Source organism: Mytilus californianus, unplaced genomic scaffold (assembly GCF_021869535.1).
Source record: "Mytilus californianus isolate M0D057914Y unplaced genomic scaffold, xbMytCali1.0.p SCAF_9, whole genome shotgun sequence".
NCBI classification, from domain to species: Eukaryota; Metazoa; Mollusca; class Bivalvia; order Mytilida; family Mytilidae; genus Mytilus; species Mytilus californianus.
The window spans coordinates 46,814,252-46,958,430 of record NW_026262745.1 but is presented as its reverse complement, the minus strand read 5'-3'; the positions used below and the strand labels follow the sequence as shown (position 1 = coordinate 46,958,430).

The window sequence follows — 144,179 nt, the reverse complement described above, 5'->3', positions numbered from 1 at the left end:
GAACCCCACCCAAACTAGGGATGATCGCAGGTGCTCTGGAAGGGTAAGCAGATCCTTCTCCTCATGTACCACCCGTTGTGTTACTCGTGTTAGTACAAACTAGTACAACTTGATACAATCCTTCGCTAATGGATTGATAGTCTTCGAATATTTGTTTGTACCATTTGTCCTAAACTATTAATCTTATGTTTATGCGAAGTTATTCATAGTGAAGTTGTTAAATGTATTTTCAATGATTATTAAATTATTTAATAATATCATGTAATATTAATGTAAAATAACAATGTTCGTATATCTAAAAGGTCATATAATACTTCTAATTAATAAAGAGTTGAATAAGAATAAGAAGAATATTTATTGAATCCAAATTAGGGGCCCGTTTCCGAGCATATGCATATATACATAATATTAATTATACAGTAATTTTTAAGATACATTACATTAAAAAAAAAGGATTTAATAATTATACTCAATACCAGATGGTGTTTGAAAATAAATAAAATAGAATATTAACCCTCTCTTATACATAAAAAAATAACTACATCATTACTACATGTATATTTAATTTAGTTTCTGGAATGCAAATTTTCTCTTATTTCAAAACAAGTACTAAAAGATCTTGACATTTACATATTAACATTTTCAGACTCACAGGACATCAACCAAATAAACTGTTCGTACTTTGAAATATAAGGGAAGTTTTTACATTGAATAGATATAAGAAGATGTAGTTTGAGTGCCAATGAGACAACTCTCCATCCAAGTCAAAATTTATAAAAGTAAACCATTATAGGTCAAAGTACGGTCTTTAACACAGAGCCTTGGCTCACACCGAACAGCAAGCTATAAAGGGCCCCAAAAATTACTGGACGTGTAAAACCATTCAAACGGGAAAACCAACGGTCTAATCTATATAATAAACGAAAAAGAGATATATAACCACCAGTGAACATAAACTGAACAAATAATATTGATATATGATACAATGTAAATACAAAATAAACTAAGGAAAGAATAATTAAAGTAACATGTTATACAGCTGTGAAATGTTAAACAATTTAAGAAAACAATATGCTTGAACAAAAATATCAGCCATTTGCAATAACTTTAAACACAGGTAAATGAAAATAATTTTGTTGTTAGGTATACGTGTACAGTTCAAATGGAGAAATGAAATATTTTCACAAAATAGATAATTTTGATGTTCATAGTACGAAGAAGTGAAAATTTATAGTAATACCAAACACTGATCAAAGCTGGTATATAGAACAGATATGACCCTGAATAACATTAAATAACAAAAAAGCATTACAATTAGTATCAACAGGTTAAATAAACAAGAAAGTACGATTTGAGAGTACTCGCAGTTACTGACAGTTAGTTTAAAGCCTAAAACAATTAATAATAAAAATTCATGCATCAGAGACTAAAATCAACTAAAACACATCCCAGGGATTTAGTATTTTGTACATTGAATGTATGTTTCATTAAGAATAAAATGCCTTTCCTTTTCGTTTGCAGTGCATTCCATTAAAAAATGAAACTCGCCTTCAACCTGCATCTTTTTACACTGCTTACAAACTCCTTTATCTTTATCGAATATGTTTTATATACTTGAAAGCTTAAGTTTTACCATAAAACAAGTGTACGTGAACTTTCTTGTAAAAGAAATTCCTTTACATTATCAAAATCTTCATAAATATACTGCTGTTGAATTATTGTCTTCCCGTACACTAACCTTAACTACGAGACCTTATGTTAGAAATTAAACCATCGCACAGCTCATGTGCGAGGGGAAAACCGTGATTAAAGAATGTAAACAAAAGGTAAACAGTTAAATCTGATTCTTAAAGAACGAATTAAATACAACAAATCATTTAACAACTGTTTGGAAAAAGTTTAATTAACATATAGGAACGCATGGAAAAAAAAATACCATGTCTCTTTCAGCCCAACTTATCTCCATTTTCTTTGACTTCGGCGACTTCGATAACTTCGGCGACTTCGCCTTCGACGACTTCGATGATTTCGACGACAGTGACAACCATAACCATGACCATGACCTGTTAATGGAGAGAAACAAAAAATAACTTAAGTAATACCGAATACGTATGTAACAGTTCATGAAGTGAAATAGATAAACTCATGGCCCCTACCTTAGGGTAGGCATAGCCTTCCATCTTCTAATCCAAACCACCAGCTTTATGCTACAGTTAGCGTTAATTAAGGCAACAGAAATTTATAGATGATCTTATCTCGTAAAACGATTAAGAAGAAACAAATCCTTAGGCCGTGTTCATATTGAGCTAGACTTGGTGTGGTGTAAGTGTACTCTACAAAGGTTACATTGAGTTTTAAACAGATTTTGATTAGATGCAGTCGATAGTCAATGTAGGCCTTGTGTAAGTTAAATGTTCATAAAACAGGATAGTAAGAACGTGGATTGTTGTGAATATTTGTGAAAGTTACATCTATTGAATATATATGATTATTATAACACTGTGAATTAAGTTATTTTCCTATCTATATGACAAAAACTAAACAATTGCTCCGTTAAAAATATGATTAAATTCAATAGCCCTGTTGGACCATTTGTTTTCAGTGGATTTTTTGCTGATAAAATATTAATTTTACATCGGTTGATATATAGTACGGCTCATTTATTTAGGGCGAACATTATTTTTACTTTCTACACAGATTTTTCTTGCAAAGTCCTGCATTTTGTAGGACAAAATATTCATTTACATCATTTCGTTTTATCAGTTAGTACATGTACCAGTCCCGACTATTCAGTTCTAAAATCACCCCATGTGTGACTGAGAATAGAAATAGGGTCACTCAGATCTTCACGTAAAACACTTGCCAAAGAAGGGCTTCTGTTTGGCTGTGCGGGATGTACAAGTACTTCAGCCATGTCCATCTTTATCTCGGACGGCGTATTTTACAGGACCTACCTATTGTATTTATTGTGCATTTGTTCTCGTCCTGAACTTGTATTCAATATTTGCCATTGGACGTTTATTAAAAATCAATCAATCAATCAAACATTTATTTTCAAAATCCTTTTTTCGCCCATTACGCTGTTTTAACAAGCCTAATCGTGAAATCGTGAAACCCTCAAAGTTCTCCTAATCAGTTGATACAATTCCAAGGAATGGATTCAAGGTAATTGATACTACCCTATAAAGTCCACGTTTGGAATTGTTCCTCCACTAGATGCGCATTTCGACAATTAATGTCACTTCAATGATGTCCGAGAAAAAAAACTTAATACAACCATTCGAGAGCTGATAAAACTAAAAAGGTTTCCAAGATGTAGACAAACAATATCTACTAATGTGATAGAAAATCAAATACAAGAATACATGAAAAGCATTGTATATAAATATTTATAATACATTCCATCAACAATCACCACTATTCATGCAGACCTTTTTGTTTTTTTTGGGGGGGAGTGGGGATGCTGCTTGGTATCTTTTTAATTAAAAATTAGTGTAAGCAGAGTTTTAAAGCAGTTTTAAAGTCTTTTTAAATTGTAGAAATCCATCACATATTTCTAAATTCTTTAAATAAATTTATTTTAACCTTAGAAATTTGACAATACAATACTAGTATAACCGGATTCTAATAATAACTACAAATTTTGTAAAAATACATACTCTTCCTACAAAAAGGAGGATGGTTATTCCAGGTTCCATCAGCTTTACAAGTTCGAGTTAGACGACTACCATACGTTGGTTTATAGCCTTTGATACAAGCGTAAGTAATTGTGTCTTGGTAGTTTGTACCAGTCTGGGCAGTTATTCTAGCGAACCTTACTTCTGCAAGGCCTCGACAAGCTACTATCTCTACAAAAGTATAAAACTCAAAAGTGTAGGTTGTTGGGTTAATTAGTGTGATATTTCTTTAAATGTTATTTTGAATAATTATGAATGATTGGCCTTTGTAAAAACTCACACAAGCACTTCAAAAAGAGTATGAATAATAGAACATATAGTACACTCAAAACAGTTTAAAATTCCTGAACATGCTTTGGGTTTTCTTTTTTAAAGTTGACAAATCCCAAAAACCAAACATTGATAGGGGATGATCACTGGAAAATCATTATTTCCTTGTACAGAATTTTTCACGAGTTTGGTTACGGATGTTCGGATATAAACCAATTCATAGTTTTTATATTCGAAATATTGAAATAAACATGAATATGACTATACAAATGTATTTCAAATACACTTCACATAATAGAAAAATCTGTATACATATATTTTCCATATTTTAAGCCTTAAAGCATAAACTATCTAATTTGATCATAAAATTGACAAAACCCGAAATTACAAATTGCTAGAGGATGGTCCCTGTTAAATCATTGTTACCTTACACATAACTATTATATAATGAGTTGTATTTCTGATTTTTTAATATAAAATAATTCATAGTTTCTATTTTCATTAATGAAATATGACTTTGATCATATTTGGAAACCAACTCATACTATAACAAATCTGCATACACATATTTTTTATAACTTTAGCTTTGACATGCTTAAAGAATGAACTATCTTATTTGATCATAATAATAAAACTTTTGAAATATCTTTTTACCGCAGACTGGAACACTTCCACTCCAGGTTCCATCAGCATTACATTGACGAGTCAGGCTACCTGACGTCAATTCATAGCCAGTGATACAAGCGTAAGTTATTGTATCTTGGTAGTTTGTACCAGTCTGGGTAGTTATTTTAGCGAAATTTACTGCTGCAAGTCCTGGACAAGTTACTATTTCTGCAAAAGAATAAAACGGTAAAACGTTTTTTATTTGAGTTGTTTGATTTATTATTGATATATTTCGGTAAAAATAATTATGAATGATAGGCCTACTCATTATGAATAATTCTTTGAAAGGTAACAATGATTTCCTAGGGCCCATTCTCTTGCAATTTGAATAACCCCTAGTTGCTAGAGGATGATCTCTGAATAATCGTATATTCCTTGCACAGAATTATTCAATAATATATTGATAGTTGGTAGTTTTTATTTTCAATTGAAATAAACAAGTATTTGATTATATATGGAAACTACTGCGTACTATTGAATATATGTATACACATATTTTCCTTAATGTACGCAATAAGAGATAAAATATCTAATTTGATCATAGAATTTGACAAAACCCATAAAATACAAATTGCAACAGAATAATCCATAGGAAATCATTGTTACCTTACACCGAATTATTCATAATGAGTTGGATTACAGATTTTTGAATATAAACCAATTAATAGTTTCTATTTTTAATTGAAAAAAAAAACGCGAATTTATTGATTTTTGGAAACCATCTCATACTTTCAAAAGTCCGCATACACATTTTTCATAACTTTAGCATTAACATGCCTTAGGAATGATATATCTTCTTTGATCATAATGACAAAACTTTTGAAAAATATTTTTAACGCAGACTGGAATACTTTCATTCCAGGTTTTATTATCCAAACATTGACGAGTCAGGCTACCAGACGTCAATTCATAGCTAGTGATACAAGCGTAAGTGAATGTGTCTTGGTAGTCTGTACCAGTCTGGATAGTTATAGAAGTGAAATTTACTGCTGCAAGGTCTGGACAAGCTGATACCTCTGCAATTGTACATTGCGTCAAATGTGTCAAAGAGACAAAAAACCCGACCAAAGAGTAAAAAAACAGCCGAAGGCCACCAATGGGTCTTCAACACAGCGAGAACATCCCGCATCCAGAGGCGGACTTTAGCTGGACCCTTAACAAAAATGTGTACTAGGTCAGTGAAAATGGACGTCATACTAAACTCCAAAACATATAAATGAACTAAATTTAAAAAAAAAAAACATACAAGATTAACAAAGGTCAGAACCTCCTGACTTGGGACAGAAGCAACAATGCAGCGGGGTTAAACATGTTTTGTGAGATCTCAACCCTCCCCTTATACCTCTAACCGATGTAGATTAACAAATACACAGCAATACGCACAGTAAAACTCAGTTTAAAAGAAGTCCGGATCCGATGTCAGAAAAGGTAACAAAAGAAACTTAGCAAAAGGACAATGATACATAAATTAAGAAAGGACCAATAGCAGTTACTTACATGCCAGCTCCAGACCTCAATTAAACTGATTGATAGATTATGTCTTCATCATATAAAAATCAAGCACAATCCCTCCCGTTAGGGGTTTAGTATCATACCATCATAATGTATAAGAGAAGAACATAACCCGTATCATGCCAACAACTGGTTTTAGAATAAATGTGTTTATTTTCGATGCAAAGACCCTACGAGTGAATCAATATTAATACCAAAATATGCCATCTTAATGACCAGACAATAGTATCGTAACTATATCCCTTTTGAACAAGTCTGTTTAAAGGTTTGGTTAGCTTTTGAGGTGAATGCCGACATTTTTGTGCTTTGTAAAGAGTATTAGAATAAATGATTGGATGTGAATTACCTGAACGTATAAGATGTCTGCATGTTGATTTATATTTATGACTGATGTCCTTGTACCGATGATAAAAGTTAGTAAATGTTTTGACTAGTTTGTGACATCGAAAACCCTGTTGTAATAGGTTTTCAGTGATACAGAGATTTCTTTCGTTAAAATCAAATACGTTGTTACATACAAGTGCGAATCGAACAAGTTGGAAATATAAACACCATAAGATAGTGACAGGGAACGTCACCATCTAAAAATGGATAATTTACAATAGGAAATGAAAAATCATCTCTTGTATCAGAAATGTTTGCATTAAGCTTCCCGTTAAAGATAAAGATATCATGATCCGGGAAAGGGTAGTGTTCATTGTTAGTATTAGCTTTATTTAAAGTCAGTTAAGCAGGATAAATCTCTTTAGTGTACATACTGAAGTCGTCATTATTGCGAGAGCCAATATATCATCCAAATACACTACAAACACATGCAAATTATAAATAAAGGAAGAATAATGGTAAATAAAAGCACTCAACACAGTACAAAATTCCGGTTTATATTTTGTTTTTTTTACATAAGTTTCCTTGCACAGATTTATTCATGATATTCGTTATGGATGTTTGGATATAAATATATTGATAGTTTTTATTTTCAAGTAAAATAAACATGAATTTATTATATATGAATACAACTTCATACTATAGAAAATATGCATATACATTTTTTCCAAGATTAATAGTTTAGCCTTGTGGAAAAGAATATCTAGTACAATCCTTGAAAGAAAAAAATATACAAAGTGTTCGTACCGCAGACTGGAACACTTCCACTCCAGGTTTTATCGTACATACATTGACGAGTCAGGCTACCAGATGTCAATTCATAACCAGTGATACAAGCGTAAGTTATTGTGTCTTGGTCGTTTGTACCAGTCTGGTTAGTTATAGTCGTAAAATTTACTACTGCAAGGTTCGGACAAGCTAATACCTCTGCAATGGTATAACACCAATGAAAGTTGTTTATATTTATTAATAAGATATTTCGTGTAAGGAATTGTAAATAATTATGAATGATTGATATTTGAAAAAAAAATCACACAAACACTTCAAATAAAAGAAGAAAGATGGAAAATAAAACAACATCCAAGACATTACAAAATTCCTCTCCATATTTTGTTTTTTGACAAAAAGTGATTAAATCCAACAGATCCCAAACTGCAGGAGGTTGGATGCTGTGAGATTATTGTTGACTTGCACAGAATTATTTATGATATTGGCTATTGGTTTTTGTTTTATATAAACAAATTGATGGTTTCTTTATTTTCAATAGAGACAAAAATGAATTTGATTACATTTGGAAGCTACTTCATACTATAACAAATCTGCAAACACATATTTTGAATAATTTATTCCTCAGCTATAAGGAATAAAATATTGAGTATGATCATAATAATGATATTTTCTACAAAGTGTTCTTACCGCAGACTGGAACACTTCCACTCCAGGTTTTATCGTACATACATCGACGAGTCAGGCTACCAGACGTCAATTCATAACCAGTGATACAAGCGTAAGTTATTGTGTCTTGGTCGTTTGTACCAGTCTGGTTAGTTATAGTCGTAAAATTTACTACTGCAAGGTTCGGACAAGCTAATACCTCTGCAATGGTATAACACCAATAAAAGTTGGGTCTATTTATTAATTAGATATTTCATGTTAAGAATTGTAAATAATTATGAATGATTGATATTTGAAGAAAAAAACACACAAACACTTCAATTAAAAGAAGAAAGATGGAAAATAAAACAACATCCAAGACATTACAACATTCTTCTCCATATTTAGATTTTTGACAAAAAGTTATTAAATCCAACAAATCCCCTACTGCAAGAGGTTGGATGCTGGGAGATTATTGTTGACTTGCACAGAATTATTTATGATATTGGCTATTGGTTTTTGTTTTATACAAACAAATTGATGGTTTCTTTGTTTTCAATAGAGAGAAAAATGAATTTGATTATATTTGGAAGCTACTTCATAAAATAACAAATCTGCAAACACACATTTTGAATAATTTATTCCTAAGCTATAAGGAATAAAATATTGAGTATGATCATAATAATGATATTTTCTACAAAGTGTTCTTACCGCAGACTGGAACACTTGCACTCCAGGTTTTATCGTACATACATTGACGAGTCAGGCTACCAGACGTCAATTCATAACCAGTGATACAAGCGTAAGTTATTGTGTCTTGGTCGTTTGTACCAGTCTGGTTAGTTATAGTCGTAAAATTTACTACTGCAAGGTCCGGACAAGCTAATACCTCTGCAATGGTATAACACCAATGAAAGTTGTTTCTATTCATTATTTAGATATTTCGTGTAAGGAATTGTAAATAATTATGAATGATTGATATTTGAAAAAAAAATCACACAAACACTTCAAATAAAAGAAGAAAGATGGAAAACAAAAACAACATCCAAGACATTACAAAATTCCTCTCCATATTTTGTTTTTTGACAAAAAGTGATTAAATCCAACAATTTCCAAACGGCAAGAGGTTGGATGCTGGGAGATTATTGTTGATTTGCACAGAATTATTTATGATATTGGCTATTGGTTTTTGTTTTATATAAACAAATTGATGGTTTCTTTATTTTCAATAGAGAGAAAAATGAATTTGATTATATTTGGAAGCTACTTCATACTATTACAAATCTGCAAACACATATTTTGAATAATTTATTCCTAAGCTATAAGGAATAAAATATTGAGTATGATCATAATAATGATATTTTCTACAAAGTGTTCTTACCGCAGACTGGAACACTTCCACTCCAGGTTTTACCGTACATACATTGACGAGTCAGGGTACCAGACCTCAATTCATAACCAGTGATACAGGCGTAAGTTATGGTGTCTTTGTCGTTTGTACCAGTCTGGTTAGTTATAGTCGTAAAATTTACTACTGCAAGGTCCGGACAAGCTAATACCTCTACAAAAGTATAAAAACCCAAAATGTTTGTGTTGTTTGATTCATGAATGAGATATTTCAAGAATGTAATATTAGATAATGATGAATGATTGATAATTGAAAAACTCACATAAGCATTATAAATCAATGAAGAATTATAGAAAATAAAAGCAATCAGGCAGTACAAAAATTCCGGTATATATTTTGTTTTTGACACATATTTTCTTGAAAAGAATTATTTTTAATATTCGTTATGGATGTTTGGATATAAACAAATTGATAGTTTTTATTTTCAATTGAAATAAACATGAATTTATTATATATGAACACCACTTCATACTATAGAAAATATGCATGCACATTTTTTCCATGATTGATGCTTTAGCCTTGAGGAAAAGAATATCTAGTACGATCCTTGTAAGAAAAAATCTATAAAGTGTTCTAACCGCAGACTGGAACACCCCCACTCCAGGTTTTATCGTACATACATTGACGAGTCAGGCTACCAGACGTCAATTCGTAACCAGTGATACAAGCGTAAGTTATTGTGTCTTTGTCTTTTGTACCAGTCTGGTTAGTTATAGTCGTAAAATTTACTACTGCAAGGTTCGGACAAGCTAATACCTCTGCAATGGTATAACACCAATAAAAGTTGGGTCTATTTATTAATTAGATATTTCATGTAAAGAATTGTAAATAATTATGAATGATTGATATTTGAAGAAAAAAACACACAAACACTTCAATTAAAAGAAGAAAGATGGAAAATAAAACAACATCCAAGACATTACAACATTCTTCTCCATATTTAGATTTTTGACAAAAAGTTATTAAATCCAACAAATCCCCTACTGCAAGAGGTTGGATGCTGTGAGATTACTGTTGACTTGCACAGAATTATTTATGATATTGGCTATTGGTTTTTGTTTTATATAAACAAATTGATGGTTTCTTTATTTTCAATAGAGAGAAAAATGAATTTGATTATATTTGGAAGCTACTTCATAAAATAACAAATCTGCAAACACACATTTTGAATAATTTATTCCTAAGCTATAAGGAATAAAATATTGAGTATGATAATAATAATGATATTTTCTACAAAGTGTTCTTACCGCAGACTGGAACACTTGCACTCCAGGTTTTATCGTACATACATTGACGAGTCAGGCTACCAGACGTCAATTCATAACCAGTGATACAAGCGTAAGTTATTGTGTCTTGGTCGTTTGTACCAGTCTGGTTAGTTATAGTCGTAAAATTTACTACTGCAAGGTCCGGACAAGCTAATACCTCTGCAATGGTATAACACTCATGAAAGTTGTTTCTATTCATTATTTGGATATTTCGTGTAAGGAATTGTAAATAATTATGAATGATTGATATTTGAAAAAAAAATCACACAAACACTTCAAATAAAAGAAGAAAGATGGAAAATAAAACAACATCCAAGACATTACAAAATTCCTCTCCATATTTTGTTTTTTGACAAAAAGTGATTAAATCCAACAGATCCCAAACTGCAGGAGGTTGGATACTGTGAGATTATTGTTGACTTGCACAGAATTATTTATGATATTGGCTATTGGTTTTTGTTTTATATAAACAAATTGATGGTTTCTTTATTTTCAATAGAGACAAAAATGAATTTGATTACATTTGGAAGCTACTTCATACTATAACAAATCTGCAAACACATATTTTGAATAATTTCTTCCTCAGCTATAAGGAATAAAATATTGAGTATGATCATAATAATGATATTTTCTACAAAGTGTTCTTACCGCAGACTGGAACACTTCCACTCCAGGTTTTATCGTACATACATTGACGAGTCAGGCTACCAGACGTCAATTCATAACCAGTGATACAAGCGTAAGTTATTGTGTCTTGGTCGTTTGTACCAGTCTGGTTAGTTATAGTCGTAAAATTTACTACTGCAAGGTTCGGACAAGCTAATACCTCTGCAATGGTATAACACCAATAAAAGTTGGGTCTATTTATTAATTAGATATTTCATGTTAAGAATTGTAAATAATTATGAATGATTGATATTTGAAGAAAAAAACACACAAACACTTCAATTAAAAGAAGAAAGATGGAAAATAAAACAACATCCAAGACATTACAACATTCTTCTCCATATTTAGATTTTTGACAAAAAGTGATTAAATCCAACAAATCCCCTACTGCAAGAGGTTGGATGCTGGGAGATTATTGTTGACTTGCACAGAATTATTTATGATATTGGCTATTGGTTTTTGTTTTATATAAACAAATTGATGGTTTCTTTATTTTCAATAGAGAGAAAAATGAATTTGATTATATTTGGAAGCTACTTCATAAAATAACAAATCTGCAAACACACATTTTGAATAATTTATTCCTAAGCTATAAGGAATAAAATATTGAGTATGATAATAATAATGATATTTTCTACAAAGTGTTCTTACCGCAGACTGGAACACTTCCACTCCAGGTTTTATCGTACATACATTGACGAGTCAGGCTACCAGACGTCAATTCATAACCAGTGATACAAGCGTAAGTTATTGTGTCTTGGTCGTTTGTACCAGTCTGGTTAGTTATAGTCGTAAAATTTACTACTGCAAGGTCCGGACAAGCTAATACCTCTGCAATGGTACAACACCAATGAAAGTTGTTTCTATTCATTATTTAGATATTTCGGGTAAGGATATTGTAAATAATTATGAATGATTGATATTTGAAAAAAAAATCACACAAACACTTCAAATAAAAGAAGAAAGATGGAAAACAAAAACAACATCCAAGACATTACAAAATTCCTCTCCATATTTTGTTTTTTGACAAAAAGTGATTAAATCCAACAATTTCCAAACGGCAAGAGGTTGGATGCTGGGAGATTATTGTTGATTTGCACAGAATTATTTATGATATTGGCTATTGGTTTTTGTTTTATATAAACAAATTGATGGTTTCTTTATTTTCAATAGAGAGAAAAATGAATTTGATTATATTTGGAAGCTACTTCATACTATTACAAATCTGCAAACACATATTTTGAATAATTTATTCCTAAGCTATAAGGAATAAAATATTGAGTATGATCATAATAATGATATTTTCTACAAAGTGTTCTTACCGCAGACTGGAACACTTCCACTCCAGGTTTTATCGTACATACATTGACGAGTCAGGGTACCAGACCTCAATTCATAACCAGTGATACAAGCGTAAGTTATGGTGTCTTTGTCGTTTGTACCAGTCTGGTTAGTTATAGTCGTAAAATTTACTACTGCAAGGTCCGGACAAGCTAATACCTCTACAAAAGTATAAAAACCCAAAATGTTTGTGTTGTTTGATTCATGAATGAGATATTTCAAGAATGTAATATTAGATAATGATGAATGATTGATAATTGAAAAACTCACATAAGCATTATAAATCAATGAAGAATTATAGAAAATAAAAGCAATCAGGCAGTACAAAAATTCCGGTATATATTTTGTTTTTGACACATATTTTCTTGAAAAGAATTATTTTTAATATTCGTTATGGATGTTTGGATATAAACAAATTGATAGTTTTTATTTTCAATTGAAATAAACATGAATTTATTATATATGAACACCACTTCATACTATAGAAAATATGCATGCACATTTTTTCCATGATTGATGCTTTAGCCTTGAGGAAAAGAATATCTAGTACGATCCTTGTAAGAAAAAATCTATAAAGTGTTCGTACCGCAGACTGGAACACCCCCACTCCAGGTTTTATCGTACATACATTGACGAGTCAGGCTACCAGACGTCAATTCGTAACCAGTGATACAAGCGTAAGTTATTGTGTCTTTGTCTTTTGTACCAGTCTGGTTAGTTATAGTCGTAAAATTTACTACTGCAAGGTTCGGACAAGCTAATACCTCTGCAATGGTATAACACCAATAAAAGTTGGGTCTATTTATTTATTAGCTATTTCATGTAAAGAATTGTAAATAATTATGAATGATTGATATTTGAAGAAAAAAACACACAAACACTTCAATTAAAAGAAGAAAGATGGAAAATAAAACAACATCCAAGACATTACAACATTCTTCTCCATATTTAGATTTTTGACAAAAAGTTATTAAATCCAACAAATCCCCTACTGCAAGAGGTTGGATGCTGTGAGATTATTGTTGACTTGCACAGAATTATTTATGATATTGGCTATTGGTTTTTGTTTTATATAAACAAATTGATGGTTTCTTTATTTTCAATAGAGAGAAAAATGAATTTGATTATATTTGGAAGCTACTTCATAAAATAACAAATCTGCAAACACACATTTTGAATAATTTATTCCTAAGCTATAAGGAATAAAATATTGAGTATGATAATAATAATGATATTTTCTACAAAGTGTTCTTACCGCAGACTGGAACACTTCCACTCCAGGTTTTATCGTACATACATTGACGAGTCAGGCTACCAGACGTCAATTCATAACCAGTGATACAAGCGTAAGTTATTGTGTCTTGGTCGTTTGTACCAGTCTGGTTAGTTATAGTCGTAAAATTTACTACTGCAAGGTCCGGACAAGCTAATACCTCTGCAATGGTATAACACTCATGAAAGTTGTGTCTATTCATTATTTGGATATTTCGTGTAAGGAATTGTAAATAATTATGAAAGATTGATATTTGAAAAAAAAATCACACAAACACTTCAAATAAAAGAAGAAAGATTGAAAACAAAAACAACATCCAAGACATTACAAAATTCCTCTCCATATTTTGTTTTTTGACAAAAAGTGATTAAATCCAACAATTTCCCAAACGGCAAGAGGTTGGATGCTGGGAGATTATTGTTGATTTGCACAGAATTATTTATGATATTGGCTATTGGTTTTTGTTTTATATAAACAGATTGATGGTTTCTTTATTTTCAATAGAGAGAAAAATGAATTTGATTATATTTGGAAGCTACTTCATACTATTACACATCTGCAAACACATATTTTGAATAATTTATTCCTAAACTATAAGGAATAAAATATTGAGTATGATCATAATAATGATATTTTCTACAAAGTGTACTTACCGCAGACTGGAACACTTCCACTCCAGGTTTTATCGTACATACATTGACGAGTCAGGGTACCAGACCTCAATTCATAACCAGTGATACAAGCGTAATTTATGGTGTCTTTGTCGTTTGTACCAGTCTGGTTAGTTATAGTCGTAAAATTTACTACTGCAAGGTCCGGACAAGCTAATACCTCTACAAAAGTATAAAAACCCAAAATGTTTGTGTTGTTTGATTCATGAATGAGATATTTCAAGAATGTAATATTAGATAATGATGAATGATTGATAATTGAAAAACTCACATAAGCATTATAAATCAATGAAGAATTATAGAAAATAAAAGCAATCAGGCAGTACAAAAATTCCGGTATATATTTTGTTTTTGACACATATTTTCTTGAAAAGAAATATTTTTAATATTCGTTATGGATGTTTGGATATAAACCAATTGATAGTTTTTATTTTCAATTGAAATAAACATGAATTTATTATATATGAACACCACTTCATACTATAGAAAATATGCATGCACATTTTTTCCATGATTGATGCTTTAGCCTTGAGGAAAAGAATATCTAGTACGATCCTTGTAAGAAAAAATCTATAAAGTGTTCGTACCGCAGACTGGAACACCCCCACTCCAGGTTTTATCGTACATACATTGACGAGTGAGGCTACCAGACGTCAATTCGTAACCAGTGATACAAGCGTAAGTTATTGTGTCTTTGTCTTTTGTACCAGTCTGGTTAGTTATAGTCGTAAAATTTACTACTGCAAGGTCCGGACAAGCTACTACTTCTGCAATGGTATAATACAAATAAAAGTTGTTTATGTTTATTAATTAGATATTTCGAGTAATGAATTGTAAATATTTATGAATTATTGATCTTTGGAAAATATACATAAACACTTCGGTATAACCAGTTTTTTTGACAAAAAAATGACAAAATCAAATTTCAAAAATTTCTAGATAATTGTCTATGGAGAATAATTGGTTCTTACACAGAATTATTTATATTGCTATTGAATACGGATCTGTAGATATAAACCAATTGGTTGTTTTTATTTTCAAGTGAAAGTGTGATGAGTTTGATTTTTTTCAATCCCCCAATACACATGTTTTACACACTATTATGATGTCGGTGATGACGAAGTCTAGGTGGCGAATTTCTAAAATACATACAAGAGATTTCCAATAAAATGACATACGTACGTAATTCTTCGAGTAAACATAATGAGGCCGGTTATTGCAAACTATGAATTTTGTCAAAGACGTTTTAATTCAGAATTCTAAGACGATTAAAACCGTAAACTGGATTTGTCGTTAACTTCAAATAATTCTAAGGTGATGAAAATGAAAGAAATCATGTATTTTTATTTAAAATGAAATTCTACAGATAATCGCCTTATTGTATGTCCGTCAAGTTCAGAGATATCAAAATGAATGGGTTTTGACAGATTTTGTCTCTAGATTTTATAAACGTATATCATTGAGATAACATTAAATGTTTATAAAGCATCATTCCAAACTCTATTTTTGCAAATTATACTGAATAAGAAAATTCCAGTTTAATATCTATAGCTTTCTTCCAATTTCATTTTTGAGAAAATTTGGGAGACTTGTTTACTTCCCCTTGAATACGTTCTAATAGCAGCATTTGCACATTTAAAGAAACTGTAGGTATGGTGTCCGGCTGAGATTGTGTTTTGTTTTTGTTTCGAGTGAATCGGTCCACTTTTTTTTTTAGTGTAGATCAGGTTTTTTTCTGGGGATATTACATGCGAACAGACCGATTTATTGTTATTAAGCAAGTATATGTATAGATGACTGTTCATCTTATTCTTGATACTATACGTATTTTATATAAGCACAAATTACGAACAATGTCCTTGAATTTCATAGAAAATTCAGCGTTTAACATTGTCAGGGTTTTTTGAGAGCAACATTAAAAACGTCTAGGTTTTTTAACAAATTGTCCGTTTTTTTTTAAGAAAATGTAAATAAGAAAGAAGGAATTATTGGCATCTGAAACTATTTTTTTCTAGTTTATCACTGTAATTTAGTGAATAACAATATTATATATTACCAATAAGTCACAAAAACATATTACAAATTTGATTAAATTTATCCATTTTCGATTCAATGCTAATTTTCTTTACTGAAAACATTTAACAATAACCTTGCATTACAACGATATATCAGAAAATACTGGGTCCTTTCTAATACGGTCATAATACCCTTTTTGACAGTCAATAATATTTTATGATCGAAATATATTACAGTGGCGAACCCTGAGTTTTAAAAATACAGGTTAATCCATTCATGTACTATTTACCATAGACAATTACATATCGAATAAAAAATTGAAAACAACACTTTTAAATTTCATGCATCCGAAGCGCTCTTCTGAATTTGTCTTCATCTTGAACGCACAAAAGCCAAAAAATTTGAAAGCCAAGGATGTATAAGAACCTAACATTTGAAGAACTGTTTGACCAAAAGAGACCTAAAAAATAGCAAAATCCATCTAAGGTCAACTTTGCCTGATGGAGTTGAAACCTTAGTTTCTTTATGATTTTGAAATTTATAAACAAACAATTTTAGATGTTTGATTGTTGGTTGCTTAACGTTCAGCAGCAAAACTTGCATGCACGTTCAGGACGAGAATAACTTTCCAATAAATACAATAGGAAGGTTAATAGAGGTGTTTCAGGAAGAAGGTATGGATATTTAGACTGCTACTGAAAATGACGGTATATTGGATAGGGACAGACATTTTGCCTTGCAACAGGTCAAATACGGACCCCCAAAAGAGTTGTTGCAAGGGTTGTCAACGTGCAAAGAGCGTGGCACTCCATCTACACGTCCCATTCTGACCGGAAGTTGCTGCATACTTGTACAGCCAAACAGACGCCCCACTTAGGCAAGAGTTTTATCGCCGTTCGGAAAATGGCTTTAGTGATTATATTTCCATTCTGGAAAAAGGGGACGGGATTGAAGTAACAACAATTGGAACATATCTGTCCTCATCTGTGAAACTGATATTCCTTAACGGTCAACCACCTCGTGGAACTCTTGGTTTAATAGCTTCCTTATGAGCAGCAACCCTCTGTCAAGGAAATCCTTCTTCCTATGAAAGTCCTGTATGAAATCATCCTCATATGAATAAAGGAACAAATAAGCAGTAAGAGGAGCACAGTTGATTTTCATTTGGATGCCAATTGTTTGTTGAAAAACACGTCCTCCAAACGTAACACATATTTTGTCAATCAAGAAATCAAGTATCTTGATAATGCCTGTTTTATAAAACTTTAGGTTTGAATCAGAGTAATTTTTTAAAAAGAACGATTAATCTCTTCCTAAAACAAGATACTTGTATATACGTTGGTCATTCTTTTTATGAAACAAAGTAGGACAAACTCATTCAATTTGTCTTTAAGTTTAAAAGTTGGAATACTTGTGTAAAGTGTAGAAAAGTTAAATGTTTTAATATTATTGCAAGGTGAAAGAGTCTTAAATTGTATGTACTCTAAAATATCTTTGGAATTTTTAGTATCCACATCTAGTGACAAATAGTGAATGTAACATTTATCGTGTATTTTCGGTTAAAACAAACATTTACCATCCTTACACACTATGTGAACGTACGTCTGAATCTAACATGTCTGTGCTCACATAAAGATTGTTTACATCATGATATATTTACTTTATGAAATCCATATCGGTTAACTAACATTAAGATTGTTCATATCACATAAATGTACTGTATGGAATCGACATTGGTATAAGTATGTGGGAATCGATTCAACATGTTAACCAGGGCGCTGACATGTAACAAGGGTGTGGACATGTTAGATCGATCCAAACATACGTAAACCTGTGTAGGCTGAATACAGTGGACGTGCATGCATGGTGTAAACAGTTGTTACCTCGGCGCAGACATGTTTGATCTATCCAAATATATGTATGCTGGTGTCCATTTAATTTATAAGACTTGGCAAGCACCAATATATACAAATAACCGCTGCCGTTTTATGAAATTTGTGTATTAACACAGCATTATCAAACTGGTTACATGTATTGGTTTTGTGCTTTGAGAAGTACTTTATTTGAACCCTTTAATTGTTTGTAAACGCAAATGCACTGACATGTTACATTTTAAACCATAGTAATTTTGATTTTTCACTCGATTAAACCTGAATGCATTCGAAAAAGTACGGACTGCTCTCGACAAAAAACGGATATATAAAAATTAATTTACTCTCAAACATGGTCTTATCAATGCAACAACAAAAATTTATAAAGTGTTTGTATATACAGATTCTATATACATGATATATGCATTTCTTTTTGTCATTTGCATTGGTATGTGTATGAAAATGGCTTTAATCTATATTTTGGAATAAAGCATGGTAAGCTTAAGGATGTTTGCTCCTCTTGTTTTTGAATTTTTGCCAGATTTTCGGAATCCTCTAGTTTAATCCATGTATAGCCATTTAAAAAAAATTGCCCGCTAACCCCTACTTTTCTTTTCATAATTTTATTATATATAGCTTAAAAGCCATATTTAAAAATCTTATAAAATCCTTGTTATTTTTTCATAGTTTTTGAAACAAAAAAGCGGCCAATGTTAAAAGTATGAAAAATCTAGAGAGAATCATTTCCTGCCAAATTTTCAATGGCGTATATCTCGAAAACAAGCACACGGACCCTTCATTTTCTTCTGCTTTTTTATTTCCTTTATTTATATACTATCATGTTAGAACAGTCTTTTAAAAAGCTTGTTATTTTGAAACAGAGTAGCGAACATCCTTAAATCAAACGTTTTTAAAACAAAATAATGCAGGGTTCATTTTTTTTCATCACAAATACGAATTACCTTCTATGATCTTGTATACATGTATTTTTTGCCAGCATCTTTTTACGTCTTACCAGAAATGAAGTCTGTTTGTTTATATTTTTGATCATATTCACTCGAAAAAACGAGGTCACATTCAAAAAAAACCCCATCAAATCACTCGACAAAACACAATACCAGACGGACACTATACCTTCTGTGTAAATGGTTTTTATAGAAGAAAGAATGAGTAAACTATCACACATAACTATCCAAGTTGCCTCATCATCAAATAAGACGATGCCGTTTTATGAAATTTGTGTATTAACACAGCATTATCAAACTGGTTACATGTATTGGTTTTGTGCTTTGAGAAGTACTTTATTTGAACCCTTTAATTGTTTTTAAACGCAAATGCACTGACATGTTACATTTTAAACCATAGTAGTTTTGATTTTTCACTCGATTAAACCTGAATGATTCGAAAAAGTACGGACTGCTCTCGACAAAAAACGGATATATAAAAATTAATTTACTCTCAAACATGGCCTTATCAATGCAACAACAAAAATTTATAAAGTGTTTGTATATACAGATTCTATATATGCATTTCTTTTTGTCATTTGCATTGGCATGTGTATGAAAATGGCTTTAATCTATATTTTGGAATAAAGCATGGTAAGCTTAAGGATGTTTGCTCCTCTTGTTTTTGAATTTTTGCCAGATTTTCGGAATCCTCTGGTTTAATCCATGTATTGCCATTTTAAAAAAATTGCCCGCTAACCCCTACTTTTCTTTTCAAAATTTTATTATATATAGTTTAAAAGCCATATTTAAAAATCTTATAAAATCCTTGTTATTTTTTCATAGTTTTTGAAACAAAAAAGCGGCCAATGTTAAAAGTATGAAAAATCTAGAGAGAATCATTTCCTGCCAAATTTTCAATGGCGTATATCTCGAAAACAAGCACACGGACCCTTCATTTTCTTCTTCTTTTTTATTTCCTTTATTTATATACTATCGTGTTAGACCAGTCTTTTAAAAAGCTTGTTATTTTGAAACAGAGTAGCGAACAGCCTTAAATCAAACGTTTTTAAAACAAAATAATGCAGGGTTCATTTTTTTTTATCACAAATACGAATTACCTTCTATGATCTTGTATACATGTATTTTTTGACAGCATCTTTTTACGTCTTACCAGAAATGAAGTCTGTTTGTTTATATTTTTGATCATATTCACTCGAAAAAACGAGGTCACATTCGAAAAAAAACCCATCAAATCACTCGACAAAACACTATACCAGACGGACACTATACCTTCTGTGTAAATGGTTTTTATAGAAGAAAGAATGAGTAAACTATTACACATAACTATCCAAGTTGCCTCATCATCAAATAAGACGATGCCGTTTTATGAAATTTGTGTATTAACACAGCATTATCAAACTGGTTACATGTATTGGTTTTGTGCTTTGAGAAGTACTTTATTTGAACCCTTTAATTGTTTTTAAACGCAAATGCACTGATATGTTACATTTTAAACCATAGTAATTTTGATTTTTCACTCGATTAAACCTGAATGCATTCGAAAAAGTACGGACTGCTCTCGACAAAAAACGGATATATAAAAATTAATTTACTCTCAAGCATGGCCTTATCAATGCAACAACAAAAATTTATAAAGTGTTTGTATATACAGATTCTATATATGTATTTCTTTTTGTCATTTGCATTGGTATGTGCATGAAAATGGCTTTAATCTATATTTTGGAATAAAGCATGGTAAGCTTAAGGATGTTTGCTCCTCTTGTTTTTGAATTTTTACCAGATTTTCGGAATCCTCTGGTTTAATCCATGTATAGCCATTTTAAAAAGTTTGCCCTCTAACCCTTACTTTTCTTTTTATAATTTTATTATATAAAGTTTAAAAGCCATATTTAAAAAATCTTATAAAATCCTTGTTATTTTTTCATAGTTTTTGAAACAAAAAAGCGGCCAATGTTAAAAGTATGAAAAATCTAGAGAGAATCATTTCCTGCCAAATTTTCAATGCCGTATATCTCGAAAACAAGTACACGGACCCTTCATTTTCTTCTGCTTTTTTATTTCCTTTATTTATATACTATCATGTTAGAACAGTTTTTTAAAAAGCTTGTTATTTTGAAACAGAGTAGCGAACATCCTTAAATCAAACGTTTTAAAAACAAAATAATGCAGGGTTGATTTTTTTTTAATCACAAATACGAATTACCTTCTATGATCTTGTATACATGTATTTTTTGCCAGCATACTTTTACGTCTTATCAGAAATGAAGTCTGTTTGTTTATATTTTTGATCATATTCACTCGAAAAAACGAGGTCACATTCGAAAAAACCCGATCAAATCACTCGACAAAACACTATACCAGACGGACACTATACCTAATCATAGATTGAGCATACACATAAAATATCGTATTTACCATAACTCCATACATTTCTGTTTTTTCAGACATATTTGTCTTCTAAGTTAAATGTCAAATATTTCATAAAAACAATTAGTGAACAATAACGTTTCATAAGAACTAAGTATATGGGTCAAGTGAAATCACCGCGTAATGTTCGATGCATTTGATAAAAAGTAACTAGATTCCCTTAAACAGTTGTTAATACTAAAATCATCCAACATTTAATAACAAACATATAATGATTTAAAATAGCAGATTGGGTTAACTTTTAACTAAACTATATTCGAACAAGGCATGCGTATATGTGGATTTCTCTAATTTGTCTCTATCAGGGTGGGATCATTACATTTAGTATTATGTTTATTATCAAGGTTAATTATTTTCCTAGTTTATCGCATTAGGTGTTAGATTTTTACCATCGCAGGAAATTCAGGAGCTGTAGCTTATTGTCTAATGAATTAACAAAATTTAACCTACGTTCTTCACATGGACTTTCACAAGGCGTACACAAAGCTGCGTCAATTGGCAAAACATCGAAAGTACCTATTATAGATAAAATAGATCACAAAAGAATATATCGTAATGCAAGATTTCAGTTGCCTGTATCTGTGTACTTATACCTAATTGTTAATATTTAAATAATGTCTGTCTCTAACTTATATTCAATGTCTTTATTAGTTTCATAGTTATTAACAGTAAAATGCGGCGTAACCAGCATGAAAAAGATCTAGAACATTTGTCTGTAAATACTAGACCAAAATTGCAATCAATATACCATTTGTTCTCACCACTTCGTTATTTACTTTTAGTGCTTCTGGCAATAAGTTAACTTTACGTTGAATGTCTAAATATTTTTTTTTATATTACTTCGATGAACATCATGCACAATAATACTCCAGTGAACAAGCTCAAACGCACACCCACCACTTTAACTTAAAGGGGAAAATAAAAGTCCCATGTCACAAGAAAAAACAACGTTTCCCACTTTTCAATTCTTAAAATGTTTTGAAATACATCTACATTCAAAGATCTTTTTCCTTTCCGCCGTATTTCTCGATGAAGATCCTATTTAAAAGGTTCTTGTATCTTTCAAAAATGCATACTTTCATGTCTGGCAACATCGAATTACACAATTAGTTAGAAGTTTGCAGATGACTAGAAACTGTGATATTTGTTTTAAAACATAATTAAGACGAAATGTCGAAACGAAGCCAAAACTCTACGAAAAATAACTCATCAACTATACCTAAATGCTTTCTTTCATTCAGATACGAGCTCGATCATTTGGCTACGATTTTTCTTTCTTCAAACGAAAACATTTTAAATACCAATTGTAAACAACTGATTCTTTAAGTGAAAAAAAAAGAACATCTGAAAGTTATATTTTGAACAGAATCTGACCAAAAACGATAGAGTTAGCCAAGACACATGAAGGTGAAAGCCGACGAACGGACGGCTCATAAAGATTGAGTTAGAAAAACCAATATTCGAATTATATATAACTCAGCAACTTTGAGGCATTTCTAACGATAATAAGTATATTTTAAGTAGGGAAAAAGGCGTGTTGTCTTACTTTATCTACACGGCTTTAGATGTATTTGTATATATACAAGCACACTCTATCTCGCTTTCTCTATTTAGTTCTTCGGTCTTCCAACACATATGTCTTCAAAATGTTTCTACTACTGTACAAGTCACAGTTTAAAGGTTTCTGTGTCTAGTGTTGTTTTAATCGGTGTTTAGGACATTTTCACTCGTTTCTTGGCTTTTCCTCGTATTACTATGTCTTAATTTATTTAAGTGAACTGTACATGTGATTGTGGAACAAAATACAATTTCTTGTAACATATTACCTGTCTTTTGTAGTGTGCGTATTTTTGGTTCTGTTGAATATTGACAAAACGTACTACACAATGGGTCTGTATCAGCTGGTATACTGTTGTCAGGTGGATTGAATACCCTATCATTTGGAACTATAGTATTATCCACATCTGAATAGTCCAAATTGAAAGACAAAACTAATTTTGAAATTGAAATTTACTATAATTACATTAGTGATATATACATTTACCTTTTTCGCAATTGACAAAGAATAATAAATTCGTCGTGGAAACATGTAGTGTATTGTAGTTAACAATGCTAATAAAATATAAAAAAAACATGCATTTAAGCAATTGTCGTATATCAGAAGTGTATGTGATGTTGACAATGAGAAATATAGCCAATAATCTAAAAAAAAGTTAAGAGACATACATGTAACAGGAACATTTTAGCAGTTTTGTTATCATTAATACGTGATTGAAACACGTTGTATTATTCAGAAATACAGTGTTACTCAGGAACATTTATTTTTACTCAGAAACACATAGTTTTACACAAAAACACACAGTATTACACAGAAACACATAGTATTACTCAGAAACACATAGTATTTTTCCACAGGAAACACATAGTATTACTCAGAAAAACATAATATTACTTTGAAACACATAGTATTATTCCACAGTTGGACTTGAAACATTGAGGACTTTCTTCGTCCACCGGCATTTTGAAAGGTTTCGTACAGATTCGAACACGTACTTGATGAGCAGATTTACACCCAGAAACATTAGTTTTCCCTGACAAAGAGAACTTACATAAAATTTGTCCAGCATATATATTTAGCAATTTGTCTCACTCACAGGCGTCTGACATTTGATGTTTTTATTACTTTTTGACAGCGACTTATTTTAGTGAAAGAGTAATGACTTTTCAATATAAATATTACGAGTTTATTTTAAAGATTTTCCTTGCTTTTGTCTAATTCGCCTCAAAATAGAAACAAAGCCAGCATCTAGAAGAAAAAAAAGACAAGGAATTCACAGACACAAGACTTAGGCAACTTAGATAAGCCTACACGAAGACGAATGAAATTTTTGGAAACGTGCTTTGGATTTTCTTGAACTAATGCAACTATTATAGTGTTAATTAATGATATGTTTAAAAATCCAAAATAATACCCGATAATAAGTAGAAGTAAAACAAGTTGTCTGTGACCTTTGTGAATTTCATACAAAGATATAACCATCTACTTTTAGAAAAAGGTCCATCTGTATAGCTGGTATCGCTCCTAAAACAGACAAGAAAAATTAACAAAAGGAAATATCTTAATATAAATGACCTGACGTCGGCCTGATCATGTGTTGCTGACTTAATGTGATTATTTTATTGTATTTTGTAAACTATGTCAAGTCTACTTACTAAACAACGTTTAGTTTGAAAAAAATGTATTATGTGATAGTTAGATATAAGAAGATGTGGTATGAGTGCCAATGAGACAACTCTCCATCCAAGTCAAAATTTATAAAAGTAAACCATTATAGGTCACAGTACGGTCTTCAACACGGAATCCATTCAAACGGGAAAACCAACGGTCTAACCTATATAAAAAAACGAGAAACGAGAAACACTTATGAACCACATCAACAAACGACAACTACTGAACATCAGATTCCTGACTTAGGACAGGTACAAACAAATGCAGCGGGTTTAAACGTTTTAATGGTACCAAACCGTCACCCTTTTTCTGAAACAATAGTGTAACATCACAACATAGAAAGACACACTATAAATTATCAACTGAAATAGCTTAACTCAATCAAAGGACATATTAACACCTTTGAACATACACTGAACAAATAAATTTGACCTATGACACAATGTAAATACAAAATAAAAAAACTAAGGGTAGAATAATAAAAGTAACATGTTATATCGGTAAGAAATGTTAAACAATTAAAGAAAAACAATATGCTCGAACAAAAATGTCAGCCATTTGCAATAACTTTAAACACAGGTAAATGAAAATAAATTTGTTGTTAGGTATTCGTGTACAGTACCAATAGAGAAAGGAAATATTTTTACAAAATAAATAATTTTGATGTACATGTAAATAAGATTTATAATTTAGATAACTATGTTCTTAACTAGGTTCGGTACATTATTGCGTCTTCTTAGTTGTCGTCGTCACAATCGCCGCCTCTTTTTCTCGAATGTATACTCATCGAAAGGAACTTGTAAAAAAATTTGTACTTTACACGAGCAACATGACAAGTACGTGTATTGAGCATGATCTGCTTATCCTTCCGGATTATCCGGTTTTTATGGGATCGTGTAGCTCAGACTTTGGTTTTCTCTAAAGTGTTTTGTAGGGTTTTTGTTATTTGTCTGGTTTTTTTACCTTACTTTTCGATTTCTCTTCGACTTAGAAATTTCGCTTGTTCCTTTTGTATCTTCTGCTTATTTTTTAAACACGCACTTTACTTTGCTACCTATGACATATCAGTATGGCGACCTTAAGCCCTTCATTGTAGACACAGAAGTAATATTCAAACTGAATGGGTTCTTGTTTTGCTTAAACTGGATGTAATTACAGTCAGTTACATCTCCTTCGAGTGAAAATACATGTATGTAATAAAAATGTTCATGTTTCACGAGCGATTAGTAATTCAAGTTACACTTTTCTGAACAGTTAATTTGTTTCCCCATATCTTAAAAAAGCATCTAGAATGACATTTGTATGTGAAAAATGATGCATACAAAAAAATGTACTATAAATAGTACAATGTATGTAATATTTTTTTTTCTATGTATTATGCATTTTACAAATTCATAATTTTTCTATTTCGAAAAGAACTGACACTAACCAGAAAATTTTCCAAACTAAAATAGGGGAATAGTTCGACTAGCAAGTGTTGGGTGTATCCAACAGAAACCTTGAAAAAAGTGTTAGCTATAACACGATATATTATAAATACTAACTTAAAAAGAACAACGGATTCTGTGTTTGACAATGTTAAGTTAGATATGCAAGTCCATTCGTCGACGATCGTTCCAAAAACGACAAAACGTATGGATGACGGTGATGGTAGAATTGTATTTTGAAACCGTAGAGTAGTTGTTACAAGCTGATTACTATCTGGCGTGGTATAATTATAGATCCACTCCATATTCCTAAGTTCTGGAGGCAATATACAATTTGCATCTATAAAAAAGGTTAAAATTATTAAGCACTATACATGTATATGTTGCATATAAAAGTATCATACATGTACTGATGTCAATATTTCTCAAAAGTCTTAACATAAAAACTAATAACCTCGAAACAGCATGAGACCAGGTTCCCGACAATATACGCATATTCTGACGCATCTCACGATGTTAAGTTCATATGCAGCAGATGGTTCACATTTGAAATGCAAGTAAAATGGATTCCTTAATCTAGGGCCTTTCATCGAGGGTGTCCTTAAATATGTCATAAGGTTATCCTTAGGACAGATTGAAGGACACCCTCGGTTTGTCTGAAAATGCACATTGAATCACTCTTATGATATTTTACCCGATTGTAGTAACCGCTATCCTAAGTGTTGCAATAAATAGTGAAGTTTAAAATGCATCTGTTATAAATAATGCATATTCTAAGGTTTTTCTTGTCGTATAACACGCCGAGGGTTTTCAGGGTCGATCAAATGAAAGCTTTGTTCGGCAATCCTGACAAACCGAGGTATTTTATACGACAAGAAACCTTTAAAATATGCTTATTTGGCTTATATCCCGTCAAAAAGTATTATTTTCTGCAAAGATTTGCAGGACTTGGGTCTTATTTTATAAACTACACTATTTTTTTCTGATGCGATGAGGTTTTAATACGCCTTACGGCTTATTTATAATGTGAAAAAAACTTCGAATTCCAGTTACATTAAAAATGTTACTTTAAGGGGGCTCGCGAATTTAAATTTTCGCGCCTTCTGCGCTGGATGTTGCGCAATGATTTCGAAAGTCCTACTTATTGTCTTAATTGGCAATAACAATTAATTTTGATTATTATAAATAATCTATTTTATTTGATTATATTACGTAAGAGTGTTGTAATTGAAAACTGTAATGTAAATTTTCATTGTTGCAAATGCACGTCTGTTTTAGGGATATTGCATGTTCTTGCCGGTGAGAGCAGACAAAGACAAGATAATTCATAATAATCGAACAAGTGGGTTGCTTTTCATGAATACTGAAACGCAGATCGAAAATTAGAACACGATCTTCATTTGAGTAGCTTATGAAGCAGTTTCACACTTGTTTTACACAAGAAAAGGACCAGGAAATATGCGTAAAATATAGGTAATATTTTGTAAACAAAGGAAATATATTGTAGTGTAAGTATTTTTTCTTTAAGTTTCGAATATTTTACATCGTCTGCAAACGATCCCAGCAACAGAGTGATTCACGACCATAAAATCATTTGAACGCGTAAAATTGACGGAAATGATTTTCAGCTAAATTCGTGAAAAAAAAGTGACAACCATGAGTGTGTATTATAGATTATATAAAATTGAGAATCGAAAAGGGGAATGTGTCAAGACAACAACCCGACCAAATAGCAGAAAACAACCGAAATGCCACCAATGGGTCTTCAACACAGCGAGAAAATTCCGCACCCGGAGGCAGGATCCAGGTAGCCCCTGAATGATAATGTATACTAGTGTAGCGAAACTGGACGTTACACTTAACTCCGAAACATATAAATGAACCAAAATTAAAAAAACAACATACAAGACTAACAAAGTCTAGAGGTTCCTGACTTGGGACGGGGTTGAACATGTTTTGTGAGATCTTAACCCTCCCATATAACTCTAGGCAATGTTGAATAAGCAAACACACAGCAAAATACATGTAGCTCATGGTACAATGTACTTGTGATAAATTTTCTAACAAATTATTTACAGACCTTAGGATCCAGGTGTGTTGACTACATCACCATTTTTGGCGAACCTTAGAGTCCTGCCTGGCAGGTGTGTTGTCTACATCAGACACCATAAGTAATGACCATTTGATTTTCGGGAAAAACGGCAGGAGTTTCTTTTGCAAACAGAATTTTCATTTACTCTGTTGTTTGTCTAGTTTATTTCAATATGAGTTGTTTTGATCTGATTCCTGTTGTCACATACTCGTTTTCCCCAAAGTTGTTTCTCACTAATTCTAGTTTGTACTGCTACTACTGGGTAATTTCGCTGGGATTTTTAATAATAAAACTAAGAAATTGGTAAAGAATATGAACTCTTTTATGTACATTTTTTGGTTATGCACTGTGTCACGGAAAACAATTTGATTTCCAATAACCAAAAAACTAATAATTTTGCTCAGCTGTATCTGTTCATGAATTATTGGGGAGTAACCCCACCTCCCCCCTTTTTCAAAAACTCTGGATCCACCCTTGTAGATTATTTATGTAAAACGTGGCACATATCAAGCTGTGTTGAATATTTAATGAAAAGGTGGATTTGCATATTAAGCATGTTAAACTATATATTTTAAACAATCTACTATTTTATTGAAATTTTGTTCTCTTTGCAAAATCTTATGTCAAATGCCTTAATTAATAAAGTTATACCAGTATGTTTTTTTCTAGATCAGTACACTTTTCAAAGACAGAATAAAAAAATTAGTTAATTCAAATCAGGCCATGCTTAATCAGTTGGGATTGAATAATAGTTCTTATAATTATTATCACAGTGGCAAAATGTGAAAGGTTATTCATGTTATTTCACAGATTTGATACTGTTATAATTTCTTTATTACATATACATGAACGTACATTTGAACATATATATACATTGTGACTTGGATGGAAAGTTGTCTCATTGGCACTCATACCATATCTTCTTATTCATATATATGGGAAGTGAAAGTTTGTGATCTTTCCCTATTTCTACATTTGATTGCCATCATACAATGGATCTGCATAATATAGGATCCTTGCGTCACTAATTAAGCAAATGCAAACAGTATGGTACCCAACTTAACTTTCTATTTTGATAGATTGATGTTTAGTTTTAAAGTACATGTATAATGAAAATAACTCTCTAATTCTCTGTATCAACATGATTAAAGAAAGATACCCATTTTCTTAATGTTTTAATATGACATGTTGACTGAAATGTCTGTCATTTGGTCCTGTTACACAGTTATCATCCTTTGATTTTCAGTGTCTACAAATATAGTCCCTCATGTGGACAATGTCTAACTTGCAAATATTTTTCATACACCTTCCTCATTTATTTCTCTATTTTTTTGCATAAAATAGTAATTTGAGGAATAAAAGTACATGTAAAAACAATAAGCATCATGATTTTTGAGGTTAAGCATGTTAGGTAGTGATTTGGGTTAGTTGAACAAGGCAAACATTAGTACATGTATGTATGGAGATGTCAACATACCCCCTTAACATATTATTGTCCATATCTTGAGTTAGAGCTGGTAGACTATTCTATAATTTTGATATAATTTTTCCTAAAAGTAGTACATTACACTGTAAAAATCTTATTGAGAAAGTGCTAATGTGATGTCTTTTTTTAAATTTTCATTTATTGTCTAAAAGAAACGCACTTAACAAATGCGGATCCAGGACCCCCAAACTAGGAAACGTTTGGAGTGGGTCATGTAAAAAGGCTATGCATTAACCATATACTGGTATGTACATCCCCTAAATCCACCTCTGCCATTAAATAATTGTGTTTTCAAACTGAATAGACATTTTGTTTATAAAACTTGTCATGACCTTAGATTAGGGAACTATAAAAGAGTTGACAAAGTTTCATGACAATACAATCTTTACTATAGACCATATGTCCATTTTGATAATTTAACTTTGGATGTTTTTTTTTAACATTTAGTTTAACAATTTCAACTATCAAGATTTGTGATTTAAAAAATTAAAATATTTTAAAAATTTGCTTTTTAAATGCCCTAATATATACTGTAGCATGTGTTAAAAGCTATTGAAGAATCATTCAATATATCAAGGATTGAAAGATTTATTACAATTATTCAAACTTGAAATTAATTTGAGCCTGTGCCTGAAAAAAAAGATTTTTAAATGAAGGTGGCTTTGCATAAAAATGTATTTTTTTCTACGAATTTAAAAATTTAAAGGTTTTTTGGTGTAAATAATGCTTCCACATATATTTAATGTACCTTGAATGGAAAAAAAGTTACAAATATCATACCACATAAGTATAAAATGATCTCGGCCATGTATGATTGAAATTGGTTTTTACTTTTTGCTCATTTCTATGCTAAGATGTCATGATACAAGAAGTACAATATATGCTGATGCAATGTTTTTTTCAATTTTTAGTTGAAAACTTGCATGTAATTTTAGTGCCGATAGGCATATGCATGTATATTGTATTTGGTCAACTTACTATCCTACCAAAGAAAATAAAGGTAGTATATGAAATGACACAGGTACACTTTCCAATATAATTTACTGTTGAAAACTTTATAAATCTCAAAAACACGTTTTATAGCATAAAAAACATGTGACACTGCACTTGAAATTCTTGTATGAGGGAAAGGGGGATTTGGGGGGGGGGACGGGATGTATGACAGGTATTTGCATAACATGGTTTGCAGAACAGGATGGAAAAAAAAACGTGGCACACTCCGAAAATTCATAAGGTTATATATGAATGGAATAAGCCTGTAAAGTTGGCTGTTGCTAATCAAACCATGCTTTTCAACACTTTTTAATTGGTTAATTGTATTTGGAATTTATATAATCTGGATAAGTAATATGTATGGGAACTTAAATCTGCTCATAAATGAATAATTTTGTCACCTATACTGCATGTTGTTATTTATATTTAAAGTAGATACCAAGATTGGATTTCATGATGCGTTGCCACACATGTGGATGGATTATATAGATATACCCTTGTCCGTCCATCAGTATATACATCCCTATCCAGTTGAGTTTTGCATTTAGCTCCATTTCTCAGAAATGTATGGTTATATATCGATAATATTTATCATGTTTATTCACCACAGACATCTTGTATTCTAGTAGTACAACACATTACTTGAGTCACTATGACCTACATTTCATGCTTAAGTGTCTTTGGTTAAGTCTTGCGTTTAGGTTCATTTCACAGAAACCTATAGTTATATATCACCACTACAGTATTCTTTTATAGTACCACACAGCTCATCAACAATTTGATCACTGTGACCTACATTTAATTGCAGGACATCCTGTGTCTTATAGACACATTTTCTAGTTAATACAAATTTAGCACACTATTGAACCTGAAATATTTTATGTATGTAATTTCAAAAGCATAAAATGGATTAATTGACAGATATGAAAAAAAATTAAATGGCTGGTGTATCATGTTCAACTATCTCATGTATTAATTTTTATACATAAACAGGAGTACTATGAAATGAAAGAAGAATTTCTCTATGTCAAACTTAGATACAAATGGCTCCTCTAATAATTCATTATACAACAAACATAGAAGCTGTCCTGTGTGTTATATTTGTCACAATTATGTCTAAAATTTCAAATATATATAAAAAGATGGAAAAAGCTTTCCACCAGAGACCAAAAAGACATAGAAGTTTACAACTATAAGTCATCCTATGGCCTTCAACATTGAGCCAACTCCATACTGCATAGCAAGCTATAAAACAAAATGACAAATGTAAAGCAATTAAAAAAAGAACTAATAGCTTGATTTATGTACATAACACACAAAACAAAGTATGACAACAACAAATGACAACCACTGAATAACAGGCTCCGGACTTGGGACAGGCACAGACTACATATTAATCTAATCCCTTGACTTTTCCACAAAAACCAAGAAGGTGTAACATAAGTCATGAAGTTTGCAGAGAATCATAATTCCAAATGCCATTATGCACCTTTTTTATTTTTTTGATGGAATTGATGTTTGAGGTTTCCCATATCAGACTTGGAGGAAAAGAGGGGAAATTAATTTTTGTTGAACTATCTAATCATCTATAGTAGACTAGTACATCTTGATAATTTGTATTTCTTATTGCTATTAGATCTAATAAGGAGCATTTGTCTCAGTAGGTCATAATCTATAAAAGTTTGGTACTTTTGCTTCTACATATTTGGTGTTTAAAGTTATCTACATTGTTCCCTACAATCCAAGTTTGACTATTTTAAGAATGGTCACTTTGACAATTGAATTATATAATCATTCAGTTCCACCTTCCACTTCTTGTTTTACATAATGTATTAAAGAATATCTGTAAAGTTTGATTTACTAATCAAATGATCTCCTAAAAAAAAAAAAAAAAAAAAAATTTATGAATTAACATTAATTTATGAATGCCATGACCTTGACCTTTGACCTTACGATTTGACCATATGACCTACAATTCAATGTGGACCTGCATATCACTACGGGGTATTGTAAACTAAAATTAGGTTTTCATTTCATATAATTTTGGCTAAAAACGGGAGAAAAAAGTTGAATTTTATCAAAAATAGCCATTTTTTTGTTGCCATGGTTTCACCCTTTTAGTGATTTATCTCTCTTAAAAGATCGGTGACCCCCTTTTTTTTGTGCTTTTTCTGAACTTCACTTATAATTCTCTTAGAATAGAAAGTTAAATGGAAATCTGTAATTTAGTTCTCTTTTTTTTTTAGGATGAAGGTAATGCAGGTGATATTTTCCCTATTAGTCTTTTCCCGCCAAAAATGGATAATTGGATTAAGAATGTGAAATATCTTTCTTAAACTAACGGTGACCTATATATTTTTTTAGCTGAAAATGTAAAACTATACTTGTGTTTGTTGTAAAACAAATTTAAACAAAATCTTATATAAATTGTATCCGTTATCAAAATCTAAGTATATCAACACACAATTTTCCTTATTATTTCTTTGTTAAATAGCAAACAAAAACCTTCTTATTTCTTTGGCCTATAAAACGCTTAAATGAACGGTGACCCCCTAATTTTATTTCATTATTTCGATCCACTCACTTCAATGCACTTTAAGGGATCAAATATCAAGTTTTCAGGAATTTCTTATATAAAGTGTTTATAGCCTCGAGCCTCCTTAACTGCACGAAGCAACACACACATGATTGGTATAGTGTATGAAAAACACAAGTTACTTTGTAATTAATCTATTGTATCAACTGATGAAAGAGGAATGCTATGGGTGTATCTTTTTTATGACATTTATTTCGCGGAAAAGCAGATTCCTTTTTCAATAATTTTTAACGAACTATCCAGAACAATTGTTTTCTCTCTTGTGAATGGCAATACAAAGTTATTCTAAACTGATTATCAAAATAAAATAGTATACCTCCACCACCACCCCCCACCCCAACCGAAACCCAATTATAAAATACATGGCTGTTATTCTATAAATATTAAGAATATTTGGTCATTTGATCATTTGATAGAGTAAAAGGTTTATATATACATGTAAAAGGAACTTGCTTGAAGAGAGCACGATATCGTGATACATGTACATGTAACACGAAAAACGAATACCAATAGGTCAAAGTATGATATCCAATACAGTTTGATTCAATACGATATTCGAATTTTCCACACAAATGTGCAAAATATGGCTCGTTTTTAAAATGGTATGAAAAGTTTTGCATTTAATTTAACGATTTCATCTCACATAATGTCCCTTTATATTAGCGATAAATTAACAAAACTTCATATGTTTTGAAAGTACAAATGTGCGTCCACGACGATGTTTGGTATTTTAGTCTACTAAACGGAGAAAAGGATTGCTTCTGCCTTTTACCTCTTATAGATAGAAAAGTAAAAGAAAAACCGCAATCTGCAAAATCACATGTACAGTCACAAAAACAATCAAACACATTAAATAGTTTAGTAAATTATAGTTTGATTTTGATCATGGCAAATAATGAAAAGGTCATTATTTACTGACATGAAGCAAATTTGAACAAGAATACCACAAAGAATAAAACTAAAAGATTAACCAACACGAAGCACACCTTAAACAGTGAGTTAACTCTTGTGCTTCGTACATGTAAGCAGTAGTTGCTCCACTAGTGAAAATCGTCGTGTATACTCATATTGCCATCTGATTCATATTAATTACATTGCATTGCTTAAAACCCCTATATAATACACATTTTTTTTTGTTCCACTGGTATTTTGATGTCCCTAATCTCAGACTTTAATGTATATATTGAAAACGTTGATCAACCTTTAAATCAACGTTTGCCATATATAGCTCAAAGTATGTTAATAGGGAAATCAAGTTTGTAGTATGTTGTAAAAAGGAAAATAACAAAAATACCAAACTCCTAGGAAAATTCTAATCGGTAAGTAACTGATCAATTACCAAAATCTAAAGCTCAAACATTAAACGAACTGAAAACAACTGTAAATATGTGTACGGACATGAAAAAAAAATAAAAATCCCATTTCTTCATGACGATACAGAAATCAATTAATTTTGATGAGCAGAGAAATTAAATGTTTCAATACTATTGCATGAGAAAAAGACATTTGGTTGTAAGTACTCTTACAGATTTTTTGAATATTTTAGTTTTCTCAGCTGACTCTTACAGTAGGTTGTTTCATAGTTTTGGAAATCCATTAGCGTGAAGAAACATCAAACTCGACATCTTTGGTTGAAAACTCAGAACATATTGTAGAAAATTCATTCAGTTAAATTAAAAAAGGATTACTTTTTCGAATTAAGTTCAAATACAAAACTAAATGGAAATTTCTATTTAAAAAATGTGAAATAAATTATTTACTTTAAAAATGTATATTCATTGTTTTACCTGTTACTGTCGAAAACACCAAGAGATGAATGACTACTGTCATTGAAAAATAAGGGAAAGTCTCGAAATTCATTCTGAATATCTCTGTTGAAAAAACTCATCTGGCTGACGAAATGTAACCAGAAAAATATTGTATACCAGATGTGACACTCACTATGTCGGAGTTCAAAGTTGAATCTCACTATGTGTTGACAGAACTCTATATTTTTTTTGTTAAAAATAATTTTATCATTAGTGTGAAATTGAAAATATGAATAAGAATGGTGAATTTCTTTTCGAAGGAAACAAAACAAAGAAAAAATGCGTTAACCATATTTGAAAGATTTCCGATGAATAAATAAGATAAACGAATAAAATGTTATTTGATAACATTAAACTACTGTATTTATAAAGAAATTTCAAATCATCTGTTAAAAAAAATCGGTTTGACGTGCATAAATCTAAATTTGGGTTCACTGACATCCTTGTACTTTAAAAGATACTTTGAGTGCTTTAAAAATATTCAAACGAAATGATCATATTTTCAAATGTAATACATGAAATGAACATGTATAATGCGACTTTAAAAAAAAAGAAGACTCAACTATTGCCAAATCAAAAACAACAAAAATACAAAATAAAGTCTACAAAAACACCAAAACGTAAAATAAAGATTTACCAACACGAAACACACCTCAAACAGTGGGTTAACTCATATGCTCGTACGTATAAGCAGTTGTTGCTACCCCTAATGAAAATCGTCTTGCTGCTCATACAGCCATCTGATTAATATTAATACTACTGTATTTCTAAAGAAATATCAAATCATATTTAAAAAAACAAATCGGTTTGACGTGCATAAATCTAAATCTGGGTTCAGTGATATTAATATACATTGCATTGCTTAAAACCTCTGTATGATACACATGTTGTTTTGCTCCACTAGTAGTTTGATGTCCCTACTATCAGACATTGAGTTATATAATTAAAAAACTTGGATAAACTTTTAAAGCAACGTTTGCAATATATAGTTCAAAGTATGTTAATAGGGATATCAAATTTGTAATTGTTGTAAAAATTAAATAATAAAAATACCGAACTCCAAAGAAAATTCAAATCAGAAAGTCCTTGATCAAATGGCAAATTCTAAGGCTCAAACATAAAACGATATGGAAAACAACTGTAAGTATGTGTATTGACATAAAAAAAATCCAAATTCCATTTCTTCATGACGATAAAGAAAGCAATTAATTTTAATGAGCAAAGAAATTAAATGTTTCTATACTTTTGCATGAGAAAAGACATTTGGTTTTAAGTACTCTTACAGATTTGTTTAAATTTTGGTTTTCAAAGCTGACTCTTTTGATAGGTTGATTCACAGTAAGTATGAAGGTCGCTTTCGATTTGTGATCACAAAGATGCTAACAACTTGGAATGAGAACATATTGGAGAGAATTAATTCAGTTAGATTTAAAAATGCATTACTTTTTCGAAATAATTTCGAATAGAAAACTGTATGGAAAATGTTATTTAAAAAAATAGAAATCAATTATTTACATTAAATAATGTATACACAATAAGTTACCTGTGACTGTCGAAAACACTAAGAGATGACTGACTACTGTCATCGAATTGTAAAGGAAAATCATAAAATTCATTCTGAATATCTCCGTTGAAAAATCTCATCTGGCTTAAGAAATGTAACCAGAAAAGTATTGTATACCATATGTGACACTCACTATGATCGGAGTTCAAAGGTGAATCGCACCATATGTTGACAGAACTCAACATGTTTTTTTTTTTTTTTTTTTTTTATAATAATAATTTTATTATTAGTGTGAAATTAAAAATATGAATAAGAATGATTAAATTCTTTTTTTGGAGAAAACTAAAGAAAGAAAAAATGAATTAATTGGATGAATAGTTGACCCATTGGCACTCATACCACATCTTTTTTTATCTATTAACCACAGATGAAAGATTTTCCGATAAATAAATGAGTTAAACGATAAAAATGTTATTTGATAACATTAACTACTGAATATCTAAAGAAATATCAATTCATTTTTTTTAAAAATCGGTTTGACGTGCAGAAATCTAAATGTGGGATCACTGTCATCCTTAAACTTTAAAAAAATACTCTAACTGCTTAAAAAATATTCAAACGAAATGTTTGCTAATCTAAACTCCGAAATGTTCAAATTGATTTCAAATGTAATACATGAATATGTACATGTATAATGCAACTTTTAAAGACAGAAACTTAACCATTGTCAAATAAAAAACATTGAAAATACAAACAACAAAAGTCCACAAAAACAACTGAAAGAAAAATGAAGATTTACCAACACGAAACACACCTTAGAGAAAGAGTAAACTCATGTGCTTCGTACGTGTAAGCAATTTTTGATCCACTAGTGAAAACCATCTGATTTATATTAATTATATTGCATTGCCTAAAACCTCCTCATGATACAACTATTGTTTTGTTCCACTGGTATTTTGATATCCCTACTATCAGACGTTGAGTTAAATATTGAAAACGTTGATAAACCTTTAAATCAATGTTTGCAATATATAGGTCAAAGTCTGTTAATAGGGACATTAAGTTTGTAGTATGTTGTAAAAAGTAAAATAACAAAAATACCGAACTCCCAGAAAAATTCAAATCGGAAAGTTCTTGATCAAACGGCAAATTCTAAGGCTCAAACATAAAACGAATAACAAACAACTGTAAGTATGTGTACGGACATGAAAAACATTCCAAATTCCATTTCTTCATGACGATAAAGAAATCGATTAATTTTGATTAGCAGAGAAATTAAATGTTTTTGTACTATTGCATGAGAAAAAGACAATTGGTTGTAAGTACTCTAACAGATTATTTGAATATTTCAATTTTAACAGCTGACTCTTAAAGTAGGTTGTTCACAGTTAGTATGAGGCCGCTTTTGATTTGTGATGAAATAGATGCTAAAAACTTGGTAAGATGTTTTGAATACCATTTGAAAGACCCAGCATTATAACATTTTTGTAAAGAAATATATTTATTTTGGATATCCATTAGCGTGAAGGAACATCAAATTCGACATTTTTGGTTGAAAACTCAAAAGAACATTATGGAGAGAATTCATTCAGTTAAATTTCAAAAAAAACATTACTTTTTCGAAATGAGTTCGAATACAAAACTGTACGGAAAATGTTATTTAAAAAAATTGAAATCAATTATTTACATTAAATAATGTATGCACAATAAGTTACCTGAGACTGTCGAAAAATCCAAAAGATGAATGACTACTGTCATCGAAATATAAAGGAAAATCTTGAAATTCATTCGAATATCTTCGTTGAAAAATCTCATCTGGCTTAAGAAATGTAAACAGAAGAGTATTGTATACCAGATGTGACAATCACTATGATCGGAGTTCAAAGGTGAATCGCACCATATGTTGACAGAACTCTACATGTTTTTTGAATAATAATTCTATCATTAGTGTGAAATTAAAAATATGAATAAGAATGATACATTTTTTTCGAAGTAAACTACAGAAACAAAAAATGCATTAACCATAGATGAAAGATTGTCCGATGAATAAATAAGTTCAACGAATAAAACGTTATTTGATAACATTAAACTACTGTATTTCTAAAGAAATATCAAATCATGTTTGAAAAATATCGGTTTGATGTGCATCATCAAAATTTGGGTTCACTGACATCTTTGTACTTTAAAAGATACTCTGAGTGTTTAAAATTATTAAAGCAAAATGTTTGGCAATCTATACACCGAAATGTTCAAATTTTCAAATGGAATACATGAATATGTACATACATATCGCAACTTTTAAAGAAAGAAGACTCTACTATTGCCAAATCTAAAAACAACGAAAATACAAACAACAAAAGTCCATAAAAACCCCACAAAGAAAAATAAAGATTTAGCAACACGAACCACACCTTAGACAGTGGGTTAACTCATGTGCTTCGTACGTGTAAGCAGTTGTTGCTCCACCAGTGAAAATCGTCGTACTTCTCATACAGCCATTTGATTGATATAAATATATATTGCATTGACTAAATCCTCTTCATGATACACATTTTGTTTTGTTCCACTGGTATTTTGATATCCCTACTATCAGACTTATATTTATTTATTGAAAACGTTGATAAACCTTTAAAGCAACGTTTTCTTATATAGCTCAAAGTCTGTTAATAGGAATATCAAGTTTGTAGTATGTTACAAAAAGTAAAAGAATAAAAATACCGAACTCCCAAGAAAATTTAAATCGGAAAGTCCTTGATCAAATCGCAAATTCTAAGGCTCAAACATAAAATGATATGGACATATAAAAAATCCAAATTCCATTTCTTCATGACGATAAAGAAAGCAATTAATTTTAATGAGCAAAGAAATTAAATGTTTCTATACTTTTGCATGAGAAAAAGACATTTGGTTTTAAGTACTCTTACAGATTTGTTTAAATTTTAATTTTCAAAGCTGACTCTTTTGATAGGTTGATTCACAGTTAGTATGAAGGTCGCTTTTGATCTGTGAAAAAGATGCTAACAACTTGGAATGAGAACATATTGGAGAGAATTCATTCAGTTAAATTTCAAAATGCATTACTTTTTCGAAATAATTTCGAATACAAAACTGTACGGAAAATGTTATTTAAAAAAAATGAAATCAATTATTTGCATTAAATAATGTATACACAATAAGTTACCTGTGACTGTCGAAAACACTAAGAGATAAATGACTACTGTCATTGAATTGTAAAGGAAAATCATGAAATTCATTCTGAATATCTCCGTTGAAAAATCTCATCTGGCTTAAGAAATGTAACCAGAAAAGTATTGTATACCAGATGTGACACTCACTATGATCGGAGTTCAAAGGTGAATCTCACCATATGTTGACAGAACTCTACATGTTTTTTCTTTTTGTTTTTTTATAATAATAATTTTATCATTAGTGTGAAATTAAAAATATGAATAAGATTGATGAAATTCTTTTTCGAAGAAAACTAAAGAAAGAAAAAATGAAATAATTGAATGGATAGTTGTCTCATTGGCCCTCTTACCACATCTTCTTATATCTATTAACCACAGATGAAAGATTTCCCGATGAATAAATGAGTTAAACGATTAAAATGTTATTTATTAACATTAACTACTGAATATTTAAAGAAATATCAATTCATTTTTGTTAAAATCGGTTTGACATGCAGAAATCTAAATGTGGGATCACTGTCATCCTTTAAAATACTCTAACTGCTTAAAAAATATTCAAACGAAATGTTTGGTAGTCTAAACTCCGAAATGTTCAAATTGATTTCAAATGTAATACATGAATATGTACATGTATAATGCAACTTTTAAAGACGGAAACTTAACCATTGTCAAATAAAAAACATTGAAAATACAAACAACAAAAGTCCACAAAAACAACACAAAGAAAAATGAAGATTTACCAACACGAAACACACCTTAGAGAAAGAGTAAACTCATGTGTTTCGTACGTGTAAGCAATTTTTGATCCACTAGTGAAAACCGTGGTGCTACTCATAAACCATCTTATTTATATTAATTATATTGCATTTCCTAAAACCTCCTCATGATACAACTGTTGTTTTGTTCCACTGGTATTTTGATGTCCCTACTATCAGACGTTGTGTTAAACAGGGTTTCCCCTTGGTCAATTTTCTTTTTCACCACATCTTTCACCAAATCAATATATTTTTCGCCACTTTCAATTTTTTTTCGCCAGCTAAAATAGACATAGTTTACGTTTTAAATTCTTTCCAACAAAAACACAAAAATTCAGTTTTCCACATTGTTGTCTATTATAATTCTACATATCTATTTTTTAATCTACATCGTAATGAATAAAAACTCAATAATAACAAACATTTACTTTTCAAAAGATACTATTTTACATATATTTATTTTAGTGCCGCATTAGTATCGAAATTTGTGTTTCTATATACTTTTCTATGTTTATTTCTTATTAAACAAACCCATTCTATTTTTGTAGGTCTATTATCTACTAATGATCACTGACTAGTATACTGTATGATTACAATTATTTAATATGCATGTCAAATAAATTGCCGTTCAAACAATTTCATATAATCAAAAAATTATAATGACTAATGATTAGCAATGAAAGAAAATAACAAATATAATGTATATCAATAATAATAATATATTGGGTTGAGTTGGTGGAAGTACGAGTTGGTAAAAATAGGTTACGAGTTGGTGAAGGTACGAGTTGTCGTGTACCCTTATCTTTTCTGGACCATCGTTAATAGAAAAAGAGGAGACGTTAAACTATGCTTTAAACACATACGTCGCTAAAACGATTGTAAAGCATCCACTTCAAAACAATTTCTATATAAGTTGTAAATAAATCCTTTAGGTGAAATGTGACGCCATTTATATTAACTACACCATTTCATTGAACAATACAATCAACACCTTTTTTAATTATTTAATTGTTGCCGATCTCTTTAAAATGCAATCAGCTAATTATTGATTTTCTATAAAAATCGTTACCAGTTCAAGGTGAATTCCCAGTATTGCCTGATCAGGGAAAATGTCCGGAAACCTGAAAAAAGTAAACAAAATGGACGAAGACGAACCGTTAAATTTCTTCCGCCAAATTCTTTCGCCAATAATGAATTTAAACGCCACAATTTTTCATTTTTTCGCAAAATGCGAAAATGGCGACCGCCAGCGGAAACATTGGAGTTAAATATTGAAAACGTTGATAAACCTTTAAATCAACGTTTGCAATATATGGCTCAAAGTCTGTTAATAGGGACATTAAGTTTGTAGTATGTTGTAAAAAGTAAAATAACAAAAATACCGAACTCCAAGGAAATTCAAATCGGAAAGTCCTTGATCAAATGGCAAATTCTAAGGCTCAAACATTAAACGAATAGCAAACAACTGTTAGATTGTGTACGGACATGAAAAAAAATCCAAATTCCATTTCTTCATGACGATAAAGAAAATGATTAATTTTGATTACAAGAGAAATTAAATGATTTTATACTATTGAATAAGAACAAGACAATTTGTTGTAAGAACTCTTACAGATTGTTTGAATATTTCAATTTTCACAGCTGACTCTTACAGTTAGAATGAAGGCCGCTTTTGATTTGTGATGAAATAGATGCTAACAACTTGGAAAGAGGTTTTGAATACCATTTCAAAGACCCAGCATTATAACATTTTTGTAAGGAAATATATTAATTTTGGATATCCATTAGCGTGAAGGAACATCAGATTTGACATCTTTGGTTGAAAATTCATAGGAATGCATTGGAGAGAATTCATTCAGTTAAATTTCAAAAAGCATTATTTTTTTCGAAATAAGTTCGAATACAAAACTGTACGGAAAATGTTATTTAAAAAAATTGAAATCAATTATTTACATTAAATAATGTATACACAATAAGATACCTGTGACTGTCGAAAACACCAAGAGATGAATGACTACTGTCATCGAATTGTAAAGGAAAATCATGAAATTCATTCTGAATATCTCCTTTGATAAATCACATCTGGCTTAAGAAATGTAGCCAGAAAAGTATTGTTTACCAGATGTGATACTCACTATGATCGGAGTTCAAAGGTGAGTCTCACCATATGTTGACAGAACTCTACATGTTTTTTTTAAAAATAGTGTTATCATTAGTGTGAAATTAAAAATATGAATAAGAATTATGAGATTTTTTTCGACGGAAACTAAAGAAACAAAGAATGCATTAACCATAGATGAAATATTTCCCGATGAATAAATGAGTAAGGTGAATAAAATATGATTTGATAACATTAAACTACTGTATTTCTAAAGAAATATCAATTCATCTTTGAAAAAGAAAATCTGTTTGACGTGCATAAAACTAAATGAGGGTTCAATGACATTCTTGTACTTTAAAAAATAATTTAAGTGCTTAAAAATTATTGAATGGAAATGTTTGGTTATCTTTTCTACACAATATTCCAATTGATGTCAAATGTAATACATGAATATTTGCATGTATACTGCAACTTTTAATGACAAAAGACTCAACTATTGCCAAATCAAAAACAACGAAAATGCAAACAACAAAAGCTTAAAAAAATATTACAAAGAAAAATTAAGATTTAGCAACACGAACCACAATTTAAACAGTGGATTAACTCATGTGCTTCGTACGTGTAAGCAGTTGTTGCTCCACGAGTGAAAATCGTCGTGCTACTTATACAGCCATCTGATTCATATAAATATACAATTCTATTTCTTTATGACGATAAAGACATCAGACTTTAGTTTTCTATGTTGTGTTTTGTGTACTATTGTTTGTGTATTGGTCTTTTTTTTCTTTTACTAGCCATGGCGTTGTCTGTTTATTTTCGACATACGTGTTTGAATGTCCCTCTGGCATCTTTAGCCCTTCTTTTTATTTTGATGAGCAGAGAAATTAAAAGATTTTATACTATTGCATGAGAAAAATCTACAGATTTTATGAATATTTTAGTTTTCATAGCTGACTCTTACAGTATGTTGTTTCACAGTTAGTCTGAAGGTCGCTTTTGATTTGTGATGAAATAGATGCTAACAACTTGGAAAGAGGTTTTGAATACCATTTGGTAGACCCAGCAATAAAACATTTCTGTAAGGAAATATATTCAATTTGTAAATCCATTAGCGTGAAGGAACATCAAATTCGACATCTTTGGTTGAAAACTCAAAGGAACATATTGGAGAGAATTCATTCAGTTAAATTTCAAAAAGCATTACTTTTTCGAATTAAGTTCGAATACAAAACTGTATGAAAAATCTTATTTAAAAATGTAAAATCAATTATTAACAGTAAATAATGTAAACACAATAAATTACCCGCTACTGTCGAAAACACCAAGCGATTAATGACTAATGTTATCGAATTATAAAGGAAAAGCTTGAAATTCATTCTGAATATCTCCGTTGAAAAATCTCATCTGGCTTAAGAAATGTAACCACATAAGTATTGTATACCAGATGTGACACTCACTATGATCGGAGTTCAAAGGTGAATCTCACCATATGTTGACAGAACTCTACATGTTTTTTTTTTTAATAATAATTTTATCATTAGTGTGAAATTAAAAATATGAATAAGAATGATGAAATTTTTTTCGAAGGAAACTAACAGACCATAATATGCATTAAACATAGATGACAGATTTCCCGATGAATAAATTAGTTAAACGAATTAAATGTTATTTGATAACATTAAACTACTGTATTTCTAAAAAAAAATATCAAATCCAATTTGAAAAAAAAATCGGTTTAACGTGCATAAATCTAAATTTGGGTTCACTGAAATCTTTGTACTTTAATTAATACTCTGAGTGCTTTGAAAATATTTTAACGAAATGTTCAAATTTTCAAATGCAATACATGAAAATGAACAAGTAAATGCAACTTTTAAAGAAAGAAGACTCAACCATTGCCAAAGCAAAAACATTGAAAAAACTAACAACAAAAGTACACAAAAAAACGGACAGAAAAATAAAGATTTAGCAACACGAAGCAAATTTTAAACAGTGAGTAAAATCATGTGCTTTATACGTGTAAGCAGTTGTTGCTCCACTAGTGACAATCGTCGTGCTTATCATACAGCCATCTGATTCATATTTATATACATTGCATTGCTTAAAACCTCCTCATGATACAACTGTTGTTTTTTTCCACTGGTATTTTGATATCCCTACTATCAGACTTTGAGTCAATATATAGCTCAAAGTATGTTAGTAGGGACATCAAGTTTGTACTATGTTGGAAAAAGGAAAATAACAAAAAATTCTGAACTCTCAGGAAAATTCAAATAAAAAATTCCTGAGCAAATGGCAAAATCTAAAGCTCAAATATTAGACGAATGAATAACAACTGTAAGTGTGTGTACGGATATGAAAAAAAATCAAATTCCATTTCTTCATGACGATAAAGACATCAATTATTTTGATGAGTAGAGAAATCAAATGTTTCTATGCTATTGCATGAGAAATAATATTTAATTGAAAGTACTCTTACATATTGTTTTACTATTTTAGTTTCCACAGCTGACTCCTACAGTAGGAAGTTTCACAGTTAGTCTGAAAGCCGCATTTGATTTGTAATAAATTAGATGCTCACACCTTGGAAAAGGTTTTGAACCATTTGACAGACCCAGCAATATAACAATTTTATAAGGAAATATATTTATTTTGGATATCGATTAGCGTAAAGGAACATCAAATTCGACATCTTTGGTTGAAAACTCAAAGGAACATATTGGAGAGAATTCATTCAGTTAAATTTCAAAAAGCATTACTTTTTCGAATTAAGTTCGAATACAAAACTGTATGAACATTTTATTTAAAAATGTAAAATCAATCATTAACAGTAAATAATGTAAACACAATAAATTACCTGCTACTGTCGAAAACACCAAGAGATGAATGACTAATGTTATCGAATATAAAGGAAAATCTTGAAATTCATTCTGAATATCACCGTTGAAAAATCTTATCTGGCTGAAGAAATGAAACCAGATAAGTATTGTATACCAGATGTGACACTCACTATGATCGGAGTTCAAAGGTGAATCTCACCATATGTTGACAGAACTCTACATGTTTTTTTTTTTAATAATAATTTTATCATTAGTGTGAAATTAAAAATATGAATAAGAATGATGAAATTTTTTTCGAAGGAAACTAAAGAAAGAACAAATGAATTAATTGGATGGATAGTTGTCTCATTGGCACTCATACCACATATTCTTATATTTATTAACCACAGATGAAAGATTTCCCGATCAATAAATGAGTTACACGATAACAATGTTATTTGATAACATTAACTACTAAATATCTAAAGAAATATCAATTCATCTTTGAAAAAAATCGGTTTGACGTGCAAAAATCTAAATGTGGGATCACTTACATCCTTAAACTTTAAAAGATACTCCAACTACTTAAAAAATTTTCAAACGAAATGTTTGGTAATCTATACTACTAAAAGTTCAAATTGATTTCAAATGTAATACATGAATATGTACATGTATAATGCAACTTTTAAAGAAGGAAACTTAACCATTGTCAAATCAAAAACATTGAAAATACCAACAACACAATTCCACAAAGACACTACAAAGAAAAAAAAAGATTTAGCAGCACGAACTACACCTTAAACAGCGGGTTAACTCATGTTCTTCGTACGTGTATGCAGTTCTTGTTCAACTAGTGAAAATCGTCGTGCTACTCATACAGCCATCTGATTCATATCAATATACATTGCATTGCCTAAAACCTCTTCATGGTAAAAATTTTGTTTTGTTCCACTGGTATTTTGATGTCCCTACTATCAGACTTTGGTATTCCAATGTGTACTAATTGTGCACCCCTACTGGCCGATTTTTTGTTGTACTCGTATGAAGTAGAATTCATTCAGAACCTTCTAAAAGACAAAAAGAAAAAGCAACTTGCGAAATTCTTTAATTTTATATTATAAATTAAGGGAACTTACCTGACATATGTACTTAAGGATTTCAATATTGTTGGTATTAGAATCGACCGGAAGTTCAAAACGCGCGGGAACCAGATGTTATGCTACATCCGGTTCACCATGAATTATCAGTTTTTCTTTCTCGACGGCTTGAAAGATAGTCGTGTTATTACATGCTCGTAATTCTGCCGTTTGAGATGGCAGAGGAAAATAGAAACGGAGATATTTCTCCGGTATATGAAGATACTTTTGAGGATTCCTCTCGTGAAGGGCAGAAGCCATGTGCACCTTCATCTTCGCCTGTAGTTACAAAAAGAGGAAGTCGAGGTCCAAGTATACTCAGTTAGAAATAAGTGGAACACAAAGTTCGGAAACTTAAATAGTAAGTTAGAAAATATCTTTGATTTAATAAAAGGTTAATTAACTGCTAGACAGACAAGTACCGCAAATGGTGACAATAATACGTCTGAAAATACACTGTCACAAAGACAGTCCAGTTCAAGTCTGTCACAAAGACCGTCGAGTACAAGTCAGTCACAAAGACAGACACGTAGATCTAGAGATTCTGATAGTGAATCAGCTGGTGATCGTGATGATGTCATGTCTTTGCAACTAGGTTAGAACGAAGTTTTGGGTTCAGGAACATAGTCTGACAATGAAGGCTCTAATGATGAACAGTTGTCAAACAGAGAAAAAAATTGGCATTACAGTGGATTATTCTCAAAAAGAGGTTTGTATGGGTCACTAGCGTGCACACAAGCCTAATTTAGTATCAGCCTTTGCTGAGGAAACTAAAAACTTATTTCCTGTTGATGAGGAAATGGAAAAATTTCTTTATGTACTGACTTTAAATGATTTCATTGAAAATTGTTTAGTTAAAAGACATGGCAGTAAAGCCTCTTTTTCTAAAGAAAACAATTTATTTTCACAGGCTTACAAAGTGCTTGAGAAAATAGCATACAGAGGGCAGCAGACAAGTTTCATGGGTATAGTCATTTGCATGTATATGCAACAGAGTCTAAGTAGTTTGTTAGAATTATTATCAGATGAGACACTTAACATTTTTGTGATGTCCACGAAAGAGTTGGATCAAGCTGGTAGAGCAGGTGCTTTTTACCATATTTTGAGACATCAAATTTGTATGACTGTAATATCTATGTTTCTACTTCATGATCTTAGAGACATTTCAGATCTACCTCTGACTGGAGAAGGTGTTTTGGGGGACAATTTAGTTTCTGCTTTAAAAGCTAGAAAAGATAAAGATAAAACTCTTGATGATTTGTTGCCTGATATTTTTCCAAAAGACAGGAAAAGGAAAACACCTTTGACAGATTATTCTAGTAAAGCTAAGAAGGCTAAAATAGAGAAATCAGACCAAAACAATGACACGCCATCAGAGAATTTTCGTATCCCAAAGCTGTATTCAAACACAGGACCTCAAAAGTACACCAAAAATACAGAGGATGGAAATACAGAGGATACTGGTTACAAGAAGACTCCCTTTCCGGCTAGAGGAGGGAAGTCCTATAGAAAATGACAAGGCGAGAATAGTGTTGTTTCCGGAGATACCAGTAGGTGATCGTCTTTCATTTTCTTCCAAAATTGGAAGAAATTACAAAAGACAAATTGGATTTGGTTATAATTCAAAATGGTTACAAACTAGAATTTTTACAAAAAATCTCCTTTTTTAGGAGTCAAAAAGACATTTGTAAATGTCACAAATTTGGAAGTTTTAAAACAAGAAGTAAAAAGTTTATAAGAAAATGATGCTGTAGGAATTGTGCAAAAAACACATGTTCAGACAGGTTTCTACAGCACACTTTTCTTATTAGAAAAGAAAAACGGGAAGTTGAGACCCGTAATAAATTTTCGACCACTGAACCAGTATCTCAAGAAACAACACTTCAAAATGGATACAATGACCAGGTTTTAAATCTAGTCAATAAGGAGACTGGGCTTGTTCTCTCGATTTGCAAGATGCTTATTTACATGTACCAATCTTTCCAAAACATCGAAAATACCTAAGGTTTGCAATAGACGAAACAGTGTATCAGTTTAAAGTACTATATTTCGGTCCAACAAGCTCACCTCGAGTATTTACAAAGATAGTCTCAGTGGTGGCAGCACATCTGAGAAAGCAAGGGATAAGATTAGCAGTATACCTAGACGACTGGCTAATAGTCGATCAACAAAAATCCGCTCTTGTAAAAAATCGAGATACAAGCATCAGTCTCCTTACTTCTCTAGGTTTTGTAATAAACACAGAAGAGTCAGATTTAATTCCAACGCAAACAATCACATATATAGGAGGACTATTTAGACAAGATCTAGGACTAGTGTATCCAACTCCAGAGAGAATCATAAACTTAAAAACAACAATTATTCAGTTAATGAGAGGTCAGATATCAGCAAGACATTATTTGAAAGTCCTGGGCATAATAGCATCATGCCTAGAATTAATTCTCAACAGTCGTCTGTTCATGAGACCAATTTAAATGCACTTGTTACAAGTTTGGAGACCCTCCAAAATGAGTCTAGAATATCAAATCCCTTGTACACAATAGCTGAAAGCTCATCTGGCATGGTGGTTGTGTCATGCAAATACTATGAAAGGTTGGTCTCTATTTCAAGATTCAACAAGTGTAACAATTACAACAGATGCCTTAATGACAGGTTGGGGGGGGGGGGGGGGGGGGGGCATTTAGAGACTCAAACAGTACAGGGTCTGTGGTCGACAAATCAATATGGATTGCTCAATCACATAAACAATCACGAGTTGGAAGCAATATTTCTATCAGTCAAACATCTCCTTCCTGTCTTGAAAAAAACAAACATGTACTAATTCGTTCAGACAATACAACAGTAGTACAGTACATAAACAAACAGTGGGGGGGGGCAAAATCGATTCAGCTTTGCAGTCAGACGTGGAATGTCTGGAATATGGTTTTGAGAAACAAGATTGTAATCAAAGCAGCCAACATTGCGGGGGTAAAAGATGTTCTAGCAGATCAACTGAGCAGGATCAGAGTAAAACCAACAGAATGGTCTCTGAACAATGCAATGATAAACAAAATTTTCTTGGAATGGGGGTCACCCACAATAGATCTTTTTGCCTCAGCACAGAATCACCAGTGTCCAGTGTTATGTGCTTGGGATCAAGATCCAACAGCACTGACACAGGATGCCCTATCAATCGGATGGGACAGGATGTTTACTTATGCTTACCCTCCTCCATCACTTATTCCGAAAGTGTTGCAACACATGATAGATTATCAATGCGAGATGATTCTAAGAGCACCTTTTTGGCCAAAACAATGGTGGTATCCACAGTTACTACAACTGTTGATAGCACAACCCCTACTATTAACTCAATTGGAAAATCTGCTAGAACAAGGTCAGGGAAGATAAAAAATAGTTCATCCACACCCAGAGATATTCAACCTGACTGCATGGCGAATATCGACATACAATTTGAAGCAAAAGGCTTTTCAGAAAACACTAGAAAATTATTGTCCGCGTCATGGATATCTGGTACACACAAAGACTACAAATGTAAATTTACACAATTCAGTAGATGGTGTGATCACCGGAAAATTAATCCGTACGTTGCAATTTTAGAGTGCAAATTTTTAGCATCTTTATTTGATAAGGGGTTGAAATATAGAACAATTGCAGGATACAGATCGATGTTGTCTTATGTGTTGGCTCCTATTGATTAGACACCAGTAGGACAACATCCTTACATTATCAGACTTTTAAGAGGGGTGTTTAACAGTAGACCGCCTGAGCGCAAAATTACTGCCAGAGTGGAATTTACCACTTGTTCTGGACATGTTTAAGAAACCTCCCTTTGTTCCAATGAAATTTGCTAGCCTTAAGTATCTTACGTGGAAAACTGCCTTTTAAAACTAGGCAATAGCCCTGTAAATATTCAAGAAAAAGGAGATACGTTCTTGAGACATGCTTTAGCTAAACAAGATAAAAAAGAACAGATGGACTGAGACAAAATGGGGAAAAACAAGAATTTAAATTATTTTTATCAATTACCAAGCCTCACAAACCAGTAACAGCTCAAACAATATCACATTGGATAGTGGAAACTATCAAGATGGCTAACAAACAGAATAAAAACAAATAGGCAAAGTAAGAGGTCATTCGAATAGGTCAGTGAGACCATCATGGGCCCTTTTTAAGGGAGTTAGTATGAAAAATGTGTTGGATAGTGCAGATTGGGCAAAATCCACAACTTTTACTAAGTTTTATTTAAATTTTTAGGATGAAGAACGAGTTCTTCCTCGGTGAGTCTCTGAGGGAGTGTGTATATATGTTTTTCGTTATGCGGGAATGGTGGTAGATTTAAAATGCACATAGATGACAGTTTGCCTTAGTGTTTAAAAACACAGGTTTTTAAAGGCCAATCTGCATGATCAGATGATTTTCAACAATGTTGCAATATATAAACTTTTTGGAACTACATTGTAAAGGTACGTATTTCCATGTATAATAATTTGTATATACTATACTTTATAGTTTGTGGTTTATTTAAAGAAGTATTTTAAGAAAACGTTTTGTCAAAACTTCCTGCTACAAATTAATGCTTTGTAATCAAAAGAAATCCTTAAGTACATATGTCAGGTAAGTACCTTAATTAATGATAGTAAATTCTAAACTTTGAACTCAAATTAATATTTTATGAATAAATTATACTTACCTGACATATGTACTACCCATCCTTACTCCCCAGGATTTTTTTAAGTTTTCTTAACGGGGTCTTTCAAGCCGCCGTGAGAAAACTGATAGTTCATGGTGAACCAGATGTAGCATAACATCTGGTTCCCACACGTTTTGAACTTCCGATCGAGTCTAATACCAACGAGATTGAAATCCTTAAGTACATATGTCAGGTAAGTATAACTAATTCATAAAATTTGAATTTGAGTTAAAATTTTTGAATTTTACTTTCAGATATATTGATGATGTCCTATCACTGAATAACCCATATTTCAGCCAGTACTTACATCTCATATATCCCAGTGAATTTGAAATTAAGGATACTACTGATACTAGAAGGACTGCTTCATACCTTGATCTTTTCCTCAATATTGACACAGATGGACGACCTCACACTAAAATCTATGACAAACGGGACGATTTCAACTTCCCACTTATCAATTTCCCGTTTCTCAGCAGTAACATACCCTCTGCCCCATCGTATGGTGTTTACATATCTCAGTTGATATGTTATGCTCGTGCATGTTCACACTACACGGATTTCATATACAGGAGTGTACGTCTTACGTAAAAACTGCTCCAACAGAGTTATGAGGAGGACAGATTAAAAATGACATTCCGTAAACTTTATGGACACCATCACGAATTGGTTGAATTATACGATGTGTATAAGTCTGAACTAACAAACGACATTTTTACCACGTCTTAGATTGTGGTTTACCATCTACGTCGTCTGGTCTTTTAAGTACCGAACGTGACCTATTCTCGAATATGACTTTTTGCTGATTGTGAATTCGCATTGCTATTAGACGTGTCCCGGTGTTTATACATCCAACGTTCATGTATTTAGTTATGATGTTTCATTTCTGGTTGGATATTGTTTCATGTCTTATCGTTTGTGGTTTTAATTCTATTTTTATTTTCTATATGTATGTAAAAGTAAAGATAATTAATTACCTAGTTCATGTATATGATTTTTAGTTTATAGCAACTATATGCACAGGATTTATTTGTTTTTACAGTTTGATTTAGAAGCAAAACCGACATGGTTAGAAAATACAAACAATTACACCATTACATGCAGTACTAACATAGTTCTATATCAATATTCTTGTAATTGTTAGAAAATACCTCAAATAACACCATTACAAACTTTATCCCAATTTTAGCGTCAAACGAATGTATCACGCCACTAAAAGTGACGTCACAGGTAAATTTCTAAAAAAAAGAATAAAATTAAATAACAAAATTACAGAACTCCCAGGAAAATTCAAATCGGAAAGTCCTTGATCAAATGGTAAATTCTAAGGCTCAAACATTAAACGAACTGAAAACAACTGTAAGTATGTGTCCGGACATGAACAAAAATCCACATTCCATTTCTCCATGACGATAAAGAAATCAATTAATTTTGATGAGCAGAGAAGTTAAATGTTTCTATACTATTGCATGAGAAAAATACATTTGATTTTAAATACTCTTGCAGATTTTTTAAACATATTTTAGTTTTCACAGCTGACTCTTTCGGTAGGTTGTTTCACGGTTTGTCTGAAGGTCGCTTTTGATTTTTTAATGAAATAGATGCTAACAACTTGGATAGAGGTATTGAATACCATTTGACAAACCTAGCTATATAACATTTTTGCAAGGGAATATATTCATTTTCACTGGGGTAAGTGTGATATCCGTAACTGCAATAACGTTTATCCAAAGATTGCGAACGACGTTTCTGGTCAATATTTCTTTTGTCGATTTTGTAATAATTATGTACTATTCTTCGGTATTTCGTGTCTTTTTAAACTAATTTACTAAATTTGAAACTGATTTACTATGGGTTTTTTTATAGTTTAACCGCTAAATGGAAAAATCGGCCGTCCAAGAAAACGCATTGATATGGGTAACTGAATAAAATAAATTGCCGTTGATAAACATAACTGGAAATATTGATATCCATAACTGATTTCATTTCTATACAATTGTACTTCTCGTTTTCCTGTTATCGAAATCGTTATAAATCGGAATCTGAAATGTTCTTGAAAGTCTTTACAAATATTGTGTGAAAATATATTGATTAGGCTACCTATTCTGTATTTCTATATAGCCAAGCCAGCAGCATGCCTAGTTAGCTAGAGGAAGGAACTTGAGTAGCTTCTTACAGATGAAATATGGGTGTCAACCAAGACATGCATATCGCTTATAACGAAAAAAGTAAAATAACAAAAATACCAAGAAAAATTGAATATGGAACGTGTAAGCAGTTGTTGCTCCACTAGTGAAAATCGTCGTGCTACTCATACAGCCATTCATATTAACATACATTGCATTTCTTAAAACCTCTTCATGATACAAATTTTGTTTATTTGTACTGGTATTTTGATGTCCCTACTATCATACTTTGAGTTATATATTGAAAACGTTAATAAACCTTTCAGGCAAAGTTTTCAACATATAGCGCAAAGTATGTTAATAGGGATATCAAGTTTATAATTGTAAATTAAATAAAAGAAATACCGAACTTCCAGGAAAAATCAAATCGAAAAGTCCTTGATCAAATGACAATTTCTAAATCTCACGTTAAACAAATGTAAAACAACTGTAAGTATGTGTACGGACATGAAAAAAATCCAAATTCCATTTCTCCATGACGATACAGAAATCAATTGTTTTTGATGAGCAAAGAAATTAAAAGTTTCTATACAATTGCATTAGAAAAAGACATTTAATTGTAAGTACTCATACAATTTTTTTTTAATATTTTAGTTTTCACAGCTGACTCTTTTGGTAGGTTGTTTCACAGTTAGTCTGAAGGTCGCTTTTTATTTGTGATAGAATAGATGCTAACAACTTGGAAAGAGGTTTTGAATATCATTTTACAGACCTAGCAAAATAACATCTTTGTAAGGAAATATATTCAATTTGGATAACCATTACCGTGAAGGAACATCAAATTCAACATCTTTGGTTGGAAACTCAAAGGAGCATATTGGAGAGAATTCATTCAGTTAATTTTTCTAAAAGCCTTACTTTTTCGGATTAAGTTCGAATACAAAACTGTAGGGACAACGTTATTTAAAAAATATGAAATCAATTATTTACAGTAAATAATGTTTACACAATAAGTTACCTGTTATTGCCGAAAACACCCAGAGATGAATGACTACTGTCATCGAATTATGAAGGAAAATCTTGAAATTCTTTCTGAATATCTCCGTTGAAAAATCTCATCTGGCTTAAAAAATGTAACCAGAAAAGTATTGTATACCATATGTGCCACTCACTATGATCGGTGTTCAAAGGTGAATCGCACCATAGGTTGAAAGAACTCCACATGTTGTTGTGAATAATAATTTTATCATTAGTGTGAAATTAAAAATATTAATAAGAATGAAACTAAAGAATGAAAAACTGCTTCAACCATCGATAAAAGATTTCCCGATGAATAAATGAGTTAAACTATAAGTTATTTGATAACATTATAGTGGAGCGGCGAATGTTGAAAAAGACGCTAAGTTAACGAGTTTAAATTACCTAAATACCTCATGGGATATTAATGTCTTAAAATGCCTATCGATTATTCAACCTAAAAAAACTATTTTATCGTAAATATCAAATGTGGTCACAATGACGTTAAAAACTGTCACCGAAGACCCAACTACTGTTTCGGTAGACTTATCTCATAATTAACCCTTTTTTAAACATGATTTGGGAACTAAATTGGTTAATAGGGTTACTTTTTAATTTCATACATTATAAAGGCATTTTTTATGAGTGCTATATCTAAAGCACTGATCATCTGGAAATTGTGGAATAAAACACAAAAAATCACTGTTTTTCACCTAGCATTATTTGCACGTGCAATAAATGTGTATTTTAAAGGTACGACTCTTTAATACTTCAATCGATTCGATTTACTTTTTGAAGAAAATTAGTAATAACCGATATAATTGGTTAAACATCTGTATTTTATGAGAATGTGACTTCCGGATATTTTTCGCACATGAGCCGACGCTGTGCTGGTTTCTAGTTTTCAGCCCAAATTAGGCAATTTTGTGATTGTCATTTGTAGTAATTATCACGCGTATTTCTTCTTTACTTTAGAAATTTTGAAGCTTTACGATTTATTTGTGTTAATAGGTATTATTCTTTAGTCGTGTTTGTTGAATTTAACCCTGAAAGTGACAATTATTGTAGGGTGTATTTGGTTTTCAGGTGTGTTCGATCTGTTGAATATTCAAGGAAATACACAATTACACTAGTTCGTTAATACTGGCTCCGTCTGATGCCAAGAAAAGGTGCTCTGAATTAAGTTGGAGTTGACTAAAACATTACCTGCAATTTTGTATTTCCTGAAATTTTAAGAATAGCAACAAAATCTAGAAAAAAAATAGTCTGCTAAACTCTGCAGCACTGAGACGTGGTGATTTATTTGCCTATTTCAATGAAAACTATGTAATGAAACGTAAACTGATTCAACCATAATTTTATCACATGTCAATTTTTAAAAGCTACACAAGTAAACATAATTTGAAATCAGTAGCACGATTGAAACGGAAGCACCAGATTTAAAGCCATATTTGTTCAATTCTTTGTTGGTTGAAAGTAATATTGACCTGGCCTCTCGATACATTAAAGTGTATAATTTGCAAGAAAACTTCTTAAAGAAAACACTAAATACCATGCTGGAAGATTAGCAAATATAAATGATGTTACTGTTAGAGAAGGCAACGCTGATATGACATACTTAATAAAACATGACAATTTGCTCAATAACGCAGTTTATCTTGATCCATGTTTGACCACATGCTTGGCATAAAGACCAAATTACACAAAGAGTAGTTGAAATTAAAGACAAAATCATTATTCGTGACAAAAAGACTCGTGTTATCAATGTTGATAATGTACCAGTCTTTCTTACAAAATAAAATTAGTAAACCTACTGCAATTACTCTAAACTCAAGGCTAAACTTAAGAAGCACTGCATAGATGCAATAGTGATCTTTTCTAAACAAGGACATGGTTAATCGAACATTTAATCTGCAAGCGTCATTTCTATTGGCGACGCCTTAAGGCCGCGAATAACATCAAAGGAAAATAGAAAAAAATTTAAAAGCCGACTTTACGCTGTAATTATTAAGAGGCAGATAACACAATGATTTTGTATGCTTTTCTTGCTGATGCTATGCTTTTCTACCTGATGCTTAAATTAACAAAAATAAGAAGTGTTCAGACTTGTTAAATTGACAGCTTGAAGAATAACAGACGATTTATCCCAGTTCACGCCAATATTTGGTTTTTTGACGCTGTTGTCACCGACATTCTGTCGATCATTCATGCCTAACATGGATTTTTTATTCATTTTAAGTTTTTGGGGAAAAAGTCAGTATGCAACCTCCTTAGAACGAAAGCAAGCCACTTCAGTAATCTTGTAGCATTAAAACACGGTGATATTGATAGTGCTACAGATGATGCTAAACTGTTTTTACTGCTTTATACGACTTAAAATACAAGTTCAATAAATTTCATAACAATTTAAATTTTCTAAGACAACAGTTGGCTTTATATAAAGATTAGAGTGTAATAAAGCTGCCGCAATGTGAGTTAGTGTTTAAACAACACGTATTACATTTGTATGTGTTCTTTGGCAAAGCAAAGTTTGGTTGTAGGCAAATGTTGCCAACCCAAATAATGCCATGTGAGTTTGCTTAAAAATTTAGCAAAATGACAAGTAAGAGCCAGTTTTCTTTGAAGGACAAATAACATCAGACTCAACAAGACCTTGCTTGTTTGTGTAAGGGGGAACATGTGCAGCAGCATGCGTTAACATGGTTAACAAGGAACATCGACTCATTTCTAAAACAATATTACGAGAAAAAAATACTCGTAAGTCATGAACATTTCATTGTAACTTAAGATCGATTTTAGTCTTAAGATTTTTTGGTAAAAACAGTCATATTCCAGTGGTAGTCCAAATTTCCCCGCCCTTCATCCCGGACGTCCTCTGTTACAGGACCTACCTATTGTATTTATTGTAAATGTTTTCTCGTCTTGAACATGCATGAAATATTTGCCACTGGACGTTAAGCAATCAACAATCAATCAATCAATCTTTCTTGCACGAATTTGTGTTTTGTCAAAATGTAGGTAATTGTAATAATTAATAATGTCCATGCTGTATCAGCCGACATAGCTGATGACACAGATGACATATCATGAACATTATTTACTGTAAATATTTTTAAACTAAATTGGGATGTTCCTCATTCGTGTTGTACGTAAATGTTAACTTTCTTTTATTTTTTCGACGTTTCGTTTTGTATTTGAAAACGGTCATGTCTACCTCTTTGAATTTGCCATAAAACCCGCTTGAATTCACTACAGTACCTTCGAATAAAAGTTAATCGTAGTTGTCACTTCAATAACTCATCTGTATCATCTGAAAAATCATCGTGTATTGAGACTAACAATGGGAAATGTTTCCGAGAAAACTACGTGACCTATCGAATCCTGGAAAACTGAGACAAAATCTAATCTGCAAATGTTGTTGGATTTTATCGACAATGTATTTTGGATACTCTTTTAATATATATTACTTTCAAAAGTATGTATATTTTGTTCAAAAATGCCATTTATCGAGGTCGAAGATCAAGGTCATTCTGTTGCAGTTATTTATCAGGCTTTGAAATTTCTATCAAACGTGTTACCTTCGAAAAAATTAAATAATACTTTATTCTGACGTCATTTGCAAATATGAAACACATCTAAGTCGGAACTATAGCTTTAAGAAAATGCTATTTGTATAATTTACTGAATGGATTATAGATTTTGACAAACAACTGCACTTTGTTTCCCTAGATGAAAATAAGATTTTTTGAAGTGATGACCTTTGACCTAGATTTAAAGCATGATGTGACCAGTTTTCATATTTACGACACATATATTGAAAAAATATACGATTAAAGCTTCAAATGAGCTATTTTAATTCCATGAGGTATGTAGGTAATTTAAATTTCTGAAATTGTCCTCTCCGCCGCTCAACTATTAACTACTGAATATCTAAAGAAATATCAATTCATCTTTGAAATAATAAATCGGTTTGACGTGCATATAACTAAATTTGAGTTCACTGACATACATGTATTTAAAAGATACTCTGAGTGCTATTCAAACGAAATGTTGGGTAATCTATACTTAAAAATGCTCAAATTGATTTCAAATGTAATACATGAATTTGTACATGTATAACGCAACTTTAAAGAAAGAAGACTCAACCATTGCCAAGTCAAAAACATTGAAAATGCGAACAACAAAAGTCCACAAAAACACCACAAAGAAAAATTAAGATTAAGCAATACAAACCACACCTTAAACAGTGGGTTATCCCGTGTGCTTCGTACGTGTAAGCAGTTGTTGCTCCACTAGTGACAATCGTCGTGCTACTCATACAGCCATCTGATTTATATTAATATACATTGGATTGCCTAAAATCTCTATATGATACAAATTCTGTTTTGTTCTACTGGTTTTGATGTCCCGTCTACATCTTTGGTTGAAATCTCAAAGGAACATATTGGAGAGAATTCATTCAGTTAAATTTCAAGAAGCATTAAATTTTCGAATTAAGTTCGAATACAAAACTGTAGAGGACTAACCCTTAGACTTTATTTCCTATTTCTAACAAGGCGATCCCCAAACGATGTAAACACAAAGGTGAAGACTCGGTTTACAAAATTAATACGATGTCGACACAATTTTTCTAATTGCGATGTTGATAATTTAAACGATGTAAAAACAAAACTAAAGACTCAGTTGACATTATAAACACGATGTTGACGATGTGAACGATGTAAACACTACGTCTCTGTATACGATATAAACACAATGTTAACACGATATTATCATCATCACCATGTTGACTAAGTGAACGATTTAAACACAAAGGTATTGACTCGGTATACAAAATAAATGATGTTGACACGATATTGTCAACAACGCGATATCTACAATGTGAACGATGTAAACACAAAGGTAAAGACTCGGTATACAATATATACACGATGTTGACAAGTTATCGTCAGCATTGCGATGTCTACGATGTTAACGATATAAACACAAAGGTAAAGACACGGTATGCAGTATAAACACGAGGTTGACACGATATTGTCAACATCGTGATGTCTAAATGTAAACACAAAGGTGAAGACTCGGTATACAATATATACACGATGTTGACAAGTTATCGTCAGCATTGCAATGTCTACGATGTTAACGATATGAACACAAAGGTAAAGACACGGTATGCAGTATAAACACGAGGTTGATACGATATTGTCAACATCGTGATGTCTAAATGTAAACACAAAGGTAAAGACTCGGTATACAATATAAACACGATGTTGACACGATATTGTCAATTTTGCGATGATGACAATGTAAACGATGTAAACACAACGTCTCGGTTTACGATATAAACAAAATATTAAAACGATATCATCTACATCGCTATGTCTACGATGTGAACGATGTAAACACAAATGTAAAGACTCGGTATACAATATAAATACGATGTTAATAAACTATGACATCGCAATGTCTACGATGTGAACGTTGTAAACGAAAAGATATATACTTGTCATACAATATAAACACGATGTTGACTCGCTATTTTCAACATCGCAATGTCTACCTTGTATAGATATGATACAATGTAAACACAAGAATGACACTAAACAGTAGACATCGCTTTGTTGATAATATCGATAAAACATCGTGCACTGAACATACTTCAACAGTTTTGTCTGATTGATAGGGACAGGTATGGTTTGGTCTCTTTCAACTGGTTATTAGATAAACTGACCTTTTGGAGTTTGTATTCATCACTTGTGCCTTACATTTGAAGATTCTTCCTTTTTTTTTCTTTAGGTGGTACAGATGGATGGATGTTCTCAATGCCACCCTTGCGGCATTGCCTTTTTATTTTTCAAGTAGTTTTGTTAATATTATGGTCAATTTATCTTAATACCAGTTTCTCCTATCGAGGTTTTCTTTCTGTCCCTTTCAATTAAATAGAATGACGTTTTTTTCAAAAGTCTTTGCATCATGGAATATTTCGCGACGAGTGAAAATAGCAAAGATAGCTCTGATATATACAAGTAGTGATAACTTGAATTACTATAAATTTATTTTAAAAATGTACTTGGATCCCAAAATCCAGCATAAATGCCGCTTCGGAATCCTTTAATGACAATAATTCTAAAATTCAAAACGGAAAGTCCCTAATCATATGGCAAAATCAAAAGCGCAAACACATCAAACGAATGGATAACAATTGTCATATTCCTGACTTGGTAGAGACATTTTCTTATGCAGAAAATTGTGGATTAAACCTGGTTTTATAGCTAGCTAAACATCTCTCTTGTATGACAGTCGCAAACAATCTATTATATTGACAACGATGTGTGAACACAACAAACAGACATAATAGGTAAAAATGTCAAAATAGGGGTACAACAGTCATCATTGTGTTATAATCTTAATCACTATAAAAACAAACAAATATGTAACAAAGAAACACAAAAAGGAATATAGACAAAGCACACAAGCTGAAATGAAAGACAAGAACACAATCACGGGATGTATAATTACTGTGACACGTCAAATGGATATCACCAAAAAAGGACTAAACAGTAAAAGTAATATTCAAAAATAAAAGAATACTTTCAAATGATTTTTAGTTCGTTCTAATGTTGTACTGTTACACCATTGTCCCAGGTTAGGGGAGGGTTGGGATCCCGCTAACATGTTTAACCCCGCCACATTATGTATGTACAATGTATGTGCGTGTCCCAAGTCAGGAGCCTGTAATTCAGTGGTTGTCGTTTGTGTATGTGTTACATATTTGTTTTTCGTTCATTTCTTGTACATACATTAGGCCGTTAGTTTTCTCGTTTGAATTGTTTTACATTGTCATTTCGGGGCCTTTTATAGCTGACTGTACGGTATGGGCTTCCCAATTCAGCCTTTACTAAATACTTTTATAAAGTTCAAGTCTACAAAATAACGTTTTGAACAGTCGAAGTTTTTAATTTTCTTTATTGGTTTGATCCAGTTGTTTATATGACTCCAGTAAATTATTTATCCAAAAGAAAGAAAAGACACATAAATGTTGTCAGGGTAGTTCAATAGTACTGAATTTGTGATTTAAAGTTAGATGTCGGTACCATTTTTTAGAATACAAAACGTGCATATCCCTCAAAAAAGGCGCTAATATGTGATACATGTACACAAAGCCAAACTTTAAAATGAACATGTCAGCACACAGTTTTAGTTGTTTATTTCAATATTTTCCACTGATATAAAATTGAGAATGGTAACGGAGTATGTGTCAAAGTACAACAACACGAGCAAAGAGCAGAAAACAGCCCAAGGCCAGCAATGGGCCTTCGACACAGCGATAAAATCCCGCACCCGGAGGCGGGCTTCAGCAGGCCCCTCAACAAAATTGTGTACTAGTATAGAGAAAATAGACGTCACACTAAACTCCGAAACACATAAATGAACCAAAATTAAAAAAAAAAACTGACAAAACTGACAAAGACAAGAGCCAACTGACTCGGGACAGGTACAAAAATGCGGCGGGGTTTAACATGTTTTGTGAGATCTCAACCCTCCCTCTGTACCTCTAGCCAATGTAAAATAAGAAAACACACAGCAATACGCACAGTAAAAATCAGTTTAAAAGAAATCCGAGTCCGATGTCAGTATAGGTAACTGGAGGAACTAAGAGAAATGACAATGATACATAGATTAACAAATGACTACTAGCAGGTACTGACATGTAAGCTATAGACCTTAATTAACTTTTCATCATATGAAAATCAAGCACAATCCCTCCCGTTAGTGGTTATGTATCATACCCTCATTAAATATACGAGAAGAACTTAATCCGTATCATGCTAACAACTGGTTTTAGAATAAAAAAAAAATGAAAACAACACGCCTGATAATTTCATGCGTCTGAAGCGCTTTTCTGGATTTACCTTCATCAGGAACGCTCAAAACCGAATAATAAACGTGTTTATTTCCGATGCAAAGACACTATGAGTGATGGAAACATTTATTAGAAGTGTGTGATATCGTAAACCCTGGTGTAATAATTTTTTTAGTAATACAAAGATTTCTTTTGTTAAAATAAAATACGTTGTTACATAAACGAGCGAATGGAACAAGTTGTAAAAATGGATAAATAACAATAGGAAATGAAAATCATCTCTTTTATCGTAAATATTGGTATAAAACTTCCCGTTAAAGGTATAGATATCGAGGTCCAGGAAAGGGCAGTTTTAATTGTTAGTGATAGCTTTATTTAAGGTCAGTTCAGCAGGATAAATCTGTTTAGTGTACTAACTAAAGTCGACATTATTGAGAGCCAATATATCATCCAAATATCTTAAAGTGTTATTAAATTTTTGTATCAGACGTTGTTTTGATGGGTTTTTGCTGATTTAGTCATACATTGTAACTCGTAACAGAAACATGTCCGCAATAAGTGGTGCACAGTTAGTCCCCATTTGAATCCCGATAACTTAACGAACAAAAATGTTATCTAGTAAATTTTCAGTGCAGTTATCGTATCAAACCAGGTCCAATTGGCTTAGTTCTTTTGTTTGTAGTTACTAAAAAATAACCTAAAAGAGTTTAAACATATATATTCGCATTCTGACTTTTTAAATGCCCATTTAACTAGGTGTGTGAATTTTTCCTAATGAGATTATGATGCAAAGTGGAAGAAAAATCAAAACTTTCAACCGATTCGAAATCACCAATATGAGCATGAAATTTATCAACTACTTCCAATAAATATTTGACACTCCAAAAGTAATTAATCCAACTATTTGCATAGGCCTTATTTGAGCAATTTATTACCAGGTTCTTGATTGTACAAATTGTACTAGTAAGTAAAATAGACAGTTTAGTAGTGGAAAAACGGCTTGAAGACGTAATAACTCTACATTGATAAGGTGTTTTGTGCAGCTTTGGAAGCTATAAACTATTTGAAAAGAGACAATATAAAAACCCTGTTAATTAGCTTATTTGCCTAAGGTAGACATTAAATATATGGAAATATAAAATTTTAAAATATTGATTATCTAAACAACTGTATAATGGGAGGTGCATAACTTCCATAAGTTTGCCAACTTTCTAAGACGTTTTAAAGGGTCTTTTGTGAAAACTGAAAAAGGAATTGATTACACAAAGCCGTCTTTTGCTGAAAAAAAAGGCCAATATAAAAATAAGGAGATGTTGTATGATTGCCAATGAGACAACTATCCTTCAAAGCTCAAATGATGTGGATGTAAGCAATTATTGGCAACCGTACGGCCTTCAACAATAAGAAAGGTTTCAATTGAGAAAACTAACGGCCTAATTATAACAAAACAATTTACGAAATATGACAGACACGAACAAACGACATCCACTGAACCACAACAAGTCAGGTGGAATAACGGGGTAAGCACATATACTCAACAGTTTATTTATAGCAGGTACGCAATTTCAATGTGTTTGTTATCTTTCTGTAAATTTTTAAAGACATAAAGATCGTGGTTAAATTCGACAAGGGCTATTAATTTATCCTCCTGTGAAATTTTTAAAATGTCTGTATTCTATACGACTAACACGACGGGTGTCACATATAGAGCATGATCTGCTTACCCGTTTGGAGCACCTGAGATCACCCCCAGTTTTAAGTGGGGTTCGTGTTGCTCAGTCTTTAGTTTTTTATGTTGTGTTTTGTGTACTGGTGTTTTTCTGTTTGTTACTGTTTTTCTTCATTTGCCGTGACGTTATCAGTTTATTTTCGAATTATGAGTTTGAATGTCTCTTTGATATCTTTCGCTTCTTTTTTGCAGTTGATTATACAAAACATATTACTTCACATATGCCCGCCCGTCCGACGTCAGTATTATAGTTGCCTGTTTTGCACTTAGTATAACCCGGGGAAAATTACAATTCAATGTAAAACTATATCGATAATCCATAAAGGAAGTAAACCCACCAGTGCTTTAAAAATTCATGGGTTAATTGTATTACCAAAATTGAATACATCTTTAAGCAAAACAAACTGCTTCTTTAATGACTTCAAAATAAAGAAACACAACTTTTTTTAATAGCTCGTAAATTGTTAAAAGACTATTTAATTAAAACATCATCACAACAATGAAAATAATATCATCTGTAAGGAGTGATATCATTATCAATATTTTAAATTTATTTAGCGATGTCTTTTATCACTAGTATTAACGATGTCTCTAATAATGTCATAGGGTAAAACACGAAAACGTTTTCCTACTCATTGAATAGGTTATCATCAATATTGGAAATTTGTATTCGGTTTCACTCACATAGCCAAACTCGTAAACTGATGAAAATCAGTGTAAATGGACTATTGAAGAATATTATATAGAATATATTTTTAAAAAATTGGTAAAAAAAAGTTCTTTTACACACACAACTAACAAGTAAGCAGGATTGTTGGTTATTTGATTCAAATTACAATCTCGGAGCCTTTTTGGTTAATACGTATAAAATAAGAAGATGTGGTATGATTTACAACAAGAAAACTCTCCACCAGAGACCACATGACATTGAAGTAAGGAACCATAGGTCACAATACGGCATTTAACAATGAGCAAAACCCATACCATAAGTCAGCTATAAAAGTCTCCGAAATGACCAATGTAAAACAAATCAAACGAGAAAAACAAACGGTCTGATTTATATACAAAACAATGAACGAAAAACAAATATGATATACAGTAACAAAAGACAACCACTACGTTACATGCGTCTGACTTGACACAGGCACATACAGAATGTGGAGCGGTTAAGCATGTTTGCAGGCGCTTTATCCTTCCCTAACCTGGGACAAGTTGTTCACTTTACACAATAGTATCGTAATAGACTTCTCTCATATTGCATAAGCATATTCAACCATAGTTACGACTGTTTGGTAGTGCATGGATTTTACCAGTCAGTGTTTGTGAAATTTTTGCAGACAAAAGACTTGACCTTTACAATATATGTTTTAAAACAATGATAACAACACGTTATTAATTGCATGCTTCCGAACCGTTTTTCTGGATTTACCTTCATTAGGAACGCTCAAATCCGAATATTTGAAAGCATAGGGTGTATAAGAACCGAAACAGTTGAAGAGCTATACAACCAAAAAGATGACCACATTTATATCCATATTGTCGTTCTAAAAATGTTGACCTCTTTTAATCGTCAAAGTCATCAACAAACATGGCTTTGCATTTTGCGCCTATTGATATTATTTGTGCAACCAACCGTTTTTAATTTGCACCAAAAGTACAATAAATATTTTACTGGATGCAGTGAATATAAAAAAAGGCACACGATATCCATGTAGAGCGTACATTAAACAAAATACTTATGACAGCATGAAAAATTTCATCAATAAATATATTTTTTAATATTAAGAAGCATTACTTAAATTAAGAAGTGTATGAAAATAACATTTAATATCATTTATCTATAGAAAATTACAAAATGTGTCTCTTTCTTCATCGCTGCAACTGCGTCATAAACAAAACGCGACTTTTTTTCTGTTTTGCCCATCTATTGCAAAAAAAGTCTTTTTAGGTAAAATAACAATATCGCATACACAGTGTATTCTTATCAAACACGAATTATCACTGGGCTTTATAATTTCATTTGTCTAATGGTATGCCACCGACGAGAATTCATTATTGTTAAAGGAATTAATTTATTAATAAATTTCATGCTTAATAATTATGTAAATGAACTAAAGAGGAAAACAACTAACACCCCCCCCCCCCCCCCCCCTATTTTTTCCCACAAACACGCATCATTTGTAATCATCGCTGATTTTTGTTGAGTATGTGTCGCTGAACTATTAGTTTTGTGGACTTCATGAATTTGCCTTACCAAGTTGAAGTCATAAGCGCCACCTGTTGGAGGTAGCTTGTGCCCTGCTTATGTGTACAATACGGTCAGATATAAACAAGAGGGTAGAAAGATACCTAAGGGACATTTAAACTCATCAGCCGAAAATAAAACGAAAACGCCATGGCTCAAAAAGAAGAAAAGACCAACATAATAACAGAATACACAAAACACAACATAGAAAACTAAAGACTGAGCAACACGAACCCTACCAAAAACTGGGGGTGATCACAGGTGCTCTGGAAGGGTAAGCAGATCCTACTCCATATGTGGCACCCGTTATGTTGCTCATGTTAGTACAAACTAGTACAACTTGATCCGTCGCTGAAAGATTCATAGTCTTCGAATATTTGTTTGTACCATTTGTCCTGAAACTATTGATATAATGCTTATGCGAAGTTATTCATAGTGAAGTTGTTAAATGTTGTTTCAATGATTATTAAATGACTAAATAATATCATGTAATATTAAAGAAGAGGGACGAAAAATACCAGAGGGACAGTCAAACTCATAGATTTATGTGGAATAACAATGTTCGTATCTTTAAAGTCATATGATACTTCAAATGAAAAAAGATTTGAATAGGTTTTATATACTTGAATGGTTAAGTTTTACCATAACAAGTGTACGTGACCTTTCTTGTAAAAGAAATTTCTTTTTATTATCAAAATCTTCATAAATATACTGCTGTTTAATAATTGTCTTTCCGTACATTCACTCGCCGATATTTTCCCGTATGCAGTAACCTTAACTACGAGACCTCTCGTTAGAACTTCAGCCATCGCACAGCTCAAGTGGGTGTGGGAAACCGCGATTAAAGAATGTAAACAAAAGGTAAATAGTAAAAACTGATTCTTAAAGAAGAAATTTAATACAACAAATTATTTAACAACTGTTTAGGAAAAAATTGACATATGGGAACGCATGGAAAATATAAAAAAAAAAAGAATACCATGTCTGTTTCAACCCATTTTTGTCACGTTTTCCACGTGCTCTGTGTTGATTGATTATCAATGCTACGATCCGGAAAACTTCGGCAACAAACTCGAAAGCTAATTGGCTAGAGATCAATTATCACTGAATGAAATATTTGTTTGTCGATGATACGTAATAGACTCATAATAATTATAAACAAGAGTGCACACGCTGAAATGTCTCGCCTTTTTTACTAATCATTGATATTATGTTGATAGTCCTAAATATAAAGCTTTATTACAACTGTCACATAAACTTAACATTAACCAAGTAAACTAAACATTGACCAATAAACCATGAAAATGAGGTCAAGGTCAGATGAACCATGCTAGGCAGGCATGTACAGCTAACAATTCTTCTATACAACAAATATAGTTGACCAATTGCTTATAGTTTAAGAAAAACAGACCAAAACACAAAAACTTAACACTGAGCAATGAATCTTGAAATTGAGGTCAAGGTCAAATAAAACCTGCGAGACTGCCAAATAGATCATAAAATATTTCCATACACCAAATATAGTTGAACTATTGCATATAGTATTAGAAAAAAAGACCAAAACTCAAAAACTTAACTTTGACAACTGAACCATGAAAATGAGGTCAAGGTCAGATGACACCTACCAGCTAGACATGTACACCTTACAATCATTCCATACACCAAATATAGTAGACCTATTGCATACAGTATAAGAAAAACAGACCAAAACACAAAACTTAACTATAACCACTGAACCATGAAAATGAGGTCAAGGTCAGATGACACCTGCCAGTTGGACATGTACACTTACAGTCCTTCCATACACCGAATATACTAGACCTATTGCTTATAGTATCTGAGATATGGACTTGACCACCAAAACTTAACCTTGTTCACTGATCCGTGAAATGAAGTCGAGGTCAAGTGAAAACTATCTGACGGGCATGAAGACATTGCAAGGTACGCACATACCAAATACAGTTATCCTATTACTTATAATAAGAGAGAATTTAACACTACAAAAAATCTTAACTTTTTTTCAAGTAGTCACTGAACCATGAAAATGAGGTCAAGGACATTGGACATGTGACTGACGGAAACTTCGCAACATGAGGCATCGATATACAAAAAATGAAGCATCCAGATCTTCCACCTTCTAAAATATAAAGCTTTTAAGAAGTTAGCTAACGCCGCCGCCGCCACCGCCGCCAGATCACTAACCCTATGTTGAGCTTTCTGCGACAAAAGTCGCAGGCTCGACAAAATCGTGCATACATGACTTAGTTTTAGTATATATGCATGCATTGTTTCAATGATTTTGATAACATTACAATTAAAAGAAACTCTATAAGAAAAATATATGACTTAAATTTTGTATATGTATTGCTAACATTCATAAATTATTTTTTATCTTCAACAGATACACAACTACTATATACATATTATTCCATAGTCTCGCAGAATTCAAGAGAAATTATCTTCATTTTTTTGGACTCCAACGACTTCGATGACTTGTATGACTTCGACAACAGTGACAACCATAACCACGACCATGCGCTGTTAAAGGAGGGAAACAAAAAAATACTTAAGTAATACCGAATATGTATGTAACAGTTCATGAGGTGAAATATATAAACTCTGGTCCCTAAATAGGGTAGGAATAGCCTTTCATGATCTAATCCAAACCACCAGCTTTTTGCTACAGTTAGCGTAAATTAATGCAACAGTAATTGACCGATGTTCTAATCTCGTAAAACGGTTAAAAAGAAACAAATCAAGATAACAGACAAACACTTAGGCCGTGTTCACATTGAGCTAAACTCGTTGTAGTGTAAGTGTACTCTACAATGGTTACATGTAGTTTAAAACACATTTTGACTACATACAGTCGATAGTCAATGAAGGCCTTGTGTAGGTTAATTGTTCCTAAAACAATATATTAAGAACGTGGATTGTTGTGAATATTTATGGAAATTACATATATTGAATAAATATCATTATGATAACACTATGCATGAAGTTATTTTCCTATTTATATGACAAAAACTAAAAAAATTGCTCCGTTAAAAATATGATTAAATTCAATAGCCCTATTACACCATTTGTTTTTCAGTGGAAGGGGATTTTTTGCTGATAGATATTAATTTACCATCGATTGATATATAGTACGGCTCATTTATTTAGCGCGAAAATTATTTTCACTTTTTTACACAGATTTTCTTGCAAATTCCTGCATTTTGTAGGACAAAATATTCATTTTTATCATTTCGTTTTATCAGCTAGTACATGTACCAGTCCTGACTATTCATTTCCAAAATCACCCCATGTGTGACTGGGAATAGAAATAGAGTCACTCCGATCTTCAACCGATCGCACGTTATACACTTGCCAAAGAATGGCTTCTGTTTGGCTGTGCGGGATGTACAAGTACACAGCCATGTTCATCTTCATCTCGGACGGCGTCTATTACAGGACATAACTATTGTATTTTTTGTGCATTTGTTCTCGTCCTGAGCATGAATCCAACATTTGCCATTGGATGTTTATCAACAATCAATCAATCAATCAATCATTTATTTTCGCCCATTACACTGTTTTAACCAGCCTAATCGTGAAATCCATAGAACTCTCAAAGTTCTCCTAATCAGTTGATACACGTCCAAGGAATGGTTTCAAGATAATTGATACTACCCTATAACGTCTACGTTTGGAATTGTTCCTGCACTAGATTCGTATTTCGACAATTAATGTCACTTCAATGATGTCCGAGACAACAACAAAAAAACAAAACATAATACAACCATTGAAGAGCTGATAAAACTAAAATGGTTATCCAAGATGTACACAAACAATATCTACTAATGTGATAGAAAATCAAATACGAAAATAAATATGAAAAGCATTGTATATAACTATATATATATATGAAAGACAGTTTACAGGTTCAAAAAATAAAATACACTCCATCATCAATCACCTCTATTCATGCAGAACCTTTTTTTTTTTGAACAATGCTGCTTGGTATCTATTCATTTAAAACTTAAAGTAAGTAGAGTTTTAAAGTAGTTTTAAAGTGTTTTTAAACCATAGAAATCCATCACATATTTCCAAATTTATCTCAACCTTATAAATTTGGATCAATCCTTTTTTTAGTGTAATAAAATACTAGTATTACCCGATTCTAATAATAACTATTACTTTTGTAAAGATACTTACTCTTCTTACAAGATGGAGGATGGTTATTCCAGGTTCCATCAGCTTTACACGTTCGAGTAAGAAAAGTACCATATTGTGGTTCATAGCCAGTGAAACAAGCATACGTTATTGTGTCTTTGTAGTTTGTACCAGTCTGGGCAGTTATTTTAGCGAAATTTACTGCTGCAAGGCCTGGACAAGCTACTATCTCTGCAAAAGTATAAAACTTTAAAAAGTTAAGTTGTTTGATTTATTAGTGAGATATTTCGAAAAAGTTAATTATAAATGATTAGCCTTTGAAAAAACTCACATACGCACTTGAAATATTGTATGAATAATAAAAAATATAGTACACTCAAGACAGTACAAAATTCCGGTACATACTTTGGATTTTTTTTCACAAAAAGTTTACAAAACCCACAAATCACAATTGCTAGAGGATGATCGCTGGAAAAATCATTATTTCCTTGCACAGAATTATTCACGATATTGGTTATGGATGTTTGGATATAAACAAATTGATAGTTTGTATATTCGATTATAATAAACATGAATTTGATTATACAAATGTTTTTTCGAAACCACTTGACACAATGGAAAATCTGTATACATATATTTTTCTTAATTTAAGCCTTAAGGGATAAAATATCTAATTTGATCATAAAAGTTGACAAAACCCACAAATTACAAATTGCTAGAGGATGGTCCCTGGGAAATCATTGTTACCTTACACAAAATTATTCATAATGACTTGGAATACGGATTTTTGAATATAAACAAATTAATAGTTTATATTTTGAATTAAAAGAAATATGAATTTGATTATATTTGGAAACCACCCCATGCTATAAAAAAGTTGCATACACATATGTATCATAACTTTAGCCTTAACATGCTTAAAGAATGAAATATTGGATTTGATCATAATAATAAAACTTTTGTATTTTTTTTTTAACGCTGACTGTAAGACTTCCATTTCAGGTTCCATCAGCCATAGATCGACGAGTCAGGCTACGAGACGTCAATTCATAGCCAGTGATACAAGTGTAAGTTATTGTGTGTTGGTAGTTTGTACCAGTCTGAGCAGTTAATAGCGAAATTTACTGCTGCAAGGCCTCGACAAGCTACAATCTCTGCAAGAGTATAAAACTTCAAAAGTGTTTAAGTTGTTTGATTTATTAGTGAGTTAATTCGGTAAAAAAATTATGAATGCTTGGCACTTGAACAAACTCACATAAGCACTTCAAAAAAGTATGAATAATAGAATGTAAAGAACACTCAAGACAGTAAACAATTCCGGTACATATTTTGTTCTTTTTTTTTGACAAAAAATTAACAAAACCCACAAATTTCAAATTGCTAGAGAATGATCGGTGGAAAAATCATTGATTCCTTGCACTTTATTATTTATGATAGTGATTAAGGGTGTTTGGATATAAATTAATTGATAGTTTTTCATTTCAGTTGAAATAAACATGAATTTGATTATATATCAAAATCATTTCACATTATAGAAAATCTGTATAAACATATTTCCTAAATTTAAGCCTTTAGGGATAACATATCTAATTTGATCATAAAAGTTGGCAAAACCCACAAATTACAAATTGCTTGAAGATGGTCCCCTGAAAAAATTAGTGTTAACTTGCACATAATTATTCATAATGGTATTGATTACGGTTTTTTGGATATAAGCCAATTATCAGTTTTTATTTTTAATTGATATAAACATGAATTTTCGATTATATTTGGAAACCACTTCATACTATATTAAATATGCATACACACATTTTCCATAACTGAAGCCTTAAAGGATAAAATTTCTAACTTGATCATAATAATGAACTTTTCTAGAACTGTTTTTACCGCAGACTGGAACACTTCCACTCCAAGTTTGATCAGCCATACATTGACGAGTTAGACTACCAGACGTCAATTCATAGCCAGTGATACAAACGTACGTTATTGTGTCTTGGTAGTTTGTACCAGTCTGGGTAGTTATTGTAGCGAAATTTACTAATGCAAGGTTTGGACATTTACTACCTCTGCAATGGTATAAATACAATATCAGTTGTTTTTGTTCATTGCTTATATTTTTCCACATTTGGTTTTTGTTCATTAGTTCGATATTTTAAAAAAAATTATGAACGATTGATTTTTGATAAAACTCACACAAACACTTCAAATAAAAAAGAATGATAGAAACTAAAACAACACCCAAAACAGTACAAAATTCCGGTACATATTTATTGACAAAAAGTTGATAAATCCAACAAATCCCACACTGCAAGAGGTGAGATCCTGGAAGGTTATTGTTGACTTGCACAGAATTATTCATGATATTGGTTAGTAATCTTTTATATAAACCTATTGATAGTTTTTTTTTTATTTTCAATAGAGAGAAAAATGAATTTGATTATATTTGGAAACTACTTCATAATATAGAAGACCTCCAAATACATTTTGAACAATTTATGCTTAAGCCATAAGGAATAAAATATTGAATATGACCCTAATAGTAATTTTTGTACAAAGTTTTCTTACCGCAGACTGGAACACTTCCACTCCAGGTTTGATCAGCCATACATTGACGCGTTTGGCTACCAGATGTCAATTCATAGCCATTGATACAAGCGTAAGTTATTGTGTCTTGGTAGTTTGTACCAGTCTGAGTAGTTATTGAAGTGAAATTTACTACTGCAAGGTCTGGACAAGCTACTACCTCTGCAAAAGTTTAAAACTCAAAATGTTTGTGATGTTTGATTTATGAATGAGATATTTCGAGAATGTATTTTAGATAATGATGAATGATTGATATTTGAAAAACTCACATACGCATTATAAATTAAGGAAGAATAATAGAAAATAAAAGCACTCGAGACGGTACAAAATTCCGGTATATATTTTGTTTTGACACAAGTTTCCTTGCACAGAAATATTCTTGATATTCGTTATGGATGTTTGGATATAAACCAATTGATCTTTTTTATTTTCAATTGAAATAAACATGAATTTATATTATATGAACACCACTTCTTCATACTATAGAAAATATGCATGCACATTTTTTCCATGATTGATGCTTTAGACTTGAGTAAAAGAATATCTAGTACAATCCTTATGAGAAAAAATCTACAAAGTGTTCGTACCGCAGACTGGAACACTTTCACTCCAGGTTTGATCGTTCATACATTGACGAGTCAGGCTACCAGATGTCAATTCATAACCAGTGATACAAGCGTAAGTTATTGTGTCTTGGTCGTTTGTACCAGTCTGGTTTGTTATAGTAGTAAAATTTACTGCTGCAAGGTCCGGACAAGTTACTACCTCTGCAAAGGTATAAAACCAATAAAAGTTGTTTTTGTTTTTTAATTAGATATTTCGAGTAGCGAATTGTAAATATTTATGAATTATTGATCTTTGTAAAAACATACATAAACACTTCGGTATAACTAGTTGACAAAATCCGAAAATCCAAAATTTCTAGATAATAGTCTCAGGAGAATAATTGCTTCCTTACACAGAATTATTTATATTGCTATTAATTACGGATCTGTGGATATAAACCATTTGATTGTTTTTATTTTCAAGTGAAAGTGTGATGAGTTTGATTTTGTTTTCACTCCCCCAATACACATGTTTTACAAACTACTATGATGTTGGAGATGACGGAGTCTTAGTGGCCAATATTTAAGAATTCATATCGGAGATTTCCAATAAAATGACATACGTACGTAACTATCCGAGTAAACAAAATGGAACCGCTTATTGCATCCTATGAATTTTGTCAAAGACGTTTTAAATCAGCAATCTAAGACGATTAAAACCATAAACTGGATTTTTCGTTAATTTCAAATAATTTTAAGGTGATGAAAATGAAAGAAATCATGTATTTTTATTTAAACCGAAATTCTACAGATTAAAACCTTATTGTTTGTTCGACAAGTGCAGAAATATCAAAATAAAGGGGTTTTGACAGATTTTATCTCTAGATTTTATAAACGTATAAAATTGAGATAACATCAAATTAATATAAAGCATCATTTCAAACTCTCTTTTTGTAAATTATGCTGAATAAGAAAATTCCAGTTTAATATCTCTAGCTTCCTTCTAATTTCATTTCTGAGAAAATTTGGGAGACTTGTTTATTTCCCCTTGAGTACGTTCGAATAACAGCATTTGCACATTTAAAGAAACGTAAAGCACGGTAGGTTTGGTGTCCGGCTGAAATTGTGTTTTGTTTTTGTTTCGATTGAATCGGTCCACTTTTTTTTAGTGAGATCAGGTTTTTTCGGGTGATATTACATGCGAATAGATTGATTTACTGCTATTTCGCAAGTATAATAGTTTTATTCATGACTTTTCATCTTATTCTTCATACTATACATATTTTGAGCACAAATTACGCAGAATATTCTTGAATTTCATAGAAAATTCAGCTTTTTACATTGTCAGGGTTTTTTTGGAAAACAAAATATCTTTTTTTTAAGAACATGTGAATAAGAAAGAAGGAATTATTGGCATCTATAACTATTTTTCTCTAGTTTATTACTGTAATTAAGTAAATAATAATATTATATATTACCAATAAGTCACAAAAACATATTACAAATTTGATCAAATTTAACCATTTTCAATTCAATGCTATTTTTCTGTACTAAAAACATTTTACAATAACCTTGCATTAAAACGATATATCAAAAATCACTGGGTCCTTTCTTATACCATTTTTTACAGTCAATACTATTTTATGATTGAGATATATTACAGTGGCGAACCCTGAGTTTTAAAAATACAGATTAATCCATTCATGTACTATTTACCATTGACCATTACATTTCAATTGAATGGAATATCGAATAAAAAATTGAAAACAACACTTTTTAAATTTCATGCATCCGAAGCGCTCTTCTGGTATTGCCTTCATCTTAAACGCTCAAAATCCAACAATTTGAAAGCCAAGGATGTATAAGAACCAAACATTTGAAGAGCTGTTTGACCAAAAGAGACCTAAAAAATAGCAAAATCCATCTAAGTTCAACTTTGCCTGAGGGAGTTGAAACTTTAGTTTCTTTATGATTTTGAAATTTATAAACAGACAATTTTAGATGATTGATGGTTGGTTGCTTAACGTTCAGCGGAAAAACCTTCATTCATGTTAAGGACGAGGATAAATTTCCAATAAATACAATAGGAAGGTTCATTAATAGAGGTCATTCAGGAAGAAAGTATGGATATTAAGACTGCTACTGAAAATGACGATACATTGGATAGGGACAGACATTTTGCCTTGCAACAGGTCCCCCCAAAGAGTTGTTGCAAGGGTTCTCGACGTGCAGAGAGCTTGGCACCCTATCTACAGGTCCCATTCTGACCGGAAGTTGCTGCATACTTGTACATCCCGCACAGCCAAAAAGACGCCCGATTTAGCAAGGGTTTTATTGCCGTTCGGAAAATGGCCTAAGTGATAATATTTGTATTCAGAAAAAAGGGGACGGGATTGAAGTAACGACAATTTGAACATATCTGTCCTCATCTGTGAAACTGATATTTGATAAAGGTCAACCAACTCGTTGAACTCTTGGTTTAATAACTTTCTTATAAGCAGCAACCCTCTATCAAGGAAATCATGATCGGAAATACAAGCCCTGGAATATCGTTTCAACTTGGATATATATACTTTGTATGCAAGCGCTGCTGGAATGTTGCTACACAAAAATGAAAATTTCACAATTGGGAAGCTACATAAAAATGAAAATTTCACAATTGGGAAGCTGAACTCATCCCTTTTTTCGTTAAGTTTTGTTTTCAACCGAAACTCATTGTCAATTTCTAGATAAAAGTCAAGATATGAGGTCGACTTAACTGTTTCTGTTGTATCCTTTATCTCAAGTTTGGTGGGATAGATGCGTTCAACATAGTCACCAAATTTTGAATTATTTAGTCAAATAACATCATCTACATAACGGAAAGTGAAGTTAAAGGATCCTGCTAACTTTTTTTTTCTTTCTTCCTAGGAAGGTCCTGTATGAAATCATCCTCATATGAATAAAGGAACAAGTAAACAAGAAGAGGAGCACAGTTGGTTCCAATGGGAATGCCAATTGTTTGATGAAAAACTAGTCCTCCAAACGTAATACATATGTTGTCAATAAAGAAATGAAGCATCTTGATAATGTCTGTTTTTAGAGAACTTTTGGCTTGAATCAGAGTGATTATTTAAAAAGAACGATTTATCCCTCCTTAAGATAAGATACTTATATATACGTTTGTCATTCTTTTTATGAAACAAAGCAGGACCAACTCTTTCAATTTGTCTTTAAGTTTAGAAGTAGGAATACTTGTGTTAAGTGTAGAAAAGTGAAATGTTTTAATACTATTGTAAGGTGAAAGAGTCTTAAATTGTATGTACTCTAAAAGATCTTTGGTATTTTTAGTATCCACATCTAGTGTCAAATAGTGAATGAAACATTTATCGTGTATTTTCTGTTAAAACAAACATTTACCAGCCTTACACACTATGTGAACGTACGTCTGAATCTAACATGTCTGTGCTCACATAAAGATTATTTACATCGTGTCAATTTCTTGATGTAAGTCAAGATATGAGGCCGACTTAACTGTTTCTGTTGTATCCTTTATCTCAAGTTTGATGGGATAGATGCGTTCAACATAGTCACCAAATTTTGAATTATTTAGTGAAATAACATCATCTACATAACGGAAAGTGAAGTTAAAGGATCCTGCTAACTTTTTTTTCTTTCTTCCTAGGAAGGTCCTGTATGAAATCATCCTCATATGAATAAAAGAACAAGTAAACAAGAAGAGGAGCACAGTTGGTTCCAATGGGAATGCCAATTGTTTGTTGAAAAACACGTCCTCCAAACGTAACACATATGATGTCAATCAAGAAGTGAAGCATTTTGATAATGTATGTTTTAAGGGAATTTTTGGCTTGAATCAGAGTGATTTTTTTAAAAACTACGATTTATCCCTCCCTAAGATAAGATACTTATATATACGTTTGTCATTCTTTTTATGAAACAAAGCAGGACCAACTCTTTCAATTTGTCTTTAAGTTTAGAAGTAGAAATACTTGTGTTAAGTGAAGAAAAGTTAAAGGTTTTAATACTATTGCAAGGTGAAAGAGTCTTAAATTGTATGTACTCTAAAAGGTCTTTGGAGTTTTTAGTATCCACATCTAGTGTCAAATAGTGAATGAAACATTTATCGTGTATTTTCTGTTAAAAAAAACATTTACCAGCCTTACACACTATGTGAACGTACGTCTGAATCTAACATGTCTGTACTCACATAAAGATTATTTACATCGTGTCAATTTCTAGATGTAAGTCAAGATATGAGGCCGATTTTACTGTTTCTGTTGTATCCTTTATCTCAAGTTTGATGGAATAGATGCGTTCAACATAGTAAACAAATTTTGAATTATTTAGTGAAATAACATCATCTACATAACGGAAAGTGAAGTTAAAGGATCCTGCCAACTTTTTTTTCTTTCTTCCTAGGAAGGTCCTGTATGAAATCATCCTCATATGAATAAAGGAACAAGTAAACAAGAAGAGGAGCACAGTTGGTTCCAATGGGGATGCCAATTGTTTGTTGAAAAACACGTCCTCCAAACGTAACACATATGTTGTCAATCAAGAAGTGAAGCATTTTGATAATGTATGTTTTAAGGGAATTTTTGGCTTGAATCAGAGTGATTTTTTTTAAAAAGTACGATTTATCCCTCCCTAAGATAAGATACTTATATATACGTTTGTCATTCTTTTTATGAAACAAAGCAGGACCAACTCTTTCAATTTGTCTTTAAGTTTAGAAGTAGGAATACTTGTGTTAAGTGTAGAAAAGTGATATGTTTTAATACTATTGTAAGGTGAAAGAGTCTTAAATTGTATGAACTCTAAAAGGTCTTTAGAATTTTTAGTATCCACATCTAGTGTCAAATAGTGAATGAAACATTTATCGTGTATTTTCTGTTAAAACAAACATTTACCAGCCTTACACACTATGTGAACGTACGTCTGAATCTAACATGTCTGTGCTAACATAAAGATTATTTACATCATGACGTATTTACCTTATGAAATCCATATCGGTACACTAACATGCAGATTGTTCATATCACATAAATTTACTGTATGGAATCGACATTGGTATAAGTATGTGTGAATCGATTCAACATGCTTACCAGGGCGTTGACATGTAACATGGTTGTGGACATGTTGGATCGATCCAAACATACGTAAACCTGTGTAGGTTGAATACAATGGACGTGCATGCATGGTGTAAACAGTTATACCTCGGCGCAGACATGTCTGATCTATCCAAATGTATGGATGCTGGTGTCCATGTTACTTATAAGACTTTGCAAGCAGCAATATATACAAATGGCCGATGCCGTTTTATGAAATTTTGCGTAATAATACAACATTATCAGACTGGTTACATGTATTGGTTTTGTGCTTTGAGAAGTACTTTATTTGAACCCTTAAATTGTTTTTAACGTAAATGCACTGACATATTACATTTTAAACCATAGGAATTTTGATTTTTCACTCGATTAAACCTGGATGCATTCGAAAAAGTACGGGCTGCTCTCGACAAAAAACGGATATATAAAAATTAATTTACTTTCAAACATGGCCGTATCAATGCAACAACAAGAATTTATAAAGTGTCTGTATATCTTAGTATATACAGATTCTATATATGCATTTCTTTTTGACATTTGCATTGGTATGTATATAAAAATTGCTTTAATCTATATTTTGGAAAAAAAGCATTGTGAGCTTAAATCAAACGTTTTTAAAACAAAATAATGCAGGGTTTATCTTTTTATCACAAATAAGAATTTACCTTGTATTATCTTGAATACATGTATTTTTTGCTAGCATCTTCTTAACGTCTTACCAGAAATGAAGTCCTTTTGTCTATATTTTTGATCATATTCACTTGAAAAAACGAGGTCACATTCGAAAAAAAGCCGATCAAATCACTCGACAAAACACGATACCAGACGGACACTATACCTTCTGTGTGAATGGTTCTTATGGAAGAAAGAATGAGTAAACTATAATATATAATTACACATAACTATCCAAGTTGCCTCATCATCAAATATATGTATGCAATAAGACATAAATTTAATTCTTAATTCCATTTTGTTTCTTTTCTATTTTTCTTTATCATTTAGCAATACAAATTTTAACTGTAGTTCAAGCTTTCTTACTTGTGAAAAGAAAAGACTGTTGGTGATTTTGAAAGTAACTTATAGATCCAAGGCGTCTGGTGTATGTTAATGTTTTTGTAACCTATTTTTATAACAATTGTTATTTACACATGCCACTATATTAAATACCGTACGTACTTACTTATTTGAAGGCCAAAATATAAGCATTGACAAGAGGAAGGACAATAAATGTTCATTATACATGTAATTTGAATATAAAGTATACATAATTTGCAAACAAACGCTACCTGCTTATTTGTTAGTGGGTAGAAAAGAGGAATTGAAGATACACATAATATGTATAATAGTATTTAAAACTGAAACAAGAATATGTGTCAATACCACGCCGTTCCCCTCTTACAGTATCACATTTACATTTTCAGTAAATCACTATATCGGGTTCCAAACCCTAATTTGGTATATATTTTCAAACTTTTAAATCTGATACCGAAGGGACGGACGCACAGACCAAAATACAATATACCTCTACTATCATAGATTGAGCATACACATAAAATATCATACTTACCATAACTCCATACATTTCCGTTTTTTTCAGACGTATTTGTCTAAGTTAAATGTCAAATATTTCATAAAAACAATTAGTGAACAATAACGTTTCAGAAGAACTAAGTATATAGGTCAAGTGAAATCACCGCGTAGTGTTCAATGCATTTGATAACAAGTAACTAGATTCCCTTAAACAGTTGTTAATAATAAAAACATCCAACATTTAATAACAAACATATAATGATTAAAAATAGCAGATTGGGTTAACTTTTAACTAAACTATATTCTAACAAGGCATGCGTATATGTGGATATGGAGAGTAATGTCATTTGTTTCCTATTTTGTCTCTATCAGGATGGGAGCATTACATTTAGTATTATGTTAATTATCAAGGTTAATTATTGTCCTAGTTTATCGCATTAGGTGTTAGATGTTTACCATCGCAGGAAATTCAGGAGCTGAAACTTATTGTTAAGTCTAATGAATTAATTAGATTTAACCTACGTTCTTCACATGGACTTTCACAAGGCGTACACAAAGCTGCGTCAATTGGCACAACATCGATAGTACCTGGTAAAGATAAAATATATCACGTAAGAATATATCGTAATGCAAGATTTCAGTTGCCTGTATCTGTGTACTTATACCTTAATGTTGATATTTAAATAATGTCTGTCTCTTTAACCTATATTCAATGTCTTTATTAATTTCATAGTTATTATCAGTAAAAGGCGGCGTAACCAGCATGAAAAAGAACATCTGTCTGCAAATAACTAGACCATAACTGCAATCAATATACAATGTGTTCTCACGTCTTCGTTATTTACTTTTAGTGTTTCTGGCAATAAGTTAACTTTACGTTGAATGTCTAACTATTTTTTTTTAAATAACTTCGATGAACGTTACGCACAATAATACTCCAGTGAACAAGCTCAAACGCACACCACCACTTTTACTAAAAGGGAAAATAAAAGTCTCATGTCACAAGAAAAAACAACGTTTCCCACTTTTCAATTCGTAAAATGTTTTGAAATACATCTACATTCAAAGATGTTTTCCCTTTCCGCCGTATATCACTATCAAGATCCTATCTAAATAAACTCTTCATAGATACCAGGATTTAAATTTTGTTTTTGCGTCAGACGCGCGTTTCGTCTACAAAAGACTCATCAGTGACGCTCGAATCAAAAAAGGTTAAAAAGGCCAAATAAAGTACGAAGTTGAAGAGAATTGAGGACCAAAAATACCAAAAAGTTTTGCCAAATACAGCTAAGGTAAAAAGGGTTCTTGTATCTTTGCATAGTTTCATGTCTGGCAACATTATATCATAGTTCTTAATAAAACAGCACAAACTAAACAATTAGAAGTTTGCAGATGACTAGAAACTGATATTTGTTATAAAACATAATTAAGACAAAATTTCGAAACGAAGCCAAAACACTACGAAAAATAACTCATCAAATATACCTAAATGCATTCATTCATTCATTCAGATACGAGCTCGTTCATTTGTCTACGATTTTTTTTTCTTCAAATGAAAACATTTTAAATACCAATTGTAAACAGCTGATTCTTTAAGTGAAAAAAAATGAACATCTGAAAATTATATTTTGAACAGAATCTGACCAGAAACGATGGCGTTAGTTAAGACACCTGAAGGTGAAAGCTGACGGACGGACCGCTCATTAAGGAATACCAATATTCGAATTTCGAATTATATATAACACAGCAACATTGAGGCATTTCTAACGATACTAAGAATATTTTAAGAAAGGGAAAAAGGCGTGTTGTCTTACTTTATCTACACGGCTGCAGATGTATTTGTATATAGATGTATTTGTATATATACAAGCACACTCTATCTCTCTATCTCTATTTAGTTATTTGGTCTTTCAACACAAATGTCCTCAAAATGATTCTACTTCTGTACAAGTCACAGTTTAAAGGTTTCTGTGTCTAGTGTTGTTTAAATCGGTGTTTATGACATTTTCACTCGTTTCTTGGCTTTTCCTCGTGTTACTATGTCTTAATTTATTTAAGTGAACTGTACATGTGATTGTGGAACAAAATACAATTTCTTGTAACATATTACCTGTCTTTTGTAGTGTGCGTATTTTTGGTTCTGTTGAATATTGACAAAACGTACTACACAATGGGTCTGTATCAGCTGGTATACTGTTGGCAGGTGGATTGAATACCCTATCATTTGGAACTATAGTATTATCCACATCTGAATAGTCCAAATTGAAAGACAAAACTAATTTTGAAATTGATATTTACTATAATTATATTAATGATATATACATTTACCCTTTTTCGCAATTGACAAAGAATAATAAATTCGTCGTGGAAACATGTAGTTTATTGTTGTTATGCTAATAAAATATAAAAATCATGAAATTTAAGCAATTGTTGTATATCAGAAGTGTATGTGGTGCTGACAAAGAGAATTATAGCCAATAATCTAAAAAAGATATTTAAGAGACATATATGTAACAGGAACATTTTAGCAGTTTTGTTATCATGATTAACGTGATTGAAACACGTATTATTATTCAGAAAGACACAGTGTTACTCCGAAACACTAATTTTTACTCAGAAACACATAGTAGTACTCAGAAACACATACCGGTAGTATTACCCAGAAACACATAGTATTATTCAGCAGGAAACACATAGTATTACTCAGAAACACATAATATTACTTTGAAACACATAGTATTATTCAGCAGTTGGACTTGCAACATTAAGGACTTTGTTCGTCTATCGGAATTTTCGAACAGATTCGAACACTTACTTGATGAGCAGATTCACATCCACAAACATTAGTTTTCCCTGACAAAGAGAACTTTCATAACATTTGTCCAGCATATGTGTTGAGTAATTTGTCTCACTCACAGGTATCTGACATTTGATTTTATATTACTTTTTGACAACGACGATCTAGTGAAAGAGAAATAACTTTTTAATATAAATATTACTAGTTTTTTTTTTAAAGATTTTCCTTGTTTTTGTCCAATTCGCCTCAAAATAGAAACAAAGCCAGCATCTAGAAGAAAAAGAAGACAAGGAATTCACAGACACAAGACTTAGGCAACGTAGATAAGCCTACACGAAGACGAATGAAATTTCTGGAAACGTGCTTTGGATTTTCTTGGCCTAATACAACTACTATAGTATTAATTAATGAAAAAACATGTAAAAACAAAAATAATACCCGATAATAAGTAGAAGTAAAACAAGTTGTCTGTGACCTTTGTGAATTTCATACAAAGATATAACCGTCTATTACCACTAAAAGGTCCACTTGTATAGCTACTATCGCTCCTAAAACAGAAAAGAAAAATTAACAAAAGGAAATCTCTTAATATAAATGACCTGACGTCGGCCCGAACATATTTCATGGACTTAATATGATTATCTTATTTCAATTTTGTAAACTGCCTATTTTTTAATCACGAACGTTACCTTTGCTACCTATGACATATTAGTATGGCGACCTTTAGCTCTTCTGTGTAGAAACAGAAGTAAGGGTTGAACTTAATGGATTCCATTTTACTTTTACTGGATGTAATTACATTCAGTAATATCTCGTACGAGTGAAAATACATGTATATAATAAAAAAGTTTCACGCGCAGTTAAGAACTCAAGTAAAAAGTTAAAAAAGTATCCAGAATGACATTTTTATGTGCAATAGGATGTACAAATGTATACAAAAAAAGTATAGTACAATGTATATAATATAATGTTTCTACGTATTCTGCATTTTACACATTCTTTAGTTTGATATTTCGATTTCGAAAAGATTTGAAACATTATCCAATTTTAAATCGGGAAAAGTTCGACTAGCATGTCTTTGGGGTATCCAATTTAAAGAAAAGAAACCTTGGAAAAAAGTTTTGCTATAACGAGATATATTATATATACTAACTTAAAAAGAACAACGGATTCTGTATTTGATAATGTTAAGTTAGATATGCAAGTCCATGCGTCTATGGTCGTTCCAAAGGCGTTAAAGTTTATGGATGACGGTGATGTTAGAATTGTATTTTGAAACCGTAGTGTAGTTGTTACCGGTTGATTATCATCTGGCCTGGTATAATTATAGATCCACTCCATATTCTTAAGTTCTGGTGGCAATATACAATTTGCATCTATAAAAAAGGGTAAATTTATTAAGCACTATATATGTTGCATATACAAGTATCATACTGATGTCCAAATTTCTGAAAAGTCTATGCATAAAACAGAAGTATAAAGGTAAACAAAGATGAAATGTAATAACCTCAAAACAGAATGATACCAGGTGCCCCGACAAGATACGCATATCCTGACGCATCTCACGATCAGCAAAAATGGTTTGTTTATATGCCTCTTAAGTGTGATTCACATTTTAAATGCGAGTAAAATTGTTTCTTTAATCTAAGGCCTTTTCATCGAGGGTGTCCTAAAATCTGTCCTAAGGATAACCTTAGGATATCCTTCGGCGTGTCTGAGAATGCACATCGAATCTCTCTAATGATATTTTACCCGATTGTCGTAACCGCCATCCTAAGTGTTGCAACAAATAGTAAAGTTTAAAATATATCTGTTATACAAAAAATGCATAAAAAATTATTTTAAGGTTTTTCTTGTCGAGGGGTGTCAGGATTGATCAAATGAAAGCTTTCTTTGGGCAATCCTGACACCCCGAGGTATGTTATACAACAAGAAAAACCTTAAAATATACATTATCTGACTTATATACACAAGCAAATTTCACTCACATCAATTTCACGTGAATTAAAATTCATGTGAATATCACCTCAAACGAGCTTATACGTGAAATCAGTTCATGAGTTTCGAGTGAATCTCATGTGAAACTCACGTGAATTTCAAGTGAAAATAACATGAATTTTTTTCACGTGCAATTCACGTGAATTTAAAAAAAAAAAGTGTTTCAAATAACATCTAAATTTTCAAATTTAATTGAAATCATGAAAAATACCATTTTTTTGTTGTAAATTTCACGTGAAATTCGTGTGAATCTCAATTCACATGAAAATTTTCACGTGCGTTTCATGTATAAGCTCGTTTGAGGTGAATCTCACGTGTAATATTTCACGTGAATTTCATATGAGATTCATGTAAAATTCACGTGAGCAATTTTTGCCTGTGTACCGTCAAAGAGAGAGTATCTATTTCTGCAAAGATTTGCAGGACTTGTACCCTATTTTACCGACTACACTAAAGTGTGATATTCTTTTATGATGCGTTGATGTTTTGATACGCCTTACGGCTCATCTATAATGTGAAATAAAACTCAATAAATGGCAATTAGACTGTTTTTAAAACTGAAAATCAGAACAAGATATTATACCCGCCTCCTCCCCCACTCCAAACCCAATTATAAAATACTTGACTTGCACCATCCTGCTAGCTCTTCGACTGCAGGATGGTGCAAGTCGTGTGGTAACAGACGATATAAAAAAAAAAGATGTGGTATGACTGCAAATGAGACAACTCTCCACAAGAGACCAAATGACACAGAAATTAACAACTATAGGTCACCGTACGGCCTTCAACAACGAGCAAAGCCCACACCGCATAGTCAGCTATAAAAGGCCCCGAAATGACAAATGTAAGACAATTCAAACGAGAAAACTAACGGCCTAATCTATGTACAAAATAATGAACGAAAAACAAATATGTAACAAAGCAACAAATGACAACTACTGAATTACAGTCTCCTGACTTAGGACAGGCACATACAGAATGTGGCGGGGTTAAACTAGTTTGTCTGACTTGCCAACAAATACTGAATACTCAAACATTTACTTGCCACTCCACTGGGTCGGTATACACTATATATTGCAATGTAACATGCAGTATGTTGGCGAGACAGAACAGCCATTCAACAAACGCATGAATGGTCATCGAAGTGACTCTACCTGCAAGCCAGACCATTAAGTCGCCATTTGAGCACACCCAAGCTGATCTCAAAAACCTTACCATCACTATCATAGACCACAACGCGGGTTGATCAAGGGCCGACAGACTTGCTCCGGAAAGTTTTAGTTAAAAGAAAGTAAAGGACAGTTTCCCCAGAGGGCATTAATTAAAAAACATAAAATGAGTCCCTACCATCACTTGTTTCCTTTAACTAAGGCTTCAGTACAGGACTCTCACAGTTTTAAGGAATTTATTCCTTCTCCCAAACATCAATATTAAAAACCTTTACCAGCGTATTGATTCGTGATAATTTGTATAACGTTCAAGATTATTATTTCAGTTCGACTACCACATGTAAAGATCAGAATCATTTGAAATCTTACTGATGAAGGATATTAGTTATCCGAAATATTTAATATTTGTTCATGATTTTACTATTTTTTAGTGATGTTGTACCCTTTTAGACTTGCCTATTATATACTGTTATATAATTGTTTTTATCTCTATCGATTTATTAGTTTCGAACAGCGGTATACTACTGTTGCCTTTATTTATATATATACTTTATTATCGTAAATTTTACAGCTGATCGCTTTATAAATGATATAATAGTTATGTTTGCAATACAACATGTAGATTGATAATGCTAATCATTTTTGTAAAATACTGTCCGTAGTTTTAAAAGCCATGATCATAATGACAATAAATTTTACAACAAAATTCAACTGTTTAACATTTTGTAGACTACACAACTGTTTAACTTTCATGAAACAACACAAAACAAAAAAATATATCTTTTTGTTTCTACAAAAATTGAAGTGCGTATAATTCTTGTAAGGGAGCAACCATTTAACTTCAGAAAATTTTTTTCGCGCAAAGCGCAAACATTTTATTCTATTTTTTCGACGCTATCAATCAAATTATTTTTTTCAAAATTTAACACTATAAGGTATGGGGAAAATCTGGATTCAGAATAATTTTTTTTGTCATCTGCTTGATCGCAACATTTTTTTTTTCATCAAATTGGGGATCAGAACTTTTTTTTTTTAGAAAAAAACCATAACTCCCCATTGAATTTAAATGGTCGTTTCCTACTATTTTTAGAATTCGAAGACTCACATTTCATTCATTAAAGAGTTCGCAGGCTAATCTCGTGTAATTTTCATATATTAAGACTAACTACGAAGAAGTTGAACTTTTCATTACTGTCAAAAATATATCAGTGAATATGATTAAAGTTCTATCCTAACTTTAAAGAGCTTTGAGCTTTGAAAATGCCAACCTACAATCTCCTGGAGAAAGTGGAAAAACATAAGTCTGTTCTTTTCCAGTAAACTCTCAAATGTTGCAACCAACAATGCTAAAAACAGGGTTTGGAATACAACTTATGCAATATAAAATATATCCTAATGACAGGCATGAAATATGACCAACATATGACACCTAAATTTGTGTCCTAAAGTAAGGACAATTCCTAAGTTGCGAAATGTTGGTTGAACCCACTTAAGAAAAATTCATCAGCTAAGCTGGTCGTACATGTAGGATATGTCTTATTCTAAAGTTTGCTTCAATAAATAGGCCCGGCCTTTTTTCTTACTTAATCTGATATTAAACTCAATGTTTACTGTCCAGACGGTAACACGGTTATACTTATGGTACACCTGCATGTAAAACCTGGAAAGTTCCAAACAATTAAATCTTGTAGATAATGACTAATTTCGCTACATTCATTATTGTCCAGGGTAGCGTATAAGAGATGTTTGCAATATTATTTTATATATTTACGACGTGACCGCTGTTATGACATTGCCTACTTTTCAATTGCAATTCAAATAACATTGCAAGCAGACATTTTCGTTACTTAACCATAGTTTGTGTTCAATCCGACCATTCTACAATTAGTATATTTATCTGGATGATATTGTAGTTTTCCATCTCCACGGAAAAAAAGGCAGCACAGACTGGAACTCTAAATTTCATAGACAATTGTTTGTATTAAAGTTTAAATTTCCGACAGTAAAAATGCTCTTTTCTGAGAAGAAGCTATTTAAAACAATGAATGTTTTGAATAGTACAGTTGTTATAAAATTATTTAATTTCTATCACAAAATTATATGTACTTTAAAGTTTCACCTGCTGAAAATCGATGTATTTTTGTGTATTCAAAATGACACCATTTTCGCCAAATTAAAGAAAAACAAATTCATCAAAGATAACAGGTGTGTAATTGTAATGCCAGACGCGTGTTTCGTCTACATCAGTGACGTTAGAAAAAAAAAATATAAGGCCAAATAAAGTACGAAGTTGGAGAGCATTGAGAACCCAAAATTCTGAAAGATTTTGCCAAATACAGAAAAGATCGTCCATGATAATTATGCTGTTACACTAGTTTAACGTCTTTAATGTCAAGGAGTAAAATGGACAATAATACCGACTTTTTCGGAAAAAGTCATGTGCACATGAGTCCCAAAACACTATCTAAAATGTGTTCCTTGTGGTAATAGACGTTTTATTATTAGTTGAAACACCATTATTTTTAAAAAAATATATCAAACGACTTTTAAGAACTATATTAATAAAACATTAACAGGAATTAACCTATTCATTTACCGTGGATTCTTTTTCTAGAATCAACGCTTCTTAAATCTGCTGCTGAAATGGACTCATCAAATTATATTCAATTGTTTCCTTTGTGTCTCTAATTTTATTAAGTTTGAATTGGCCAATTTACTGATTTCTGTTCACTAATGGAATTAATTTAAAAACTTACCTTTAATTTTTGTAATTTGTATATGCCTTCACTGGGAATCGAACCCTTCCTTGAAATCTGTTATGAATGACTGACATCAACACATCGACGAAACTTCTCGGCTACCAATGGGTTACAACTTAGATGTCTATTTTATAAATATAAGTGAACAGCGGACACACAGGGGTTGTACCTTTATATATACACAATGGTCAGTCGTATAGTATAAGTTGGTAGCCGCGAGGTTAGCATGCTTAAAATCAACGAGTTAAACGATAGGGATTTGTCGGTTTAGGTTCGAATCCCTGTATTATCTCTGTTGTCCCAATTCTGTTTTTTTTTTCTAATTTTGCATGTTATAGTGGATATTTTTGTAATAATAGCGAGTTTTACCGTTTATTTTTTTTTTTTGGATTACTATTGGCTATTTCACGTGGTTGAAACAAAAATGATTACATTCTATTTGTCAATTTTTGTTGTATAAATATAGTATGATTTCATCTGTTTTACTACATAATTTTACGTGATGTGCCTAGAGTGCTAGAAATTTCGGTAACATACTTATTATATATACTTTATATATGCTCTTTGGTCGGGTTGTTGTCTCTTTGACACATTCCCAATTTCCATATTTTCATTCTCAATTTTATTAGAAATAAGTTCGAAAATGTCTTATTTTGTAAAAACAGATAATACTCAGATGCCTGATAATATAAAGATCTTTAAAGGTAGAAGTGTTATTTTGTATTTTGTTAACCAATTAATTGTGAATTGAGATTTATCAATGCATCGTTGGACACGATAACATGGTTATTTAAACTCACTTACAATACCTTCTAATTAAGAAAAGGCTTTAATTTTGAAATGAAATTAACACAATAGTTTAAGTTATAGGTACAATAGATAAGGTAGATTCATGAAAAACAAACCATTCGCCCTCCGGGCTCATGGTTTCTTTTTCAAGAATCCACGCTTATCCATTGTATCTATATAACGTCTTTCTTAACTTTCGTGAGTTGGATGAACGCATTCGCAAAGAACTAATGTCAGTTATGTTTTTTGTTTTAGAAACTCTTTTGAAATTGGAAGTTGTAATTCAAACAGCACAACATTTCCTATCACAATTACATAATCAAATTGTTATGTTACAATGCAATTACACTCTAGTACATATAGGTCAGTATATGAACATGCAAGGGGCACCAATTCGGAACGTCTTTTATACGAAACATGCCGTCTAATGGAAGCATCAATAAAAACAACATGCCACTCATAACAGGTCAATTAGCGATGAAATAAAACGTTCTAACAGATCATCTGCCAAAACAGACTACAACCCACAGAGTGAAGATTGAACAACCAAATAGTTTAATCGGTGTTTCCAATGTCGGGAGAATCTACAAAAGATGTGTTTGCCTCAATACAAAACAAATAGAAACCAGTGTTTTGTGATTGGATATCTCATCCAAATGCTCTAGCAGAAGATGCTCTGTAAATATAATGAGAAAAATGTGGGCTTATGCATTTCCACCAATATGTCGAACGCTCAACCATCACCCTAACCTGGGACAGTAGTGTAATAGCACAATATAAGAAAAAACCCTGTAAAAATCACTTGGAAATGGATTAGCTCGTCAAAATGACACAATCATTTAACAGCTCACACAAAGACAAAATACAAAAAGTACCTATATATGAGTACTCACGGTTACTGAAAATTAGTTCTACTTAAAGTTAAAATCATGTTTTCTCGAACCATTGTTTTAACAATTCACATTCATACAATTTTGTGAACTTTTCAACTTCATGTGGTTTTTATTAACTTTTGACTCTAATACATATTTTTTGTAACTGGTTATGTTAGGGTTTAAGTAGCAATCGATTACATTAGATCGATTTAAACATTGATATCGTGTATGTTACAATGTTAGACTGTTGTCTCTCCCGGGAAGGGGGTCAAGTCTAACAAGACCCTTTCCTGACACAGTAAACATGCACCGCTTGAAGCTTCCCGTTTGATTAAACATTAGCGAATATGGACTGAACAGATAAATCAGTGCTTCGGTGCTGACATAACTTATAACAGATTCTTTTTTAAATTACTCCTTGATAGATTAAGAAATTACTGAAAACAATTAAAGAGTACTACTGTAACAACAGACCATGAAAAGGCCGTGAAATTTCTGTGAAATATCACAGGGCCGTGAAAATCCCGTGAAAATACCCCCGTGACTTTGTAAAAAAAATATTTCTAAAGGCCGTGAAAATATTTGATGTTAGAAAAAGACCGTGAAATTTCAATATCCCGTGAAAAGGCCGTGATAATTTGTCCTTTCATGCTTAATAAAAATATCACGGCCTTTTCACTGGTTGTTAAAACCAGTGAAAAGGCCGTGATATTTTTTCATGTCAATTTTTTCTTATCCTAATTCAGATTTAAAACATCCCATGTGGTTATTGTAATATGGTCTAATTATTTCCACTCACATTTTTCTAAATATCCTATAAACTTTTCATTATAAATATATGTCTGTTTAAATATTATTATATGCAATACTACTGTACAGGACTGACTTTTAAATGGAACCATTCATTGTTATAATTAATGACTGTGTGCCAATAAATATTTTGTATTCAAATAAAAGTATTTTGCTACTGTCTGTACATTATTATAAACAATGTAAACATTAATTTTAATTGAAACCGAAACATGTAAAAACGAGAACTTCCCGGAATATCAGACCGTATCCGGATTCGTGTTTCTTTAAGAGTAATTGTAACATTTCCGCAAGGTTGGAAGACGCCGAAGGTCGATTAATATTTACTTTATAGATGCAAGACGAGTGACAGCAAGTTTGAGGTAAGTTAAGTTATTAATATTTTATTCTTTTATGTATAATATCACCAAAATGTTGATGACGTTTGTGAGCATTTCCATTGAACTGATTTTCACTGAATTTGCAGAAACCGCGCAAACATGCATGTGATATATTCACTTATATTTGAGTCTATTGCACTTGATTCCTTAATCATTTCGGTTAATGTTTTCTCAGACTTACCGGATCCTTTAAATACGATTACGGTTTTGTTTTGTTTGTGTATTTGGGGAAAAAAGGGGGGGTCCTTTTTCCCCACACTGGCCACATAAAAAAATGACAATTATGTACAGTACACTACGTAGACATACACATAGATAATTGGAAATGGTTATAATAGCAATAAGTATCTCTGAATTGGAGTTCACTCTGATAATCAGAGGCGTAACCCCCTTTGAATGTGTCGGGAGCTATTTAAGTATTTTCTGACTTGGCCTTCGGGTCACGGTGTTCAAAAGGGATTAATCAGAGGAGTAGCAGGGAAAGTATTTAATATTTGAACGGCAAAATGTCCTTTCTAGAAGGGTTTGTGCCATATCATAAGAATAATTGGTATGGCAATGAGGTGTTTAAAAAATAATTCCCAGCAGACATTTGACAGTTGGAAAGCAGGTCACGGTTTGACCCCAAGTCTATCAGCAACAATAGAGTCACGTGACCGTGAAAATTCAGTAAAACTACGGATGAGACAAACCTCACTTTTACTCACTAAAATACCACTGTCATAGTAAAAACTTATTGATCAAAATAATCTTCAATATACATAGTTTTAACTCGTCAAAACTTACACATCAACTCAAAGTCCTTTATTCTTTATTTTATCTTCAAACTTGAAGTTTGTGTGAAAATTGTCAAGGCTCCTGATCGAAAAATCTAAATATTTTCGAGGAAACTAAAAATGATGGGCTGAATTTAAATTTAATAAAGCATCTCATTAAGACAAACGCTCGATATGAATATCTAGGCAATACAGTTTTGGATACGCAAACGTCAAGTTATGTTCAACACGAAGCGGTGGTTTTTTTGCCGATTTGTGCAAGTGGTTATCTCCCCTTGATATCACCAGTCAAAAATAAAACCCCACCAAAATGAATAAAAAGGAGTTTATTTTACAAAAATCAAGAAGAAAATAAAAGAAAGTCGATTAACAACTATGTTATTATAATATTAAGAAGAGATACGTCTCTTCTTTTCAGAGAAGGATTACAGGTAAAAATTAAAAGACAAAAAATTAGTAAAAATTAGATCTAGAAACCTAGCTGAATTGATATAAATTAGCCCTGGCTGATGAAATTTACTTTCAGTTTGTAATTTTTATAATGGGATATGGGATCACTCCTAATGTAACTACTTCTAACAATGTTTAATTCAATAAAACATACTGTATACAATTTAAATAATCTTTCTGAAAAAAAATAGTACTGACCATTTATATTTTATATTTTAATAAAGTGGGACCAAGAGTCACAATTTAGTTTCTTCAAAGTAAAAAAGCCTTTTAACTCAAGCCTACGTTTCTTAGTTGAACAGTACAGTACTGCCTAGAAAATATCATACAGAAAAAGGATAAGTTTACCAAAAAAATGACAAAAATTCTGTAAAAAAAAAATGCTTAAAATTATAAGTGAAAGTGACATAATTTTGAATTTTAAAATCATTATTACGTAAAATTCAACTATTAGATTAGCTAGCACAGTAGCCATTGTCCAATTTCTCAGGGTATTTTATAGTCCAAATAATTATGACGTCTTGGAAGGCTATTTTAAACTTTTGCATTTTATAGATTATGAAAGTAAACATTTTGAAAAAAAATTGGGGCTTCTTCTGTGACTTCTCTTTAGGTTGCTGTATCTGCTGCTTTACATATTTATAAACAAAGTATTGTATATTTTACCTGAATAATTGGATATTAATCTCAGAGATGAAAGTTGGTATGACAAATCTTGTGCATTTTACTTTAATAATGATCAATGATGATCAAATTTGACAAGATTTTTGCCATTTGAATAAATTCAATTTTGTAAGCACACATCTCTATGAATTAATTTCTTGTTTGACTTGAAAAGCTAGTGTTTGCTCTTATGAATGTAGCTTACTTAGTAAAGAGATAATTGATAAGCAAGGTTTTTAACTTATAAAATATAAATATTATTAACTGACCTTCATTTCCTTTCTTCATATGATTTTTCCTCCAGAAATTTTCTTTGCAAAGCATTTTCTATTGCTAATTTTGTGCTTTTGTTTATCCATAGGCCATCATTAATTTGTCATATTTGCTTCCAGTATAAATAAAATTTTCTTAGGCCTATAGTTTCAAACGCCATAAAGAAGAACTTTGTTTGTTGTTTCACTTGTCCAATGTGTAAATTTTCACTATGCACATGACCCTGACACATATTTTGTAAACGTTATATATGACGTATGTTGAAAAAGAAAACAATGTCACCGTCAATTTGTTTAGGGGATCAAAAAGGGGTTTAATTACTTTAAAATGGAGATATCGTATGGAATTGTGATTTTTAATCACAATTTCATTCATATCTATAATAAAATCAGTATTTTAGAGTTCTTAGGAAACAGGTACAATGAAAAGAAGTTGAACTTTACTGTTTTGAAATAGAAACGCAGCCAAAACCAGGTACAAATTGACATGACTGGTGGTCACCAAAATTGATGTATAATAGTAAAAAATGATGGCTTCATAATTGCGTAGAAATTTGAAATAGGTTACCCAGTTTCATTTAAGATTGTTAACGTTCTATTCCGTATTTGGATACGCAAACGTCAAGTTATATAAATTCGATGTTTATGGCGAACAAAACAGATGGCTGATCATTTTTAGAACGGACAGGATAAAGTAATAAGCAAATAAAAGTTATTTTCGACAATGTTTCAATGTCGTATTGAAACTATTTTGTTCACAAAATCTACAAACTTTAAAAATCGATTATAATAAAAGCATGACAAGTTGAAAAAAATAGTTTAAACGTCGATTTTTTAGCCGATTTATTTCGCGGACTTTTTGACGTCACCGACGACTGTAGCGCCACCTAATTAATTCCCCCTGCTATTGTTGCTGATAGATCTTGACGACAACGGACGTTTCCAAGGACTTGCTTTCCAACTGTGACGTTGTATAAACATCAGTTCGACGTCAGACCCTAACGTTGCGCCTACGTTAGATTTTGGTTGTATATGATATTTTTTAGACGTAAAAAAACTGACGTCTACTCAACGTCATGACATACGTCCGTTCAACGTCTGTACAACGTAGTTACAACATCAGTACAACGTTGGTACAACATCAGATCTACCAACAGGATGAACACGAATAAGGATGTTCCACGTCTGTACAACGTCTAATCAACGTCATAACAACCACCATTAAACCTCTTTAAATATCCTCAGATGCCTGTACAACGTCTAATCAACGTCCTAACAACCACCATTAAACCTCTTTAAATATCCTCAGATGTCTGCACAGTGTCTAATCAACATCCTATCAACCACCATTAAACCTCTTTAAATATCCTCAGATATCTATACAACGTCTAATCAACGTCATAACAACCACTATTTAACCTCTTTAAATATCCTCAGATGTCTTCAGAGCTAATTAAAGACCAACGTAAATCCTTATTAACGTTCTTAAATTGGACAACTTATATATAATTAAGGTAATGAAACAATAATTCATATAAGTGGACTTCCTGAATAAGTGCTTCAACATCTTTAAAACCTCAGAAAATCATTCCTTCCAACAAAGGTTGGTAACCCTATAATTCATGTTTCCACAACTACTTTGCACATCAATCTGCTGTTGACCAGGGGTTCAAAAATAGTCGCATTGTCCGGGCTTGACCAGTAAATTATATTTTTGAGTTGATATGCAGAGCCTGAAGTGGACATATAAGGTTTTGCCAAGTAAATTTAGGAGAAACCAACAAATATCAATTAGCTAAGTTCTAAAAAGCAGAACTATGAGCTTTGAACACTTGAAATATGTGTTGAAACAAAACAATAAATAATTGAATGAATCAACATATTTTAATGTGGTATTTTTGAAAACATCAATGTCAAATTTCTGCTCCATTTTATTGATGTCTGCTGCTTCATCAGTTGATGTCTCAGCTTTCTTCTTCCGACCACTCGTCCCATTCTGCCAGATGGGTACTTCAGGTAAGCTGCTGTTACCTGTATTTCATGTACCATTTCTAAAATAAAAAATGTTTAATTTATGTGAAAACCAAACAGTTTAGTGTTAACAACATAATGTCTTTAGTGCTGCATTATCGATGTTTTAAGCAAATTTTGAGGCAAACAGTTAAACCCCTGACTTCAATAACAAATTGTTCTAGGTATAGTAAAAATATTCTTTATATTTTTTTTATAAAGCAAGGGATCATACATTGCAAACACAGATCAATGATGGAAAATACAAAGTATTTTTTTTCAAATTATCTAGAAATATCACCGAGATCTTGACAGTCACTCATCTTGAGAAACAATAATGCACCGCAAGCACCGAGATCTTTACAGTCACTCATCTTGGGAAACAATAATGCACCGCAAGCACCGAGATCTTGACAGTCACTCATCTTGAGATACAGTAATGCCCCACAAGCACCGAGATCTTGACAGTCACTCATCTTGGGAAACAATAATGCCCCACAAGCACCGAGATCTTGACAGTCACTCATCTTGGGAAACAATAATGCATCACAAGCACCGAGATCTTGACAGTCACTCATCTTGAGAAACAATAATGCTCCATAAGCACCGAGATCTTTACAGTCACTCATCTTGGGGAAACAATAATGCACCGCAAGCACCAAGCTCTTGACAGTCACTCTTGAGATACAATAATGTTTTACAAGCACCGAGATCTGTACAGTCACTCATCTTGGGAAACAATAATTGATGCATTGCAAGTACCGAGATCTTGACGGTCCCTTATCTTGAGAAACAATAATGCACCACAAGCACCGAGATCTTGACAAACACTCATTTTGTATAATAAAACACACCCATAAAAAATGTATCCTACATTGCCAGATAGACCCCTATAATTTTACTATAATTCAAAATTTTTCATGTATAATTAATTATATTGATATATTTTATTTTGTATATTTTAATTCTTCATCAATAGATATTTTTGGCATATTTCTGCTATACGCAAGAAGTAGTTAAACATTGAAACTTTGTTTACATTCTTCCTCACCAGTCTTTTGTGAAATTTTTTTTTTATTTTACATGTATATGGGTTATGTTTAGATACTATAGGAATATTTGCTTTTTCCTTGAATTTTATGTGCTGTAATAATTAAATACGGATAAAGCAGAAGTATTCATGGTATTAAATACATCATCTATTTCGACGTTATCATATAAACCACTTTGAAATTGGTCAGACTGTGTATTAATTTGCTATGGTCACATGTGTTTCTTATCTGTATATTACTTCACCGATAACATGTTGGAATACATTCTGTGAGTGTAGAGTAGAAAAGAATTTGTTTGTTTTAAATGTATTTCAAGGTCAAAAATATCATGTGTTGTAAATCTTTGACTTGTAATTGCATCAACATATATAAATAAGAACGAAACATTATCGTTTAAATTTACATAGGTGAATTTAACTTCAATAAGGGGTTATAAATAATTATTTCAATACTTGCCAGACGAATAAATTCTTTAATTTCATCCGATGTTCAATGATATATTATGAATCCATCCTCTCTGTATCTGCAATGAAAGAATTTTGGAGAAAGCGTTACTAAGTTGAAAAACTTGTATCTAATACCCATTTGTCCATTTTGAACAATAAAATATGTTTAAACTAATATTAGAATACTTTGCCACACGCTTAAGTTTTTACAAAATCATTGTTCATACTTTTTTTAACACAAGTTCCTTCACCCAATTTTCAAGTCTAGGTTAGTCTATAAAACGGTATATACTATGAAATTTAGAGCGAGGGGCTTGCCCCGAGCTCTTAATTTCATAGTATATACCTTTTCATAGACTATCCAATTTAGCACATATTTACAACTCGAGTAATCTTTTAATTGGTCTATTGATAGTTTATTTTGGCTGACTACTTGTATCACAGGTGTTTGTAAAACGGAGCTCATTAACGAAGTTTTGTAAATCTACTCACTAGTATCATTGTAAAATATGTTATTCCAAAAGGCCCTTGACTCCAGAACGAAAAGATGGTAGCTGCTGGTGTAAGTATGTATATTGATATAAAGCGGTGTTTTACTATACATGTTCTTCTTACATGGTAAGATGACCAAATAAATTGTCCAAAAGCAGGCAATAATTAAATTGCAGTGGAAGCTTTACATGTTTTGAAAACATTTTTTAATTTCACAGTAAAACTAAAGCTATAATAAATTTGAAACATATAGATACAATGTAGTTTGTCCCCATAGATATAGTCTAGCAGATAGGCATTAAAAAGCAACTACCAATAGATCACAGATTATAGGTTTTGTGTTTTTTTTGTTTTTTTTTTTATTATTTCAAAGTAAAAACTAAAAGATTTATCTGAATATGTGTATATATATATATATATAATTGGCACATTATCTTCAGACATAATCACAGTTTTTCAATTCATGACATCGTCCTGAACATGCATGAAATATTTGCCACTGGAAATTAAGCAACCGATAATCAATAAATCAATCAATTCATGACGAAATAGATCACCTTCCTTAAGAAAGTTTAAAAAAATTATCACCAAGTTGCTTTAATTTCCCCTTCACAAGGTTTCATAGTACCCACTTTTTGTGTACAAAGTAATTGCATGGATGATACATTATCATAATTTTAAGATATCGTTGTACTCTAATCAAGGTATAAAGAACCATATGTATTACCCTTTATTTAAATGAAAGAAATTTGCAATTGTCAAAAACATTTTTAGATCCAAAGATTTTAATAGGAGGATATTTAAAAATCAACGTGAAAACTAATTACAAACTATTTAATTTAATTTGGAACACAGCATTTTATTTCAAAATAGCCAGTGGCAATTTTTGTTTTAAATATCTTGATTACGATACAATGAAATCTTACCCTTGTGGTCATTCATGCGTAGTTACTTAGTACACGGGAAAAGTATGTACTATGAAAATTAGAAGGCAAATATAAGCAATTTGATTGGACGAGAAGTTGTAAGTATGTGCTAATTTACAAGTCAAATATATCTAGATTAAGGTCAACCTAGTTGTTCGCTGAGGCTTCAATTATAAATTATATCTGATCCGAAATCTGATCTGCACAGATCACTGTTCACTTATACTTGCGGGAACAGCGACTAATTACAGCTACAATACTGTTTACACTAAATTATTATCATATATCTACTATTAAAGCAAGCAATAAATGAAAATTACACTTACTTTGCACTTCTTACAGCATCCGTCGTAGAAATTGTTGTTGTAATCAAATTGGCGCACATAAATTCGAAATGTCGGCCTCATACGCATGCGCCAATTGAAATAAAATCAGTTTTGTGTAATTGAAATATTTTACGGCGAAAATTTTAAAACAGTTTATTCATTCACTTTAATCATATCAATTAGATATATTAGCAACAGTAATCGTTGAATTTATTCAAAAACACAAGTAAACCAATATAAATAAAAGGTTGCGTGCCTGCTGGGTATATATTTCCAGGTACGTGTTATTTCGATTAATATAGATGTCCGACCGACATTTGGAATCCGACGTTGTGTCAACGTTGTATAAGGTCGTGACCAAAAAACAAGGTTACATAGACGTCATTCTATAACGTCCGACAGACGTCATTCTATAACGTCCGACAGACGTTTGCCAGTCGACGTTGAACCGACGTTGAATTTAGGTCGCCGACGTTGCGACCTATTTTCAACCAAATATCAACGTCTGTACAACATCGGGTGCCTGCTGGGTTGTTATGGCGAATGTGCCTGCAGTAAAAGTTGCTACGCCCCTAGCCCCCTGTAAAATAAATAGCTGTGACTCATTACGGCCACTTAGTCTAGACAAGGTTGGCTTTAGCCATACATGTTATTACTTCAAAGAAACATTTAAATTTAATAGTCTGTCTTAAAAGTGTCTTTAGTCTTTAAAAAAAATCTAAAAAAATAATATACATGTAAGTTGACAATACAGAACTTTGTTAACTAATGATGCCATATATATTGGATAGGGGAGATTTTCTGGAAAATGGTATGAAAATATGGGAAAACCTATGCATGTTTCCAAGTGGGCTGTTCTGTTTCAATGATGTTTTTTATTGTTTTTCATACCATTTTCACCTCCAGTATGAAAATCTGCCCCCTATTCAATATGGGGTCATTAACCGTGAAGTCCTGTATTGCATGGAATAATATTGTAGCTGTTTTAAGTACATGTATGTACATACTTTTAGATATTTGGATGATATATTGGCTCTCAATAATGACGACTTCAGTATGTATACTAAATAAATGTGTCCTGTTGAACTTACTTTAAATAAAGCTAATACCAACAATGACCACTGTCCTTTCCTCGATCTTGATATCTATATCATTAACGGGAAGCTTAATACAAAAATTTATGATAAAATAGATGATTTTTCATTTCCTATCGTTAATTATCCATTTTTAGATGGTGACGTTCCCTTGTCACCATCTTATGGTGTTTATATATCTCAACTTGTACGATTCGCTCGTGTATGTAACAACGTATTAGATTTTAGCGAGAGAAATTTATGTATTACTGAAAAATTATTACACCAGGGTTTTCGATATCATAAACTAGTCAAAACATTTACTAAATTTTATCATCGGTATAAGATCATCATTCGTAAATATAACTCAACATGCAGATATCTTATACGTTCGGGTATTTCACATCCAATCTTTTATGGTAATATTCTTTACAAAGCACAAAAATGTCAGTATTCACCTCAAAAGCTAACAAAACCTTTAATCAGACTTATTAAGAAGGGATATAGTTACGATACTGTTGTCAGGTCATAAAAGATTGCATATTTTGGCGTTAATATTAATTCACTTATAGGGTCTTTGCATCGGAATTAAACACATTTATTCTAAAACCAGTTGTTGGCATGACACGGGTTATGATCTTCTCATATATTTGATGACGGTATAATACTAAACCCCTAACAGGAGGGATTGTGCCTGATATTCATATGATGTAGACATAATCTTTTAAACAGTTTAATTGAGGTCTGGAGCTGGCATGTCAGTTACTGCTAGTAGTCTGTTGTTGTTTATGTATTATTGTCATTTTGTTTATTTTCCTTTGTTTCCTATTCTGACATCGGACTCGGACTTCTCTTACACTGAGTTTTACTGTACGTACTGTTGTGCGTTTGTTTTTTCTACATTGGCTAGAGGTATAGGGGGAGGGTTGAGATCTCAAAAAACATGTTTAACCCCGCCGCATTTTTGAGCCTGTCCCAAGTGAGGAGCCTCTGGCCTTTGTTAGTCTTGTATCATTTTTAATTTTAGTTTCCTGTGTATAATTCGGAGTTTAGTATGACGTCCATTATCACTGAACTAGTATATATATTTGTTTAGGGGCCAGCTTAAGGACGCCTTCGGGTGTGGGAGTTTCCCGCTACATTGAAGACCCATTGGTGGCCTTCGGCTGTTGTCTGCTCTATGGTCGGGTTGTTGTCTCTTTGACACATTCCCCATTTCCATTCTCAATTTAACATAAATGCCAAAAATTAATTTGAATATATAAATAGTTTTTTTATATACATGTGTAATATATGTAATGTTTCTTTATTTATTCTAGGAATGAAGAGCAAAAGGATATAGCAGTCTTTATATAAAATAGTTCAGGAATCCAGTTGGAAAGAAGAGCTTTTCAGTTAAAAGTATTTCCTGGGAATTAACAGGAACTTCTATAAATGTTTTTTCTGGAATAGTTATTCAAAAGGGCAGTGAAGTGAAGGATTAAATTAGGCAAATATTGTTGAAGTGGTAAAATCAGACCCAAGAGATGTACAAAATTTCTACAATACATGTTACAGCTGACTTTAGCTACTTAATCACATTGACATTTGTGTGCTTTTATGTTTTCTTTACATAATTACTACAGTTCTATTAAAATTAATATTTTTATTCTTTGTCACAATTATTACTAAAACAAATACAGCATTTTAATATGGTTTTTCATAGTCTAACTTGCATTGTACTTAAATAAGTTGTCTGTAGATGTTTACACTAGGTTTTCAGGCATTTCACTTCACTTGATTGAAACAGCATTTAAATTGTTGTTAAATTATGGCCTGAAAAATACATTTAACATTTTACAGGAGTTTTCACAATCAGTGAATGGCTGTTTATCACAGTAGTACATGTACATTTCACGGTCTTTTCACAATGGGCACATAATTTATCACAACTTTTTCACGGTGTACATTTTTGTTTTTCACAGGGTTTCTACGGTCTCTTTACCCAAGTTTTCAGTTAGCCCCTTTTCACAACAAATAAAGGCATATACTGTACTATATCTACATTTCACGGTCTTTTCACAATGGGCACATAATGCATTATCACGACTTTTTCATGGTGTACATTTTTTTTTTCACAGGGTTTCTACGATCTTTTCACCCAAGTTTTCAGGTGGCACCTCTTCACGGCCTTTTCACAGCCTTTTCACGAGTCATTCCACGACATTGTCACGGATAAGTTTCACGGCCCACCGTAAATTAACCGTGACAAACACTGTAAAAATCACCAGCATTTTTACGGACATTTTCACGGCCAATCTACGGGGCATTGTTCCAGTAGTGTTCCTCAGGCAAAGTATTTTTATTTTAAATGTTTGAATTGAACGTTCCTTATCAAGGTAAATCAAGAAGGCGCTTTGGACGTATGGAATTTTTAAAGTGTTATTTTCATTCAGGGTGAATTTGATAATATTTCACCATCTCCAAGTTAAAAGCACAAGGATATGTTTTTTACCATCTCTGCAAACATATTTACCAAAACGTGTATGACTTTTTAGCCTTCAGGGAGACTCTTGGTCATTTTTGTGTTTCACTGAATAATACTGTTTTCGGATCTTTATCTTTAACATTTTCATATTTGAGAGAGAGAGAGAGAGAGAGAAAACAGCCTAGAGTAAAATAAAATTCCCCGAGACGCTACGCGCAGGTAGTTTCTTCTCAAGACCGACAGGATTGGTAAAAAGACACAATATTTTGGAAAAATACCTAGGCGATGGTGAAATATCAACAATGTTCATCTGATAAAAGAAACTGCAACAAACATTCACTAGCTATAAACTAATAAACAAACAGGATAATCATATTTAAGGTATAAATATAAAATAAATCACACGTACTTTGTGAATTTTTCGCAACAAGTTTTCTACTTTCCCTACTTGGATGATATTATTAGTTACATAGTGTGCTAGTGACCTAATACGATATATATGGGGTGAGAGCGTAGCTCGAGTCCCCATATGGAATTTACTGACCCCATATATATCGTATTAGATCACTAGCACACTATGTAACGAATTTATCTTACCGACTATCTTAACATGTGGTATTTAGACTATTGGCATATCAAAGTGATCTAGTCTGCAATACCGTTAGTATTAAGAACCTACTTCCATTGGTCTATACAAAAAAAAATGCCAACAATAACAATTTGTTAGCTTTAAATGTGTCTGTTGAAACCTTTAAGATTTTTCCTCAACACCGTGAAGTTTTTACAAAGGGACGTAACACCACTACTAACCGTGTATGGAAATAAGCCCCGCTTACTAACCAAATATGGAATATACACGGTCTCCACGCGGTTGCTTTTAACCAATCATATTCATAGAAATGTATAGGAGGTAAGATAAATTTTTTCGAGGTGCTTGGACCATTTTTTGAAATGATCCGGAAGGGAAGAGAAAGAGAGAGAGAGACCATTTGGGACAATAGAAAATCATAAGTCAAATAATAAACAAAACAGTGCACAGAAAATAAAGATTGAGCTACACGACTACACCAACAAATAAGGGTGAAGTCAAGTGTGCGGGAAATGTAACAACTGAGGGAAAGAGCACCGGATTGAGATTATGACAACATGATTATATGTGTGGTCATCTGTCTGGCAGATATTGCATAGCAGTCAATCAAATCATGATGGCGTCCATAAAACTTTCGAACAAATGACTTCATATTTACAAACTGATCGTCATGTACGGAACTTCATGACGAATAACGATGAAAAATCTTGCCACATAACGTTCACGGTAAAAACAAAATCTGTTTTTGACATTAACGATACATTTTGGGGCATGACGATCAAAATTAACTGTGTGAAATAATTTGGATGGAACCATTGGAAAATATACGCTGAAAGATAATACCATATCACCTGTTATGTCAAAATATGAGGACCCAATTAGGTAATCGAATAGAAAAATATTACATCTTTGTTCTAATAAAATAGAAACAGCAGAGATATTTGTTCATCAGAGTGGTCATTTATTTAAAAAGAAAATTATTAGAAGATTATCCAGCATCTTCCTGCTGTGAATTTTAAGTTGTAAGTGGGTCACGCCAAATTCTTTTAACGTTCTCAGGGTTGTTGGTGTTGAAAGAATAAGTAACGGTGGTCAAGCGTTGCCATCGGATCGTGAAAGCAATTAAGTACAATTTAACTGAACAATCTGTGAAAATATCCGCTGTAATATAAACAAGCGGAAAAATCGTAAAAAAAGAAATTTGTCTGTCAAAATGGTCTAGCTTCCTTAATGATACCATGCACTAAGGTAACGAAAAATGAAGTACTTAAAAAAAACAACACAAAAGGCGACACATAACCGTATGCGAAACATTAAGGAAAACACACGTTTTGGATCTATAATGGACACATTCCAATAATTATGATATATTTGAAATTATATCTTTTGTTTATCAGATAGTACAGTAAAATGAAAGTGATGTTTTCTTTGAAACGGTTAAGATTAGTTTTTAAAAGATGGATTTTGTTGATTTTTAATCAAAATTGATCGTGAAAGATCAGGCCGACGCGTGAACAGACAAGACTTATATAAGATTTGCTCATTGTTGATGGCCGTACGGTGACCTATATATACATGCTTACATTTACGTATCAGAAAATAAAATTTCTTTTGCGATTGATTAACTTCATCGGCTGAAGCGTGTGATATCTTAAGAACGTACATTTTTAGAATGTAAATGACCACCACTTCATTTTCTACAAAACCTTTAAAAAAACCTCAATTAAAAATAATACTTCCATGGTCACTCACAGAGGAAAAAATAAAGATAAAAAAAACCCAATATGTATGTAAAAAGTACAGCGCTTTCGTGTTCATAACTTAAAAAAACATTTTATTTTTAAATATAATTATATACTGTAAATTCAGAAATTAATGCGTGCATTTATTATTGCGATTCATTGATTACTTGTAAAAGTGCGAGATCTTATTAATGTAATTGCAAACAATTTTTGAAGGAAAATTACTATTGGAATTATAAAACGAGTTTACATTATAACGAACCTGATACTGTTGCATTTTTCGCATTAATAAAATCATTGCAACAATTTCTGAATTTACAGTAACCACATAATCTATTTTCACTTAAGGATGTACACAATCTAATTAAAATATAGATCTCGGATTTCGTTATACTACGTTATACTACATACGAAGATCTAACAAGTACCCTACAAGGTTTCACTTTTGTGACCTTATATAACGTAATATTTGACCCCAGAAAGTATTTATATCGACCAATCAGAATGCTCCTTATAAACGCGATCTAGGAACATGTTGAAGATGGCGACGTAGAAATGGAAAAACAACATAGAAAATGCATTAACTGAAATTTTGCCTTAGTACAAAGTGAAAGAATTGAAATTTGAGAAGAGACAAATTTTGGAAATCAAAGATTGCATGGTCAGGCTTCCAACATGCTTCAAACGGGCTATGGAAGAGTTTACATACCAGATATCTGCTACCCGATAATCAAGTCAGCATTCAAAGGTAAATTCTCGAAAATAAGAGTATTAAAGGTTGACATTTTTCTATCATTGGGCAACTTCTCGAGTGTTTATTAAAAAAAATCTTTGTGGAGGATTCACAGTGTACTTAAAAAAAACATGACAATATCCCAGAAAATACATTGCAAGTCTTCATTCTATTTCTAATTCTCCTACCAAAAAATTATAATTTACAAAGTCAATGAAGATATGGGATCAGATAAATCTAAATTCATTGGTAATAGTATATAAATCATAATGTCATCTTATTAATGATATTCTACTGTGTACTTGCAAAGATATACATGTATACTTATGCCAGCACATGCAGAAGAAGTTTTAATATCAGCATACTTTTTTTACTTCTGTCACACACTGATACATGTTGATATCATGTGGTGCTCCAGATAATTGTTAGGGGAAATTTTCTGCCAAGAAAGAAATTAATTGTTCACTATTCTTGGACTCGGCTACAGTGGGTCAGAATGGCAATTAGTGTTTCAGTGTTCATTAAATATTAGCTTAATGCTTTGTGAGAAAAATAACTTCATCCTGTTTATGTACATATAAAAAAGAAGATGTGGTATGATTGCCAATGAGACAACTCTCCACAAGAGACCAAATGACACAGAAATTAACAACTATAGGTCACCGTACAGCCTTCAACAATGAGCAAAGCCCATATCTCACAGTCAGCTATAAAAGGCCACGAAATGACAATGTAAAACAATCAAACGAGAAAATCTAACGGCCTAATTTATGTAAAAAAAAAATGAACGAATAACAAGTATGTAACACATCAACAAACAACAACCACTGAATTACAGGCTCCTGACTTGGGACAGGCACATACATACAGAATGTGGCGGGGTTAAACATGTTAGCGGGATCCCAACCCTCCCCCTAACCTGGGACAGTGGTGTAACAGTACAATATAAGAACGAACTATAAAAATCAGTTGAAAGAGGCAAAAAGTGTTACTTTAACCGTTCCAGAACAAATGGTAAAATTTCTGAATTTTTCGTTTCCATTCTCTAACTTTTAGTTTGCCTCAACCAATTGTTATGAAACTTATACACAATACTTATTACCAAAAAAACTCAGATCAAGCACAAATTTGGGTAGCATCACTTTTACCGTTCTTCAGTTATGTCGTTTTATAACTTTATATGATCTGCAAGAGTGGGCATCATCTGTGTCCTATGGACACATTCCCCATTTATTGTAGTCTTTTATACTCAAATATTTAGCTTTAACTACATGATTGAGTAACTTTGCAGAGGCGGATTTAGAGGGGGAGTTCAGGGGGCTCAGGACCCCTTTTTGGAAAAATTTGGTTGTTTATATAGGGAATCACTGAAGCATGGCTGTACAGGCCCCCATTATGAAGAAAATTTCTGGGTTCGCCACTGCTTTGTTTTCATTTGTAACATTACTAGTATAAATAATTTTGAAGACTTGATTAAGTAATTATGCTCTTGACTGATAAAATACTCTATCTTTAAATTCAACACGTCCAATACATATACTTGATCAATATATAGAAGAACAAGACAGACAAGGCTATCTCTATCATAGTACATACATGTATGTTAAATTGTTCAGAAAACAACCAACCATCAAACAAAATCAATAGGTATCTTATAAGATTAATGTCTGGAAATGATGATGCTAAACAAAAAGTAAAAAATGTGAAATGAAATGAAATACAAGTTTAAAGATTTGTGTACAGATTCTGATAATAAATACATGTACGTACAAATTTGATTAGGGAATCCACACCTCAAGGACTAATCCCAAAAAGGATTACTCAAGGGCCAGTGTTTTTATTTCCCCAAAAATGTTCAAAGATAAGAAGATGTGGATCCTAGAAATGGATTCACAGTGTCAATTTATAAATTTACTTTTAGATAACCTACATGTATATCTGTAAGTAACATTTATTTAAGGACAATAAAACATTCTGTCATTAACCAGAGGAACATATCAATTAAAATGTGTTTGAATAAACACTAGTATTAAGTAACAGGGTACATGTAGGTAGGGAAACACTAAACAAACATGCATGTACATTTTTTCTTCATCTTTTAGTCTGGAAAAGCTAGTAATAATTATTAAAGAAAAAAATTAAATGAGTTCCTCTGAAACGGATGTTAAATAATCTTAAATAAGCTTTATAATGGAGTCAGCATTGTTTTGAAATCAGAATATTCCATAAATATATTTAAATTGATATTTCAGGAGCAGACATTCTTCCCTGGTCTATATAGCTTTATTGAAAGGAATCAGACACAGAAAGTTTTGGGAAATGAAATTGAGAGTCACTGTGAATAATTCACACACATGCTAGACATAAAGAAATGGCCAGACACAGGCTCAGCTATAGAATCTGTATCAACTGGAAGCAACAGCATTTTCATCAGAAAACTAAAAAGGATGTGAAAAACATGAAACATGCATTTGGAAATGTTCAGCCGCCAAACAAATAGATATGCCAGGAAATGCAAATTGTTTGCTAATATAAATGTCAATGATGTCTGTACAAAAGCAAAGATATAAAAGCCTTTTTCATTTATACATGTAACAGTCATATACAATACAGATTTAAGACCATCAGACAATCTTTAAATCTTTGGAAGCCACAGTACCTAGTCCAAGACATTCCATATTTTCAACTCGTTATGAAGACAAATTTGACCAATTTGGTTTCCAATAGAAGTTTAAAAATAAGTTCTACATGTACATGACATGATGATCACCAGCAATGAAGGTGATATAGGATATAATATTCAAAGTAGAGAAGTATAAAGTGAATTTGAACCTCCCACCATAATAGCATTCTGCACATTTTGGATCACATATGGATCAAGCTGTTGTACTTGTGAACTAAAAGATTGTTGCTTGTTTGTTGTCAGGTACATTGTACATGTTGACAGTGCTATACGTTCATTAAATAAAATGCAGTTCAGAACAGTTATATTTTAGTAATAGATAGATTTCTTCTGTCTTTATTTGAACGGATAAACCAGATAATTAAAAAAAAAAATTTCTGACAACTATGTCTGTTCTGGAACTGAAGACTACCTTCACTTTTTGTATCTTCCTTGTTCATTTTCCTCCAGATAAATTACTGACTATCACCATGAGGCTTATAACATGTATAAGTAGGCTTAATTCCTCCAAGGTCTCCAGTTATGTCCTGTCTGTGACAAAAGTTTCAGAATACAAGACATGCAAAACATGAAATGCTAATCGGACAACAACATTTACTATTTATATGAAGTTTTATATTTCAGAGGGTAGAAATCATGGATTTGTCATTCTTAAAATCATAATCATGATAATGTATAAGGAATCCTTATGTTTAGAAGTTTCTGTCAAGACATTTGTCCATTGTCCTTATTCCCTTTTCATTGTTCAGTTCTCCTTAAAAAACTACATGTGTAGTGATTTTATCAAGTGAATTTGTGGCATATTATAAGTAATACGATAACTATATTTGGTATACATGTATGGGATCAAAGGTTTACATGTACATGTGTTGTCAGACGGGGTTCAACTTGTCTCTCAATTTCTTGTCGAGCCCCGGGTTCTCACTAAGGCGAGTCCTGGACTCATCATTTTCAAAACTTGCGAGTCCCAAGATGCATGAAAATTGTAAAATGTTGTATCAACTGAGCACATACATGTATATCACCATTTTATCACAAAAGTTAAAAAATAATTTAAATTTTGTGTAATTAGGGATAGTGATGCGGCGGCGTTAACTCACTTCTTAAAAGCTTAATATTGCAGAAGGTAGAAGATCTGGATGCTTCATACTTTGTATATAGATGCCTTATGATATGAAGTTTCCGTCAGTCATATGTCTATTGTCATTGACCTCATTTTCATGGTTCAGTGACTACTTGAAAAAAAAAGTTCAGATTTTGATTCATGGATCAGTGAATAAGGTTAAGTTTTCATGGTCAAGTCCATATCTCAGATACTATAAGCAATAGGTCTACTATATTTGGAGTACATGTATGTAATGATTGTAAGGTGTACATGTCCAGCTGGCAGGTGTCATCTGAGACCTCATTTTCATGGTTCAGTGTTACTAGTTTAGTTTTTGTCGAGCCTGCGACTTTTGTCGCAGAAAGCTCGACATAGGGATAGTGATCCGGTGCCAGCTACGGCAGCGGCGGCGGCGTTAGCTAACTTCTTAAAAGCTTTATATTTTAGAAGCTAGAAGACCTGGATGCTTCATACTTTGTATATAGATGCCTTATGTTACGAAGTTTCCGTCTGTCATATGTCCATTGTCCTTGACCTCATTTTCATGGTTCAGTGACTACTTGAAAAAAAAGTCAACATTTTTTGTAATGTTAATTTCTCTCTTATTATGAGTAATAGGATAACTATATTTAGTATGTGCGTACCTTGCAAGGTCCTCATGCCCGTCAGACAATTTTCATTTGACCTCGACCTCATTTCATGGATCAATGAAAGTTTTCGTGGTCAAGTCCATATATCATATACTATAAGCAGTAGGTCTACTATATTTGGTATATGGAATGATTGAAAGGTGTACATGTCCAACTGGCAGGTGTCATCTGACCTTGACCTCATTTTCATGGTTCAGTGGTCAAAGTTAAGTTTTTGAGTTTTGGTCTTTTTTTCTAATACTATAAGCAATAGGTCAACTATATTTAGTATGTGCGTACCTTGCAAGGTCCTCATGCCCGTCAGACAATTTTCATTTGTCCTCGACCTCATTTCATGGATCAGTGAACAAGGTTAAGTTTTCGTGGTCAAGTCCATATATCAGATACTATAAGCAGTAGGGCTACTATATTTGGTATATGGAATGATTGTAAGGTGTACATGTCCAACTGGTAGGTGTCATCTGACCTTGACCTCATTTTCATGGTTCAGTGGTCAAAGTTAAATTTTTGAGTTTTGGTCTTTTTTTCTAATACTATATGCAATAGGTCAACTATATTTGGTGTATGGAAATATTTTATGATGTACATGTCAGTCTCGCAGGTTTTATTTGACCTTGACCTCATTTCCACGGTTCATTTCTCAGTGTTTAGTTTTTGTGTTTTGGTCTGTTTTTCTTCAACTTTAAGCAATGGATCAACTATATTTGTTGTATGGAAGGATTGTAAGGTGTATATGTCTGTCTGGCAGGTATCATCTGACCTTGACCTCATTTTCATGGTTCATTGGTCGATATTTAGTTTTCTTGGTTAAGACTGTTTCTTAGAAACTATAAGCAATAGGTCAACTATGTTTGGTTTATTGAATGATTGTAAGGTGTACATGTATTTCTCGTTTGGTTTATCTGACCTTGACCTCATTTTCTTGGATCATGTTAAGTTTATGTGTTACTTGTAGTAAAGCTTTATATTTAGGACTATCAACATAAAATCAATGGTTAGTTAAGAAGGCGAGACATTTCAGTGTGTGCACTCTTGTTGTGTTTTGGTCTGTTTTTCTAATACTGTATGCAGTAGGTCAACTATATTTGGTGTATGGAAATATTTTACAATGTACATACATGTATCAGTCTGGCAGGTTTTATTTGACCTTGACCTAATTTTCACGGTTCATTGCTCAATGTTAAGTTTTTTGTGTTTTGGTCTGTTTCTCTTAAAATTTAAGCAATATGTCAACTATATTTGGTGTAAGGAATGATTGTAAGGTGTGTGCATGTATGTATGTCTGGTAGGTATCATCTGACCTTGACTTCATTTTCATGATTCATTGGTCCATATGGAATTTCCATGGTTTGGTCTGTTTGTTTTATACTACAAGCAATAGGTCATCTATATTCTGTGTATGGAATGATTGTATTAAAGGTGTACATGTATTTCCGCCTTGGTTTATCTGACCTTGACCTCATTTTCTTGGATCATAAATGTTAATGTGATACTTGTAGTAAAACTTTATAAGTAGGACTATCAACATAAAATCAATGGTCAGTATATATAGTAGGCGAGACATTTCAGTGTGTGCACTCTTGTTTCAACTTATAAGTCTACAGATATCTAAATAAAAAATTAAGGTATATACATTAGGTAAAAATAAAAGACGGTGTTCATGTGACCCCAACCTCATTTTACCCATCAGTGATTAAGGTTATTTTTTTGTGCAAATTAATATATATTGTGGTTAATTCCATTTCTCAGATTCTACACAATGTATATAAAGCAGTAGGTCAAAGTTTACATATGAACAAGAAGAGATACTATACATGAAACGTTTATATATATGTTAATAATGATGATGATGATGATGGATAGCTGCTTACAGTCCAGTGGCAAATTAATATGCATATTCAGGACAAGAATATGTTTATGTGATGTGAATAATAACCCTGCTTTGTAATAGACCGACAGCAACTAAAATAGCAAAAAATAATTAAATGACATCTAGAATGCAACCTACATGTATATATAAGGCTTCAATAGAAGGAAAGGCAATTGTCTATGCAATATGTCAAGCTCTAGTCTTTAATGTGTCTATAAAAGTAGTGAATAAATTCAGCAGAAATATCTTGTTCATTGTGTCTGTGATAATCATTCATGTACATGTACATCACATCACTGCATGTACAAAAATGTACCACATCTATTTTATATAGATCTGTCATATGCATTTAATACACAATTCTAAAAATAAAAAAATAAAAACTAGGCCTATAGGCCATGCAACATGTACTACAAGTATACAACAGGGTTTATACTTGGTACAGGCACATGAAATGTGATTGCATTTAATGAAATAGTTTTTGTGTCACCTGAGACCATTGTTGTAAAATGTGACACTTAGTGATTACAATCAGCATAATCGTGCAGCAGCATAAACTATTTGAATAAAGTTTGATATTTCAGAAGATAGATGACCTGGATGTTTTATACCTTGTACACAGATACATTTTTGTGTACCTTATATGTGTAGTCACTAAGTTTCTGTCCAACAAATGTCCATTGTCCTTGACCTAATTTTTATGGTTCAGTGACTACTTGATTAAAAATTATGCTTTTTTTTCTCATTTGAAATTTTCACTTTACAAATGTATTATGGTCAAGTCTGTATCTCAGATTCTATAAGCAATAGGTCAACTATATTTGGTGTATAGAATAATTGTTAGATGTACATATGCATTTTGGACTAGCAGTTTTCATCGAACCTTGACCTCTTTTTCATGGTTCAATCTTTACTTGTTGTGGTTAAGTCTATTTCTCAAACTAGCAATTAGGCCTCTACATTTGGTGTATGGAATGATTTTAAGGTGAACATGTCCGACACAGGCATTTTTTTCTGACCTTGACCTTTTTCATGATTTATTATTTATGATTTTGGTCTATTTTGCAGACACTTTGAAGCAATAGGGCCACTATATTCTGCATATGACTTTTTTAGTAGTAATATCTGTCCTGCATTTTTATTTTTCACTCTATTTGGTCCTGCCTTTTTTAAAGTTTATCCTGACTTTTTTTTTTACCTAAATTGTCATCCTGAGGCCATGTTTGTTTGCCCTAACCCTATCTACCCATATAATAGCTGCCTACTCAAAATCTTTTATTGTCCTGATGTGAAAAAGTTTTTTTTTAATCAGATAGGCATGAAGACTAAAAATCATCTGACACTTTAATTACTCTTTACTGAAAAAAAAGAAAATGCCTACCTACCTACCCACTGTCTCTACCTTTGGGTAGGGTTTGGGCAAACCAAAATATTTTTAAGTGTGGCCTGACTTTTTTTTTTTGCAAGTGTCTCATCCTGCCTTTTTTTTACTCAAAACTCCTGTCCTGCCTATTTTTTTCAAATTTCATCCTAGCCCCCCCCCCTAAAAATAAAATGGTAGCTCCCTATATAACTTTTTCAAATTAACTTGGATTTGAATAAAACTCTACAGCTATCTCAATCATATATTGATCTTACAAAATGCAAGGTTATTTGGAAGTCAGGTTTATTGCTAGCTGTAAATGTAAGGATTTATTTAAAAGGTAAAAAAGCAAGAATTTTCAGTTCGAGCTAAATTCACAGCTATCTAAATCATATATTGATATTACAAAATGCCTGGTTATTAGTCCCCTACCGTCAAAGTCGAAGGGGACTTTAGGTTTGCACTCCATCCGTCTGTCTGTATGTCCATCTGTCAGTCTGGCAAATCAGTTTTCCACACTTTTTTTTTTCTTCGTGCTTGAAGATATTGATTTGATTTTTGGTGTATTGTTTTATCATGACAAGTTACAGATCAAGTTAGAATTTTATTTATCAAGTATTATGTCAATGATAGACAAGGATTGGTTTTTTGTATATATGTATCTGCTACAGCATGGGAATTGTATAGGAAATACACATGTATTTAAATATATAGCCTACTACCTAAGATTTTTTTCTTACTAGATACAAAATAAAAGAGGCCCCCCACCTGACAGTTCACAAAAATTCGTACAGTAAGGCACCTCTCTAGTAGACTCGACCAACTGAGCTAAAAAAAACTTCACCAGAGCAGCTAATAGAGGACAGTTTTTTTTCTTGTATGCAAGCCGAGGGGGGTGCTTGTGGCGCTAAACATATATATGTATGGTTTATCAATGCTTAGACTTTTTACATGTCCCATTCAAACTATGCATAGTTTGCACCCCCTTATCAAAATCCTTGATCCACGTCTGGCAGAGGGAAGCAGTCAGGGGCGGATCCAGCCATTTATAAAAGGGGGGAGGGGTTCCTAACCCAGGATAAAGAGGGGGGGTTCCAACTATATGTCCCCATTCAAATGCATTGATCGTCAAAAAAAAGGGGGGGTTCCAACCCCCGGAAGCCACCCCCCCCCCCCCCCCCCCCCCCCCCTGGATCCGCCTCTGGCAGTGCTATAGTGTACAGTTTAACAATAACAGTGTTTACTGTAATCTTTATTTTCCACGATTACGATCCGACCTCAAGTCATAAAGCATATGAGGCACATCTGAAAACTTTGACAAACGTCACATATTTCAAATATTCATGGCTATAGTTACAATATGACGACGAAAGAGATTTAAAAACTATTTCCAAACGATTAACAATCGAAGCGATAAATTTTAAGTCCCATTGTTTTTATTTTTTGGATACCCTCGGGACCTTTCAATGAACCTCATTCAAGTAAATATGTTCCGCGTGCGCTGTTCAGATTGGATAACTAGAATTCTGATTGGTTGAAAAAGTCACATGCAAAATCTTTCAGAAGTGAAACCTTATACGGGTAGTTGTTAGATCTTCGTATGTAGTATAACGTAGTATAACGAAATCCGAGATCTATATTTTAATTAGATTGGGATGTACACCTCTGAGGAGCCAAAAATTCTAGAATTAAACTTTTTTTCTTAAACTGATTTTTTTGGTTTATATGACTGTAAGAAAGTAATTCATTAAGAAAAAATCATATGGTGGTGCACTTCTTTTTTGCTACGGCCATTTGAAAGTACCAAATTTTTAAAGATTATCACATGTTTATCAATCTTTACCCATTTTTGGGCTATTATCATAAAAAAAATCACAGTTTCACAATTAATTTTTTTTTCATACTTTCACTAAAGATGAAGTGGACCAATCTGAATTAATTTAATTTAAAAAAAAACACTATAGGTTGGTGTTAATATCAGAAAGTTTTATAAAAATGTGATGCTTTTTCGTATTAATTTCACCATGTTGTCAATTTTGTCAATTTGGTTTTTTTTTTTCTCTTTTTTTTTAGAACAAAAAGCATAATATTTCAACTTCTTTGTTATAAATGATTGAAAAAATACATATCTACGACTTTAAAAAAAAAAATGATATTGGATGTACATATTTTTGATAAAATCTTTTCTTTGTTCCCCTTACCCATTTTCTCAACATTTTGGCTGATGACCGGATTGGTTATAAAATTTGAAAATTGTATTACTTAAAAACTACTTATTATAAGTACACAATTTGTTCACAGAGTTTAGTTTAATTACAATAACTTTTTAAATTCATTAATATTTTCCACTTGTATCACATGTTTTGGAAATTATTCCCGAACGAGATTTCAACGAGACTGAAGCATCAAAAGAATACATCCTTAAGAGGACAAAATAATAATAACAGCTAACACTGGACAACTCTTAAGTCAAATGGTTTAGCGTATATCGGGATGTAGTGCGACCTGTTAACACTTTTTCGAGCTTGAACGTAAATAATTTAGCTGGGCGTATCTAATGCAATGAAGGTAGGAATTCTTTTAATCGTACCGTCTCGGTGGTTTCGTGGTAGCGGTTTCGCCTCGAGTACGGGAGGTCATGGTTTTGAACCCCGATCGGGTCAAACCATAGACTTTAAAATTGGTATGTGTTGCTTCTCTGCTAAGCACGCAGCATTAAGGAGTAAAAGCAAAGACTGGTCAGGATAATGTGCCCGGATAAGGTGACATGTTGGTGAACTAGCACGTTGAAAATCAGGCTCAGCGTGTCGGTCTAGTACAAAGCAGGGTTAATATTCATATTACATTAACATGTTCACGTCCTGAATATGCATATTAATTTCCCGCTATATATAAGTATATATAATAAGTATGTGACCGAAATTTCTAGGACTCTAGGCACATCACGATTTTCTCGCATAGGAATTTGCGAACAAACATTTGTAATATTATGTAGTAAAACAGATGAAATCATACTATATTTATACAACAAAAATTGACAAATAGAATGTAATCATTTTTGTTTCAAACATGTGAAATAGCCAATAATAATCCAAAAAATTAACGGTAAAACACGCTATTATTACAAAAATATCCACTGTAACATGCAAAATTAGAAAAAAAAACAGAATTGGGACAACAGAGATAATACAGGGATTCGAACCTAAACCGACAAATCCCTATCGTTTAACTCGTTGATTTTAAGCATGCTAACCTCGCGGCTACCAACTTATACTATACAACTGCCCATTGTGTATATATGAGGGTACAACCCCTGTGTGTCCGATGTTTATTTATATATATAAAATAGACATCTAAGTTGTAACCCATTGGTAGCCGAGAGATTTCGTCGATGTGTTGATGTCAGTCATTCATAACAGATTTCTAGGAAGGGTTCGATTACCAGTAAAGGCATGTACAAATTACAAAAATTAAAGGTAAGTTTTTAAATTAATTCCATTAGTGAACAGAAATCAGTAAATTAGCCAATTCAAACTTAGTATATGTAAGAGCATGATAATCCCTTTCTTCATGAATAAGTACGAGCGTTAGTGAGTACTTATCATGAAGTAAGGGATTATCATTCTCTTACAAACTTAGAATATTGTAAAGTGCTCAAGGCTCAAATGATCTATTCAAAAATTAGTTTCATTGTCAGTGCAATGTTTATAATTGATGCATGACTTCCTTTTTCGGCATGTCATTTATGGATTAGTTTTAGTGATGTGAGGACTTTCTTATCATTTGGGAAATTTTTTTTTTAAATGCGTTATAGATATTAGGTGACACAACAGTAGAAAGAAAGGGTAGGAATTGTATGTTTCCTGATTGTGAGTATGAATGTAAATAATGTAATATTTTAGTGAGGAGTTATCCTTTTTTATTTACAGTTTAAATCAATTAATACATTTGAGTTACAACTAAAATTTAATTCACAGCCAATAATTTGGTCCGGCTTTTTACATCAAATACTGTTTCATTATGTTTAGTTTAAGTTTAAACATATTTTATTTGCTAAATATCAGCAAAATGGATGAGACACAAGTAAATCATACTTATGAAGTCTTCTACATTTAAATATATAAAATAGATTTTTCTTATCTGAAAGATTTTTTTCATTATGTCAGGGAAATGTTCGAAAATAATGCCCTTAAATGTTTTTAATATGTTCAAAATTAAATTCCTGTTTTTTTATCGGAATATATGTATTGGAAATAACTATTCAACCTAACCGCTGATCAAGTAATCAAAGTTTTGGAAAGCTAAAGATTTAGGTTATTTCTTATCTGAAAGATTTTTTTTCTTTTTTTTGCATTGCTTTGGTATTGTTTAATTTTATAGTAATTTGAAGTTATTAATATTTTCATAATAAAATTCACGGTACCAATTTTACTGCACCAGTAAACTTCAATTTATTTTGTTTGTTTCACAATTCAACTTTTAGTCAGTTTCAATCACTGTGTGATAAATCCTTTCAATCTGATAAATGTGCTTCGGGGCAGTTGTAACTCATTTATAGAAACTCTTTGTTTTGAACTGTAAATAGACCCAAATAATAGGATAATCCCTTACTAAGAATATGATTTACATTCATTCTTCACAGTTAAGAGGCATCCAATCCTACTATTTCATTGGTCGAGAGTACTTTGCTATATTCTAAATGAAATTAGAGACACAAAGGAAACAATTGAATATAATTTGATGAGTCCATTTCAGCGGCAGATTTAGGAAGCGTTGATTCTAGAAAAAGAATCCACGGTAAATGAATAGGCTGACGTCACCACAATGGTTTAATTACTCATATCGACATCAAAATTTTGATGGGCGGACAAACATACAGAAAGTTGCTGTATGGCACCACAGACTATTCGGTATGGTCTTAATAAAAAAAAAACAATATGACATTGAACCTTCATAGCCTAACAGATAATTCCCGAACAAAAAGTGAGCCAGAAAAAGTCATGGAATTCCAGTCTTTTGTAGTATCAATTACATAAAAATGTTATTATTATTACAAAATGATTTGAACACTTTCATTAATTTATGCAATGACAAATAAGCGACACCGGATCTTTCACTATCTCAAAAAAGTGATACCGATTTTTCACGATCATTAATATCAAATTTATACAAATATTCAAATGTAGACCCTCTTTCCCATTAAGCTTCTTCAGAATAATTTTTAGAGCCATTGAAACAATAATATTTTTCAGAGAATAGTAATTTAGTCATTGATATAATGGAAAAAAATTTGACAGACAGTTTTTTTCTTCAAAATTAGCCCTTATATGTCAATAAATTCGATTATCTATTGACCTTGAATGTGTCTTTTTGATAAAATTTCCTTTACGATCCTATAAAATATCTATATATAGTTTGAAATGTTTAACATGTTTCATGTCGGGGCCATTTTGTCATTGCTGAAGGCCGTACGGTTGCCTATAATTGCTTAGATCCACTTCATTTGGTGGATAGTTGTATCATTGGCTATCATATCAAATCTCATAATATCTATATAATTATTTAATAGTTGGTATCAATTATGATTAAATTTTTGTTAACTTCATCTGTCTTGACGAAAAAATGGAAAATATTAAGTCAGTGGCTTTTTAAATTTTCACATTATAAGCGTATCAACACAGTCAGATTGTGTTATGCGTAAGGTGATTAACGCGTTTGCGTTTTTTTTTTTTTAAATATCTGTTCAAGTAATAATGTATTCCTTAGGAAACATACAAAAATAGTGTGTTATGTGTTTGATGCTTTTTACATTATCATATCTATGTAAGCAAAGATAATTTAATTCAAGAAGGATGTAATAAAATTTTATTTTATAACAAATAACTACTAAAGAAATATCAAAATATTTCATCTTTAAAAAACAAACTAATTGATGTGCATAAATATAAAATAGGCCCGGGTTCACAGACATCCTTGTATTTGAAAAGATACTTTGAGTGCTTTAAGAATATTCAAACGAAATTTTAGGTGATCTATGCTTTAAAATGTTCGAATTCATTTCAAATGTAATACATACATATGTATAATGCAACTTTTAAAGAAAGACTAAACAATACCAAGGCAATCAAACCCATAAGTAGAAAACAAAAGCCTCGACCATTGCCACATCAAAAACGACGAAAATACAAACAAAAGTCTACAAAAACACCACAAAGGAAAAAGATTAAGCAACACGAACCACACCAAAACAGTGGGTTAAATAGGTGCTTCGTATGCGTAAGCAGTTGTTGCTCCCCAAGTGAAAACCTTCGTGTTACTCATTTAGCCATCTGATTCGTATGAATGACATTGCCTAAAACGTCTTCTTGGTTTCATATTTTTTTGTTCCACTGGTACCATGATGTCCCTATTTATTTAATTCATGAAATTTTCTTAAAAAAAATCAAACACATTGTTCACTGACACCCCTACCTTTTTTTACTGAAACCCCTTGACGACAGACTTTACTTGTGGATTTTGTTTATGCATAACTCCAAAAAACAAGTGTTGTGTGTTTTATCGAAGGTAATTAGTCTTCAACCTCTGAAAATGTTTAAAGAGAGGCGAAAGATACTAAGGGGACATTCAAACTCATTAGTCGAAAATACATGACAACGTCATGGTTAAAAAAGAAAAAGACAAACATACAAACAACAGTACACAGTACACAACATAGAAAACTAAAGTCTGAGCAACACAAACCCTAGCAAAAACTGGGGGTGATCTCAGGTGCTCCGGAAGGGTAAGCGGATCTTTCTCCACATGTGGCACCCGCCGTGTTGCTCATGTTAGTACAAACCGGTGAAAAGTCTAATTCGGTAGGCCACATTCGGAGAAAATAGGACGGGATTGTAGTTACGACAATTGGAATATATCCGTTGTCATCTTTGAAACAGATATTCCATAACGATCAACCAACTCGTGATGGCGTCCGTAAAATTTACGTAAGGATGATTTCAACTTCACCACTAAACTGTTGGTTTAATAGTTTCCTTGGAAGCAGCAACCCTCTATCAGGGAAATCATGATACGAAATACAAGCCCTGGAATATCGTATCAACTGGGAGATATATAATGTACTCCGTATGCAGGCGCTTTAGTCTGATCTTCCACGAAATATTCAATACAATTTTTTTTAAGTGTTGTTTTCTTTTTAACATTAAAAAAAAATTCCCACTAACAATCGATCAGAAAATAGTTTTAAGTTGACAAAAGGCCTAAAAGTACATAGAATGATGACTATTAGATGTTAGATACATTTATCTTTTAAAATACAACTGTCATGTAAGGATAGTAATGATGCTATGTGGATAAATAAATCGGTTTTCTAGAGCTAAATTGACAGCGCTTTATCCCTACAGTGGCTTCCATTTTCATCATTGAAAAAATAGGTGGCGTAATGGGGAGATAATTTTCATGAAGTAAAATCCTGACTAAACGATAACCATATGGCAAAATCCTAGATACTTTATTCATATAATTTGCATCACGTGACTTTGGCCCTTTTGATTAAATTACTTCCCTTAGTTGTAGATTGAAAATATAAATTATATCAAATTTGCGGATAATCCAGTCCTTTTGGCCGAAAACTTAAGAAAGAAGGTAAGATAAAAGTTATTGAACCTTAAAATTCAACCTACAAGTTGTTTCCCTATATGCGAACAAATCATGAACAATAATCTTCTTGTACATGTATCTTTATTTCTATTTTGAATCTTGCTTTCATACGATTTTTCGTTATTTTATATAGCAATTATACTACGGTTACGCTTCCGATTTTCAAACTAAAAAGGCTGAACGTTTTCAAAGTAGATAATGTTCATTTGTACACGGGCAGAAACCAAAAAACATGTACAATTCACCTATATGCGGATAAATTGTTGATTCGACATAGGAATTGGCATATTCGCATTTATATCTAAGGGTCATGTATAATCCTATTGAAATGGCTGTCTTCATGATAAGGCAAAATGGCCGCTATGCAAATTAGCAAAGTACCCCAAATTTTGCCATATGCCGTTAAATAATTGAGACCTTTGAAGAATCACGATAAAAAGTTAATCAAGTTGACGCTAACGATAGTCGAAAAGTACCATTTGACGCCTAACGGTAAAAGGCTATCATATCCTCTTGAAACCCTTAATTTTATAATTTACTTGTAAGCAGCAACCCTCTATCGAGAAAATAATACTAGGAAAAGCAAGCTCTGGAATATCGTATTAACCTCCATATAAAGTTACTGCTTGAATGTTGCTACAGAGAAACGGGAAAATTTTAATGATCTCTTTTGATGTATAGTTTAACCTAACAAACTTCATTGTCATTTTCTAGATGACACTCTACATATGAGGCAGACTTAACTGTATCTGTTGTATCCCTTATTTCAAGCTCATTATGATAGATGCAGTAAACATAGTCTTACACACTTAAACAGTTATATAGCGGAAAGTAATAATAATGCCAGTTTCTTTGTATTATTTTTGAGGATCTTCCGAATGAAGTCTGCCTCATTAGAATACAAGAACAAATCAGCAAACAGAGCACAGTTGGTTCCCATAGGAGTGTCGGTTATCTGTTCAAAACATATCCTCTAAACGTAAAAAATAAATGTATGTTGTCAATTAACAAAATCCAGCCGATTTTAATGATGTCAATTTTACTTGCTTTTTCCTTGCTCAAGATATTTTTGATCAATTAAAATCTTTGTTTGAATTAAGAAAGATGAATAATAGAGTCAGATGTAGAGAAGTCAATTTTTTTGTTTGTTATACTATTGCATGAGAAAAATTTTTTTTTGTAACTACCCTTACAGATTTTTTGAATATTGTTGTTTCCACACCCTCGGGACCTTTCAATGAACCTCATTCAAGTAAATATGTTCCGCGTGCGCTGTTCAGATTGGATAACTAGAATTCTGATTGGTTGAAAAAGTCACATGCAAAATCTTTCAGAAGTGAAACCTTATACGGGTAGTTGTTAGATCTTCGTATGTAGTATAACGTAGTATAACGAAATCCGAGATCTATATTTTAATTAGATTGGGATGTACACCTCTGAGGAGCCAAAAATTCTAGAATTAAACTTTTTTTCTTAAACTGATTTTTTTGGTTTATATGACTGTAAGAAAGTAATTCATTAAGAAAAAATCATATGGTGGTGCACTTCTTTTTTGCTACGGCCATTTGAAAGTACCAAATTTTTAAAGATTATCACATGTTTATCAATCTTTACCCATTTTTGGGCTATTATCATAAAAAAAATCACAGTTTCACAATTAATTTTTTTTTCATACTTTCACTAAAGATGAAGTGGACCAATCTGAATTAATTTAATTTAAAAAAAAACACTATAGGTTGGTGTTAATATCAGAAAGTTTTATAAAAATGTGATGCTTTTTCGTATTAATTTCACCATGTTGTCAATTTTGTCAATTTGGTTTTTTTTTTTCTCTTTTTTTTTAGAACAAAAAGCATAATATTTCAACTTCTTTGTTATAAATGATTGAAAAAATACATATCTACGACTTTAAAAAAAAAAATGATATTGGATGTACATATTTTTGATAAAATCTTTTCTTTGTTCCCCTTACCCATTTTCTCAACATTTTGGCTGATGACCGGATTGGTTATAAAATTTGAAAATTGTATTACTTAAAAACTACTTATTATAAGTACACAATTTGTTCACAGAGTTTAGTTTAATTACAATAACTTTTTAAATTCATTAATATTTTCCACTTGTATCACATGTTTTGGAAATTATTCCCGAACGAGATTTCAACGAGACTGAAGCATCAAAAGAATACATCCTTAAGAGGACAAAATAATAATAACAGCTAACACTGGACAACTCTTAAGTCAAATGGTTTAGCGTATATCGGGATGTAGTGCGACCTGTTAACACTTTTTCGAGCTTGAACGTAAATAATTTAGCTGGGCGTATCTAATGCAATGAAGGTAGGAATTCTTTTAATCGTACCGTCTCGGTGGTTTCGTGGTAGCGGTTTCGCCTCGAGTACGGGAGGTCATGGTTTTGAACCCCGATCGGGTCAAACCATAGACTTTAAAATTGGTATGTGTTGCTTCTCTGCTAAGCACGCAGCATTAAGGAGTAAAAGCAAAGACTGGTCAGGATAATGTGCCCGGATAAGGTGACATGTTGGTGAACTAGCACGTTGAAAATCAGGCTCAGCGTGTCGGTCTAGTACAAAGCAGGGTTAATATTCATATTACATTAACATGTTCACGTCCTGAATATGCATATTAATTTCCCGCTATATATAAGTATATATAATAAGTATGTGACCGAAATTTCTAGGACTCTAGGCACATCACGATTTTCTCGCATAGGAATTTGCGAACAAACATTTGTAATATTATGTAGTAAAACAGATGAAATCATACTATATTTATACAACAAAAATTGACAAATAGAATGTAATCATTTTTGTTTCAAACATGTGAAATAGCCAATAATAATCCAAAAAATTAACGGTAAAACACGCTATTATTACAAAAATATCCACTGTAACATGCAAAATTAGAAAAAAAAACAGAATTGGGACAACAGAGATAATACAGGGATTCGAACCTAAACCGACAAATCCCTATCGTTTAACTCGTTGATTTTAAGCATGCTAACCTCGCGGCTACCAACTTATACTATACAACTGCCCATTGTGTATATATGAGGGTACAACCCCTGTGTGTCCGATGTTTATTTATATATATAAAATAGACATCTAAGTTGTAACCCATTGGTAGCCGAGAGATTTCGTCGATGTGTTGATGTCAGTCATTCATAACAGATTTCTAGGAAGGGTTCGATTACCAGTAAAGGCATGTACAAATTACAAAAATTAAAGGTAAGTTTTTAAATTAATTCCATTAGTGAACAGAAATCAGTAAATTAGCCAATTCAAACTTAGTATATGTAAGAGCATGATAATCCCTTTCTTCATGAATAAGTACGAGCGTTAGTGAGTACTTATCATGAAGTAAGGGATTATCATTCTCTTACAAACTTAGAATATTGTAAAGTGCTCAAGGCTCAAATGATCTATTCAAAAATTAGTTTCATTGTCAGTGCAATGTTTATAATTGATGCATGACTTCCTTTTTCGGCATGTCATTTATGGATTAGTTTTAGTGATGTGAGGACTTTCTTATCATTTGGGAAATTTTTTTTTTAAATGCGTTATAGATATTAGGTGACACAACAGTAGAAAGAAAGGGTAGGAATTGTATGTTTCCTGATTGTGAGTATGAATGTAAATAATGTAATATTTTAGTGAGGAGTTATCCTTTTTTATTTACAGTTTAAATCAATTAATACATTTGAGTTACAACTAAAATTTAATTCACAGCCAATAATTTGGTCCGGCTTTTTACATCAAATACTGTTTCATTATGTTTAGTTTAAGTTTAAACATATTTTATTTGCTAAATATCAGCAAAATGGATGAGACACAAGTAAATCATACTTATGAAGTCTTCTACATTTAAATATATAAAATAGATTTTTCTTATCTGAAAGATTTTTTTCATTATGTCAGGGAAATGTTCGAAAATAATGCCCTTAAATGTTTTTAATATGTTCAAAATTAAATTCCTGTTTTTTTATCGGAATATATGTATTGGAAATAACTATTCAACCTAACCGCTGATCAAGTAATCAAAGTTTTGGAAAGCTAAAGATTTAGGTTATTTCTTATCTGAAAGATTTTTTTTCTTTTTTTTGCATTGCTTTGGTATTGTTTAATTTTATAGTAATTTGAAGTTATTAATATTTTCATAATAAAATTCACGGTACCAATTTTACTGCACCAGTAAACTTCAATTTATTTTGTTTGTTTCACAATTCAACTTTTAGTCAGTTTCAATCACTGTGTGATAAATCCTTTCAATCTGATAAATGTGCTTCGGGGCAGTTGTAACTCATTTATAGAAACTCTTTGTTTTGAACTGTAAATAGACCCAAATAATAGGATAATCCCTTACTAAGAATATGATTTACATTCATTCTTCACAGTTAAGAGGCATCCAATCCTACTATTTCATTGGTCGAGAGTACTTTGCTATATTCTAAATGAAATTAGAGACACAAAGGAAACAATTGAATATAATTTGATGAGTCCATTTCAGCGGCAGATTTAGGAAGCGTTGATTCTAGAAAAAGAATCCACGGTAAATGAATAGGCTGACGTCACCACAATGGTTTAATTACTCATATCGACATCAAAATTTTGATGGGCGGACAAACATACAGAAAGTTGCTGTATGGCACCACAGACTATTCGGTATGGTCTTAATAAAAAAAAAACAATATGACATTGAACCTTCATAGCCTAACAGATAATTCCCGAACAAAAAGTGAGCCAGAAAAAGTCATGGAATTCCAGTCTTTTGTAGTATCAATTACATAAAAATGTTATTATTATTACAAAATGATTTGAACACTTTCATTAATTTATGCAATGACAAATAAGCGACACCGGATCTTTCACTATCTCAAAAAAGTGATACCGATTTTTCACGATCATTAATATCAAATTTATACAAATATTCAAATGTAGACCCTCTTTCCCATTAAGCTTCTTCAGAATAATTTTTAGAGCCATTGAAACAATAATATTTTTCAGAGAATAGTAATTTAGTCATTGATATAATGGAAAAAAATTTGACAGACAGTTTTTTTCTTCAAAATTAGCCCTTATATGTCAATAAATTCGATTATCTATTGACCTTGAATGTGTCTTTTTGATAAAATTTCCTTTACGATCCTATAAAATATCTATATATAGTTTGAAATGTTTAACATGTTTCATGTCGGGGCCATTTTGTCATTGCTGAAGGCCGTACGGTTGCCTATAATTGCTTAGATCCACTTCATTTGGTGGATAGTTGTATCATTGGCTATCATATCAAATCTCATAATATCTATATAATTATTTAATAGTTGGTATCAATTATGATTAAATTTTTGTTAACTTCATCTGTCTTGACGAAAAAATGGAAAATATTAAGTCAGTGGCTTTTTAAATTTTCACATTATAAGCGTATCAACACAGTCAGATTGTGTTATGCGTAAGGTGATTAACGCGTTTGCGTTTTTTTTTTTTTAAATATCTGTTCAAGTAATAATGTATTCCTTAGGAAACATACAAAAATAGTGTGTTATGTGTTTGATGCTTTTTACATTATCATATCTATGTAAGCAAAGATAATTTAATTCAAGAAGGATGTAATAAAATTTTATTTTATAACAAATAACTACTAAAGAAATATCAAAATATTTCATCTTTAAAAAACAAACTAATTGATGTGCATAAATATAAAATAGGCCCGGGTTCACAGACATCCTTGTATTTGAAAAGATACTTTGAGTGCTTTAAGAATATTCAAACGAAATTTTAGGTGATCTATGCTTTAAAATGTTCGAATTCATTTCAAATGTAATACATACATATGTATAATGCAACTTTTAAAGAAAGACTAAACAATACCAAGGCAATCAAACCCATAAGTAGAAAACAAAAGCCTCGACCATTGCCACATCAAAAACGACGAAAATACAAACAAAAGTCTACAAAAACACCACAAAGGAAAAAGATTAAGCAACACGAACCACACCAAAACAGTGGGTTAAATAGGTGCTTCGTATGCGTAAGCAGTTGTTGCTCCCCAAGTGAAAACCTTCGTGTTACTCATTTAGCCATCTGATTCGTATGAATGACATTGCCTAAAACGTCTTCTTGGTTTCATATTTTTTTGTTCCACTGGTACCATGATGTCCCTATTTATTTAATTCATGAAATTTTCTTAAAAAAAATCAAACACATTGTTCACTGACACCCCTACCTTTTTTTACTGAAACCCCTTGACGACAGACTTTACTTGTGGATTTTGTTTATGCATAACTCCAAAAAACAAGTGTTGTGTGTTTTATCGAAGGTAATTAGTCTTCAACCTCTGAAAATGTTTAAAGAGAGGCGAAAGATACTAAGGGGACATTCAAACTCATTAGTCGAAAATACATGACAACGTCATGGTTAAAAAAGAAAAAGACAAACATACAAACAACAGTACACAGTACACAACATAGAAAACTAAAGTCTGAGCAACACAAACCCTAGCAAAAACTGGGGGTGATCTCAGGTGCTCCGGAAGGGTAAGCGGATCTTTCTCCACATGTGGCACCCGCCGTGTTGCTCATGTTAGTACAAACCGGTGAAAAGTCTAATTCGGTAGGCCACATTCGGAGAAAATAGGACGGGATTGTAGTTACGACAATTGGAATATATCCGTTGTCATCTTTGAAACAGATATTCCATAACGATCAACCAACTCGTGATGGCGTCCGTAAAATTTACGTAAGGATGATTTCAACTTCACCACTAAACTGTTGGTTTAATAGTTTCCTTGGAAGCAGCAACCCTCTATCAGGGAAATCATGATACGAAATACAAGCCCTGGAATATCGTATCAACTGGGAGATATATAATGTACTCCGTATGCAGGCGCTTTAGTCTGATCTTCCACGAAATATTCAATACAATTTTTTTTAAGTGTTGTTTTCTTTTTAACATTAAAAAAAAATTCCCACTAACAATCGATCAGAAAATAGTTTTAAGTTGACAAAAGGCCTAAAAGTACATAGAATGATGACTATTAGATGTTAGATACATTTATCTTTTAAAATACAACTGTCATGTAAGGATAGTAATGATGCTATGTGGATAAATAAATCGGTTTTCTAGAGCTAAATTGACAGCGCTTTATCCCTACAGTGGCTTCCATTTTCATCATTGAAAAAATAGGTGGCGTAATGGGGAGATAATTTTCATGAAGTAAAATCCTGACTAAACGATAACCATATGGCAAAATCCTAGATACTTTATTCATATAATTTGCATCACGTGACTTTGGCCCTTTTGATTAAATTACTTCCCTTAGTTGTAGATTGAAAATATAAATTATATCAAATTTGCGGATAATCCAGTCCTTTTGGCCGAAAACTTAAGAAAGAAGGTAAGATAAAAGTTATTGAACCTTAAAATTCAACCTACAAGTTGTTTCCCTATATGCGAACAAATCATGAACAATAATCTTCTTGTACATGTATCTTTATTTCTATTTTGAATCTTGCTTTCATACGATTTTTCGTTATTTTATATAGCAATTATACTACGGTTACGCTTCCGATTTTCAAACTAAAAAGGCTGAACGTTTTCAAAGTAGATAATGTTCATTTGTACACGGGCAGAAACCAAAAAACATGTACAATTCACCTATATGCGGATAAATTGTTGATTCGACATAGGAATTGGCATATTCGCATTTATATCTAAGGGTCATGTATAATCCTATTGAAATGGCTGTCTTCATGATAAGGCAAAATGGCCGCTATGCAAATTAGCAAAGTACCCCAAATTTTGCCATATGCCGTTAAATAATTGAGACCTTTGAAGAATCACGATAAAAAGTTAATCAAGTTGACGCTAACGATAGTCGAAAAGTACCATTTGACGCCTAACGGTAAAAGGCTATCATATCCTCTTGAAACCCTTAATTTTATAATTTACTTGTAAGCAGCAACCCTCTATCGAGAAAATAATACTAGGAAAAGCAAGCTCTGGAATATCGTATTAACCTCCATATAAAGTTACTGCTTGAATGTTGCTACAGAGAAACGGGAAAATTTTAATGATCTCTTTTGATGTATAGTTTAACCTAACAAACTTCATTGTCATTTTCTAGATGACACTCTACATATGAGGCAGACTTAACTGTATCTGTTGTATCCCTTATTTCAAGCTCATTATGATAGATGCAGTAAACATAGTCTTACACACTTAAACAGTTATATAGCGGAAAGTAATAATAATGCCAGTTTCTTTGTATTATTTTTGAGGATCTTCCGAATGAAGTCTGCCTCATTAGAATACAAGAACAAATCAGCAAACAGAGCACAGTTGGTTCCCATAGGAGTGTCGGTTATCTGTTCAAAACATATCCTCTAAACGTAAAAAATAAATGTATGTTGTCAATTAACAAAATCCAGCCGATTTTAATGATGTCAATTTTACTTGCTTTTTCCTTGCTCAAGATATTTTTGATCAATTAAAATCTTTGTTTGAATTAAGAAAGATGAATAATAGAGTCAGATGTAGAGAAGTCAATTTTTTTGTTTGTTATACTATTGCATGAGAAAAATTTTTTTTTGTAACTACCCTTACAGATTTTTTGAATATTGTTGTTTCCACATCCGACTCGCACCGCCCTTAGAGTATGTTGTTTCACAGTGACTCTGAAGGCCGGTTTTGATTTGTAATAAAGTAGCTGCTTATAATTTGGAAAGAGGTTTTGTAGGGCATTTGATAGACCCAGCATCAGTATTTGTGTAAGGACATCTATTTAATTTGGGTATCCAGTAACATCAAATTCGACATCTTCGATTGAAAACCGCAGGGAAAATATGCAGGAGAATTCATTCAGTAAAATTTCATAAGCAATACTTAAATGTATTTACTTTAATAATGTATAAACAATGAGTTACCTGAGTCTGTTGAAAACACCAAGAGATGAATGACTACTGGTATCGAATTAAAAAAGAGAACATTGAAATCCATACTGAATCTCTCCGTTGAATCTGACTTGTAAATGTAACCAGAAAATTATCGTATACCAGATGTGACACTCACTATGATCGCCGTTCAAATGTGATCTCACAATATGTTGACAGAAATATACATATAAAAAAAGGAGATATGGTATGATTGCCAATAGGACAACAATCTACCAAAATTCAAATGAAGTGGATGTAAGCAATTACGTACTTTTAAATAATAATATTATCGTTAATGTGAAAAAAAAAATGCATTAACCATATATGAAAGATTTTCCGATGAATAAACAAGTTGTCAAATGTGAAAGGATTTGTAATTTATTATTTTGTATGACTCAATTGCGGTTATTTTGCATTTAAAGGGGCAAATTTATTGATAAACAAAATAGAAAAGCACCAAGAAATACAAATGTATGTAGTTTTGAATTGATTTAACTCGTTATACATATTTTCTTCAACATATTAAACTTTTGCCATCACTTAGCGCCCGTTGTCGTAATTCTTTATTAAATCTTTGCTTCTGAAACTTCTTGATCCAAAAGTTACCAAACTTATTCTGCGTGTACCTTAGGGAATCTTACTAAACCTGGTCTTCTGACAGTTTTGTCTCATTGACAGGGGCAGGTATGTTTTGGCCTCTGTCAACTGATTTTAAGATAAACTGAACACAATATTGGAGTTTGTATTCGTCTCTTAAAGCGTTTGAAGCGGCGTCTTTTTTCTTTTTTTCTTTAGGTGGAATAGATGGATGGATGTTCTCAATGCCACTCCTGTGGAATTGCCTTTTTATTTTTCGAGCAGATTTTTTTTAATATTGTGGTCAATTTATCTAAACACCAATTGAAACATTTCTCCTCTCGAGAAGCGTCACTGTGTGTCCTTTTTCTGTTTCTTTCAATGAAACGAAATGAACGATGATGGTTTCATCTATGACAAAACTCTTGAATACATGTATTTGAAACCAGAAAATCCAAAACCTGCCAGATTTTATCTTTTACAAAAAATCCATCAGGCTAATAACCCAGGAAGAATCATTAAAAAAAGGCCGTAAATCCTCTTCCTGCCGAAACCACACTTGTCTCTTTGGATGTCACCTCCCTCTACATGTACAAATATTCCACACGCAGATGACATTGATGCATGTACAATAGTTTAGGATTCCTGACCAGTATAATCTCCACCTACGGAATGATTTGTCAAAATACTCACATTGGTACTGAAGAACAACAACTTCACCTTAGATGGAGATTTTTACTTACAAATTAATGGAACTATTATAAGTACAAAATGGCTCCATCGTACGCTAACATTTTTATGGGCAAATTAGAAAAAAACAACTCCTTAAATCATCGATCGAAACCCCGCTTTCGTGCATATGTCCATAGATGATGTGGGTATAAAATGGCCATGGCGTTGTTAGTTTGTTTTCGATCTATGAGTTTGACTGTCCCTCTGGTATCTTTCGTCCCTCTTTTACCTCAATTTAGGAATGAATCTTGAATTTTGAAGAGTCGAAATAGGATGAACGGATTATATAAACATAAACCCGAAGGCAAATATAATACAAGCCCAAACGAAAAAATATAAACAAGTCTAAATTGAAAACAACGTTCAAACCTATGATTGCGTAGGATAAAAACCAGTGGCGGATCCAGAGGGGGGCGTAGAGGGCGTACGCCCCCCCCCCCCCTTTGCTTGAACTTTTTTTATTTTTTTTTTGTAAAATGATGAATCAGACTAGACTTCGAGAACTTTGCCATTTTCCGGTCGTGTATTTAATTTTTATGCGACAATTCTTTACTTATAAAGATATTTTCGCTCGTACTTACTGTAATATATTATTGATTATGTCAGTCATGTGTTTCGCTACGGTGGAGTTGATCAGTACGTTTGAAACGTCACTCAGTCATTTTGAAATTCACAAATTACAGTAACACATTGCTTAGGCGGAGGATGACAAGCATGATGCCTTCAAAGCGACAAAGGATTGAGCAAGAACGTATTGACTTCTATTACATATTTCCACTCAGCAGAAAGTAATACTCTATTACAATCTCATGAAAAAAAAAGTTCCACAGCAATATTATTTACCTACGAAAATATGTTTAACCCCACACGCCCCAGCCAATTAATAACATTGCTGAATAATGATCCCCAGTCAGTAAGCTATAGATATATTTAAAGTCTAAGGTATGGACCATTTGATTTGATAGGGCAGTCTGAGATATTTTAGAGAAAAAATTCTGACCCTGATTTTTGCCTTAAACAAAAATTATGGCCGTATCTGATGAAAACAATTATCGTGTCCCCTTTTTTGCTATAAGAAAAAAAAATCCAACAGAATTATTCAGCATTAAATGAACCTGGTGAATAAAAAACGGGCGTAATTTTTTTTTTTGGGTGGGGGGGTTTGCATGTACATGTAAATCCCATATCTGACCGGAATGTCTGTTTCGCCGAACTGATATACTGAATACTTTTTTCAAGGCCCAACTGCAACCTGCCTGCTGGGTGTGGCCTTTATGTCTCCATTTGTCGACCGTCATTCACAACTTCGTTGTCATTTGATTTTCAGACTCATTCGTAGCCGTTGGTTGATTTGGAACCCCTCACTTCCCTTGTTGAGTGAAACATTTCAACCAAACATTTGGATAAAAATTGCTTGTCTGTCTTTGTTCGTGTCGGTCGTATTATAAACTTCATTGAATAGCCGTATACCATGTTTACAACAAGTAATCTGTGAGGTTATGCTAACTAACCATACAACAAACGAGAATTTTCCATGTCCATTTTTTACTGACAAATCCCACATCAAATATATATTAGTACATAGCTTTAGATCTATTCAATCATTTTATAATAGACAACTAATGGGGAGAATGCGCGCGCGCGGCATCAAAAATGTCCAACCCAAGCTTACACTTTAACTATAAAATATACATACCCCACGTTAGGAACCGTCACTAAAAATGTGCATTTTACACTTATTATATGTTTTATAGCCCAAAAAAGGTCAAAAAAAATTTCGCCTCGCTCCGCTCGGCGATCTTTACATACTACGCCCCCCCTTTCCAAAATCCTGGATCCGCCCCTGAAAACCGCAATGCACACGTATGAAAATTGCGGTTTTTATCCAACGCAATCATAGGTTTGAACGTTGTTTTCAATTTAGACTTGTTTATATTTTTTCGTTATGGCTTGTATTATATTTGCCTTCGGGTTTATATAATCCGTTCATCCTATTTCGACTCTTCAAAATTCAAGAGTCAATCCTAAATTGAGGTAAATTGTATGGCCTTCCAAATACCGTTTGGATTCCTAACATCACTGAATAGACATTAATTGACGAAATCCAGATATGGTGTACAAATTTTTGCACCTCATGTTTGCGGTAAACCATCTTTTCCGCAAGTTTATTGTTTTCTTACTGGTATTTTAATTTATAATTAAGATCCATTTTGTTACATCTGGTGATCCGTTTATTTGGCAATCGCCATGGCAGTCAGCAGGGTTTAAGAACATTTGTTGTTCGACCTGTTAGTCAAATGCGTTTTGTTAAAATTTACTTTTTCACTTTTTTGGTCTTTTGGAAAATGTTGTTTGTGCTGTATTTAGACCCCTCTTCCAAGAAATTTGTTTCGATGCACACGAATAAAAATTGCGGTTTTAATCCAACGCAATCATAGGTTTGAACGTTGTTTTCAATTTAGACTTGTTTACACAAACTACTATATTTTGACATTTTTGGATGTATATGAATACTCAGACACGTCTATTTAGTATTAAGTTTTGTTTTGTTTTATGAAGTGCGGGATTTCGGATTAAATCAATAGTTTAAAATTTTAACATTTGTATTAGATTTTGTATATTCAAATATTTTGGCTTCGAGCATCACTGAAGAGATATTAATTGTCGACATGCGCATCCGGTGTATTAAATTTGGTACCGTTTATGCTATTACCTATTTTAATGAGTTTTTTTCAAACATAAACACCTAGACTGAATTGTATTTCATTTGATAGAGACGTTGACACTGAAGAAGGCTATTTGATGGGCCGGAATATTTGTCAATCCGATTTTATAATATCTCCTTCGTATATTACCGTCATACATGTATCAGTATGCACAAATCGTAAGACTGTTATTTTTTTTTTCATTATCAGCGCAGTATATATATACATGTAAAGCTGTTTTCCTATAATTGCATATGCTCATTCTAGAAAATGTTATCCCTTTATGGTAGCGTGTGACTGTCAAATGGAAGTGACACAATGTCATAAAATGATATCAAGTGCTCTGGAAGGGTAAGCATAATCCTATTTGTCGTCGATACTTATTTATATAATAATCCTGACCCAGGATACACATTTGTTAGAGGCTCTTTAGGGAGTAAATTCATGGTATGAATATTTTGATATAATGAACACTTGTTTATAATATTTCAATATAAACTTTTAGCTTCTCATATAACGGAATATGTATATATCTCTATTTTAGAAATTGGGGCCGTCTTAAACTTGCAGTGAGGTGAGAGTTTTTTTGTTTTTGTTTTTTTTTTTTTTTTTTTTGCTTCGTTTTTCTACTGTTTGAGAGTACATTTTTAAAGGTCCTTATATCATTGAGGGAGTTTGGAACCTTTGTTTCATATATAATAAGATAATTTATCAACGAGGAATTTTAGAAACATAAAGTATGTGTAAGTGTTATAAATCATATCATAACCGAAGCACTTACTAATTGACACATGATATCCTCACGGACGATTAGTCCACAAGCGGATGTATCGACCCAGCGCTCGTAAATGAAATAAGACGTTATAAATATGTTCTATTCACAAAGTTTGCTGTCAATATAAGAAACGATAATGATGATGGATGGTTGTTTAACTTCCAGCGGCAACTTAAATGCATATTCAGGACAAGAACATGTTAGATTAATATGAATAAACGTTCTACTAGCCCGACACGCTAAGCAGGATCTTTACATGCTACTTCAGAAGGTAACAGTCCGCAGGAAGACATGTCACCCATCAAAGACACATCTTTCTGACTCCAAGCCAACCATTCCTTGATCTTACTTCTTAATGCTGCGTGAGCGGTGAACTAGCAAATACAAATATTTAAGTCTTTGGTTGGAATTCCAACCGACGACCTCCCACGCTCGATGCGAACACGAGACCACTGAGGCGGTTGAATACGTGGACGTTTAGTAGTTTATTGTAATTTTCTTTTAAATGGGAACAAATATTCAAAAAGTTGTTCTGTGGGGTATCTTTATGCAGCATCGAATAGAATGATGTCGTAATGGTTTTAGTCCGCATTTGCCCATTAAAGATCCGTATTTTCCGAAAAAATTGTAATCAGACAGAACAAACGATTTTAAAAGAGTATTTTGTAATATAAATTATTTCATCATTTAGGTGGGTTTTTCAATTAATAAATAATTATTAACTTATTTACATTTTTTTTTTTTTTTTTATTAACTATGTTTATTAACTAAATTTGGTTGTGAAAACAAGTCATTAAAATTTTCATTTTGTAAGTATTAAAGAAAGTGTTGACCTGCGAGCTATACAAAAGTCAAAAAGACTTAGTAATGACTGATGGAAAGTTAACCTGATTATTGAGAAAAAACATCTTATTTCTTCATAAAGATATTTTAAGATAGATCGTACGGCATTGATAGAACCATAATTACTTTTTCTAGTCTTGATTCATCAATTATTAAGAGGCAAGTCTGGTTTCATCAATTATAATCAAGATAAGAAGTGTGTTTGTTCTTTCTAATTCGTGTTCTCCTTTGCTATGTGTTTGCCACTGGACGTTAAGCAACCAACAATCAATCAATCAATCCTTTGCTATGTATAATCAGGAACATATATATTGATATACTGTTCCCAGGTATAATAGATAAATAATATACGTCCATTGTAGGAAATATAGATTTAATTTGTACAAGTTTTAGAAACAGGAAAAAGCGAGTCTCGCCGAGCTTTTCTCCTGTTTCGAATTACAAGTACATTATACATGTTGAAACAATATACATTTATTGTTTTATCCTGCAATTTAATCTAGACGCTTAAAATCTAGTTTTTATTTTCCAACTGTTGTCATTGAGTTAATAGAAGTCGGCTTCAAGATCTTTCTAAAGCTTTTGTTTAGTGTTGACTGTGTACTAGTATATGTGCTGACTATAAGTGAAATTTACTTATTTAAAAATCAACATGGCTTAAACGTGAACCGTGAATGTGATCCCAAAATAAACTGTGATATAAACAGTATTTAAACATTACTGTCCTCTCAACAAAATAACAAAGCAATCTATTTGTATACATGTTATTTGTTTAAGAGTTGCTTGGTTGTATGATAAACAAGGATGCACTTTTACTCCTGTTAAACAATACGGTTGATCATGTAATGTTTTGAAATAAATAGTAAAGTTCGGTTATCTTAATTGAAATCAAATGACGTCAACAGGTTGCGTAACTTTGATTAATTACGCCTTTTACGATTCTATTCTGTAAACATTTGCATAACCCGTTTTAGGTACATCTTACAACTTCTCGTCCAATGAAATTGCTTGAATAAGTACATACTTTTTCCGTGTACTAAGTAACTACGCATGAATGACCACAAGGATTAGATTTCATTGTATCGTAGTCAAGATATTAAAACAAAAATTGACACTGGCTATTTTGAAATAAAATGCTGTGTTCCTAATTAAATTAAATAGTTTGTAATTAGTTTTCACATTGATTTTTAAATATCCTGCTATTAAAATCTTTGGATCTAAAAAAAAATGTGTGTTTTTGACAATTGCAAGTTTCTTTCATTTAAATAAAGAGTAACAAATATGTCTAGGTTAGTCTATGGAAAGGTATATACTATGAAACTTAGAGCGAGGGGCTTGCCCCGAGCTCTTAATTTCATAGTATATACCTTCTCATAGACTATCCAATTTAGCACATATTTACAACTCGAGTAATCTTTTAATTGGTCTATTGATAGTTTATTTTGGCTGGCTACTTTTATCACAGGTGTTTATAAAACAGAGCTCATTAACGAATTTTATGTTTTGTAAATCTACTCACTAGTATCATTGTAAGATATGTTATTTCAAAACGGGCCCTAGTGACTCCAGAATAATAAGATGGTAGCTGCTGGTGTAAGTATGTATATTGATATAAAGCGGTGTTTTACTATACTTGTACTTCTTTTCATGGTAAGATGACAAAATGAATTGACCAAAAGCAGACAATAATTAAATTGCAATGTAAAGCTATAATAAATTAAAATTATTTGAAACATATAGATATTTGTCCCCATAGAGAGTCTAGCGGATAGCATAAAAAAGTAACTACTAATAATTATAGATCAGAGGTTATAGGTTTTGTGGTTTTTTTTTCAAAGTAAAAACTAAAAGATTTATCAGAATATGTATATATATATATAGGTGGCACATTCTCTTCAGACATTATCACGGTTTTTCAACTCAAGATATGCATGAAATATTTGCCACTGGACATTAAGCAACCAATAATCAATCAATCAATTCATGACGAAATATATCGATTTCCCCAAGAAAGTTAATAAAATCACCAAGTTGCCTTAATTTCCCTTCACAATAATTCATAGTACACACTTTTTATGTGTACAAAGTATAATTGCATATGGATGATAAATTATTACAATTTTACGATAGTGTTGTACTCTAATCAAGGTATAAAGAACCGTATGTGTTACTCTTTATTTAAATGAGAAAAAAAAACTTGCAATTGTCAAGAACACTTTTTAGATCCAAAATGTTTAATAGCAGGATATTAAAAAACCAATTTGAAAACTAATTACAAACTATTTAATTTAATTTGGAACACTGCATGTCATTTCAAAATAGCCAATGGCAATTTTATTTTCATATCTTGATTACGATACAATAAAATCTTACCCTTGTGGTCTTTCATGCGTAGTTACTTAGTGCACGGAAAAAGTATGTACTATGAAAATTAGAAGGCATATTCGAGCAATATGATTGGACGAGAAGTTGTAAGTATGTGCTAAGGTTATTTATACATTGATTAGAGTACAACGCCATCTTAAAATTGTGATAATTTATCATCCATCCAATTACTTTGTACACAAACAAAGTGTACTATGAAACCTTGTGAAGGGAAATTAAGGCAACTTGGTGATGAGTTTTTAATACCTATCCGCTAGACTATGGGGACATACTATCTATATGTTTCAAATTTATTATAGCTTTAGTTTTACTGTGAAATTGCTGAAAAATGTTTTCAAAACATTTACACCCCAGTTCTATTGTTATACTTCATAGTTTCTATTTCTGAAACAAGTGTAAATTGAATAGATCTATTGTTACGAATAACAATGGATTTTGACCACAGGGTGTGACGAGCGGGGTTTCTGGAAACCCCTGCTTCTACATCCTGAAAACACAGTCCATTGTTATTCATTACAATAGAAATTGATTATTTTTTAAATAGCATGAACATAAGAAATTACCAATTGTGTTCACTACAAGTTGTTTCAAGATATTAAAAAACACATTTTAGGAAATTCCAATAGCGAAAAAATTATTAAGCATCTATTTTGAATAAAAAAAAAACTTTTAAGGGAAAAATAATTTGATTGATAGCGTTAAAAAACTAAATGAAATTGTTCGCGATTTGCGAGAGAAAACAAATTTCTGACTCCGACAAAAAACCATACCCCCCCCCCCTTTTTGAAGTTAAAATGATTGCTCCCTAAATACTCCTTTGCTTGAAGGTATTTTTTTTTATCCCAGTCATATGTCTCTATTCTACTATTCTAAAGCATTGATCTTAAAAAAAAAACAGGGATTCTAACTCCCAGACCCCTCCCCCGGGATTGCCCCTAAAAAGGGAGTTCCTAAATATTCAATCTGTATTTTTGTATGTTCAGCGTGTCCGGTCGTCGGGTTTCTAATCCAGACACACCTATCTCTCAGTATTTCCGAATATGAATGTTTGTTTATTCTCGAGAAGGGGGAAGGGGGTGCTTTTTTTTTTTTTATAAAACCGTAACATAAAAAATACATTTATGATTACCTTCATTAAACTGATACAGGTAAGTACTTTGGGTTATAATATTGCCTTTATCTTTAGTCTCTTCTACCAAATCCAACGCTTGACTCAAAATGTCGTCCGTCTTGTACCCTTCCATATTGACAACTGCATACAAGGAGCATGATTTTTGTTTTTTTTTGGAAATAGAATGCACGAAACGGTCAACCTTGAACTGCTGATCCATATTAGCACCAGGATTTAACGGGAATATGCAAAACAGCAACTTTGACATTTGTAAAATCTACTCACTTGTCAAAGTTGAACGAACATAGCCAAAGTAAGGTTACTAGTGGGGTTTCATGTAAATAAAAAAAAATTTTCTTTTAAATCATGGTTTGATTTTGTCAATAAATATGCTATCCGTTCTTTTTCATTTAATAATCAATGTTAACAAATATAGGGTTTAGCATGGGGTGTAAGTTAGTTATACACCTCGGGATACGGCGTGTCTGAATAAGAAACCCCTCCGGCCTCCGGCCGACGGAGTTTCTTATCCAGACACACCTATCCCTCGGTGTATAACTATTACATAAAGCTTCCAATGCAATTTAATTATATATGCCTGCTTTTGGTCAACTTATTTTGTCATCTTACCATGTAAAGAAGTACATGTATAGTAAAACACCGCTTTATATCAGTATACATACTTACACCAGCAGCTACCATCTTTTCATTCTGGAGTCAATGGACTTTTCAAATCACATATTTTACAATAATGTTAGTGATTAGATTTACAAAACTTCGTTAATGAGCTCCGTTTTACAAACACCTTTGATACAAGTAGTCAGCCAAAATAAACTATCAATAGACCAATTAAAAGATTACTCGAGTTGTACATGTAAATATGTGCTAAATTGGATAGTCTATGAAAAGGTATACATGTATACTATGAAATTAAGTGCTCGGGGCAAGCCCCTCGCTCTAAATTTCATAGTATATACCTTTTCATAGACTAACCTAGACTTATGTTCTCAAGTTGGTGATTGCTTTCTTATATACAAAATATACTTCATTAAATCAACTTGATTTTCATTTTCTGACAATTACATGGATAAACTTTTAAAACATAGCCATATACTGCTCAATGTTCTAAAAGAAACTTATTTGTCGTTTGAAAGGAGATATGATTCTTGTAAAGGAAAGGTATAAATAATCTATATACGCTGATAGAAAATGTCTATTGTTCGTCAAAACAATTTCTAAATGCACGAGTCGTTTAACACTGTCATGCGTGCAGACATGAACTTCGATTATATTTTTATCTCACTTGGCCGAAAAACAAAGTGAGATTTACTAATCACTTGGCGTCCGTCGTCGCCGTCCGTCAATGAATTTTACCATTTTTAAAAATGTTTGCCTATTATCTCGAAAATTATAATGATGATTAGCAAGACAAGATCCACAAATTAGTTTTACATGAAGGATATTATATATATTCAACTCCATTGGAGGTGTGCCTACATTGGCAGAATTTATCTCGATACAGAATACATGATTAAATTCGACAGACGTCTCCTTATTAGAGTTATTGTCCTTTAATGACGATTTTTAACATTTTTTTCTGTTTTTGCCTATTATCTTAAAAACTATAATAGATAGATATAAACTCTAAAAGGCAAAATTGATCAGCAAGATAAGATCTACAAATACGTCAAATAACCGAAATCGTTAGTCGACTCCTTATTGAAAAAGAGGGACGAAAGATACCAGAGGGACAGTTAAACTCATAGATCGAAAACAAACTGACAACGCCATGGCCAAAAATAAAAAGACAAACAGACAAATAATAGTACAGATGACACAACATAGAAAACTAAAGACTAAGCAACACGAACCCCACCAAAAACTGGGGGTGATCTCAGGTGCTCCGGAAGGGAAAGCAGATCCTGCTCCACATGTGGCACCCGTCGTGTTGCTTATGTTATTACAAATCCGGTAAATTGTCTAATTCGGTAAGTCACATTCGTGAAAAGGGAAGGGTATTGTAGTTACGACATAAGGAACATATCCGATATCATCTGTGAAACGGTTATTGAAGTTATTAGATATAAGAAGATGTGGTATGAGTGCCAATGAGACAACTCTCCATCCAAGTCACAATTTGTAAAAGTAAACCATTATAGGTTATTGCCCATTAATGACGATTTTCCCCAATTTTGCCTATTATCTTGAAAACTGTAATAGATAGACAGAAACTTAAATAGCACAAGTGATCAGCAAGACAAGATCTACAAATAAGCCAAAATGGCCGAAATCTTCAGTCGACTCTTCTTTTTTTTTTGAGTTATTGCCCTTAAATGATCTTAAATGATAATTTGTATGCATTTTTTTCCTAACATCTTGAAAACTACAACAGATAAATAGAAACGTTATAAAGGGAAAATCATCAGCACGATAAGATCTACAAATATGTCAACATGACTGAAATTGTCAGTTATCTCTTAATAGAGTTATTCCCCTTTAATGATTATTTTTACTAAAAAGTGGCCAGTGTTGACGATGCAGGTGAGCGGCACAGACTCTTTAGAACCTCGAGTTTAAGTTGTTATAATGTATTTTCAATTTGATCGTCATAATGCAGCAACGCTATAATTTTTCAAACATTTACACTATGTGGTATCACAAAGATCTTGACACTAAATACATTTGAATGGTGATGGCCGTTGGTGTTTAACGTGAAACTACTGGTAAGGTGTTGCACACTCTGTGTGAGTAAAGGTTTTTACTTCTGATCTTTTAACTTTCGTATAGCCTTCTTTTTTGTTCTACATGTATGTTGCTGCTCATTAAATGATTCTAAACTTGGATCCCTAATCAGTATGCGGCCTATATCAGAAGGTAATCTACTTGTAAATCTCGAGATACAACAATGTTTAGACAAACTCAACACTTACTGCGATAAGTGGAATTTAACCGTAAATCTAAACAAAACTAATGTTATGATATTTAATAAATCAGGTAAAACTCTAAAAAAATATAACTTTAAATTCAATGAACAGACAGTTGATTTGACCAATGAATATAAATATTTGGGTATTTTATTTAAGCCCTCGGGAATTTTCTCTTATGCTGTTAATCATCTGTGTAAAAAACTTCAACGGCAATGTTTTGCATTAGAAAGCTCTTATTCTCTGATAAACTTAATATTTATCCACATTTAAAACTGTTTAAAAGTTGTTTAAAACCTATACTACTTTATTGCAGTGAAATATGGGCACTTAATATGTTAGTTAAAGACAATTCAAATCTTGAATGTAGATATTTGTCTTTTTTACCATCAAAATTTCAAATAAAATTTCCTAAATATCTTCTTGGTGTAAATAAAGCTGCAGTTAACACAGCAGTTTTAGCAGAAATAGGTATGTTACCTATTGCTATTGATGCTGTAAAGGCTTCTATAGGGTTTGGGTGCCATTTGATGAATGCAAAAAAAGATAGTTATGCTTCAAATGCCTATAAATGTAGTTTAAATTTAAATAATGGTTTTGCTGTCAAATTAAAAAATGCTCTTTCAAAAATAGGGTTCAAACCTGTATGGGAAAATCAAAATACTTTCTCAAAAAAATGCCTTATTAATGCTGTAGGTAAAAAATTAGCTGAACTATATACAGATTTCTGGAAAGACAGTCTTTTTAACGACCAGAATAACCCTAATGGAACAAACTAAGAACATACAGAAAATTAAAAAAAGACTACAAATTAGAATTTTTTTTATTAATAGATATAGACCGATACATGATATCAAATTTTATTAAAATAAGAATAGGTAATAGTAATCTAAATATTGAACAGGGTAGACACCGTAAATTACCTTTGGAAAAAAGATTATGTCCCCTCTGTAAAAAGGAGGTAGAAGATGAATATCATTTTGCTTTAAAATGTCAAATTTTAGAAAAATGTAGGCAAAAACTTTTTCAGGAGGTAGAGAGTATAGTTCCATCTTTCACCAAAATGTCTGATGAGGAAAAATTTACATTTATGTTTACATTTAAAGAGTATGACATAACTAAAATTATTGTCAAGGGAGTTAATGATTTACATGTATTAAGAAATAGCCTAGCTGATAAGAAAAACTAATTAATGTAACAAAGTTGTGACTATTTTATATTTTTCTTATAGTATTTGCTATGTTATATTTTATAACAATTGCATTATGAATATCGTACTTGCACTTTCAAATTTGCACCTCCTCCAAAACATCTAAATATAGTCTTATAGAATATGAATGTTGTGTAAATTTAAATATTGTATGTTTGTAAATATTGTCATGTTTGTCTTGGTAACAATCCAATATTTGGATTTTACACCAATAAAATGATTTGATTTGATTTGATTTGATTTAGTGGTTCATACACATGTGGATTAACTTTTTTTATATCAAGACCCCAATGAGTAGTACATGTACAATAAGAGGAATATTCAACATCCTGCTGTGTTGACTTAGGAGTTGCCCACGACACTGTTTTGGGACCACTGTTATTTTTATGCCATATATTAATTAACGGCTAAATGTAACACTCAATTTAAGACTCTCTGCATATCATTATTTACTGTTATAGTATATCCCTATTAATACATTGCAAAACCAAATTAAATTCCCTTAAACATATCTTCACGTGAGAGATGGG

At 32.0% G+C, this 144,179-nt stretch overlaps 1 protein-coding gene and 1 long non-coding RNA gene across 4 annotated transcripts; one reads left to right on the top strand and one right to left on the bottom strand.

Annotated features, from left to right (window-relative positions):
• Positions 1 to 68,926: 68,926 nt before the first annotated feature.
• LOC127716535 (sushi, von Willebrand factor type A, EGF and pentraxin domain-containing protein 1-like) lies at positions 68,927 to 130,671 on the bottom strand. Of its 3 annotated transcripts, XM_052222753.1 has the most exons (9): positions 130,380 to 130,661; positions 84,469 to 84,691; positions 83,754 to 83,863; positions 82,629 to 82,766; positions 81,041 to 81,106; positions 73,923 to 74,102; positions 73,318 to 73,497; positions 70,795 to 70,983; positions 68,927 to 69,135 (listed from the first exon to the last, which is right to left on the bottom strand). In XM_052222753.1, the coding sequence occupies exons 1-9, from the start codon at positions 130,450 to 130,452 to the stop codon at positions 69,059 to 69,061; spliced, it is 1,236 nt and encodes a 411-aa protein (XP_052078713.1). In that variant the 5' UTR covers positions 130,453 to 130,661; the 3' UTR covers positions 68,927 to 69,058. The 3 variants fall into 3 exon arrangements, with proteins under 3 accessions (XP_052078713.1, XP_052078715.1, XP_052078714.1); XM_052222755.1 differs by lacking the exon at positions 73,318 to 73,497 and having other exon boundaries at positions 130,380 to 130,665; XM_052222754.1 differs by lacking the exons at positions 68,927 to 69,135; positions 70,795 to 70,983 and adding an exon at positions 71,597 to 71,906 and having other exon boundaries at positions 130,380 to 130,671.
• Positions 105,750 to 109,117, top strand: LOC127716536 (uncharacterized). The gene is made up of 2 exons (XR_007988987.1): positions 105,750 to 106,127; positions 108,365 to 109,117. It is a non-coding gene; the product is annotated as an uncharacterized LOC127716536 (long non-coding RNA).
• Positions 130,672 to 144,179: the final 13,508 nt, after the last annotated feature.

Coding starts and splice junctions, on each gene's coding strand:
- LOC127716535 (XM_052222753.1), bottom strand. CDS start 130,452: ATGGATTTCAATGTTCTCTTTTTTAATTCGATACCAGTAGTCATTCAT. Junction 84,692..130,379: donor GGTGTTTTCAACAGACTCAG/GTAACTCATTGT, acceptor CCTTTTTTATAG/ATGCAAATTGTATATTGCCA. Junction 81,107..82,628: donor ACGCACACTACAAAAGACAG/GTAATATGTTAC, acceptor TATCTTTACCAG/GTACTATCGATGTTGTGCCA.